Source organism: Pyrgilauda ruficollis, unplaced genomic scaffold (genome assembly GCF_017590135.1).
Source record: "Pyrgilauda ruficollis isolate IOZ18807 unplaced genomic scaffold, ASM1759013v1 scaffold2, whole genome shotgun sequence".
Taxonomy (NCBI): domain Eukaryota; kingdom Metazoa; phylum Chordata; class Aves; order Passeriformes; family Passeridae; genus Pyrgilauda; species Pyrgilauda ruficollis.
In genome coordinates this window covers 25127456-25271634 of record NW_024519206.1, presented here as the reverse complement: position 1 = coordinate 25271634, position 144179 = coordinate 25127456, and the positions used below count along the sequence as shown (strand labels likewise).

General features: G+C 40.2%; 2 protein-coding genes and 1 long non-coding RNA gene across 7 annotated transcripts; 2 read left to right on the top strand and 1 right to left on the bottom strand.

Moving 5' to 3' along the window:
• The first annotated feature begins 22848 nt into the window (after positions 1-22848).
• On the top strand, positions 22849-69165 carry TBX20 (T-box transcription factor 20). Of its 5 annotated transcripts, XM_041466735.1 has the most exons (10): positions 22849-23047; positions 25159-25393; positions 26695-26859; positions 32043-32151; positions 37517-37675; positions 41063-41139; positions 52241-52350; positions 56609-56827; positions 62852-62972; positions 69069-69165. In XM_041466735.1, exons 1-10 carry the CDS (start codon positions 22921-22923, stop codon positions 69070-69072), a joined length of 1326 nt encoding a protein of 441 aa, XP_041322669.1. In that variant the 5' UTR covers positions 22849-22920; the 3' UTR covers positions 69073-69165. The 5 variants fall into 5 exon arrangements, with proteins under 5 accessions (XP_041322669.1, XP_041322673.1, XP_041322671.1 ...); XM_041466739.1 differs by lacking the exon at positions 56609-56827; XM_041466737.1 differs by lacking the exon at positions 62852-62972.
• Positions 48903-52627, bottom strand: LOC121353150. The gene is made up of 4 exons (XR_005955044.1): positions 52501-52627; positions 52180-52297; positions 50366-50430; positions 48903-49052 (listed from the first exon to the last, which is right to left on the bottom strand). It is a non-coding gene; the product is annotated as an uncharacterized LOC121353150 (long non-coding RNA).
• Positions 69166-82220: 13055 nt separating the features above from the next.
• Positions 82221-127421, top strand: DPY19L1 (dpy-19 like C-mannosyltransferase 1). Its single transcript, XM_041466611.1, has 23 exons — positions 82221-82703; positions 83597-83665; positions 88722-88746; positions 89269-89356; positions 89986-90123; positions 95062-95182; positions 96729-96822; positions 99025-99082; positions 102582-102673; positions 104123-104222; positions 105564-105641; positions 107185-107271; positions 108731-108790; positions 111232-111312; positions 112083-112184; positions 112874-112945; positions 114392-114441; positions 115074-115098; positions 116735-116854; positions 122148-122322; positions 123114-123213; positions 124655-124780; positions 125836-127421. Exons 1-23 carry the CDS (start codon positions 82409-82411, stop codon positions 125990-125992), a joined length of 2313 nt encoding a protein of 770 aa, XP_041322545.1. The 5' UTR covers positions 82221-82408; the 3' UTR covers positions 125993-127421.
• Positions 127422-144179: the final 16758 nt, after the last annotated feature.

Sequence of the window (144179 nt, the reverse complement as noted above, 5' to 3'; positions counted from 1 at the left end):
CAGGAGAACAGCATCTCTGTCTTTTTGCATTTCTGTTTCTGATGATTTGATGCAACAGGGGATTTTAGAACTGTGGCTCTGTCCAAGTTATCTGTATTACTCAGTCCATGTTGGAACATTATCCAAACATGCAGGAATGGGATGCAAGTAACCAGTTCTTTCAGACATGGGAAGGAGATTACTGCTGACTCCTCTGACTGCATCAGAAGCCTAAGAGAAATGGTTAATTTTTATTTGAAAGGAAAAGTTGAAGGGTCAAAACACAACACCTGATCCAAGGTTTTATAATGGCTACCTATGACAGGATTTGGAATAAAGACTTTGATCTGAATGCAAACTTAATGTAGGACTGTGCCTTCTAGCATTCCTCAGGTCCCCTCTTTTCTTAGAAAGCAGTTAATGGGGACATGTAGGGACAGATGTCATGGCTGAACAGGGGAGCCCATTGCTTAGGTTTTCAAAGCTTTGTGCTCAGAGGGAATAGGTACACCAGGTATGACACTTTGTGACTTCTCTTTTGCATGTTTTCTTTTTTAAAACAATTTTCTGACATGTATTGCTAATACATCTACTGATAAAGTTCTGCAGGAAAATTTCCTGCAAGTCTGTGCTGATGTGAACGTGTTGAGAGTTCAACACGTGTTGAGCATCCATATTTTAAATGAAAATAGGGCCTACTGCAGAGGCACTCAGTGACAGGGACGCTGTTTTGCAGCTGAAGTGCTAAAATAGAGAACCTGTGCTTTCAAAGTATGAAACCAAGGATGTTTTGTTACTTCACGTGTCATAAATGAAAGATGCTGGAGGTGAGTTTTCACCTTCTCTATCCCTTTAATTCCAGAGAAGACAAACATCCACAGTGGAGCTAGAGAAAGTAACAGGAGAAAGATTGTGTAGTCTGTTATATGGCAGCTTTTAATATATATGCTTATAGCAAGTTTGAAAAGCCTGCTTTCACCTTGAACCCCTAGACATTGAAAGATTGAAGTGACATTTTTCTCTAGAGGTATTACAAGAAAGCAGCACAGGAGTGGTCTTATTCAGACTGGCAGGCTATTAAAACAGCAGTGCAAAATTCTTTTCAACTGATCTAAAGAAGTATTAAGAAAGGTGGAATGGCGGGGGGGGGGGGGGGGTGTATTCATTGATTTTTGGGATTTTTTAAAATATACATTAGCTCCTACCTATGTCAGAGATTTAAGATTGGGTTGGATCTATGACAGTGCTTTGCTTCTCTGGACTCTCCTGGCTTCTCCCACCTGCTTGTGGAGTGCTGTCTCTCTCTTGCTTGGACAGTCTCACTGAAAAGGGAATCATATCCTAAGCAGAATTTTTTTTTAAATGTCAGATCTTGAAAATAAATTTGAAAATCACATTACAAGTGCTGTGTAAATCCCTTGTAATTTAGTAGTGACTTTTAAGAGAAAGCTGATGTTTTGCATTCTGTACTGATTAATACATGTTCTTAGCATATCTCAAAGACATTTCAAAGGATGGAATTTCATAGATCTTCAATAACTGCATAGTTCTTGTCCAGCCAGTTGAACTTCTGAAGAATTAATTTATTTGGAGGTTGAAATTTCTATCTGTATCCCTCCCATTAGCTTATGCTTCCATGCACAAAGGTGGACAGGAACATATAGGCACTGTGTCTAAAAATAGGCTTTCTGGTTGTCCAAATTTTACTGAGCAGAAGATTAAGAACTGGAAGATATATAGGCATGTGCATATGTACCTGTGTAGAACACATTTAGTTTAAGGATATTGGATGAAAGGAGCAGAGCAGTTGATGATCACTACTTTATCCAACAGAGTTCAAGCAGAGATTGCTGGGAGAGGTCATTGCTTGAGGTTTCTTTTCTTCTTGCTGTTAATGTCACAGAATTAGGTCCTGTTCACTCTTTGCTTGCAAGAGGTGTTGAAATCTTCCTGAGACCATCATGCCTGAAATCAGACCAAGAGAGTCCGCACTTGTTTGAAAATTTCTGTTTCCCTTGGATTTCTATGCTCAGTGAGGTAGAAAGTCTGTTAAAGCTGCACAATGCCCACTTTTTCAGTCAGACTCTGAGGAGGCTCATAGACTTACAGTGATTTCCAAGCAGTCTTCCCTCAAAATCAGAAAGCTGTGCCTTTCCACTCCTGAGCCATTTTACTAAAATTAAAAGCATCAAAAAGAACAGGGAAAAAAAACCCAACCAACAAAATTGAAATCTTTCTTCCCTCTTTTGCGGGGTTGTCATGCCTTGATTATAAATTAGAATTTTAGTACTTTAATGGGGAATGGAGCATTTGGCTGCCTCATTTCATCCTAAATCAGAAATAGCATAATAGAGTGGTTATTTTGCAAAGAAAAGAGCAGGAGCTACTGCCCAGAAAACTGCCAGGTTCCTCCCGTCTTTGCAGCCAAGCCCTTGGGCCCCTTTCATCTCAGCCCCTGCTATAATTGTAACACCTGCTCTGGGGTTACAGGGAGAGCTGAGCTGATAAAGGTGGTGGTTTGCAGACCTGAGCGCACTGGAGCGCCTGAGCTTTTTGGAAGGCCCTGCTTTCCCTGGCCCAAATCCAATACACCACTTAGACATCTGCTTAACTTTAAGCATGTGAGTATCCCCTTTGAAGTCCTATGTATATTGTTTTGCTGGACTGAGGTCAATGAGCTCAGTACCTTGCAGGATTGAGCTCCTGAATGTCAGATTTGATTAAATGCTCCCCTTTTCTTCCCCCCTCCGCCTCTCCTACCATGAAAGCCTGACCAGAGCTAAAACAGCCTCAGCAAAAATAAAAAAAAATAAAAGAAAATATAAAAGAAAAGGCAGCCAGCTGTTGGGAAGTGAGCCTGCCTCAGCTGTGGTAGCTTGGGTTTAAACTGTTGCAGATCTAACCAGAATAAAAGCAAAGCAAAAAAATCGATTGGAGGTCTGGTTAAAAATTAAACCATCTACACTTTCCTAAGGGAGCTGGAGAATCTCAGCTAGAAGTGACAGTGATCATGATCGTGCTGCATTTTTCTCCTTAAACTCTTGGTGCTCTTGCTTCACAGGTACGACTGTCTGTTTTATCTAAGTGCCCTCTGTTAATTGTCATCCTGTTTCTGTTTTTTTTCCGTGTGGCTCCAAAACGCGCTCTCCACAAGTGGAAAGGACCGTGCTCTCTCTCCCCCAGTCTGTTCCTTGTCAATTCGCATCAGTTTAAGGCCAGGAAAGCTAACGGGGAACAAGGCACTGCAACATTTGAACTCAACCTTGCCTTCCCAAGGAACAAACTGACAATTAGTACAGGGATCAGCATCAAAAAAGAGCAACCCAGCGTGAAGCCTGTCTAATTAGTCATATGAACGGAGGGCTTCCCCTCCACTTCCTCAGGAACACATGCCTGTCAGATCTGATACAAAGAGACTTCTCTCCCTAACATAATACTGAAATTAGGTTGAGAACAGGTAGCCCTGCTTGTTTAAGCAACAGGAGGTTTAGCCGTGGGATCGATTTGCACACCCGTATCGCCAGTTTCAGCATACTTACGACCATGTGCTTTGCAAGTGATTGCAGGATGTTTCCTTCCTTGCAAAACACAGGGGAAAAAAGAAAGAGTTGATCATGTTGCTAATCTTCTCGATTTAATAACACTTCTTGTTTAGATGGAAAAATGAGCAAGGGGAAAAACTAGAGATGAAAGCTGAATGACAGTCTCCTAATCTCAGAGAATTGTGCTGGTTGAGAGACTCCATGTGTCTGACTTGTTTTTTTCTTTATGAACCAAGCATGCCTTGATCCCCTACAATATGAAAGACAAAATAAGTATAACTTAAAACTTTGATTACTGCTCATTTTGCTGTAGGATTTGGATAGTGGATAAAAGCTTGAAATTAAGATCCTGTTGCATTCAGTCTCTGATCAAGGTAGTAACCAAAGTTCATGCAGACTAACAACTTGTCTAGACAGAGACACAAAGAAAAGGAACAAGGAAAATTAACTAAAAGTGTATTTTCTATGATTAGTTGTTTAAATTCCCAAGTCAAACGCCTAACTCAGAGTCGAAAAGTCCTTCATCTTGTTCTGTGATTCTGTTGAATTTACTTTGTAAATGAAGCAAATTAGATTAAATAAAACTGCTTTTACCATGTCCTGAAACTTTTCTGATGTGGGCTGCAGAATGTATGTGGCATGCTAGCTATTCTGAATTTTCATTTTGTTCTTGAACATAAGGTATATTTTATAGTGCTTTGGCTTATTTCTGAAAAGAAAAAGGAATAAGCTACTTGGACATATAGAACTTTTGCATCAAGGTAAAGAAACATCTGCATAGGTGCTACATGCACAGAATAAGGAAAGAAGACACACACCTCCATCACTGCCAGTTTATTCAGTGCATCTGCTGTGTTTTTATGATGGTGACGTGTTGCAACAAGTTCCTCAGCAGTGGTTTCCATACAGACCATAGCCTAGACTGAGCATGCTTCTCTCTCTCTCTTTCCTTTCTCCAAAGTGCTTTATGCCTCAGTTTCACTGATACATCTATCCTTTCAGACAAACTCTCTGCTCCTTCTGTAGGGGCTGCCAAACAGCCATCAGAGAAGCTTTGCTCCAATAAGTTATATAAGGCTGCCTGTTTCTGAGGGGAGGCTGACAGCTGCACGTCCAGGTTTGGATTCCTGGCATGGCAGGAGAACACCAGTACCAGTCCAGGCATCTGTATTCAGGTTGCTCCTTTGTTTATATACCAAAAAAGGAACACAGATGTTTTTTATTTCATATAATGCTGGGCTGAGTCTTGGGAGACATGCATACGCTTCCTACCATGCCATTTACCTTCTGGTGCTTCAGGGGACAAAGCTGGAACAGTTTATGTTGTTCTTCCTGTCCTATCTATCATGATCATACACTTATTTGTGAAGAACTTCAGCTGCCCCACTGAAAAGTGTGAAAGAAGGTCTTTTCATCATTAGTTATTGTTATTAATGCAGAAACATGAGCAACCCTAGCTTGAGCTAAGTGTGGGCTCATGAGGAGCACCACTGTGCCCCAGCAGAAATGCCCAGGACCTGTCTCTGTAACTCAGTTCTTTGTTTCCCCATGTACCAGGGTGTGCATGCGTGCGTGTCGATTCCTCAGATATACTGATTCAAAAGCAATGCCACATGCCTGCCAGGGAAGCTGCATCTCCCCAGTATTGAAAAAGTGCTCTCTGCTTTGTTCATGCAGATGTTTCATGTATTAATTAACTGAAATCAGATATTGTTGCTTTTAGAAGCTTGTATTTGAATAGACACTTGGTGGCACACTTTCTCTGAACAGTGCTGTGGGAATACTCAGCTCTTTTGCTAGAGACCCTTTTTGTTGTCTTTCCTTGTCCTTGGCATGGTGTGTTCATACAGGCTGACAGCCTTGTCCTCTGACTTTTGCAGCTTACCCGGAGAGGATAAGCAGGTGCTTTTAAAAAACAAACAAACAAACCATTTCCCCATAGATCCCTTTCCAGTTCCCCAGAAAGAGAAGAATATTGACGGACAGAGTTTTCTGCAAGTCTTGATGACTTACCAGTGTGGTTCCAGCTCAGCTGAGTTTCACTGTCGTCTGTGAGTGGTGGAAACACAAAGTCCTGCTCTCATGGATTTCCTGGGCATTCCTTCTTGCTCCTGCATTGCTGATTTCTAGAGGGTACAGTATTTATCAGTATGTGTATATACTCAACAAAACACCAGCTTTTGCTTTAGCTAGTCTTAGTGACACGTATTTCTATTACACTCACACATAAGGAAGAATCTCACTGTATTAAAAAAAGTATTTGTACAAGTAGTAAGAAGATAAGTGCTTTTTTATCTTTCCTTGTAAATATATTAATGGCTCATAAATAGTATTTACCCCACTGCCCATCTCATATGAATACTTGCCTAACACTACTGCTCAGTCATAAAGCTGACTTTTGCCTCCAGCAGAGTTCAGTGGTATGAGCTAGGTAATACAGGTGTCATCTCTCTGTGAATATGCATTACTGGATCACTAAAAGAAGAATTGTGTGTACATTGCCCTGAAATTTTACAGTTTTACATCGTGCACTGTTGCCTTCCTGTGCTTGGTGAAACATTGGTTGAAATGTGGAAAAAGTATAGGCAGTACTCAATGTATCTTGAGCTTACAGCTCTGATCATTTTTTCTTCGGGCTGCTTCTAGCAGCTGATACTTCAGGGATGCAATGGACTGCGCAGTGCTGAGCGTGGGGGCCACTAATGAACCAGTAGTAAAGGACTCTGGCAAAATCCACTGCCATTAGAGCACAAATGTAGAGAAATGGCCATATTGTAAAGTGTTTCATATATTTACTCATGGACAAGAACTGAAGGGGAAGGGAAAAAACAGAGGGACAATAGCATGTTACATATCAATGTCTGTCATATGATGAACGGGTAACTAGCTCCCTGGTGTTTTATCTGCAGTTCCCCCAGCCCTGTAAGTAGTATTTTAATTAACAGGATAGGTGTCCAAAGCAGTCTTTCTTATCTGCTCACTCTCTTACTCAGCATATTACAGCATTCACTGCTCTGCAAAGCTCTGAGGACTTCTGTGAGGAGGAAAAGAAACAGCAGATTTGGTTCCCAAATGCTCTAAAGCTCCATTTAAAACCAGAGAGTGAGTAAAGGCTTCCCATCGCTCACATGGGAAGGTTTCAGATGATATAATAGTGTCTTTTTCATCCTGTACAGCTCTGGTTCAGGTCTGTTAGCCATTTCAGCAGTGTACCTCTGAGGGAGCATTAGCGATTCTGCTGCTGCTGACTCACAAAAGGCTCCACTTCCTTGACACATCACAGTGACTGCAAAGAAAGCCCTTCTCCATGTGAGCCATGCAGCAGCCCAGCCTGGTTCTTGTTATGTTCCTCTCCATACCACTATACTTCTGCATAGATGCAATACCCACCCAACCGGGGTCACGTCTGCTGCTAACAATCTGCCGACATATTAGATAATTTATATGGGTTTCTTCACTGCTGCCAAGGGCAAAATATTCCCACATATACCGGGTTTTGTTATCGGTTTTGTTTTTTTTTTTTTTTTAACCAGATGCGGGTCAAGCTGCAAAAGCAGGGAAAGTTTCTGAAGTACTGTGTGTTTAACACTGCCTGGTCTGCTCCCCAGAAGTGTAGGATATGAAACAATGGGGAAAAAACACAGGATTTTCCCCCTTGGCATGCCTGATGGGTCTTTCACGTCTTTGTTTCTTCCTGTACTCACCTGATGTGGATGCTGTACAATTTACTGTCGCTCTCTTTTAATTGAGGGAGGTCTAATCTAACTCCCTGCAGGATCTAATTCACCTGCAGGATCTTCACCTTCAAGATTGAACACACAGACAGTTTGCAAGACTTCTTAATGTCTCTCACAGAGTTTTTGACCCCAAAGCACTGTCTTTGTTTATGTAACACAAAACAGATATGGGTCATTGTTGTGATATTACCATGAGGGAGCTATGTTTGTTTCCTATTTCTCAAAACTTTTCTCCTTAAGGAAACAAGACTGAAACAATTCTGCCTATCCCACCCCTTCTCCAACAAAACTTCTGAACTACCTGGGTTATTTCAATTCAATATGGAAACAAGGACAGGATGTCAACAAATTTCAATGTGTACTTGTTTTGTAACTATAGACAGACCAATATATGAGGCCAGAATTCTCTTCATACTTCCATTCATGGAAGAATTATGGCACAGCTTGATTCTCTTATTAGAAAATTATTGACATAGCAAACTTTATCACAAGACATAAATTCATGGGTGACCAGCCTTCACGGGTTCTACTGCTTTCTGCCACTAATCAAAATATTTCTTTATGTCCCCTCCAGTACATGCAATGGAGAAACTGTTCCTAAATCTGCTGCTCCAGTACATCACAGAGGAATAGCCTGGTTCCCAGCAAATGGAGTATGGGGTAGATGTACCAGAAATCTTGCTCCTTGAGCCTCAGAAATTGGTCTGGTTTCCCAACACATGAAGTTTTGTGAGCCCTGACATGTTCTTCCTTGCTTTGATTACACAGGTTTCATTTGTTATAAGCTCCTATTAATAAAAGCAAGCAACAAAAAAACCTCAAACCAACCAAGCAAAAAAAAACCTGGTAAATTTGAATGACACCAGAGAAGGCAAAATTAAGTTTAGTTTTAGCTTTAGTTGTTTAGCTTTAGTTTAGTTTAGCTTTAGTTGTTTTGTGTGTGCTACTGTCGCATATCTAACAGTTTATACCTTTTCCAGCCCCTATCATGTGGATGACTAAATGAGCTTGTTAGGAGCTTCACTGTAAGCTATCAAAAAGGACCTCACCTAGACATGTCTTAAGCTATTTGGTATCAGTGGGGCACATGAATATCAAATCTGCTGAACAGATAGTAAATCTGTTTTCTGTCTTTCGTCTTAAGAAGGGAACCCAGCTTTTGTAAAATCTGGGTTCCATATGCAGAGCCAGCTATGAAGTCTTTCCTTTCACAGGAAAAGCCTGCACCAGTGTCCTCAAAGTCTCATCAGCTCTGTTATGCCTCTCATGTCCCTTCCTTCCCCCGCAAGAGATTCAAAGTACCAGTGCTTTGGTCAGGCATGCCTTTTCTTTACTAGAGACAGATGGTGTCAAGTAGGTTTCACATCCCCACTACCTGTTAATAAAGAATCACACTGAAGGGCCAAGGTGAAGAGCCTAGCAAGGAACTGCAGCTTCTGGTGTCAGTTGTATGAGTTAACAAAGCTGAAGTGAACAGGTAATAAACAGCCTATTAATATAATTTACTCGTGGTTTGGCTGCAAAAGTTTGTTACAATCCTTCCCCCCTGATTTATGGCTTTGAGGGGAGGTTATTTTAAGATATCAAGAACTAATATGGTTAACTGATGAAGTTACCTCGTCTTTGCTAGACGGTGCATGGCATGTTTCCAGTGGATAGCTGGGCCAATTTAACCAGCAACTGTGTGTTAGCAAAAATCCATCTAAATAGTGGCCTAAGAATGTATAACAGTGACACACCACAGGAGGAACACTGCAGAAGGATCTGTGCTTATTAACTCCTCTGGGTCTGGGGCTCAATGTGATGATGTTTCCGCTTTATGTCAACATTTATGTGCTCTGAAAAAGAGCTGGCATTTCACAGCAGAAACTGCTTTTCTTTAAATAATAATAATAAAAAAATCTAAGCAAAATGAGAACTAAAGTGAGTTACAGATGTCAGGGACTGTAGGCTGCCAGTGATGACATGAGATAGCATTCAGATGACTTAAGCAGAGCGTGAATAAACTGAAAATTCTTTTGTTGAAAAAAAGACAGGAAAAAGAAAAGATGGTTTTCACTTCCTCTCTTTCTCTAATGCACAATCTTCCTTCTCTACCTCTGCAGCTCATGCATCCCTCCCTTAAGTGTTTCAGATGCACTCAAAAGTTGGTTCTTTTGGGTTCTCAATTTTCTGTGGAAGCCCTCTCATTTCCATGACAGCTGGTTCTCTGGATTTCAACATAGTGCATCTTGAAGAATGCACATTTGTGTTAACAGAACAAAACCAGGATAACTGACATGAGGTCTCTGACATTTGAGATCTCACTCTGTGCTAAGTGGCTTCATCTTCAGTCCCACCATCGCTACCCTCTACACCACCATTGGTGGGACAAGTGCATGCTCCTCCTTCCACCATCACCACCATGGAAAGCACAACAGACAAAAAATTTTAAAGCAAAAGATCAAGGTCCAGAAATAGATAATAAATAACAAGGTTAAAATGTTATTCAAAACTGTATATACTCAATTTTCAGTGGAGAAGACCAGCAAAGTGATGGTGACCATTGTGTTGTGCTTGTGACTGGTCTGCACCCATTCAGTTCTCCAGTGCTCAGGTCACACATTAGAGAAGGATCAGTCACTGTAGATTAGCAGATGTCATCCATTTTAGTGACAGCAGAACTAAGTAATACTCCTTTTTCTGCAGCAGTCGGTTGTTTCTCTAAAGACATTTCCAAATTCAATTGCTGATGGGTTAATTCCTCTTCTCTTATATCATTCTGCAGACTGGACAGCTGCCTCAGCTGGTGTCTGAATCCTCAACAAAGAAGAGGTCAGCAAAACTATTTTTCAACATTTAGCAGAAATCTACTGAAACTGTCAATTTTAGAAAGCTGATGGCAAGTTGTTTGACAGATGCCAAGTGGTAAGAGCCCAAATATACTATTGGGAATGTTTATTTGTGGGCATAATCTCCCCTGTCAAACTGAAGAAAAGGAAACCTTGCAGGTTTCAGATATTAAGTGACAGATTTCGTGCAGTCTTTCTTTTGCTGGAAACATGAGTGCATGTTAAACATAGAAGTGCTCTTCCCAATCCCTAGGAACACATCAGTGCAAAAGGCACACAACCCTTTGAAACTGAACTGAGAAAGTAAAGGGTTCAAGTATTGGTTGTTTTGCTAACAAAAATATTTTAAAACCTCTCTGAAAACTGACCTAATTGAATATGATTGTGTCATTAGCTGTTGGTGGGTAGAAAGGTCAGGTTTAAAAACAGACTTTATTTTCTTTGTGAAAGCTCAGAGTCTACATATCAAGGTTCCTCCCCAAGTGCCCTGTTTTATAGGCAGTGCTGACACCATCTCTCTAGGTGGTGCTTTTAATCAGCAGACTCTGATGCCTGTTCTGCAGCAGGTTGGTACCACTCCACTTGGGTTTGGGCAAGGCAAAGCAGGAACACAGAGAGTTGCAGCTCTGGGCTAGAGTCTAAGACTAGTTAATTCTGACCTTGTGTTCTAATTACCACATGGTACTGATCAAGATCAATTGTGGCACTGCCAAGGAAGGGTGGAGGCATCACCTGAGGTACAAAGCTGTCATTACAGCTGTCAAAGTTTAGCTGTGCTTAAGCCACTCTTTCTTCTTAGCATTTCCATCCCTGGAACTTAGCACCACATTTTTCCTCTCTCACTCTTAAACCTTTGGTCTTAGGTTTTTTCCAGTACCAAATATCCGATATGTCTATTCATCTGTTTATTTTGCCAGAATTAACCATGGATTTCCCTTTTTGACATAAAACACCTGTTATAAAGCACTCACTAAATTATGTCCCAACTTTCCCCCTCTTATCCCTCCTATAGCCTTACTGTACACCATTATCTTTCTTTTATGGTGCCAGCCTTGGTTTTACTATCTGCTTAGTAAATCCACATAATTTATTCTAGTAGGATAAAGGGAATTTTCTCTTCAATTCTCATTTATTCTAGGCCTTGTTAGGGATCCATGCTAATCACAGTTAATAGTTTTAGTATTTTGTACACTCTATAAAGGCAAATATCACTTTCCACATGATCACTTACATCCAAGTGTTTCAAACCTGAGAGACAAGGTTTGTCTTGGCACTGACACCCAAAGCATTCCTGGTGTTAGAAAGAAAAAAACATTAAAATTCTTGTACTGTACTTTGGTTGCTGTCTTTGAAGTTGAAAGATGCAGGGTTCTGTATTCCATACTTGCTCAAGAGTTTCTGTAACAGAAAAAGGGATATGAACTCAGATATATGAAAAGGGGTGATGCCACAGACTTTTAAAGAGAATCCACTCATTTCAGCTTGTGCAAGACCTAAGCTCTTGATCAAATCCTTAATTTGCCGAAAAGTGATGATGTAAAATATGTTCTTTAACTTGAAATATATTATTAACCTGTTTAAAATAATAATTTCCATTATTGGAAAAATGTTTCAGTTAATGAAATGTATTTTTTTATTTGAAAAAAAAATCCCTTTGAAATCCACGTACAGACGGAATTAAAGCCTGTGACTTCATTTCATGGCTGCTTTTCATCATAAAAATGTCTCTTACAGAGAAAAAGACAAAATGTTTAACCTTAAATTTAAGAGACTACCATGGAGGCAAAATAGGTTGCCTCCAGTCCTCAACAGTGGTTATGGGGAAGCACAAGGAGGCTAATCAACCTCTAGTGTAACACAGGACTACCTTGGCTACTAATCACCAACTATGTTGTGGCAGGATTTGGGTATACTGGGTAATTATGGATAGAGATGAAAGGCCAAATCCTGGTCCAAAGTCCTTGCAGTATCCTAGCAGGCAGAATCAGGGCTGTGGTGAATGAAGGAGGAGTCAGCTGTCTTTTTCCACTGATGGTCACCTTGCACAAAAGGAATCTCTCCTGCCCAGAAGTCACTGGTGAGGTTCCCTATGGCCCAGTATGGGGGCCAGTCATGTTTAATATCTCTGTTGATGATCTGGACAAGGGGTAGAGTGCACCCTCAGTAAGCTCAGAGTTGGGCAGGAGAACTGATCTGCTGGAGCGCTGGAAGGTTCTGCAAAGAGATCTAAACAGACTGGATCAGTAGGCTGAGGCTCAGTAATGCAGAGTGCTGGGTCCTGTGCTTGGATCACAGCAAACAGCCATGCAGCACTACAAACCTGGGGAGGACTGGCTGGAAAGCTGCCCAGCAGAAAAGGAACTGTGGCTGCTGGTCAACAGCCACTGAACATGAGCCAGCAGAGTGCCCAGTTATCCTGGCTTGTTTAAAAAAGGTGTGACCATCAGGACCAGAGAAGTGATTTTCCCTCAGTACTCACCACTGGTGAGGCCACACCTTGAGTATTGTGTCCAGTTCTGGGCCCCTCACTACAAGAAAAACATTGGGGTGCTGGAGCATATCCAGAGAAGGGCAGCAAAGCTAGTGCAGATTCTACAGAGAGTAAATCATATGAGACAAGTGGAGGCTCAGGAGTGACTTTATTACACTCTCCAACTGCCTGCCAGGAGGTTGCAGCAAGGTGCCTCTTCTCCCAGGCAGCCAGCGACAGGACAAGAGGACATAGCGTCATAGTGTGAACAGAAGAGGTTCAGTTTGAGCATCAGGAGGAATTTTTTTCATGGAAGAGGCTGTCAAGCATTAAAATGGAATGCAAGATAGTGGAGTCACTATCCCTGAAAGTGTTTAAGAAATGACTGGAAATGGGACACAGTGCTATGGTTTGGGTGACAAGGTGGTGATCAGTCAAAGGCAGGACTTGATTTTGGAGGTCTTTTCCAACCTAAATGATTCTATATATATATTTTTTTTAAAGCTCTCCATTTATGTCCCTAATGCTGGGACAAAAGAGGACACTGGATTGCAAATGTAGTTCAGTCCTGGTGTAACCAAAGATCAACTAACTAAAAGCCCAGGAAACCTGATTTTTCTGCTACAGAAAGAAAAAAAAAAAAAAAAAGCATCATAGATAATAAATGTGGTCTGTCTTTTGTTGGAAAGGAGTTGTTCTCATACTTTTAAAATTCCTCTTGTTTTTATCTCTGAGATATCCAATGTACATGACATACCTATTTATGAACTATATCTATGATTGCATTTCTTCAGCACAAGCAGCAAAGTATTATCCGATTAGTTAAGTTTCATTTGTGTTTCATAGTAGCAGCAGTAACAATTCTGTCAAAATTTGTTAAACTTTCCTGTATCTCGAAAAACCCAGCCCAACCTGGTACCCTGCAAGAATGCTTGAAGTTAACATATGACTTACTCTTGTCTAGCTGTATTTTAAACTGCGAGATTTGAGCACTACAAGACCATAATGGTTCTTCATTAGTGAAAACTACACACTCACTTATACTTAATATAAACTGTTATAATCTCATGTCTGTCATAAGGCAATGTTAGTTTCTATGTCCCCCAGAAACCTAATTGATTTGTATTTTCATTACTGCACTCATCATTGGTGAAGATTTTAAGATCAACCGTGAATACTGCACTATGGTCAACAATAAGTCCAGCTCTAAAACCAGCCAAAAATTCCTGGTAAGGTTGAACTGAAATATTGATTCAAGCTCTTCTCTGATCCATGCTAAATGAACTGTTAACTTTAAAGGGGCCATAATTTCACCTCTGATAACCTGAAAGCTGATGGCAACCTACTTGGCTTGTAGCCACTTTTCATGGTGCAAATTCTAAGCTGATTGGTTTCCTCGCTTTGATATAACTAATAGAAGCAAGCTGGCTTCTCCTGCAAACCCGTGCAGGCAGGGCAGGAAGTGCTTACCTCGTAGGGCTGTCTTCATGCTGTTGAAATGAAAACCCACTCAGTGTCAGCCTTCCAGCAAAGTGTATGCTGGGAGTTACACAAACTTGTGAACTGTTTTCCCCCAGTGTTATTTACGACTACATTATTTCAAATAAGCTTAGTTTTGCTCTGCGAGCTTAGCTGTTGCCAGATAAATCAGTGGTATGTTATGGGTACTGAAATATGTTATTCAAGCCCTAATCCTGAATGCTTTCGAAACTGCAGGCTTAAAAAAAAAAATCCTTTTTATGCCAGAACACCCCCAGACCTGTTCTCTATACTGTTAAAATAAGCAAAAGCAATGCCTTTCACCATGCCACAGTGTGGGAATGCTTCTCCCTCCATCCTTACCATGTGGATATAAGCCAGAAATATCTGGCGTTTGCGGTGCCTGGTGGGTCCAGCAGCAGGATCCTCTCTTCACCCGCTGGGTTTCTGTGATCATGGCTGTGAGACTTCAGGCAGCAGAAGGCTGCTGGAGCAGCTCTTCAGTGACAGCAGTGCTGCTCCCAGACCGTATCACACGCTCTGTTACAAGCTCTGCATCAGCTGGGAGAGTTGTAAACCACAGCGCTTCTTCTCACTTTCCAAGCTCACTAGGCCAGAAATGCAAGCTCCTTTTTCTATGTTCACCTTACTCGTCCTTGTTTTCTATCTTTTAATTTGCTTTTTCTTTTCCTTTATTCTTTTGTAACTACCATTTTTCTTTACACCTACCAGAAGAGGTGGACAAAAATTACATTCACATCACTGAGCAAAAACAGAAAAAGCACCGCTACTGAAGTTTTTGGGAAGTGGCTGATAGCCTTCTTTTAATGCTTTCTACCACTGGCCTTCAAAGCAAAACTCGTTTTCTTTACTCATTGTCTTAGGGCGTATTCTACTGCTGTATGTTCACAGAGGGAAAATATGCAGAGATCAGCAGTTTCAAAGGCAGTCTCTAATTTTAGGTCCTTAGCTTTGGATATTTTGGGACAGAACTTTGAACACAACAAAAAAATTGCAAGGAACTATAAATGTAGATGAAGTAAGTAACACCCAAGACATCTCAAACTGGAGACCCCAAACCAGACTCTTCTATTTAAAAAAAAAAGAAAAGAAAAGAAAAATTTTAACATTTACCAGAAAGGTTTTTTCTTAGTTGTTGAGGTTTCTATTCTTCCCAGCACTTCCCACTATTCCTATTTTCATATTTCCATTACAGACAACTCTGAAACTCTCCTACCACTCCAAGGGTTGCAAAAGTCAAGAGAAAAATTTACCCTTTCTCATAAATGTGCAAGTGGTCATCTTTGGGGCTGTGTAAAATCTGACGATTTTTTTATCCAAAAAATGCTCCTTGAGACTTTTTTGACTTAGCTGAAATTGTTCTAAACAGTTCTAAACTGCCAATTTATTGTTTATTAGTATTCCTTAAATGGGCAGTTTCCAAAACACAGCAAATAAATTAGCCATTTAAATCTTGCTTGCTTAATAAAGCTCAAAAGTTATGATTTATTACTTTTTAATAAAAATTAAATATGAAATGAGGAAAAAGACAAAAAGGCCTGAAAGAAAATAAAAAAATAATAAAAAAAAGAGGTTTACTTAAAATATCTTTCACAGATCCAAGAAACAAAGCAGAAATAAATATTGTTTCAGGAGCTTGAGGAACTTTTTCCAAGCTGTTCAACTGCACAATCAAGACACACACTAGCCAGAGATTTACTTTAGCCAACAAACAATGTGGGTGACAGCTTTCCTGAAGACTGCAAGCCCAAAATTTTGGGTAGACCACTGTACCTGATCAAAGCAGAGTGAGCCATCACATCCTTGCAGCCTGCCAGGACCTGCATCTTGACTTCCATCATCAAGGTGAAAGTCAAGAAGAAGCTCCGTCCTATCTCAAGGACAGACAAATAGACAGACATATATACGCCTGTCAGGATATCTCAACTCCAGTGAGACTTCAAAACTCAGGAACTAAAAGAGATTTTTCCAATGCTCCAGCAAACTGCTTCCATATCATTGGCATGAATTTTTGCCTTTAAAATGAGCATTGAAATAAAGAAGTCTTGTTTTCAACTACAATTTTAGTCCATAACAGTGGTTTCAGCTTACAGTAAATCTTGTGCTGTGGCAGACCATGGGTTTCTTGTATTGTTTCATGCAAGGCAACTAAGAAAAGCATCACTGGGCAAGTTTAAGTGTATGGTACTGCAGATGTATGTATGTGTATAGAAAAGTGTACATACAAGCACATTTTGTTCATCTTGAATAACATTCCCATCTGCTAAGTAAACAAGTCACATTTTATTATTTATAAAATTTTGAAGTGTTCTGAAATGCTTTGTGGGTAAAGAAATTAATAATAGTTTTTGTGTAAAGAAACCAGACAAACAGATTCTGTTCCAAGCCATTGAAATGTAGTTCTCTCCAATGAAGAAGTTAGAGAGACAATTCTGTGTTCTCCGTTGTCTTTAAGACCTGTGAATGAGCTTTTCTAAACTTATCTTTCCTCTCACATGCCAGCCTTTCTGCTTAATTCTACCTGTTAATCATATTTCCTCTAAGTCTGCAAAACAGGTGGAAAGGCTTTGATTTGGAATTGAGCATAAAATGGTTGTATAAAAATAAAGCATTAAAGATGTAGCTTTTGATCTCACTTCTGACTATTGATTTAAGCCCCAAAATCCAAAGCTGGTGCTCGGTCCCTTCAAGCCTGGTGTGCATTGCACAGGTCCTGGCAGTTCTGCCTGTTTGGGGGGATGACTCGTTTTGACTTAGTTTTCAATTAAGTGATGTTGGGAAAGATGAGCAAGACAAACTTGTGTGATAATTATTTATATGTGTATACCTTTAAAAAATCAAAGGCTCATGATTTTTTGGTACTTGTGACATGAAAGAAGGGAGAGGTTGATGAATAGATGAATAGAGTCAGGAAGGCCCTGCTGCCTCTGCCTCTGCCTAGCCCATCCCGCCAGGGAGAGCCCAACCTTGCCCTCCACTGCCCTCGCGTCCAGGACAGACTCTCCTGGGGCAGGATGAGGTGCTGACCGGCCGCCGTGAAGCATCGTCTTCCCGAGGGTGCAAGAGCCTGTCTCCGCCGCGGGGAGGGAGGCTCACAGTCCCCACGCCCCCTGGGGCAGGCACGGCACCGGCGGCTGCGAACTCACTCACCCCATGACAAAGATTTTGCAATATTGGAATTAAATCACATACCAAGTCGTGTATTGCTTGGTGGTGCTTCAAACTATAGCTGCAGAGCGTTAGGAGTTCAAGCCCTTAGTGAAAATTTCGTCAGTTTTCAGTAACAATTTTAAACCGAAAAAAGTAATCTGTAGAGTACCCAAACTCGGAAACTTTTTTAGCAAAAATGTCGTAGCTGTCATTAAATATAAACTTTAGGTTTATACGGAAAATAGTGTATTTTCTGCACATGAAGGGACATTAAAATCTAAACGTGTCCAGCTGATGCGGCGATATGTGAGAACTAGATGATCCTCCAAGCTATGCTATACACAAACCACGCTATACACGCACAGCATGGCACGCTGGAATAGGTGCCTCTGGATGCGCTTATCCTGGCTCCTTTGCAGCGGCTGTGCGTGCGCTCGTCAGCTTGTACCACAAACAGATTTGCCACTCCGCTGTGGGTCGGGAAGGATGTGTTTAACGATCCTCCTGGCTGCAAAACCTCCCTGCGTGTGCATCTGTCCGTGCGTCCGTGTGTCTGCGTTGAGTTGCAGCCGGCTGTTCGCGCTCTCCGCGGACAAAGACGTCTCCCATCCAGGAGAGCGGCAGCCCGCAAAGTGTGAATAATTTTCAGCGAGGAGTTACACTAAGTGGGAAAGCTTTTAGCACATTATCCACTGGCAATTGGACTATAATCTAATTGTCAGCCCTCGGCTCTTAATAGAGCCTTTCTCTTTCTACCATTGGATTTGCATCTGGGAGATGCCTAATAGGTTTAAAATGCCTCGCATTTTGCTCCAATAAGCCACCTTCTCGCTGTAGGTGACATTGAGATGTTTTTGTTGTGAAATTGGATCTCAGGTACCTGGACTTCTGTCTTGCTGGCGCGGCTCTTTCCGTGGAGAGTGTAGGGGAGGGATGTCCCCGCCGCAGCAAGAGCTCTGGGAGTCGGGGCTGCTCCGAAACCGAGGAGCGCAAAGAGAGGGGGAATCCGGCGGACAGAGCAATAGAATTACGTGCAGCGGAGGACAAAAAAGGTCTTGAAAGCAGGGTTGATAATCTCGTTGCAGGGGAGCGGAGCCAGAGCCAGAGCCGTGTAGCGCTGTAGGCATGTCTCTGTAAAGTAGCGGCGCTCTCTCGCAAGGCACGAACGGGCGAGCCGAAGACCCTGCCCGAGCGCATAAACACCATTCTTTATGCTGGAGAAACTGTTTTTATCTACAAGGGTGAAAAATAAGAAAGAGCAAAAGATTTTAACTCTTCCCTCCCGAGGCAGGAGTAAGCTCAATCCCAAAGCAGCGCTGTAGGTTACCTTGGAGAGGGGCTGCGGGCTGGAGGGTCAGACACACGCCCCGGGCAGCACCGGGCCAGCAGCGGTCAGCGTGGGAGGCGGCAGGGAGGGTCTCGGCAGCGGCACCCCGCACCCATAGGCTCCTAATTAAAGGGAAACCTGGTCCTTGCCCTCCGCACAGGCTACGGATCCGGAGGGGAGACGGGGAAGTAACGGAGGAGGAAGAATGGAGGCAAATGCCAGGTTATCCCAAGGGACAGCCATGAGAAGAGCGGGTGCCAGCTCGGCTCGGTGCCGGGCCCGTTTTCGGGGCGCAGCCCCGCGGGTGCCGCAGCACAGGTTTGTCTCTGCGGCGTGAAGTGTGCGGCGTGGGGGCCTTTGCGGGAACAAAAAAAAAAAAAAAAAAAACCACAAAAACTAAAAGGGCAACGGCCCCTCATCACTACGCGAAAGAGTTGCTTAAAACCTGAGCGTGGCTGTCCGCCCGGTGTGCACCCCTCTCCGCACACCCCACCCGCCCGCGGGCCTGCGCGGCCGCGCTGAGACGCGCAGAGTCGGAGCTCTTGTCACACAGGCGAAGGAGCACCTGAAACCATCCCTCTGGACCAAAGGTTGCTCGGCGGGTTTCTGTGGGTTTTCTGTCCCTCGTTTGTCGTTCCCGTCGTGATTTTGTGTAGGTGAGGAAAGGGCCGGGAAGAAGCAGGGCTCATGGTTTTCACGGGATCGAGCTTTCTCCTTGGGGGATCAGAGGGGATTCAGGGATCAGAGAGGGGTTTTGGAAGCGGGCTGCAATCTCCCTGTTTGAAACCTGACGGCGAAACTGAGACCTGATCCTGGTTTAAAGCTGGGAACCGAACCAGCGAGTTGAGGTGCGCAGCGATTACCGCACGCTGTTTTTTGCTGGTGCACATGAGAGTAAGGAGCTTTTTAGGCAAAGGAAAATGGGGAAAAAAGTATTTTGAAAGAATAATGAAGCCTCATGAAATGTCTCTGCCACAGCAGGCTGACACCAGCGACAAACACATGGATTTGCTAGATTAAAAACAAACTGCAGTGTAGATTGCGTGTTCTTCATATACGGGTAAACAATAACGAAGGATTTAATTGAAACGGGTTCAAACGAGGCAACCGCCCTGTTGGGGAGCAGCAGGGTTGGTAACTCTGCTCTCGGGAGGGGGTCGGTACAGTGGTGACAGCCGCTCTGTGCCTGGGCGCGGCGGGGACTGGCAGCTCCGGTTCGCATCCCCTGGGAAGAGTGTGCGGACGTTTCTAAATACATCCACTTGGCTGGGAAAGCAGAGACGCATCAAGAGCTTTGGGGTAGTAGTGTGTTCCCCGGCCACCCCCTGGTCTCTGGAAGCCGGCCCGTCGCCGGAGAGGGCCGTGGGCAGGGACGGCAAAGTAGCCCAGGGAAGCCGGGCTCTCACCCTCTTCTCACTTGGGTTGCCTGATCCCTGTGTCTCCCCAGCTCGGCCCCGGCGGGGGAGGGAGCCGTAGCGAGGATTAGGCGGCCGGAGCTGAGACCCATTCCCTGCCCACGGGGAAGGAGGGGGTGCTCTAGGCGTCTAGACAAGGCTTATTTCCTTATCGGAGGCGGAGCGAGGGAAAAAAACCTTTAAAAAATTACAGATTCTCGTCGGATAGAGCGAAAAATTGCATGGCTTAACCAAGCATAAGAAAAAGCCATCCCGTGTGGACGGACCCATTTAAAACAAAATAAAACGAAGCTCCTGGTTTCTTTCCATCCCGTTTGTTTTTTGTTTTTTTTTTTTTTTTTTTTTTTTTGTTTTGTTTTGTTTTTTTTTTTTGTTTTTGTTTTTGATTTTTTGGTAGGATCTGCGCTGCTATTTTTTTTTTGTATCGCTCCGTACGAGCAGAGATCTGCAAGCCCCAAAAGCCAGTTCCTTTCCCCCGGGGGATACCTCCTGCCCAGAGGTGACCGGCAGCCCCGTCCCAGCTCCGCGGCCTCGGTTGCCCCTCGCCCGCCGCTCCGCTGCCCTCCGCGCCCGGGTGCGCCGTGCCCCGCTCACCGCGCAGCGCTTCCCCCCGCCGCGGCCCAGTCCTCCTCCCTCGGGCCAAGGCAAGGACCGCTCGCTCCACGGGACTGGAAATCCCGCGGCGAGGGAGAGCAGAAATCGGTCCGGAGCTGCCTCAGCTGCCGGGGCTGAGCCGGTGTTTCTCAGACGGACGCTCAGAAACATCCAGTCACCCACCGCCCCTCTCCCCTCAGCCCGATGGACGGGGGGCAGCCCCTGCTAGGGACAGGTATGTTACGACCTCACTGCTGGGGGACGGAAATAAGCAAAGGGAAAAGAGAGGTTGTTTTGGGGGTTTTGGTTGTTTGGGGTTTTTTTCGGTTTTGTTTTGGTGTGATTTTTTTGTTTGGTTTTGTTTTTTGGTTTTTGGGGTTTTTTTTTGGTAGGATCTGCGCTGCTACTTCGACAGGTTTTATTATCCTTACTTGCGCGTCGCGTAGAGTAGGTAGGAAACCAAAGGAGACTTAGGCATCCCTGTTACCACAGAGGAAATGTGAAGAGGATAACTTCCCCGGCTGTTTGTACCCTCCTTTGTCTTTCATTCAGGCAGGCCGGACCCTGCTTTTCAAGTAGGGTCAAAGGAGCGCAGGGCCGGGAGCTCGAGATCCCCGTCCCGCCGCCCCTCGCACGCCCGGAGGGGTCCCAGGAGCGGGGCTGTCCCGCAGGGAAACCGGACCCGTATTTGCCGGGGTGTCGCTCAGGATAAAGTAGTAAAGTGTTGAGGGGACTTTTTGTTTGTTTTTTTAAAGATTGGTGTCGGCAGAACCTCTTGTCTCTGTTTCCCTGCGTCAAGCAAGAGGCGATGCTTCGTGAGCTGACCCTCCGGGCTCGCCGGCCGCGGGGCTGGCTGGGCTCTCCCCTTTCGCCCTCTCCTCCCGCTAATGCCTGAGGCGAGACCGGGCCCCCAGACCGCTGTGGGCCACGCCGAAATCCTCTGCCAGATGCTTTAGGCGCTTCTCAATATGCCCGTCCCGTTTGCGATAGATATTCTATCTATTAGCAAATTCAGGTAACAAAAGGGCAAACTGCAGGTGGTTCTCGCTGATCTCAAAGCGATAAAGCACTAGTTTGTCTTCCCCACTCTACTGGCCGGGCAGGGGGACCCAAATAATTCTTTCTCCATAATAATCAAGTGTAGTAGGAACAGGATTGACACCGGGTATGCATGGCTCTTGGCACGACCCTGCATAACAAGAGTCCTTGGATTGTGTTCTAGGTTTGAAAGGTGGAACTTCATTGATAAAGTTGCACGTTCTCTTGTGAGTCGTTCCAGCGAGTAAATATCTTCAGTGATATTTTTATTTAAATGAATTTAATTAAACGCACCGCTTTTCTTTATTTCATTTATTCATGAGAGTGTGTTTACATTGTATGTGTGAAAGAGCACTGGTGAAAAACTTACTTAAATCACCGCCTTGGAATAAGCTACTCGTTGGTATCATCAGCCCGTCCCGACTTTCTCTGTCTTATGTGCCTGATCAATACCATCTATTTCGGCACAGCCGATGAAACGGCTTTGAAGAAAACTGTGCGATCAGCGGCCCACGCACTGGTTTGGCTGAGAAGGGAATGCTGCAAGGGTCTCACCTGGAGTCGGTGGGGGCGAGTACATCTCACCGGGATGACAATATTTGGGATCCGGTGCAGCAAAACCAAGAATACGATCAGCCTTAAGGAACATTCTGTCCCAGCAGAAAGCACACAACGACGAAAACGGCTGCTTTGAAAGCTGCCGTCTTTTAATATTTGAATGTAAAAGAGAAAATTGACACTCACACGCACGCACCAGAAAAATTCACATTTCATCCTTTCAAGCGCCTCTCCGCCGTTTCTTGCCTCGGCAAAGCGAATAGCCTAGGGACCTTCTCGGGAGCATCCCCGGCCGCCCGGCCTGCCCCCTCCTTCCCGCCCCCGGGGCTCGGAGGAGCGGATGGCGCTCCCCGAACCGCAGCCGGGGCCCCGGCGGGGAGCGGGGCTGGGGTGCCCGAAAGGGGAGCAGCTGCGGGGAGCTGTCCCGAGGGCCGGCCGCCCCCTCCCCACCCTGCGGGCGGGCAGAGCCCTCCCCTCCTTTCCCTCCCCTCCCCTCCCTCCGTCCCTCCTCCTCCTCCTGCTGCTGCCGCTGCTCCTGCTGCTGCCCGCCTCCGCCCCCTCCCCCGCGGCCGGGCCGGGCCGGGCCGGGGCCCTTGACGTGTCCCGGCGCCGATTGGCCGCCGGCCGATAGGATCTCCGCGGCCCCGCGTTAAGGCGGGGGAGCGCGCGGCGCCGGGAGCAGAGCTCTCCCGGTATCCCGGCTCCGCCACCCCCGGCCGGTGCTTCCCCCCGCCCCGTCCGGGCAGCGCCGCACCGAGCCGCGTCCCCGCACAGTGGCCATGGAGTACACGCCGCCCCCCAAGCCGCAGCTCTCCTCCCGGGCCAACGCCTTCTCCATCGCCGCCCTCATGTCGAGCGGCAGCTCCAAGGACAAGGAGTCCCCCGAGAGCACCATCAAGCCTCTGGGTGAGTGGGGACGGGGGTGACCGCCGGTGTCCGTGGGGTCTGTCCGTCTGTCCTGTCCGCCCGGGCTCACCCTTCTCAGCGCTCCGGCAGCCGGGCCGGGCAGCGGCGCGTCTCCCCTGCCCGAAGGTTTCCCCTGCAGAGGGGAAAGCTGCACCACCTAAGCTTGAAGGCTGAGTGCCTTATTACCCACGGTCGTTTTTAGGCGAGGCTGTTTATAGCATGAAGACTTTCCTAAATTCCTCTAGTTTCAGTTATGCGTCTCATTCATCCAGCTTCGCCATTTGCAGAATAATCCCACACTCTTACGGTAGTTCAATTTCTCTTCGCTGACATGAAATGAATCCCTTAAGTAGATACTGCAAATCTACCCTGGTTCTAAAGTCAAATTAGAGATTCTCCGCTGTCGTGCCTAGGCTTACAAGCGGTAGTAAAACTTGTGCGTAGAACTGAAAATCCCTTCACTGCACAGCTCCTCGATGTAGGATCATAAAAGTTGTTTTGCTCTACACAAACCGGGAGGAGTTTTTTGTAAGCATTTGCGATTTTCGGGTTAGGGTTTTCGCTGTATTCGGTTGCCTCGATCCAGAATCCTGAAAGCTTTTAAAAAACTTGAACATCTTCCCCTCCTCCCCCCCTCCAAGTTTCTGCGGTTTGTCATCCTTGTATGTATCTGGAGTGCGTGTATCTAGGAGTTCGCAGAAAACTACAAAATATGTGTTAAGCTTTCAGGGCGCCAATGAACAGGATTACACTCAGTCTTAAAAGAATTTAGAAAAGGCAGCTCCTCAGTGTCTGCTGCACCTAATCAACTGTCTCAAAAGATTTCACATAGTCTAGGGATTCACTCGGAAATTCAGTTTTAAGTCTGGACGCTAATGTAGGCCGAGAACGTTGTAGTATTCCCGGTCGGCGTATTTACATGGGGTTGTGTTAAAACTTAGTGTTAGGGGGATTGGTTTGGATTTTTGGTTTTGTTTTGTTTGTTTGTTTTCCTGAAAATGCTTATTTAATTTAACTTTTCAAAATTTTTTAACCCCTTCCCTCATGTCGTTCAACTAAAAATCGAAGGGAAACGACTGCCTGTGACTCGGTTTTTATTCACTGGAGCTTTAGGCAAAACTTTTCCCTGGAGGGGCAGGACGCGTTCGTGCCCCTCCCGTTCTTTGGCGCCGGGCGGCGGATCTGTCGCCGCATCCCGGTGCCGCATCGCGGGGCCAGGAAGAGCCCTCGCAGCCCTGCTCCCTCCCGACCTCGCCTCCGGCGGAAACTCCCAACGGAGCTGCTGAAGCGCCCGAAGCCTCCCGGGGCTTGCGGGGGTGGGCGGCAGAGCCGGCGGGAGCCAGGCGTGGCGGGCGGCAGCAGCTACTGCACCCGCGTAGGTTGCGCGGCCGCACGCAGCTCCCCCGGAGCCTGTTTCTCCAAAGGAGCGAGTTCAGTGTCAGCAAACCGGCTGGGAGAAGGGCAGACCCAGCTTTCCGGGAGGGTGAGCCCGTGCCCGCTGTTTAATTAGTATTTGGGGTTCGCTTCCCCGTGAAGGAAGCGCGGAGCCTGCGCGGCCGCGCTCGGGCTCCTTCTGCGTTGCGCTCTCTGTCAAAGGCGCAAATCCGGGTGCTCCCCCAGCGTGACCCTGGCCCTCGGCAGCCCCTCGGCGCCCAACGCTCCCGTTTTAATGAGAATTAGTGACCTTTCCGTGGAACCCCTCGGTTAGCGGCGGGGGCAGCGCGCAGGGCTGGCTCTGGCCCGCCGTGCCCCGCGGAGCGGATCACAGCCGGTCACAGCGGCGGCGAGGCCGGACCGAGCTGCTCCCGCCGCACGCCGGGCGGCTCTCCCGGTGCGCCTCTGGGGAGCGGCGCCGCTGCGGGCTCCTCCCGGAGCTCATCTCCGAAAATCAACACCGCTGCCCTCAGATGATGAGCGGACGCCTAAAGAATCGGCGGGGTGTGCGGGGCCAGTTGAACGATAAATGCCTTTTATATATATATATATATATATATATATGGATGGATGGATTTAAATAGCTTGTCTCGGTGGTCGCATTGTCCTGGCTGAATCCTCTCTCTCTCTCTTTTTCTTTTTCTGTGTCTCTCTCTGTTTTTCCTCAAACCCTGCAGAACAATTCGTTGAGAAATCCTCCTGCGCCCAGCCTTTGAGTGATTTATCCAGCCTGGACCCTCACGGGGATTTTAGCAGCAGCCCTTCTTCCCTGTGTACCGAGCCCCTCATCCCCACCACCCCCATCATCCCCAGCGAGGAGATGGCCAAAATCTCCTGCAGCCTGGAGACCAAAGAGCTCTGGGACAAGTTTCATGAACTGGGTACCGAGATGATCATCACCAAATCCGGGAGGTAAGGCTGGGCAGCCCCTGGGTTTCCCTCTGGACATCTTTCGAAAAGCGGCTATGGACAAGTCAAAAAAGGGCAAAATTACCGAAACCCCGCAGGTTTTTTTTTTTTTTTTTTTTTGTATCGGGAGAACAGCACGGCTGGGTTAAGGGGAGGGGGGTGAAGCCCCGTATTTCCCGCAGCCCCTCGGCGGGCCCAGCCGGGGCGCAGGGAGAAGCGGCCGGGGCCGGCAGCGAGGTGCGGGCGCTGCGGCGGAGCCGGCTGAAATCCACCCGGGCCGTCCTGGCGGCAGGGAGGAGTTCTTTCCCGAATAATCAGGTTTGTGACTGAAATCTTGCGGTGATTTTGAGGCGCTGGGTTGGTACAGACCGAGGGAAAATCGGCGTCGTGGGGAAGTGATTCTGTCAGAGCTTGGTTTGGTTTGTTCTTTTCTCTCCGTTGCAAAAATGCGCAAAAGAATTTCAGGCTTTCTTTTTACCTCAAACTATGCCTTTTCTTCAGTAAAGCCTGTGGGGTTTGGGTCAGTCAAACGCAGTCCGGAGGAGCCAAATGTCTTTTTGGGTTTCTTAATCCCCAAAGTTACTTTTTATTAACGTAGTTACCTGAAGATTTTTTTTTTTTCCCCTAACTGGTGAGCTCTATCGGTATATGGTTTAAATAAATTTAAAAAAAAAAAAGGTATAAAACATGCAATACAAAACATGCAATTTAAAGTTCAATATTTTAAACTGTCAAAAATTATTTGACTTTATTTTATTGACAGGATAACCTTACATTTTGAAATTGTGTTTTGTAAAAACAGGACAGAAAAAAAATGTTTTAGTTTGGAAAATTCAGTTCAAAAATATTGTGAGCAGGCTTAAGAAAACACTCACTTAAAATATGTGAGAATAACAACGGAAATAATTTTGGAATATTTCCCTTACAGTAGTATGGATCCTGCAAAATATAAATTAAAGAAAATCCAAGTTCCTAAGTATCTATGTACCTTAGCTACAACTATTTTCAGAAATCGTTGTGTACTTTTACTAAGAGGCAAATAGTATATTCCTCCTTTCCTTATCCAGTTTTTACCATTTTTTTTGCTTCCCAAATATAATTTCGATTTCAAGCTGCTTTTTGTCTCCTTATTAGAGAGACACAAGATTTAACTGCCGTCATGCAGAAGAAAAATCAATACATGCTTTAAGTTTTTGCAGGGGATTTAAATATAATTTCTTACTTTTAGCAGCTTTTCAGATGCTTTCTTATTTCTGTTCTCTGCCCAAATATTTATTTTCTGATTTGCCTTTTTTTTTTTTTAGGAGAATGTTTCCAACGATCAGGGTTTCCTTCTCAGGAGTGGATCCTGAGGCCAAGTATATTGTGTTAATGGATATAGTTCCTGTGGACAATAAAAGATATAGATATGCCTACCACAGGTCTTCCTGGTTAGTGGCTGGAAAAGCTGACCCTCCTCTCCCTGCAAGGTTTGTAGATTTTATTGCTGGTCTTTTATTTCTCTTTACTATTTTTTTTCCTCTTCACGAATTATCTTGTATTAATCTTTCCATTTGGTTTTCAGACAGTGCTCTGAGATTTTGAGTTCATGTTCAACAAAGCTCGTTACAAAACTCTGATTACAATTTTTGTGTTGCAAAATCTGGCCTCAAATCTCTGCTTGAGATTTGATTTATACTGAGTATTCCAAGATATGCAGAATTTGGTTAAGAGTTCTTTTACACATACTGGGGTTTATTTTTTTTTTTAATTTAAGTTTGTCGTGATTCAGATAAGAAAACTGAAAAAAAATTTTTTGTCTCTTGGATTTGCCCCCCCCAATATTTGACCTTATAATTTAAAGCCATTCAGGCGCCAGCAGCCAAGCCAAAGTAGAAATAAATTGCAGCTCATTGCTGTTTATGCTTGAAATTATATTATTTCTGTAACATACCCAGCATTTGCTAACCAACGATTTTATTCTTGATTTTAATCATCTCTTAGGCAGCAGGCAAAGTACAGAACAGTTCCTCAGCAGTTACTTTTCGTTAAAAGATCATGACATATTCTGAGACATCAGGGAAAAAGCCCTCTGTAAAATAAACTCTCTAAAATAAATTTGCTTTTCTCTACAGAAACAAATGCTTTAGAAATTAAATTTCTGAAGTCATTCCATTAATGTAATTAATGACTGATTCCTTTAAGCACTGGACAACTGAGGCTGCAGCGCTGGGCTGTACAGTGGGAGGGCACTTCAGAGGAGACCCACACTTCATCGTATTCAGCCCAGCACTTCTGTACCTACTTCAGTCCTCAAGCCCGGTGAGGCTGCAGCACATGTCGAAAGGCTTTGCTGAGTCAGAGCCGGAGATATGGAAATAACGCGGATGCCTCTCTGGCTTCAAAGAAACTTTTTGCAGAGGGCTCCGTGCAGGAGCACAGATCTGCTCCAGGTGGCTTAGCGTGGGGTTAAGAACTTGCTTATTACAGAGGCAGAAATTATAAGTGAAACACAAGAAATGGAAACAATTTTTTTTTTTTTTTCTTTTTTGGTGTGTGAGTATAGGCACCAAATTCTGCGCAATTTCCTTATATAAATAGTTGAACTGAAATCTTGGTGACTGGTGATCTCTGGAAGGCTGTTCAGGGAAGTAAACAAACAAAAAGCGCAAGCAGAGAAGCTGTGATTAAAGACAGCAACCTAGGAGTTATGTCTGCTTTGTTTTCATGGCCAAAAACTCCTTCTTGCAGTGTGGTTAACGTCTGAGGGCTTCATTTGACGTATTGTAATGGGCACTGATCAAAACCCAAAGAAAAAACACAGATCCTGCTCCAAAGGAGTCAGCATCAAAAGAAGAAATAACAGAAGAACAGAAATAATTTTAAGGCAGTGTTTCCCCCATTCTTATTTTGCTGTTCACGCCCCTTTTGGGATACCTTTAAATAGATTGCTAATTCACACTCTCTCTGGCATAGACTTGGTCAACAAGGAAATACTAGAACATAAGACTAGAGACTGGAATAATTAGCAATTGCCCTACTGAGTATTGGATAAAACCTTCTTGAAGTTTAAAAGTTATTTTTATGGTACCGCAATAACTTTTGTGAGTCCTCAGCAGATCAGTACCCCTATGTGCAAATCTGTGCTGTTCCATTTTCAGGATGCTTTGTCCCCGTGTGTGAATGTACACCTTTCCTGCTTCATTTTCAGGATGTTAAACAGACTATTGATCAGAGCACAGCCAGAGACAGCTTTTTCTTTGTGTAGACGGTACTTACATATACATTTATGCACTTTCTCCTCTTTATACTTCTCTTTGGTGAGAAAAAGGATGTCAAGAGGTTCAGCATGCCGGTGTTTGCATTACCAGTGCTTCTTCTAGAGTGTTAATGCATCTTTTCAGGTGGGAGGCCTCAGTCTTGCTTGAAAAGATTAAAAGTAGTTCTCCTCCCATCTTGAAACGAGTTTGGTCCTGCTTCAGTAACAAAACCCTTAACGAAGTTAGGATTTCTTGTCCTCCAAACACAGGGTTTTAGCTCTCCCTGCTTGAGGAGTGTCAGTGAGAGGTGTGTGTGTGTTTAGTGTCTGGGAATTGGCAACAAGGTACTTACTCCCCACACACATCACTGCCTGCATCTGCCCAGGCACAGTGACATCAGGGGAATAATTCAGGAGTTGCATTGTGCCTGGGTGTAAGACTTTGCTGGATTGAACCAGTTTGATGGTTTTACTCTTTCCATTATAAAAATAACTTTCAACACTGACAGTTTTGTAGGGTTTTTTTTTTTTTCCAAATTAATAAGTATTCTGCGATTCTGTTTGAAAGATTAGCCCTTCAGGGAACTTTCTATTAAAACCAGTTTTATCCTTGTCTTCCTGCTGTCAATGTTGAAGACAAGTTTATGTTGCAATGAACAAGTTTATGTTGCAACGAGCACTTAAATAAAAATACTTTTTAGAAAGTCTTTTGTAAATCTTCTAAAGTGGTATCTGGGGATAGAGTTCCTATGTGATATTTTGTGTTTGTCTTCCACATTGTTAAGACTGCATGAAACATCAGTTCACTAAGTTTCTGCATGTACCTTTATTTGATATTCTTCCTTCTTTGCCTCATTTCTTTCACTCAAAAGTTTGTTACTATATTTTTTTAAAAACTGTATTTGTCTACAATAATTTGTTTAATGAACTTAGTGTTTACAGACTTACAGAGAACTCTAGGCAGGAAAACTTTAAAAGGTATTATATTTTGAGAATTATTTGAGACGTTATGGTAAATAAAAGTAGCATGCACGGGGACCAGACCATCTGTTAAAGTAAATAGAGGGAGTGCAGTGTTGCATTCCAAAATACACAAGAAAGAAGCAGTACCCAAACCTTGCATATATCATGAATCATTATATACTGCAGAGCAAATTCACCCCCAAATATGGCTCCTAAATCCTTTGTGAATCGAAGCGAGGAGCCCCTCACATCTGGCTGGCCTTAGGCAGCAGATCCCAGGCAAACTTCTGGGAGAGCCTTGTGTGCCGCGCTGGAATGTGCACATTTATCTCGCTGACCTGTTTGCTCGTGCACACTCGTGGTCTTGCCAACAACTTCAGCCTCAGAAATTGCTATGTCAAGTGTTCAACGCTCTTCCCTGAGGTGTGCAAGCTCGGGCTGTGGGAGAATGGGAAATAGGTGTAGCTCACCAGGTGGAAACCTGTGTTGCAGTGGGATTGTTGGGGTGTAGCAAATGGGCAAAGAAAAGTAAGGTCTATTACGGTATTGTATACCAGTAATTGATATTCTGCTGCCCATCCTTCAGTGGCTTTCCTGTTAGCACTCTGTTTACAGGCCCTTGGTAGTTTTAAAGCAGTGCCAAGCATTAACCATGATGGTGTAAAACAATTGTGCTCAGCTTTTCAGCACAAGGAGGTCTTTACTCATTCCCTGTGCATATTTGAAATACTTTGGCTTCTTGGTCCCAATTAGCCAAACCTTGCTGAGTCTGACACTCTGTGATCGCAGTAAACACTATTAGCTATCCAGACACCCAAAATTAGGAAGCAGGCGCAAAAAAAAAATCACAAGGCTGGCTGAAAATTTGCAGGGCATGTTTGGGACTCTTTTTGTTTTACCTTCCCTAATTCAGGGCTCTAAATATTGAAATTTTTACATTTTTTTAGAGGAAGGCAAAGTTAGTTTTCATGAGAGCTAAGATTCTTTTGACATAACATGATTCCAGGTCTTGGGATTTCAGATACATCATCATTTTTTTATGAGCTTTGCAGTGCAATCAGCAGAGTCGATAGCAGGGAGGACGCCTGCATGCTAGGAATATTTTATTGTGACAGGAATCCTGGCTCAGCATCCCTCCCATGAACATAGCTAGAGCAGCCAAGCTGTGCTTTGGATCAATGTAAGGAAAACATCCTGCACATCTGAGGCGAGCTATGCTGGTAAAACTTCAGTTTCACTGTCTTGGGGATTCTGCTGGCAAAAAACAGAATACAGGATCAAATCTCCTTCCTCTTTGAGCAACAGGGCTGCTCTCCCCAGCGTCTTTAGTATGGGCATTCCTTGATTAGGGATCAGTGTGCTCTATTGGAGAGTTACGCCCCACCGTTTAGTGGTTTTTCTGTTCTAAAATCGTAGCTCAACAACGAGGACAAATGTTTATCTTCCTAACCTGGCAGCTCAGTCCTGCCCCACCCACCTCATGCAAGAAAGTCATTTGTGAGGCCAAAGACATCACCCAAAATGAGAGTCAGGCCCTCAGTGAGTGATAACCAATGTGGGCAGTAGCAAAACAGGGCTGGTTTGCACTAGCTGAAGGTCTAGTCCAGCTCTTAATTTGCCATCACACAAGAACAGTTGAGTTAAAAATTTTCAGCAATGCGTTTTTCCTATAAAATCATTGCTCTTAAACAGCACAGCCCTTGTAATTAGTGTAGTCATAATGTATATATCATTGTATCTGCATGTCTTCTTGCTTCCTCTTCTTCTGCTTAATTTCCCAAGTGTAGGATTGCTAATAGCAGTGCTGCAACTAATTTCTCATGTCAGACCACTGTGCTGGACTGCAGCCTTCAACCTCTTATAAACAGACGTCACTACAGCAAATGTGTGATCGAGTGCAGGTTAAAATCATTATCACGGCTTAATGTTGCATATAAAGAAAAATGCATTTTTATCTGCATTCCCCCATTATCTCTGTAATGACACCATGTTTTTTCTCTTGGAGTTGTAGTCATTGTTATTTTAAGTGCTTGTTAGTACAGCTGTGGGGAAAGACATGATCAATTTTTCATTTGGGAAAAGACACAACAGGGAATGTTAATGTCTCCATTTTAGATAGCAGGATAAAATAATAGTTATGGTTAAGGAGCAGTCTAGCACTCACACACAGGATTCTCAATTATGTTGCAGTGAATTAAATAAGTCATCTTCTTTGCTGTCCTTCATGAATAGCTTTATTTCAGGAATTCATTAATTTTGGGGAGATGGTGTCGTGTTCCAGCAGCAGATTTGTATTACCCTAAGTTCTCAGAAAGTCTATGCCCATGAAACCACTGCATACCCCAAAAGGAAAATGACATGTACATTTTGACTTCATACAGAGGTGCTGCCCACACACAAGTCCAGAGGTGAGATTTTATTTTAAGCAGGCATTTTCCCTGTGTTTTTTAGGTTGTATGTGCACCCCGACTCCCCGTTCACAGGAGAGCAACTGCTGAAGCAGATGGTGTCCTTCGAAAAAGTCAAACTCACCAACAACGAGCTGGATCAGCATGGCCATGTGAGTAGCTCTATGGGTGGGAAAGGGAAAAGAAATCACCAAGGAATTGCTTGCTTGTGCCACAGGGCTGAATGAGAGAGAGACTGCCATGGGGAAAGGCTGCCATGGCCCCCCTGTTACACCTCTTTTAGCCAGCCCTTCGTACCACAGGGCTGGAAGATGTTGTGTGAAGCTTGAACGTTTCGGTTTAACATGTTTAAGGGTCCTTTTGTGTTCTTTTGTTGTTGAGGAACAGGCAAAACATCCATCAGAGACAAGGTCAGGGTGGAGTTGAACATAGGGATAGAAGGAAGGCAGCTGAGCCTTTTGTTGTGCTTCTGCTTTCATTTTGCTGTGACTTGGCAGTAAGCTCTGCCACACGCCTTGGCCAGCAAACCCACGTGCTTTTATCTGTGTGCTTGGAAGCTCCCTACAGGTCACTTCAGGCCACCTGCTAGGGTTGGGCCTGTCAATAAGAGCTCTTTGACTTCCAGACTCATCGCAGCATGGGCTCAGAGTCAGAAGAAAACACTGACCTGACACCAAAGCAGGGTCTATAGAATTATAAAACATAAGTGTGCCTCAATTGCCCTTGAAACAACTGTAGGCTAACTGCAAGGTGCCACAGGGTGGGCTTGGGCCACTGAAAGAGACAGGTCCCAGCTCTGGCTGGTTTGTTGTCCCAAGTCCTGAGGCTGGAGGATGGTGAATAGGATTCAGAGCTGCTTGCCATGGGTTCCTGCTGTGCTCCATCAGTGGGGACAACTCCTGTAGTTATCTGAGTGCCTAGTGGTAGGTGGTAAGAATAGGTATTGTATGCCCTGTTCTCTCCATAAAAGTGCCTGTGAAGTGCAGGAACAACTAGACAGTGCTTCCAAATTGCGAAGAAAGAGCTAAAATTGTTGCCTCTGGGCTTGGTGATTCTCTCAAGGAAGGCAGAAGGAGCAAGGGGATGGATTTGAAAGAATTGTTGACTGAGAACAGGGCAGTTCAGTTTAGAAGAATGAGCATAAATGCAGTGTTAGTAAATGAGGTGTTGGGAAGAGAGAAATGATGTTGAATTCTAAAGCATGTGTAGGATAATTAATTCATTCAGCTGAACAATTGCTGAATACAATGTATCAGAAATCCCTTCCCTAGTGTGGAATTTATTGCCTGGACTGTGGGAGACAGTGGCCATTTGTCTCAGCTGTGTTCTGTGCAAATGTTTCTCATCCAAAAGTGAATTTTCACTCGTTTCAAGAACTGAGAATTGAACCACAGCCATGATCATTTAAAATACATCCTGGAAATAACAGCATCAAAAGTAGCTGAAACAAACAAATAAACAAAAGAAAGCCCAGATAGATGCCTCTGTGTTTTTCTTTTGTAGAGATCCATCTGTGAATATATTGTTCTTGAACCCAGTTCCCACTGTTGTTCCCTTCAGGACTAGTGGAGAATGGTTTTGCTTTTTTCCTCTCTTTTATTTCATAATCTGTAGAAGGGCAAAGCTGAAGATTTGTGGGCTCTATCACCGAGTGATGATAGAGCAGTATACGTGAGCACTTAAAAAGAAGCATTTTTCATCATAACAGGGGCCATGTGTGCCTCTAATAAAAGGCTTGCAGCAGTATATTGCAAGCTAGTTAGGAGAGCTGCAGTTCCCAGAAGCCCAGAGGAGTAGGAAGAAGAAGTGGGTCTGAGGAGCTGTCGGGAACAGAGACATGTGGCAGAGCAAGAAGATGTAATCGTCTCAAATACAGGCAGCAGGAGAAAATATCCGTAGTGTTTGAGACGCAGCCTTCCCATTAATTTCCGGAGAAGCAGAGGTTGATCCCATTCTTTACACAAAGGCTCTGGACAGCCAACGACAATGGAAAGTTTTGTGTGCTCAGTTAAGGATAAGCCCTGAAGGCTTGATCCCGTGTTGAGATTTGAGTGTCAGGTGTTACCCCTTCACAGAGCACTCTCTTTTTAATGGGGCTTTATGTTCCAAATGAGGATGCCAGGTTTTATGTGCTGCCTTACTGAAGTTAGGCAAATGCCATCATTGGATGATCAGTAGAATTAAGGAAGAAATCAGTTCTCTGGAGCCTTTAAGGAGGGGTCACTGTGCTATGCCTCATGGCATTTCCGAACTCCTGTGTATGAAGGTTTGAAAGAGCCAGTCTTCACTTTTTAATTATGTTTGGTAAGGCATGTTGGTTCCCGAGGAAATTTGGATGACCCAAAAGGCGCCTTTAAATACTTCAGGTATTACAGGTAGGGAAAATGGATCCAGCCTGATTCCAGTTTGTTCTAGTTGCTTGCTTTCTTCACCGTGCAGAGACAGTTTTGGGTGTTAAGGTAATTGTGGTTTATTTGTAGGGTGGTTCCCTTCCTGAAAAGGAAGAAGTAGAGAAGAGAGGCATTTGTTTGTTCTAGCATATGTTTGTTTTCTCTTATTCTGAGACTTTTGGGGCTGGCAAGCATTTCTGATTGTGTACCTTCAGCAGCATGTGTAACCCCAGAGTTATGCACATATTCTCCTCAAGCCTCAGGCAGAAGTCTAATCTCTGTGTGCATGGCATACACCTCACTGCATGGAAACACTTTCAGATATCTTTACCAGAGGAAGGAAATGGCTCCTATCTCTAGATTTTTACAGCCAAGCAAGTAATTGCCATTTTTCTGACGCTGAAATACTTATGAGTGTGACTTTTTTTCCCCCCTGTTTTTAAATGATACTTTTCACACAGAGTGCTTTCTTTAGGATTTTCACTGCCCTTCATTTGAGTGCCATCATTTCTGGTTTATGGTGAGGTGAGCCATGAGTGAATACATTATTGTAATAATATATTTGGCATTAATTTTGGCATTTACTCAAACACATGAATCTATGCAATAGCAAACTCAAAGCTGTGAACATGTTTAATAAATAACTGTGAAAACTGAAAAGGGGTTGTGGAATAGCCACACGGAGTTATGCTCAAGTTTTTTTAGTCAACCAGGCACAAGTTAGGAACCTTTGTGCTTTCAGAAAGAAAATTTTACATGGTAATGCTATTATTTGGTGAATATGGAAACGGCACTCACAGCACAGTTCCTGAATTCAAAACCACCTTGGAATTTTGCAGCTGGCATCCAGATTGCCTCCGGTGACTGGTGGGAGCCAGATGCCTACAAACCTGCCTGACCTTACAGCAATCAGGATCCTGTAAGGAGGTATCCTGGTCATCTCCCCTGACTCAGGCTGTCAGCACAAAGGTGGATGGGGTGGCTGAGGGTCTGTGGCTGCCAGCAAGTGTGTGCAGGGGGGCTGCCATGAATATATGGGCACCTGATGTACCGCTTGGGACATGCCAGCAGGATTGTCACTGAGCTGGCACAAGCGATTTTCTGATAGCTACACCTGCAGGACTGCTTGGACTTTGAGGCCACTCTTGGAGTCTACTCTCTGGGGAACACCCTGTGGATCTCACTCCTTTGGGCTGTTTTTATGTGGTCCTAATACAGATATTAAGGACTGTCTTTGTGTGTCATCAGCAGCTTGTGTGGGGGTGGAGGTGGGGAACCACACATACAGACCCTCACATGAAGGAAATGGTGACATTTTCCTTGGGCATGGGTGTTTTGTGACCTCCCAGCTCCATTCAGTACTTGTTTTGTACATGAATGACCAGACTTGCCTCTGGTGGGAATGAGAAATGTAGAGCACCATGGCAAGGGAAGTTATCCATGTACGCTCTATTTTATGGAAAACTTTCGTAAGAGATTACATGTTCTTGTTTGAGAAATGTAGTTCCTTTATCACAATTTGCATTCAGAGAGGAGTGAAAGAAAAGGGCATGTGTGGGAGCTGCTCTCAACTTTTTCCTCCTTCTTCCCCACTGCTGCTCAGGTGTAATGCCTTGGTGTGTATATCATGGCCATGAAAGGCAATGGAAAGCACCAAGATCTGTGTGCCAAGCCCTCAGTAAGCTCATCACCATCCACACACCCTGCTTTAAAATGTCTTTTCCATCTGCTTAGAGCACTCCAACTAACTAGGATGGAAAAACGAAATTTTACAAAGAGAGGGAAAAGTGCTAAGGATATGAAAGGCAAGGTCCATGGCCACTGTGTGTGTTCCTATATAAAATGAAGTGCTTTGAAAAGGGACCTGAGCTGGTTAGAGTGAACATGCAACACTTTCAGGATGATGGTTCACTGTCATTGCAATGTCTTTCTTGTTGCTCTGTGCCTCCCCACAAAGTCCCAGTGAGAGTCTTGGCAATATTTGGGCCCAAAGGAGCAGCAAAGAAAAACATTGATGGAAATTGTAGCCATGACAGAGCTGTCTCTAAGCTCTCCACTCCAATGCAATGTGCAACCTTTCTCATTGACTTAGCATGAAATACTGCACTGCTCCTGCAATGTTTCAGCTGAAGTTAACGCTTCCTGAGGAATGCACATTAGCTATTCCAGATGTACGGAGCTGACTGTAATGTCGTTATGGCCCCTGCAAAATAGAACCACCCACACCATTGCCAATTTTGTCTTGTGACTGTGATTATATCCAAAACAAGGGCTGGTGTGAGCTGAGCTCTGTATTTAATTCTTATATTGTAATACTGTGGTTAGAGACCGCCAAACAGGCCTCCAGCCAGTGGTAACTAAAGCAAGGGGGACTTGCTTTGGCTTGGTTTGACTCCAGTGAACAGTTGAAATTGGTTGGTTGGTACCTTAGGTTTAGAATTGTTTTGGGAGCTCGTAAACAATTATTAATGAGGACAGAATAGCAAAACCCAGTCATTTGGGGGTTCCGTGCTGGTTTCCCTCCTTGCTCTCATTTTTGGTAGTCTGCGGTGAAGAGCACCCCTGAAGGAGTTTGTTTTAAAGGTTTGCCACAGTGAAAGGCTACGTGGAGTTTTACTTTTGGTCAGATGGTTTGTGCTGCTGTTGGTAGGTTTTTGGATGGGTCTAATTTTTTCCGTCATTTTTTTTTTCTGAGGGATTTGTGACTGTTTTCATTCTGCACATGCACATATCTGCAAGTGGGGGCTCTTGGCTGTTAGCTTTCAGGAGTTACCTATTCACATCTGCCAACCAGGGCACACTCTGGCAGTGACTAATTCTGTATGTAAAACATCTCACCTGTAGGAACAAGTATTTATGCCTCAAGAAATGCATGATCACCAGTGGCGTAGGAGTGAGAGGAGACTAGCTCCTGGGATGCCTGCTTTTCCACCTTCATTTCCTGGAACTGCCCAAAGGAGCTGGAGAATTAGCTCTGAAAACCAGCCCCTGGCTGGGTAGATTTCAGATGCTTCCCCTATAGTGTTAATTAGATCTTTCCCTCCACCCCTCTCCCCGTGGTTTTATAGCTTTTAAGGGCCCTGTCAACCTTCCTCTCAGGACAGTGCTCTGTCATTCTTTCTTGCAGATCATTTTGAACTCCATGCACAAGTACCAGCCAAGGGTGCACATCATTAAGAAGAAGGATCACACAGCTTCCTTGCTAAATCTAAAATCAGAAGAGTTCAGAACATTCATCTTTCCAGAGACAGTTTTTACTGCTGTTACTGCCTACCAGAATCAATTGGTGAGTAGAATTGCTAATTTCCACAGATGTAACTAGATCCCACACTACTGAAAACTCCCTTCTGCCCAATCTAAACTAGGAAAATTTCTTCCATAATTTACCTTGCCATGCCAAACTTATTCACATTCACGAGTAATTCCTGAAGATACAGTAGTAGTACAGACTTCAAAGAGCAGTAAGGATTATTCATGAGAGTGAAACTGGCAAGTAAGAGGCTTTCTTTTGTCTTCTCCTCTGTCTATACAAAGCTGCTTGCATATTAACATTTAGTCATTTTCTAATTATAGCTCATTAAAGAACTGTTCTTATTTGCAGTGATCTTTCATGCCACAAGCTACGAGCTGAGAGAGATTCTGGTTTGCACATGATGATTTCATGGGCTTAGAAAGTTGACTAATTAAGCCGTAAAGCTCAAACGTAGGGAAAATCACTCAGAGATATGCTTTTCAGAGGCTGCCCAGATTACATCCAGATGTTTGAATTTCAATTTGCATGCCAGTGAATAATGTATACAAAATGGAGGAGATCATAACAATGGATTGCTAATGAGTAATTTTAGGAAGTCTATAAACAATCAGAGAACAGAGGCTCTGCTTGATGGTGGATTGGGCTTTAAGTCAGTGGAAATACGTTGTTGCCTTCAGTGCGATTCGGAGCGTGCTTTAAGGACTTACTGACTATGGTACTTCAAAAAAAAAAAAACCACCTATTTTGCTCCTTAGTTCCTTCAAGTTCAGAAAAATATAGGCACTGCCCAAATATGTGGGCAGGCAGCATTGGAGAGTTAATGTACCTGCTGGATTATTTTAAGAAGTAGGCATTTCCTAATATGAAACAAAAGCAATTTTGAAATGCTATGAATAAAGTGAAACTAATGCAGAGGGTGTCAAGGAAGCTCTGAACATAATATTAGTAACATTAAGTCAGTCCTTGTGACAGACCCCACATTCTGCTTTAAGGCTTTAATGTATTGATTTAGACTTAGATTTGTATCTGAATGCTGTAGAAAACATACTCAGCACCTGGCAATCTCAAGAAAATAATGTTTGGACAGGCAGTTAGATTTTTCCACTTTCTTTAGAAACCAGCAAAATAGTAACAGGCACAAAACCAGCTAAACCCAGAATTTATTTCTGTAGGATGGATTTTTGTCTACCGATGATATTTACACTAGAGATGTTTCTAAACTAAAAGCACATACATTGAGTCCTGGAAAATTTCTCAATGGAACATCTCCGGAACCCCTAGAGGTTGATGTTGTCATTTTATTTATGACTAATGAAAATGGAGCCTTTTTTCATTTTTGCCATTTCTTTCAGAACTGTTTTAAGGAGGGATTGATTACATTTCTGGAGGTTATTAGATAAAAGCTAAATACATTACACTTTCAACAAACTATCTCATAATTTAAGATTTAAAGGGCATGCATTTATTTAAACAGTCAAACCACTGCCACAGAGTTGAATTGTAGGTCAGATTTCATTTTAAAATGCTTTCTAGCAGATGTTCTCTGATTGTTTGTGAGACAGTCTCTCAGGAAAAATATGGCCATAAATGATTGTGAGTCTCATCTGGCTTTGGTGGATACAAAAAGTTTCTTCTGTGATGTCATACCAAAACTTTAATATCAGGAAGATGGAAGTTTGATTGGTGAAAATATGCTCAAGAGATGAATAGACATCCTTATTGTTCTGTAGTGCAGTTGGCTTGATGTGTCAGTGATCTCAGTCAATGGAACTAGTTAGAGCTTGTCTTTTTTCAAGGTGGTTTTCAAAATGCTGCTGGAAAAATATTCACTGGATGTGAGGCACTAGCTTGCCACTCTGCAACATCCCCATGAGCTGAGGGCTTATGGATGTCTTGGAAGTAGAATGGCCTATAACTAATTTTCTGAGCTGATTCAAGGTCCTTCTGACAAGGCTTCAAGGTTGTTTCCACCAGCTGTACATGAGCGATGAGACAGCCTCAAACTCTCCACCAGCACTCAGGTCCATGGTGTTTGACCACTGACAGACCCTTAATTAAAAACTCAGAATTTCTCTTTGTCAGCATGTCCCTTCCTCTCCGTGTTTTCCTCAGAAGACCTCTTTCTCAGAATTAAAAGCTGGGTCCAGTTGTCCTCTTTAGTTTTTTACATTTTGTATAAATATATATTTGTCCTTTTAATTTTTTTTTTTTATTTTTTTATTTTGGGGGAGAAGCCACCCCATTTTGAAAAATATTTGTTTGATAAGAGTGTTTCATTGTTTGAGGATTTGGAAAAGATCCCATTTCTTTTTTCCCGAGTCTTGAAGCCCAGTTATTAAAATGAGGTTGTAGCCTCTTTGATACAGGATTTTTTTGAGGGAAGTCAGGCTGACAAAACCCCTTAATATGAAATGTTGAGAGCTGTTGATTTTCATGGGCTTAAGCTAGAGCTGGTTGCATTCACTGCCCTGCAGGATGGGTTCTGTGTTTTCTCTCATCAAGCTCTAACTCCCACTTACAATTTTATTTTTAGCTCTTGGAAGAAGTATGGCTGGAAAATCCAAATATTACAATCAGGTTTTATTCACCAAATCTAAATTTGTTTGATAGATAGAAAACTTCACAAGAGCAATGGTGCATATTTTTACTGGTCCTCAAAAAAACATATTGAAAGCCACAAAGTTTCACCACAAAGGGGAGCTCAGATGTTTTGGGGCAGGAGGGATTCCTGGTCAGTGGGTTGCTCAGTCAAAATGGAAAGGTTGACTGAATGAGTGGCAGGTTTATAGCTACCTTTGAAGAAGTTTTTATTCATGATCCATGGTTTTTCAAGACTGTGACAGTTTCAGTGGGGTCACTCCTTCAATCCAAGTTCTGTCACTTTAAATCTGAGCACTCCCCACATTTTTCCTTGCCTTCCTCAGCCTCTTTTCATACAAAACCAGTTAAACTGCCCCTATGTGGTGGCTGGTAGGCCTTGCTGAGAAGATTTCCATCCCAGTAAAATAAAAAAGGTGGTGGTGAAGTGAAGCCATGGCATCAGGTCGCTGGGGCTTGTGTTGGTTGAGGTGCAGCTCCAGCAAGCAGGCTCAGCTGTGTTAGCAGGGTGATTTGTGCTGATTGTGGAAGACAGCCTGATTGATGCTGGTAAACTATTTGAAAGCTCTAATGCTGTCCGTGGCTGGGTTCATCCTGCTCCAGGCAACAGGAAGGCTGAGCCTTTGGTCTTTCCACTGGCACATGTGCAGTGCTCCCTGGTTTGGCTCCTCAGCTCTGCAGTGTCTCAGGAGCAGCACACACGCACGGGGCACGCGGATGGAATGAGCAGCGAAGTCACAGGGGATGGATTGCTCAACACTTTGTAGGCGGCAGTGCCCCGACACTGTATTCGTGTAACGTCGCTCTTTTTTGTGTTCCCAGATAACCAAGCTGAAAATTGACAGCAACCCTTTTGCTAAAGGATTCCGTGACTCTTCCAGACTCACTGATATCGAGAGGTAATGGGGACTTTCTGTTTACTTTCCATGCAGATAAGATAAAGAGAAGAGAGAGTTTGTAGGAAAAGCATCCTTTCAACTCCTGAGAACCTGTGCATTTTAATGTTATCTTGCTGCATATAGTAAGACTCCTCCACATCCTTTAAAAATACTCATAAACTTTATGAAGAAAGAGCTGTTTTGAGTTTTGACATCTGTTCCAGTTGGGGCCAATATATTCGTCTTCCTCAGGGGGCTTCTTGAAGGGGGAAGAGGGTCAGTTTTACAACTTCAGAACGAAAAGCCTTTTTCTTATCATGCCATTTAATCCTGTTGAGAGCTGTGAATTGGGTCAATGGGAAACAAGGGCAGTGGTCCTGTGAAAAACATCTTTACAGCTCCCCACTGCTCAACACAGTGGAAAAGAGAGAGGAGAGCTCCCAAAATTCACTTCAGCAGTCCCAGACACCAAATTGGCAATTACTGCAATCAGGATGACTCCCATAACTCCCACTCTGACAACAAAGATGCCATTTTTGTTTCACCAAAGTTGTATCACAAGCTGCATCAGGGGAAAGCTTTATCTGGAAACTGTTTTGTGTGTGTACAGCTCATTACAAGCAACTGCTGCCATAGGGACAGAAGTATTAACCCACAGCTGAGTTAGGAAATAAACTTCAATCTCTTGGTCGCTTTCCAGCACATCACATTTTTATGGTATCGTGTCAAATAACTTGGCAAATGAAGCAAATTAAGCTGCTTGTGTCCTTTAAGCTGGAAGAGAACTTGATGGAGATGGATATAGCACATCCAATTTTTCCTATGAGCACACAATCATGAAAGAAAGTTTGGAGAGGCCAAAACCCTCCAGGCTCCTATGTGGAGATATCCAGATGTATCTGTGAATCATTTTTCACAGGTGCATGCAGGGGACAAGCTGCTCAGTGAAGTCATAGTCACAGAGCTAGAGAAAGTCTTTACAGCAGTTCAAAAGTACATCTATCTAAGCAGGCCCATGGATGGGAAGTAGTCGTATCCTTTACACCCTACTAGTGACTGGATCATAAGTGATCTGTTGAGTAAATGGGTAAAAGAACAGAAATTTGGAGAAAGACAGATTGTAGGCTGCAGTGCACTCCTGCAAAGTAGTTGAAAATTGTTTCTTAAGTAGAACCCTTAACTGAAAATGAAAACAAACGAAAAAAAAGAGACAAATTTAATAAAATAGCATGGCCTGCTGTATTGAGGGAATACTGAAGTAAACAGCATCCAAAGCTTAGGTTAGTATGCAATAAATAGCCAAGGAAGGACCTGTCAGAAGAGGTTTCCTTGTTTTACAGACAAGAGACATCTAACAACACAGCTTTGCAAGGACGGAAAGAGTCTGAACAGATAAGCCGGGAGAAAAACTTAGTTACCTCTGTGCAGATGAACGGACTATCATGGTGCTGGATATGAAGGGAATTTTTCCAGAGGACATCTTATTATAACAGCACATGGCATGGAGTCAGAAATGCTGAGCATAAGCTGCAGTGCCCTTTTGTTTATTGATAAGTGTAAGAATAGACCCTGAGACAGGCAGCCGAGCCCAGGCACAAATGTTGCCATGAAAGATAAGGCAGACAAATGTGAAGCCTGCAATAAATATAAGAAGCAGAATGTGAAAAGTATTAAACTTGCATTGAAACTATGGATTTGAGAGCCCAGGTTTGGGTCAGGTCTGATTTTTGACTTAAATTAGAAAGCTTAACCCTGATTACTATTACAATATTATTTAAAAATTCAAAACCTGCTGCACAACACATCAAGTCATGAGATAATAAAAGTGTAACAGGCAAGTGGGCTGGTAAGAGAGTGTTTGAGAATTGCCTAAGTCATACAAATGGTGCAGAAATATCAGGGGGTTTGTTTGGTTCTGCCATTAAAATACTCAGGCACATGAAGACATCATTCTCTAAGTGCCCACCGGTTCTAAAGATTTCATCTTAGCACCAGCAAAATCACTTAAATCTGAAACAAAGCAAAGGGAATAGTGAAGTGAGATATGACAACAGGGAGAATTTCTTATTTGATGTCCATTGCAACATTAATTGCAAATAGGTGATTTTTGAATAGCACAGCATGACTCTTGCTCAGTCTAATTGGAAACTATCAGATCGCTGCTGGAGAAAAATACTTATTTTCCAAGGAAAAGATTGTGAAGGCCAAAACACACTTGCACAGCTCTTGAAAATTGCCCAGTTCTCTAGAAGCTGTGAAAATACTTTCCCAGCCCTGGTCCCTCAGCAGGCGTGCACTCAGCACGTGCGTGTGTAATCTGCAGTGTGGCGTGGTGATCCTAATGGGCTCCCGTAAAGCGTCCCATGATGCTGGGGCCAAGACAGCACTCATTTATCCTGAGTTCTAGCTTTTCCAAATGACCTAAGTAGTGTGAAAGCACACAGAGCTTTGTATTTCATTTCCAAGTATTTAAGCCTGCTTTTTCCTAAACAGCCTTTGGGGAGGGAAACAAATCAGATCAATTGATCTTTAGAGACCTAAAGAAATTAAATTAGTCTGGAGTCAGTTACTGCACTAAACCATCCAGTAATTGGATTGCTTCTTGTAACTGATTGAAAACAGCCTCTATCTGTAACAATATAGGGAGCTTTTCTTTATAGTAGATCTGAGAGAAAAACACATCTTTTTATGACATGATGACAGAAATTGCACTTTTTTAACCTAATTGAATATGATTTTATAAATATGTGACTTTAACGATTTCAGGCTTCCCATTCTAGATTTACGATCCTTATGTAAGAAATTCAAGCTGCAAATGCTGTTAGGATTAAATCTGTTGGAATTGTATGTGTTGGAGTTGAAATAATATATATAAAGGTAGTGAAATGTGCACAGCAGTAGAGGAGGTAGGCAACAGCAATGCTTTTGAAATGCTCTGTGTTTTCCTTTGTCCCTGTCTAAATACCATAGGATGGTTTCCTTGTACTTATTTCTATATGCAAGTCTTTTAACTACCAAAAAAAAAAATCTTTGGTGAGTTTGGTATATACTGAACATTTTGTAGGATGCAAGGTTCCCGTCACAATCAACCCTTTCCCTGCATTACTTGTGGCAATCTATTTATAGCAATGGGGCAGACTTTATCTGGGGCTACTGGGATTTAGATAAGTTTCTGACTCACCTTTTGATCTTTTTACGTGGTATTTACATCTCCTCTACTATAAAACGGCTCCCACTGTGGCTGTGGATGAAAAAATTGAACACTTAGCAGCAATTACCAGAATGTGGAGCTTAGCATACTGTGGTGTTGACTATGGGATGCCAAATTGGGTAGTGAGGCATTTCTGCTGAAGAAAAAGCTGCCACAGGAATACAGGATGCAGAGGCAGAGCCTAACAGATGAACTTTTTCATCTTGAGTCTGAATTTATCTTTTGAGCTGTTGTGAAAAATTAGCCTGTTAAAAATAAATAGATAAATAAAACCATCATAATTACATACCATTCAAAAATCCAGTGAAAAAGGTGATAATTTCAAGAGCAGGAGCCAAGTATGTGATAGGCAAGCTCAGGGTGAGGATTTTTAATATTTAAGGAGAGAGTTAAATGAGTATACCCATCTGAACTAGTCCAATAATGCTTCTGGGATACTTCAAGAGGAAATATGGAAAAGTATGGTTGCACACCCAAGTAATTTTTAGGTAGAGAAGGGAAGGATGGGGGATGGGGAAGTTAGAGAGCAGCATCCCAACTGGATTTGCATGGTAATAAAATTCCAGATTTTCCCCTGAGGAGCTTCATCTCTGAGATGTGGAAATACATCACACTGGCTTACAAGGCTGTAAGCAAAGTTCATGCTAATGCCTGGATAGGGGCACTTCCCTGCTGAAGGATCAGTCAAAGCTCAGTGATGGGCTGAGCACAGCCATCCTCTCTCCCAGCCCTTCCCTGCTCACCCCACTGAGCTGCCTTCTTCCCCATTCCTGTTGCCTACTGCTGGTCTAGAACTTCCCAGACTCTTGAAAGACCTCTACCAACAGCCAGAAACATATGCAGGCTCTCTGACCTACCCCCACATCCATGGTAAAGTAGGGCTTTGGCATAGTTCTCCAATAAGTCAAACTGCCAGCTGATCCTTTATTCTCAGCCAGCTGTCAGTCTGTGAATGTCAGCAATCAGCCATGAGATATCATCTCTGATGTTTAGGTTCAGAGAAGAAAAGAAGTCCTGAATTTAGGGAGAAATACCAAGGACTCTGGCATCTAAACACCTGGTATCTAGTGCCAGTATTCCAGATGTTGCTGAGGTTACTCCAGCCTTCAGCTGCTGCTCCAGATGGGTGGATGTATTGTCTGTACTTTCTGCATCATCCCTTCCAGAACACTGCAGGATGCCTTATTTTGAAAACACTACCTGCCCATGTTTAAACACCTGAATTAGTCCCTTCAAATCTGGTACATCTGACTCTGCTTGCTGTTAGCCAGGCAACTGTTCCTTTTCACCCAGCAGAAAGCCCCCCTGTGCCACTTAAATACTCTTTCGTTCCCAAGTTTTTAAGCACTCATACTCTGGCTCATTTTCCACTTAGGCTTTCTGTTATCTGTCTTCTTACTTGTGCAAAATGGTATAAAAATATTATTCTAGTTGTTTCCACTCACCTCATGCAGATGTAGTGTGGGCATAACAGAAAGAAATAGTTACTCCCCTGGATGAAGTGGAGCTCCATGGGGCTGGCTATGTGAGATAATTTTCTCATTTTTATTTGCAATTGAGAGAAGTGGTGTGAGCGTATTGATAGCTTCATGCCCCTTCTTCATAAATGTCATTCCTTTTCCCATACCATGGCTTCAGCTAGGCTTTGTCACATCCATGCATATTACAGCTAATCTACAAGTGCTAGATTTTTACTGAGAGGGTGACAGTAGGCATCATTGCAGAGGTACACCTGTTATTCTACAGTCATCAAACCCTGCATTTTCCCTAATTTAAGACTCATTTCCCTTCCTTCTTGTATAAATTCTTGCAGTAATGCATCCATCCAACACTTGCCCAGCAGTTTTGACTCTGTGTGAAAGTGTTTTGCAGCTCTAGGTTAGTTTTTGGGCCAGGTACACGAGCTACTGTAGCCTGTAGGCCTTGTTTTGTCCCTGGTTAGTTCAGTTCTAACCTAAGCAGTGGAACAGTACTACTTTGTTCTGTTTGCTCAAGGATTTGGTCCATACCATGGACCATCCACAACCTGAACTATGTTCCTGTGGTCAGCTTCTATCTAGCAGTAGGAGCAAGTGTATGTAGAAAATTAATATGTCTACATGTATGTGCATATGTAAAGTAGCAAATAAAAGCCACAGGAACATAAAGGCTGAGTGATATCTCAGCAGTAGTTCTGACAGCATAAGTTCTTCACTCGTAGATGCTGTACAGAAATCTATTTGCTCTATATCATTTTGGTTTTTTGGGAGGTGAGTGATTTTTCTTGGTTTTTTAGGGGGAGTTTTATTTATTGATTAGGTTGGTTTTTTTGTTTGTTTGTTTGTTTTGTTTTGTTTGGGTGGTTTTTTTTTTTTTTGGTTTGGTTTTTTTCTTTTTTTCTTTTTTTTTGTTTTTCTTGGTTTTTTTAGGGGGAGTTTTATTCATTGATTAGGCTGGTTTTTTTGTTTTGTTTTGTTTGGGTGTTTTGTGGTTTTTTTTTTTTTTTTTTTTTTTTTTTTTTTTTTTTAGAGACTTGTTTTTAGCACTTGTGTCTTGGACAAATTAGTCATCTTTTCCCTTAAAAAAAAGTCCTACTACAGTGCGACTTCCGACAAGTTTATTTTTGTGCCTTCTCAGCCCATTTATTCCATCTGTCTTCACCTCACCTCACTTCTGACATCTTCTGTTATCTGGGCTTTCTTCCAAACATACTAACTGGCAGCTTCAAAAAAAGGAAACCTTTGAAATGCAGAACTAAAGAAGTCATTCAGGCTGCAAACTGATAATTCATACACTTTATATCCTGTTCTGTTCTGTATTTTTCTTTTTGTTGGAATGGTCAAGCAAAACACAATTGTTAGTTTTACTATTTCATTATTTTCCTTCTTTTTTTAACATTTTTTTTTTTAATTGGCATTGCCTTTCCTTGCAAAGAACAAGAAAAAAAGTAGAAAAAAGCAAATCCCATGACACCAGGAACAAGGAGCAGATTCCGGAAATATCCTTACCTTTCTGCATATCCAGCCCTTGGATAGCAAAGGGGGGAAAAAAAAAAGAAGTTAATAATAAGAGGCTTCTTAGCTCTGCTCTAAATTTTTTACCTCTTCTAGCCATTCCTGAAACAGTAACTTGTGCAGAAGACATAAATTCAGAGCGCCTGGCTCCGCCACTTGCTCTTTCTCACCACAGTTTGACTTTAGCATGTTGTCTTCAAAGAAGCTTGATCCTGGCTTTCAGTGCAAGGGATGGCTGCCCCTCACACCAAACTTCACCCTCTTTGTAGCCATGGTATACATCTGAGATAGATACTGATGTCCTGGTTCCAGCAAGCTACTTCTGAATCAGCTTTCTTGTCACCTTCACCAGCCCTAAATATATTGTCCTAAGGATTTTTGTCCTAAAGGGAGAAGGTAGGCTTCCCATCTCCTTTCTGCCAAATTCAGAATCAGGGTTGTGGTGATCACCAGGCTGCTGTGCATGCACAGCTGAAGTAGAGAAATAGCAAAAGGAGCAGAAAAAATGACATCAGAGATGCCTGCTCCCACCTACAAAGAAGCCCTGTTCTTTCATCTTGATTAAAGATCCTGCTCAGGCTGGGACTTCATCATCTTCTGAGAGAATTTCTATAATCTGGGTTGACAGCAAAAGAAAGTGAGCACCCTCGTACAGAGCCTCAGCTACTTACCAAGCCAACTCTGTTCTCTGCCCTCTCCTAGCTCAAATCCATGGCAAATCTTGGGCTTGGTCTGTAAAATGTTAGTGAATCATTTGTCAGTAACATCAGGATTTTCACATCTTCTTTTGGTCCTTCGAGGCTACTCTGCACATACAGGGCACTGTTAGCTAAACAAGGCCAAAGACTCAGCTTGGAACTCTATGACATAAAGCATCCCTAGCCAGAAGTTTCATTTTGGAATCGCTTGCCAGCAGAGGCAAGAGTGAAATGTTTAATCAAGAGGTTAGAACCTGCAGAATAGCAAGATATTCCCTGTGCACCCTAAACCCTTTATAATTGATGAATTCTTTCAGCCTTTCACATGCTTTTATTCCAGGTTCAAATTTTGCTGGTTTATTTCTTGGACTAAGGAGACAAGTGCTTCATTCATAATAAGGTTTATTGACAGGGCTCAAAGTGTGCTTCTGTTGGAATTCAGATTATTTGGATCAGCCTGAGTTCCTTTTCCTGTTATCTCTCTTCACGTTTGTCCTTCCTCGCATCTTCTCTGTGGTGTGCTTGCCAATACGAGCTTAGTTTTTTCCTTTTCATTTGGCACATGGATCCTTTTTCTCAAGCAGCTTCAGTCCCTAACTTGCTTTTCTCCAGCCTGTCATCTCCTACTAATTATCCAGTTGTACACATTGCATAACTTCATCATAGTAATATATTGTTTGTATCTGCATGCTTTCCCCCTCCTCTGGGTATTTCCAAGACATCTGTGAGTTGAAGAACAGCATGGAAGACTGAACTTGTTGGTAGACCACACAAAAACATTTGACAGAAAGAAGACATCTTTCCTTTATTCAGTTGGCAGCTTGTGATCTCTCTCAGAACAAGGTTTAATGCTAATTTATTGCTAATAAAGAAACTGTGGAGTTCTTAGACACATTAAAAGGTAAAAGTTCTTAGGTCCCAGTATTAGATAACAAGTCTCTGATCTCAAACAAAGAAACAGAACAGAAGCTGAGTATTGAGTTACTGGAAGTCACTTTGTTCTTCAGACAACATGTTTACTGTGGAACAGTGCTGAAAAATAAGCAAAGACATCTTTAAAAAAAAAACTCCACCATATTCTTCCCTTGCCATTTTTGAAATTAAGCATAGAATCATAAAGTGGCAAATATTAATTCATTATTCAGTAATTTACAAAATTATTTCTGTAAATCATTGGAACCACATTGAAATATCTGACGTTGCATACAGAACTATAAAGCCAGAGGTAATAATGTATTTCCCTTTTAGTACTGTTAGTGTAATATTTTGAGACTTGAAAAAAAAGTATTTTATTAATCCACTCTCCAGAGCACCGTATTTGGGATAACCTAAAGGGTTGATACTTCCATAAGGAGAATTTTCAGAAAGATTTTGTTATTTAAGTCTTTTTGTACCCAGTGGAAACAAGGATATAAGAAGGAATCTGTGTTCCAGATTGACAGCTTTGCTCCTGCATTTTGAGCTAGATTGCACAGGTGCTTAAGTCTTGTTGTTAAAGTTTTGCTTCCTCCTACGTATCTGTGTTGGAGTCAAGTCCTAAGGCACCTCTATCTTTAAAGGGTGGAGTAGGTTAGTCTCCTCTTTCCAGCCCGTGTGGGAAAATCCAAATGTTTTAATAAGTTAAATTAATTGCAACTGCTGTCTTCTCTATCCAAGTGGTGTTCTCTGAGGATGGAATATTGCAGCATGGTGCAGAGGCCACCACGCCCTTTTCCTTTGAAACACAAGGGGAAAGAAAGACTTCTGCTCTTGTTTTTCTAAGTAGAAGAAACAGTGCTTGGAGGATAACTCAGAGATATGCTTTTTGAGTGGAGAAAATACACCACTTTTTTTTTTTTTTGCTTTTTTTTTTTTTTTGCTTTTTTTCTTTTTTCTGTTTCCTTTTGCACACTTAGGTGAGCTCAGCCTTTTGCATTTTGTAGGTCTGTTTGGAGGTTTATTGTTTGGAGGTTTATATGCAGTATGTGTAGTATGGAAAGGAAAGGAGCCACCTGGAGACTCTGGGGGCAGGTGTCTAAATTCTGGTGTGAATCTCAATGCTTTGCACTCACAATGAGAGTCACAGCCTCAACATTGCTAAAATGAAAATTCAGTAGGTGTTTTGTGATTATAGCATAAACAACCAACGCGGTTAGTCAAGATAAGCTCATACAGTTTTGAATATTAAATCTCAGCTGCACAAAAGGAACTGTTCTGTGAGATTAGTTGTTTTCCCTGAGCCAAGTTTCCACATTCCCTGTGCCATAAAAATCTTTGCCTCTTGTGCCGATGAACGAGATTAATCTTCCAAAACCTTTTGAATAGTATCTATAACACTACATCATAAAATAAATAAATAAACCTACCACATAGTTCCCTGGTTTCAAACTTTGCAGATTCAGGGTTCACTAAGAAGTCATCTCTCTTTTTCCTTTAAAAGAAGACAACCATATAGAATAATAGAGTTCTCTGTCTAGCATACAAACCCATCTGGAAAGAATTTAGTCTGCAATAATTGTGGGCATTTGATTTAGCTTTAAATCCCTGTAGGTAATTCAAATGTAAATTTATTGGGGTGAGTTTATCCCCAAGCCGCCATTGGATCCAATGCTTTAGAGATGAAATTGGCCCACTGTGCTAAAACTACAGCCTGCATTGTTTCTGTTGCATCAGGATATTACTACATGCTGTAATATCTGCTGTTATAAGCAGGCCCTTACTGGAAATAAAGTCAATAGAGACAACACAGACAATCACCTGTATTAAATTTATTTTTCAGACCTTGATAGACTATGGATAATTCTTGGATTATGAATATGTTTATATACCAGTATCTAAATCACTCAGACAACACCGGTCTAATTTGTTATTCTGTTATGCTGTACTCATATGAAATAGTCCTTTTGGTCAAGTAAAATTCTATGCATTTCACATTCTGCTTCAGAAGCAAGTCTAATGTTTCAAGAGGCATTCAGCACATACTGTAAACAATGCCATCTGTCTTTTTCTTTGGAAAATCTTCTTCAAGATAGCCCTGATATGCCTACTGTTTTCAATCACTTAAAAGGCAGTAATCCAATTATATCATCCTCTATGTAGGAACTGCCATTGCTTTCAGTCCACTTCCAATCCTGACACAAGTAAATCACTTTGATAAGATCCTCTTTTTATTTATTTTTTTTCTGAGGAGACTAGCATAAGTAATGATGCCAGTGATAGACCAAGGACAAAATGACCATAATGGACTTTCTGTAGGAAAGGAAAACATGTGCCACTGTGATTTATCATGTTACTTGAAAAATATTTTTCCTTGGAATTTCTGGAACAGACTGACTCTCTAAGCAGAGGGTGCTAGCAAGTATGAATGGACAAATGGTAAATTCAGACAAAACGTTCATCAAGTAGCAGATTTAAACAACTATTGCTACTTAGATTTCTTAAACAGGAACAGAACGTCAAAGCCATTTTGGAAATGTGCCTAGGTCATTTTCATCTTTGGTATAATGCCACCTACTTACATGGAAATGCACTTGGAAAGTGTAAAGTTGAATCTTCCTTACGAACTACTAAGGCTTATCGTCCAGATATGCCTTCCTTCTATTTAAAAATTGTTTGGGTGACTTCAGTGATTTGAGCTACCAGGGAGGCAGAGGCCTGGCAGACACATCTGACCTCCCAGAATAGATGTGGCACGAGATCAGTAGTATCTGCAGACTTCCTGCTACAAACTGCCCTCCACTCTGATGCTGAGAGCATAGAGAGCATAGGCAGAGCTGAGTTGTCTCTGGACACACCTATCTTTGCCCCTGCTTTCAGAAAAAGGGAAAAGCAGCAAATGAGGTGGTCATGTGCACTGCAAAAGCTTGTTTGAAAGGAGCTGGACCACAGGTGTCTCTTTGAACCCAGACTCATCACTCAGCACAAATAACTGCAGAGTTTGCATTTTCAAATTTATGAAGAGTGCTGGTCTGATATTCACTGTCCGAGACCACATCCAGGATGCACAGTAGGAAGTTCACTCTGCTGAAGAAGCTGGTAAGCGGTGATCCGCAATATTAAAAAAATGCAGGCCAAATCTGGCATTTCCAATGTCATGCTATGAGGTAAGTCTTTTGTTAAGTAACTTTGGACAGACTGTGTGAGAAAGCTGTGATCTGGGCAGGAAAAGGCCTACACTTACCTTAACAAAATAAGATGCTGTTTAGGATGGTATTGATATATTAGGTTGTTTCCTTTTACAGAGAAAGTGTGGAGAGCCTTATCCAAAAGCATTCCTATGCTCGATCCCCCATTCGGACCTATGGAGGAGAAGATGATCTTGGAGATGACAGCCAGGCAACACAAAGCAGAGGTAGGAAAACGTGCTCATGATGCAAACTGTGGTGACTGTTATTCTTGAGAAAAGCAGGACCACAGGCAGTACCATAGTACTCTAAAGCATTTCTCTGGTGTGTCTCTTTGCCATGAAGTCATATATTGAAAAGAAAAGAATATTTGTTACCTTTTGGCATTTTGGGACATCTGATATGCCCACAGTACTGGTGTGGGTGGTTCAATTCAGGAGGCAGTTCTAGAGATGATCACATAATCTTTGCCATCAGAAGAGAATTAGTTCTGCTTCTTCTTCAAGACGCCTGCAAACCAGAAAACTTCATTACTGTGGCGCTGAGAACAAGTTAACACTCCCCATCTCTTGGCAGGACTTACTAGCTGGGCTCCACACCACTTGTGTAGATGTGCCACTTGCTGCCCCTTCAGCCTTCTGTGAACAGAGGACAGTTCTAACCATCTTCAACCAGCCTGTGGTTAACCTGCTTTGCTTCCTCAGGAAGAAAATTTGGTAGCTCCCTAAGGAAGAAAATTTGGTAGCTCCCTAAAAAAAATTATGTTTAATTGTTATCTTTTTGTTTCTTAAAGGTGTTGTTCCTGCTGAAGCAATTAGCCCTAAATGCTTTATCAAACAATTTGTCTGTGTTAGTAGTAGCAAAAGTAGTAACAAGACAGACTTGATCTTCACGGCGATACTTACTGGAGAAATTGCATCTGTCACAATTAACCACTGGAAATAGATCTTAAACCCTTCCTGTAGGATTGCTGACTAGCATAAACTTGTGTTGCATTATAGTTTGCATTGTTGACTTTGTGACCTGCCTGATATGCCACAGCCACTTGAGGTAAAGCAGTTCTATCTGTCTTCCGACTGGCAGTGCCCTTGTCTTGTCCTCTAACTTCATACAGTGCTGCTAAGATAACAGCATTCTTTCTGGTCATGAGCTCTTTGGACTTGTGCAGGGAAAACACACTTATTTTTAACCATGAGTTGCTCTTCAGCAAAATATGATTAGGTGGGCTTGTTTTTACACATCTATTCTAAGAGCAGGTCATCAGATTATGGAGTTTCTGAAGCAACTTCACCTGCTATGATGCCATCCTTTCACATAGTTCTGGGGAATTACCTTGCTTCATGTCAGCTTAGATCCTAGGCCAGCTATTGTTGAAGACAGTATTAAATGTTCGATTGCTGGAAGTGCTCAGAGCAAAGCACCTTCTCTTCAAGATTAAATTTCTCCCTAGTATGATGTCCTCCCTTGGGAGTGACAAAATGAACCAGGTGAACCTCAGTATGACAGCTGGCCATTAAATCTCTTCAGAAGAGAGTCCTTAGAAAGGTGTCATGGGGGATATACTACTTTATTACAATTAATTTTATGTGTAATAAAAGGGTACAGTTCTGCATTTGCTCGCAATATGGCACATGAGTAAGTGAGGAAAATTGTGAATCATGGCAAAGAACTTTTTTTCTAATCTGGGAGCCATATGCTATATGGGATGTGAGTGTTCTGGGCAGCCAGAGACATGCACAGAAGGTAAATCATACTGCTCTTACACATGAGTAGCTGGTACTGCCTTTCCTCTCTCTTTAGGTCTAGTGTTCTTAAATAAGGAAAACTCCTCCAAGATACAAGGAGAAAAACAATGTTCTTATTCAAATTCCATAGTTATTTTCATTTCTGCCAATGAATTTTAAAATTACCTTGCATGCAAAACTGATGGATGTTCCCCCACAAAAATAAGAGTTGAGAGCCAAACACATATGCATTGCTGGGTGGTGTGTGTTATAAGCTCTTTGAGACCTTGATTGCCTCAGAAGTTCTAATTCTCTTGGTGGTGGAAAAAGTGGTATTTGGAGTACTAAGCTGCAATTAGAGACCAAATCAGTTGGAGCAGGAAAGGATGCTTGAGAAAGTTCCTTGTGAAAATCACTGGATAGTTAGTGTTGGAAGGGACTGTTAAAGGTCATGTAGTGCAAACCCCTTTCAGTGAGCAGGGAGGGACATCTTCAACTAGATCAGGATGCTTAGACCCCCATCCAACTTGACCTTGCATATTTCCTGGGATGGGACATCCGGCCCCTCTCTGGGCAACCTTTGTTTCACCAACCGGTGTTTCATCACTCTCACAGTTAAAAAATTTTCTCCTATATCTAGTCTAAATCTATCCACTTTTAGTTTAAAGCCCATACTTGTGACAGATCATGGTAAAAAATTTGTTCCCAGCATTCCCATAGGCCCGCTTTAAGCACTGACAGGCTGCAGTTTTGTGTCCCAAAAGTCTGCTCTTCTCAAGCCTCCACAAGCCCAATTCTCTAAGCCTTTCCTTATAGGAGAAGTGTTCCAGACCTACAATAATTTCACAGTCATTCATGAGAAATAATCACATACCTTATTCTGCATAAAACAAAGAAATAAATAGCAGTGATAGACTTAGTAATTACCTCAGCACCCTCCCAGAGCATTATCTGCTCAGCAAATTTCAGCCATCTAAAGATGGAAGCAGCTAACCTACACTACAAGATGTCTAATTCCAAAGGAACTAACAAAGAGAAAATATATAAATTCAATGGAAACTCTTTAATGCATAATTTCTTTGTGCCTACATCCACACACAGCCACAGGATTCATAGTAGCCACCTGGAACAGAGCCAAATGAAACCTTCTGGGCAAATCCAGATTTGCACCCTGCTTTCCCTGTAGTGCAGTAATGCTCAGATGCCCTTTGATTTGTCAAGGGTTTTGCTGTGGTCTGTGAGTAATGTATCATACTTGGAGTTTGGCTCTGGATTCTAATTTCCCAGCAGTTAGGATTTGGTTCAGCGGTAGGACCAGGATTTGATTCAAGTTTATCTCCACTGCTAAATTGGCACAATTTATTTTTCCTGTTACCGGGCTGTTTCACTTGTTTCATTAAGCAGAGGAAAAATAAATCATTGTTTGAGAATATATCCCATAAGAGATTTATGATTTTTTTTTTTAAACCACAACAATATACACTTTTTATTTCTGTTGTTTTTCGCTTATAGTTTTGGTTTGAGTGTGTGGCTATGATTGGTTACTTAATTCCAGTAAGTTTTCCTTGATGGATAGAAGTCTTCACATGTTTTCATACTACAGTTTGGATGAACCTCCCTTCTTGAATTAGATTTATGAAACTAGCACCTGTTACAAAATTTGTTGTCTCAGAATGTTTTGCAATACTGAATTGAAATTATATTTTGTCAAATACTCTTTCCAACAAATCTATTTTCTAAAGAAAGCTGGTCAAGTAAGAAAATACATAAGAGACAAGAGTTAAATTATTATTTAAAGGGGAATACAATGAATTTATTTACAGTATTTAGTTGTATTCCCCATTTCTAGAAATCAGACATACGATGATGACCAGATGCATCTAGGAGCTACAGAGATGAAGGACAACACAGTCATCACATTATTTGAAAATGACCACGTGTAATTAGTCAAACGAATTATTGCTTCCCCAAAATTTTACTGTCAACATAAGTAATTAGCTCTAATTTTAAGAAACCAATTTTCTTTTTTTTTTTTTTTAAATGATTCTTCAATCTTCAGAAAACAGAAAGTATTTTAAAGAGTTGGAAGATTTGTGGAAATTACCTTCAGAGCAAGTTTTGCACCTCTTACTATGAATTAGCACTGGTGTTGTTTATTAGAGTACTGTACACAGTTGGGAAAACAACAAATACTTTGACGTTTATGTTTTTAGGATTTTTTGCTATACATTATGGAAATAATGAGGTTGACTGGAAAGATGTAGTGTTGACAGGTTTTACTGGGATTAAAAAAAAAGGAAAACTTGTAGAGAAAATTACATTTTTCTGCATTTTTGCCACACTGAAATTTTGGGAAAAAACCCCAAAACAACAGTTCTACTAAGGATCTGATGTAAAAATCTACAAGTATGTCTTCAAAACAGGAGTGTAATACAGTGAGCTTCCATGTCAGAATAGATATTTCAGTGTTTAGTGGCATTACAAGGTGCTTCAGTGTTTAATATATAAAATGTTCAATGTGCAAAGCCAATGTTGAAGCCACTGCAACCAGCTTCTGAAAATGGAAATTTGTCTAAGATGTAGCGATAAAGGACAGCAACCAGCTTTAAATAACATTTTAAAGACTGAAGTATTTGGGAAGTATTTCCAATGACAACTGGTCATTGAAATCAGGCTTGCTGTAAAGGACTCATTTTCTCCCTTTTTGCTACTTTACCAGCTTCGTGTGCCAACGTTAGGTATTCTTTCTCTTTGCTTGCAGGGTCAGCCTTTACAACATCTGATAACCTGTCCCTCAGTTCCTGGGTTTCCTCTTCAACCAGTTTCCCAGGATTTCAGCATCCACAGTCTTTGAGTGCCCTGGGTACCAGCACTGCATCCATAGCTACACCCATTCCTCATCCAATCCAAGGATCTCTGCCTCCGTACAGCCGCCTGGGAATGCCTCTGACACCCTCTGCCATAGCCAGCTCCATGCAAGGTAGCGGCCCCACTTTCCCTTCCTTCCACATGCCAAGGTACCACCATTACTTCCAGCAGGGTCCTTATGCAGCTATCCAAGGACTGCGTCACTCTTCCGCAGTGATGACACCGTTTGTATGAGTGACGTACGACAAGAGGAACACACGATTTTAAATGTGCAAGTTTGCTATGACAAAATACAAGGGACCTTCCCGAAAGGCCTGTGGCAGGAGTGCTGAACTCATGACAAACCAGCTGAAAAAATGCATTGTGGATACAGATTCCTCTTTTGAGGGATCACAAGAAGAGAGCATGCAGCTTGGAGCTGCTCACAGATCTATGTGTAACACAGCCAAAATGGATCCCAAAGTCCCCAGGATCTTTGGTCACGTGCAGCTTGTTCCAAAGGTGCATTATACCTAGTGGAAAGAGATTATCTTTAAGCAGCAGTATACAAACTAATTGTCTATAGGTCTTTTTTCATATGCTAGATGAATTCTAAAAAAGGCAATACTCTTACTCATCTTCCATCTCTTCTTGTGACTGATGAGCATCTAAACAGAAAAATGTATTGCTATAACTTTGAGCATGTTTTAGGCTATCTCAGCATACATTTGCTGAAAATAGGACAAAGTGGAGAAGACCACTGTCCTTTTTAAGACTGGCATATATTCACCAAAACCAGTATTTCTTAGTTGCTACTATAATCACAAAGAGAACGTTATTAACAAGTCTTTCTTTCTTTGTTTGTTTCTTTCACAAAACACTTATCGGTTCCAAAAAAAGAACTGTGTTACAGGACTGTAGTAGTAATAATGTATTCTGTCCTTCAGTCTAAAAGGAAGTTTGTCCTATATCTGTCGGTTAAGATATAATGAAGAAAAATTTTGATTTGGAAAAATCTATTACTTAAACTTAGAAACAAAGATTTCCCATTTTAAAGCAGTACTTGTTTGCTGCTGTGTGTGCCACTGAAGACCTGTTTCCAGCTGCACATGTGAACCAAGTTAACCCAATTTCAGGCTAGATCAGTCTATAGACTCTCTGGATCAAACTATAATTAATGGACTGGTATAAGTGGCATTGGAGTATCTTTCCACTTGTTCTGATTTTGTTGGGTTTGGTTATGGCTGTTATTATAAAAGGCATCAGCTTGGCCAGGAAAACCAGTTTTTTCACATCCCACTATAATGGTTGAGTTTCCTTGGAAAAATATCAGTACAGAACTTCACATGAAAGTTTGTTTTTTTTTTTTTTTAATTCACGTCTGACTTTTTTTCAGTTAGTATTTGGGGCTCATTCAAAGTACTGTCCCCTTTTCTAGTATGTTGTGTCTGATACAATGGAGGAGCTATAGAGGCATAAGATGATAATGACCTTGTCTGCAGAGAGCTAGCATGAATCCTTTGCACTACTGGAAAGAGTACCAGTGTGATGTTGGTTTTCTGTGTGGCAAGAGCTGGGATTCCATTGTAAGTAATAAGTTGACACAGTTGCTGTGTTGAGTTGCATCCAAGCTATAGATGATAATACATCTGCTGACAAAAGAGAACTAGCATAAATAATCTCATATATTACAGATCTCTGTAGAGCTGGAACACAAAACAGACTTATTGTCCTCTGCTTTTCACCATTCTCTATTGGTGTCATATTGTCTGTCATTGGTAAAAAGCAGAGCGTAGTACACTGAATCACCTATTTCCATCTCTGCAAAGTATGCAGGCATGTGCATCCCACAGAAAAAGACCACCATTATGTAATTTCCAGTAGCTGAATTCAAAATCTTCTCAAGCTGGCCATTTCAATCACCTTTTCAACCAAGTTATCTGCAATATCACCCTAATTCCCCATTAATCACTGTTGGACCTGCTGATGAAAACTGACCTGGGCCAATTTGCAACCCCTGTGCTCTGTATGTAAATAAAAATGAAAATTTATTTACAATTCAGACCTGCTACAAGGAGTTCCATAAATTAATATGACAGGTCAAGCTCTGCAGTGTTTAAATGGCTCAGAATCAGACACTGAATTTGTCTTGGTGTACCCAAATATTAGATTTTGCTGTAGTCTATCAGATTCACAGGAAAAGTGCATGTTGCAAGATTGTGCCTACTTATAAGTGGTTTCAAGATAAACGCCCTATTTTTCAGGAAATTAAGTGATACTGACCCTACAAGAATGTAATTCTTCAAGTAAACATGACTCTACAGAAACAATAATTACAGAAGAGGTTTGGTAGAAAGTTTGCTCTTCAGTTGTTTGACTTCTGTTAGAGTTGTACGAAGACCCTAGGATGACATGCACTAAAGCCTGTGGGGAAATTCTGTTTATTTTATCTGGTTCCTTCTGCAGCTTCATTTACTTATATGGAGTTCAGGGAATATGGTTAGGTTCAGAACTCAAGCCAGTAGTTTTACTGCTGATACTTCCATCGGGAAAGGGTCAAGTAAGTAGGCAACTTTTACATGACTCCAGAAACAAGTTTGAAACAGGTGGGCTGATTTAGACATGGTCAACATGTGACATAAAGGCTGCTCATACATCACCTTCCTTCATGAACCAAATTCAGAGAAACAAACTGCATCATCTTTTCAGCTCTGTCCCAGCCTCTGCTCTGAGAACACCAATATTTGACATGCAGAAATGCCCCTTATACTCTTTCAGAGAAGGAGAGAAGCACCACTCCTTGTGCTTCTCTCTGATTGTTTAATTCCTTTGTAGCAGAAACCCATTGGGTTGCCCACCAATGCAGAATCACAGGCAGGTCCCAAGCAAGGGAATGAAGGCAGCTTGTGACAGATTTCCTCAGGAATGAGATCAATAGGTACGTCCATTCCTCACTTCCTCTTCTTTGCCCTCACAGTCCTACCTACAAAACCTGTTGCAGAGATTTGAGGTTAAAGGGATTAAGTTCACACAGGCCACAGGATGTCCAGTGAAGAGGTCTTGCCACCTCACTGTTTCTGCTCCATGTCCCTCTCACCTTCCTGTAGGCCTGGGGAAGCATGGGAGTGATTCCAGGAATAAAATTTCTACCCAGCTGAAGTCAAATGGAAATTTATTGACTGTAACGGGGGCAGGATTTCATTCCACATTGTCATCTAAAAATAAAGCCTGGCAGTAGGAAGAGTGACTTAAATGGCAGCAACAATATAGGAACAGTACAGGAAAGATTAAAACTCACCTACAAATCAGTTTTAGCACTGAACTCACAACTGAAAGAAAATGAATGTGAATTTGTAATTAATTGGTTAAAGAGTGAAATCACTTTTGATAAAAAAAAAAAATAAAAATTGTCTCCACCACTCCACCAGTTTGACAATAGCCCAGTAATTTATTTAGGGACTTGCTGTACTGCTGTCAAAATTGCATCACTTTCAGGACATAACATCTGTTGTTGGTAGATGGGCTAGGAATGCCAAATACAATCTAGAATTTATTTTCCAAATACAATTCACGTTTTGTGTCCCATGAGAAGTGCTCTTCACCTTTATGAGCTTTTTTCTTGGCTCAGAAAAATGGAGCTGGTTTATGTTGTTTGATTTTGTTTGGGTTTTTTTTTTGGGGGGGGGGGGGGGGGAGAGCTGTTGGCCTTTTTTTTAAGAAGAGTGGAGAGAACATGCCTGAATATGTTTTTCAAAGGGAGTGATAAGATTTTACTTGGAAGTGTTCCAAGTATTTTTGTGTTTTTCCTGTATTACCATTTTATCCATAGATTATCAACACCCTCCAGTCTTTAATTCAACAAAAGCATCCCATATATTAACAAAACTGATTTGGATATATTTGTCTGAATATTTTTTCTTCTACTTTTGGAGCCCTGAGAATCTAAACAGAAACCCTCCCATTTTTAATTTCTCTTTGGTTTGCAGCATTGCTTTGTATGGCCTGAGGCACTGTCAAAGATAGAAAATCAATGCCACTGGGTTTCAGTCGTACTCTTCTGGGTGCAAACAGAACAACAAGCATAGACCAAGTAGATAAAAGTAGAGTTCCTAATGGAAATGCTTCATGAGTCCAAGGATGGTAGGTTGTATGGTAGCTAACATGCTTGGTACCACAGCCTTCAGAACGCAATTGCAGAATTTCTCCCAGACAGTTTTACCCATGGAGGCCGGGACACTGCATCAACATGTACACATGTAAGAAGATGTTGCCATTTCCAACATCCAGCAAACACTAACTGGCACTTGAAAAGGACCCTTTTTTAACTGAAAAGCATTTGGGCTGGCAACTTCATTATGTAGTACATTCTCTTTATATGTGTGTACTATACAGAAACAGATGTATCAATGAAAATTGTTGCAAAAACTTGGGATAATTTCCAAAGTGTAAGTCAATATAAATTGTGGTAATTTACTCCAAGATAAGGGTAAAAGCAATAGTGAGATCTTGTCCTGAGGAACTTGTGGCCACAGTGCATATACTCATCATCTGCAGGGGGATGACGCTCACTGCAAAATTAATTTTGATTTTAGTGAGATTTTATTCTCACTATCCTTTACAGAGCATTTCTGCTGCAGGAGATGTGGTTTCTTCACTAACCACCTACTTACCAGCCAGAGGATTTATGTATTACTCTGTAATCAAATGTCCTTGCATATAATCTCTAGATTATCAGATGACAACTTCTTTTTCTTTATTTTATCTTTTTATGAGAAAACTAAGCAGTGAATTAAATAAGCTCTGAAGTAACTTTTTATGATAGTTTAAGGACAAAAAATACAGTTTGCTGTATTTTACCTTTAGCACATTTAAACAATCTTTTTCTTTTTAATTGTACCTTCAGAAACATGAGGAAAGATTTGGTTTAAAAACAAGGAAGGTAAAAAAACTGGATGTAGCCTCTTTAACAGAATGTACCACAGTTCTTCTGTTTGCTGTGTTGACTTTGTTGTTTATATTGCATTGCGTGAGCACATTCACCATGTACCGAAGTGTGTGTTTGTGTGTATGGGGTGGGGGTAGAGGGAAATCTTTTTATGGAAAAAAAAGTTGTGAACATAAACTATGAAGCAACATCTAATGAAAAGTTTCTTTTTAAGTGCAATATATTTATTTCTGCTAGAAATATAATATCAACATTATGTAATATTTGAAGCATTAAATGTTATTTGTAAACAGCTTAAAATTATATATATATCACAAAAACTGTACAGAAGTGCAAATGTGTGGATATTCAGTTTCTTTCATTAAAATATTGGGTGTTTTGATATATCATTCTTATTTAGCCAAATCTTTCTGCTTCTGGTTTTTTTTCCTCTAACCAAGTTGCTGAGTGCAGTGGAACCAGTCACAGATGTTTCTGATAGTATACGCAAAATTTGCTAGGGCTGCTCATCTACAAAAGGTGGTCTAAGTCTTGGATTCATATGGAGTAATAGTTGTCCTCTAGTTAAATATAACTGTAGTTTGCACGGAGTTACACAAATTATTTATTTTTCAAAATGCTTTGCAATCATATCCATAAAAACTCCTAGGTTTGCCAGCAAAACTCAAATAAATGGCTGAAATACGGGGTTCTCAGGGTCCCCAAGATAGTAAATACAGACCTAGGAAACACAGTATAAGAAGAGAGTGGAATTAGCTCTGTTAAGTCAGGAGAAGTGGAGAATGTAAAGAAGTGAGGAGTAAATTCCTCTCCATAAATGCTGCAGGGTATTTATTTAAAAGGATTTTATTTCAATTATAATGGCATATATTAAAGCAAGAGAGTGTTACCTGAGACTCTATCTAAGGTATTCAAAGAGGAAAGATAGTGACACACAGTACAGGATTACCTAGAGAGTATAAGAAGCAATACCTATCATTCAAGGTCTTTTAGAACAGGTTGAACATGCACTACTCAAGAGTGATGTGATTAAAGCTAATCTTGCCTTAGGACAATCAAATGATCTCTTGAGGTGCTTCCAAGCTTCCTGTAAGAGCCATCCCTTAAAGCAGCTCTGACAAAATCCTCATGTTGCTCCAGAAGTTTTTGTTATGCATCCATAGTTTATCTTGTTCCCAAACTGAGATCAGCTGCTGGGTGTTTTGCAACTAGGTCACAAGATCCCTGGTTTGCAAAGAAGCTCAGTGGGATGGAAGAGCTGTGAGGTTCCAAGGAACAGAAGCAGCAGCATCGTCTTGGTTTGTGAATGTAAGCAAGGAGATAAGAGCCTCAGGTAATTCAAATCTACCTTGAACTACGCTACATTGCAACCATGCATTAATGTATCTCACTCACATTTGGAATGTATGAAAATTAGGATAGGTTGCTGAGTTGGTAACTCCATATGATGCCTTTTGTCTCTGTATTATATTTTTATGGCATCTTGGTAGCAAAACACCTGCATTCTCTCATGGATATTCAATGCTGTGAAAGTCTTTTGCTTAACCTCAGGCTAAGGGGGCTTTCTTGATTACAAGTAACACCAAGCACGTGCACTGGCACTTTCCTGAAACAGAACTCTTGGCTGTACACTGGCTCAAGGCATGGCTATGCCAATGGTCCCATTGAAATCAGCAGCCTTGCTTGCATAAAGTTAAATCAGTGCTCAAGCGTTGCAGTGGCTCTGCAACAGCAAAACTCCTCGTGCTTTGCAGAATCAAGACCTTTGGGAACAAGCTGTCTGTGCAACACCTCTATAATAGGAGCCTTTATTTGCTATTTTCCAAAGAGAAATTTGGGGAGCAAATAAAATGAAGATTCTGAACTGTCTCCCGGTAAAGTTACTTTGAAGAGACTGATGAGTAGTCATGATGACTGTAGGCTGCCTTGTGTATCACATTCAGAAAACAGATTTATATCCAAATTATCTATCTTGGAGATAAGCAGTGCAGAAAACAAATTATTTGGAGAATGCTATCTTCTAAACTTCCTGTGCAGGAGCACAATGAATCAATGATTTAATGGTATACTTGAAATACAGAGCAATAAACAATATTTTGAATTGTGATCATTTCAAATACACATAAAATATTAAGATTATACACCAACAATTCAATATATAAAAACTAACAATAATCACTAATAATAACTCTAGAAAAAGAACTGGCAGTGGTCTAATTCTCAAGATCTTTATTAAGTTAGTCACTGATATCAGGGTTGGTCAATGAGGCTCTAGGAACCTTTGCAGGCAGTATAGAAGCTGGTCCTTGTTCTCCAGAGTAATAACCAGAGGAACCAAGAAAAATCTATGGGGATGCCTATCAGAAAAGTTGGACAGAGAGGTTTTTTTGAAGAGTAGGATAATACTTTCTCCCAATGCAGAGAGTATTAGATATATCACCATTGTCGCATTTTTAGCTCTGTTAATATAAAATATAATTTGACAATCAGACACATAAAAATCCAGTTTTTTAAGGCTTTTTAGGATGGAAAATAGGTCTATTGCAGGAACTGCATTGACTAACCAATTTGATAAATTAAAATTAAGCAGCCATTCTCAAGCAACAATTTTTGCCTCTTGCTTGACTTTGAATTGTTTTTATTTCCATTGTGAAGCCTACCAGGAATATATGCAGTAATTTGGAGTGGTTTAGGGTGTTGTATCCTAGAGAATCTCCTGGGTTTGAGTCATGTTTTCACAAACTCCATGAGCACCTCTTTCAAAGGTTTGTGTTCTCCAGTGTTTGGGGAAGGGTAGCTGCAGAAATGGTTGTGAACTGAATGGTTGTCCTTCAGCTAGCTCTTTGCCTGTTTAAATTAGCAACAATTGCAGAATAGCTCAAAGAGTAAGATGAATTTAAAAAGGGAAAATGCTTGCAGCTGAATCTGTAATTGATGATATTTGTAACAAATAATCCCCCAAAACGTGGAGGTGATAACAGTTCCTTGAAAAGCTGCGTCTCTTCTCTATTTAGATGCTTAATTTTGGTCAGCTGTTCTGAGAGTCAGAGAAGAAACAAAGCATATAACAAAAAACCTGCATCAGAAGTCACCAATTCCATTTAATTCCTTTCACATCAGTTAAAATACCTTAAGACAGAGACACAGGTAAAAAGCACAAAAATCATTCTAGACTTTGTCACCTCAAACTAGAATGATTTCTGTGCTTTTTACCAGTGTCTCTGTCTTAAGGCATCTTAAATGATGTGAAAGGAATTATATGGAATTGGTCAAGTTCATGCTGTCGTTACTTCTAGTCTGCACTGTCTTCCAGTCAGCTTCTAGGGACAATGCATACACAACTTTAAGTATAAATACTAAATCACTTAGGTATTTGGTGTCATCAGAAACAATCCTCTCTTTGAGTTCTCGCAGAGGTGGAGTAAATTGTGATGCTTAAACTGGCAGTCTGTGCTTCATAGGGGTCACTGAAAATGGACTGCTTTCAATCAGAGGTTTTTTTTATTGAAAATCCCACTTGATTTTCTGAAGCAAGAACTCTGTGGTGTTCACTGGTCTTCACTCTGGTGTAAAAGTCGAGTGTGGGAGAGCAGTTTCTGTTTCTCTTAAAGACATGGTTGATACATCATCACAAATCAATTATTATTTCTTCCTGTGCTCTCTCATGGATTGATCCCAAGGCAGCCAAAGGAGGAATTACTTTTTATCTTGATGCAAATTGTTGTCTGTAAGATTTGCATTGATAATATCTGAACATGTACTGAGGGCTTTGGAGTGTCAGGCTTCAATTACCTTCCCTCTGAAAGTCATAGCTTTCCAACTTGAGACACCAGTCATACAACTCATCTCCAATGATATTACAAATAAGTTAATTGTACTCAGGGGATTTATCAGCCTGACTTTATTTAATCTCTCCATTTTCAGTTAACATAGTCACGTCAAACAGTGCATTTCCAGAGGATGATTAGATTGTTTCAGATGGTTAAAGACTTTGGCCTTCCTTGCTCCTTCATTTTACAAAGCTCTAGGAATTTTTGACTGAACATACAAAAGTCTAACACTTGTGCTCCCATCATTTCCTTTACAAGGCTTCAAATACCTCTCAGTTCTTAAATGAATTAGTATGTGTTGTAGAGCCTATCTAGCACTCAAGTTAACTTGGCATGGTTTCCAGTAGTTCTGGACAGACAACTACTTGTGTTTTCAGTCACAGAAAATGTTTTCTTTCCTATATAGCTGATGAGGGCAAAGACTAACAAGGAATATTATAGGCTGAGATTTCAAAGCCATTATAAATGTAGATGCACAGTTCACACTAATTTTAGCAAGACTCCTGTTTCTGAGTCCTATACAGAAAGTCTTTGCTATAGTGTTTGTTATTTTAAAGGTTTATGGTTTTTTTCAGAGACCAGCCTAAACATTTTAACATTTGTTTCTGAATTATTTTAAAGCCTCTTTTGCTCCATGCCATAATATCATGCCTTTGTTCTTCTGTTCTTTCAACCTTGGCCAAACTGTTAGAGAACACATGGATACTTCCTTTCCATTTGCTAATTCAATAATAAGAGAACTCATGTGAACTGAAGAGGTTAATTTACTTTTTTCTTTGTGGAGTTTTGGATGTGGTTGTTTTTTGTTTTTTTTTTTTTTTGGTCCTATTCTTCAGAGCTTAGTTCTTTTTTACTTCACTTATAGAAGAGTATCTCAAAGGCAGAGTTTCCATCATGACAATATACCCAACACTGAATTTTGCTGTCCAAAATTTGAGGCACAGGCTTGAGCTGTCTTGACATAAAAGAAATCAGAATGTAAAATGACACTGAGAGGCATCAGAACAGCACACTTTTACCACTGCCAGGAACTCCCACCCTGCTCCTGAGCAGCTGCTGCCATTCTGCATGCAAAATTCACCCAAGAGCAAAAGCAAAATGTTTTCCTCCTCAGGGCTTTGGTATAGGCAGCAAAGCAGGCATCAGGTTTGGGACTGGTTTGTCCCCCCCTTGCCCACAAACACATAAACACGCAGAGTATTTGATGCTGAGGAAATGCCTCATCAGCTTGTGCCCAGAGCCACTCAAGGCTGTGGATTCCCCGAGTGATCTAAGAGCTCAGAGCCTAAGATCTGCAATGTACAAGTTTCTCTTTCACACACACAAAAACTTATGGCTTAGAATATTTTTAACACTTGTATTATTCTGGAAATATGAATCCGCAGTGCAGCTGCGAAGAGATGGACTTTTTCACCAGAATGGACACACTGGAAAATCCAGAAAGATGTAAATAGCAACTGTCCGGATGCAACAGCAGAAATAAATTGGAAGCTGATCATAAGATCCAAGTGGGTATTTAGAGTTAGTGTAAATAGAAATACCAAATTAAGCAAATAACATGTAATTTTGAGATGAATTGCCCTATGTGCCAAGCACAAAACTTTGCACTGGCTATGCACAGCATGATAACATGAGAATAGGGCAAACATTTTAAAACCTAAAATCACATGAGAAATTGCAAACCACAAAAAAGAATACTAAAAGTCACACGTGCAATGCGACCATAAACAAAACTGCAGTATGGTTAAAGACAACTCTAGCTTAGAAAGAAGTTTTCCATAACATGCAACCTGAAGGAAAACCAGATCATACATCCAAATTTCAGCTATACCAGATTCTAACTGAAAAAAATTTTAAAAAGCACCAGTGTAAGCATGCCTAAACACAGGAAATATGAATGCTTATTCTAATTTTTGTGTTAGAATATGCTGGTAATTCCCTGTTTACTGCTTTGGTTCTGGAGTATGTCCACATAAAATAAGTTGCTCAACTGTGGCTTAAACCAGTTATCCAAACACACAAAGACAACAAATGGGACGGCAATAATGGATTTCTGCTTTATCTGGGTTTCATGGCAAGTGCTGAACACGCATCCAGATGGAGAAATTATTTAGAGAAGACGAAAAAGATCCCAGAAAAGGAAACAGAGAACTGTGTATCATCTTCATTTAACTAATGAAAGCCATAAGAATTAATAAGTGCACCAATCGGTTGGAATAAAATTGAGAAAAGAAAGAGAGGTCTGCAAAATTTCCCCCACCATTGAATATGACATATATAATTTCACAATGAACAATGACTTCATTTTTGTTCCTCTCCACACTTCACTGATGTTGAATTAACCAATGCCTTAAAATAGATTTCTCCATGTGAAGTCACTTTGAAAATCAGCTTTTGAATGAAACATTTCAAGTTAGTGAGGAAATCACAAGTTAAAAAAAAAAAAAAAACCCAAGCCTTTGCAAAAATGTTACGTGATGGTCTGCACTTTTGCTAGTAAAGAGAACCGTGATTCCTAAACATGAAGTTCAGGTATAAACCTGATTCTGTAGGTATTGTGGATCTCTGTGATGGAAAGGACCACAGCAGGGAGCTTGTTTATTTAACACAAGTGTGGTTTCAGCTGTTTTAACTGGATTTCCTTATTTGTATATACAAGACATTATAAACTAGTTTTTCTTCTTGCTCCACCCAAACCCACATGTATTAGATATCCACACATAGAGCTATAAGGTATAAGAGTACTTTTAAATTTTAATATCAGATGGCTATTCCCCATAATCTAATTTTAAGACTAAAACATTTGAATTCAGCATTAGGAAACCAACCTTTTCCACTTCAAGGCATCCTCTGATTTTTCTTTGGTAATTTTACTGTGAATTTTGTGTTGTTTCACCTTGTGTTGCTATTAAAAGTATGGACATGTGAAACAGAATTTCATGAGAACCTCACCTTCCATTAAAAAGAAAAAAAGGTGGGAGGAAACTAAGGTAGAATAAATGTTTCAAAATTCAGGATACCAATAAATAAAACACCTTATAATTCTTGTTTGGACACTTTTTCTTTCTTTTTTTTTTTTTTTTTTTTTTTTTTTTTTTTTTTTTTTTTTTTTAATATTTGGGACTGGATACAGAATAATTTTTGGTGTTGTTGCTATATCAGAAAATAAATTTATTTCTAATATAATTTATTCCAGTTGCAAAACCAAAATAAACAGTAATGGCAAAGGGACTTTTCACTATCACTCTTTACACACCCTTTAGGACTCTAAAATAAAGGGCTTGTGGATGGTTTTTGGTTGGCTGATGAACTGGAAAAATAGTGGGAAATTATTTCAGAATCAAATGAAAATGCAAAAATCAAATTTGGGGGAATATGGAGGGCTAATTTAGATGAAGAACAAGAAGACCCACACATTTTGGGTAAACACACAATGTCGTATTCACGGAAAATATTTGACTGTGTCCTCAAGTTAATCACAACTCCTTGTAAACTTACTAATTTACATCAGTTTAATCTGAAATACTAAAACACTTTATCACCTGTCAAATAACTTTTTATTTTCAACTTCTGATATAGTTTCCTCTTTTTATTTGCAGCTGAAAATCATTTGGACTGAATTAGAAACTCATTTCCGCTTCCAGGAACCAGATCTTTCTTTTGACAAACGCACTTATCACTGAACTTCTTGGCCATGTGGGGTCCTAAGACACTCCTTCACGTAACCATTTAATCTACTGTATTATTCACTGCCACTCCATCATAGCTTTTATTGTTAAATTAAAAAAAAAATAAAAAAGAAAAAGAAAACAAAAAGATTAAAAATAAAGGAGGGCAGTCATCTTCATGATTTCTTGTCAGGCATCATTGAGTTTCAGTGATTTTCTCACCCGTGCCCTAACACTTAGCCTACTCTGAAGGTTCACGGACACAGGAGCTTTTCTGTTTGTTTGTTCCCAGTGGAAAGCTGATGCTCTTTGGGCTCACACCTGTGCGGCAGGGGCCGCGCGTCCCGCGGCCGCCCTGTGCCCTCTGCCGGCGGCACCTGCGGGACACGGCAGGCGGGAGAGCCAACAGCCACAGCGAAAAAGAAAAAAGGGAAAAAGAAAAAAGAGGGATTTGTTTGCGCAATGTTTTCCCACGTGCCACCTCTGGTGTTGCCTGAATTCCCGCCGCCCCTGACCTCGAGCCCCGGTGACACAGCGGTAACTCCGCTCTTCGCCCAGGGACCTCTTCTGCCCCTGCAGCACAGTTTCACTGGAATGCCTCGGACGTTCTTCAGGCAGCGACATCCCCTTTTTTTCCCCCTTACACAATGAGTAACACAGTCTGCCTCGGGTATGTTTTCCCAGATTTTCCACCAGGTCCTCAGGTGCAAAATCGACGTGGTGAGTGAAAAAGCGTGCTGGCCTGCATCGGATATCTATTTATGTTTCTTAAGTTGATTTGGTTTGTTTCTATCACAGTAGTTTTGTTTGTTTTCTACTTACTGGTTGGATGGCATCCAGGCAAGACATAAATGTCTTTTTGGATTATAAATGGTAAGATATAAATGTTTTTACTCTGCTATTTTAAGCGAATATTACTGTTGTCTGCAATAAATGAGCCTGAACAAGAGGAAAGAATTAGCTTGTATCCACATGTACTACTTCTAACTTCTTCCAGGTAGACAAAACAATTATTTTGCTCTGTATCTTAACAAAGAAGTAATCTTTAAATACTTTTGGAACATGCACTCAACACCATACCAGGCAGAAAATACACAGCCTGATTTTCATTTACACAAAAGCCAATTTACAAAGCTCAGGAAGCCTTGCAAGGATTAAAGCAGATGTCTGCACCCACTTAGAGCTTTCTTTCCATACCAGAGTTGTGTAACTGAATAGTTGCTCAGGACTTGCTGCTGCTGAACCGGGTAATCGTGCCACACCTAACACCTTACTCAGGGCAAAACTATGCAGATTGCATGTTTGCATAAAGATGCATGTATTTTCTTTTGTGGCAATCATTTTCATACATTTGCAGCCCTTCACTTCGGGTCTCAGAAAGCAAGCTGACGGTCTCAGCGTTTTGTCCCCTTTTGCTTCCACTGATTGTGTTGATCTGAACGGTCATTAATACAGAAGCCATCAAATTACAAAGCCACACCCCACCATTTTAAAGTGTAGCATTGAATTAAGTTGCAACTGGCTATATAATAAAAAATAATTTCATATAATTAGACAAATTAATATATCCAAACTTCTTTTTCAGTAGAAAACTGAGTAAAAATCATGAGCATAAGGACTTATCTTCCTCCTTAATCTTCATGATTTTGGATTTTGAATTCAAGTGGACACAATGGAAGAAATGCAATCACACATTGGAAAGGATTAATACAGTCTCTGCAAAAGGATCAGGTTGTCTCATCTGAACTCCCTAGAGAAATGGGAATAATTCTCTTTTAATGGAAATGCTGAAGTCCAAAGCATGTGTCTGCCATAGCCCTGGCATCTCTAAGGAGTAAAGACATATGACTGGCCTTGAGTTTGAACTCCTTCTTCTTCCAAGCCATAGTTGGAGAGCTTTATTAGAAACAGGAGAGCTAAACCGCAGGAAAAAAAATTCCAATTCCATTAGTGCCAAAATTACAGGGACTTTAAGACACAGATAGGGCAACTCCAAAGAGTAGAGCAGGAATAGGACAGAAACCTGACAGTGTTTATTATGGACCTTACAAGAGGAGAAGTGTAAGAAAAACTTGAAGGTGCAGGTGCAATATTTCTTTTTGCAAGGTAGATGTGAACTTCTTTGCCTTCTTTGGCTTTCCTTTTCTTCTTGCACAAGGAGTGCAGTTGTTTGTCTCTGAACTTTAACAACGGCAAGTGCCAAATTCTGCACCCGGGACAGGGCAACTCCAGTTGTGTGCACAGGGAATGAGAGGCTGGAGAGCAGTGCTGTGGAAAGGGACCTGTGAGTCCTGGCTGACAGCAAGCTGAACATGAGTCAGCAGTACCCTGGCAGCCAGGAGTGCCAACCCTGTCCTGGGGGGCATCAGGCACAGCATCTCCAGCCAAGCAAGGGACTCACCTTGAATTCTGTGTGCAGTTTTGGGCACCATAATATAAAAAAGACATGAATCTGTTAGAGAGCATCCAAAGCAGAGCAATAAGGATTGTGAAAGGCCTTGAGGGGAGCCATGTGGGAAATGGCTGAGGTCACTTGGTCTGTTCAGCCTGGAGAAGACTGAGGGGAGACCTTGCTCCAGTCTGCAACTTCCTTGTGAGGGAAAGAGGAGCGGCAGACATGGATCTCCCCACTCTCATAACCAGGGACAGGACTTGAGGAAACATCATGAAGCTGAGTCAGGTGACATTTAGATTGGATATCAGGAAAAGGCTGTTCCTCCAGAGGGTGGCTGGGCACTGGAACAAGCTCCCCAGGGAAGTGGTCACAGCACCAAGCCTTGTCTGATTTCAAGAAGTGTCTGGACAATGCTCCCAGGCACACGGGGTGATTCTCAGGGTGTCCTGTGCAGGGCCAGGAGTTGGACTCGATGATCCTGGTGGGACCCTTCCAACACAGCATTTTCTATCACTCTATGATTCTAATTCAGGTAGTAGTGACAGTGAGGAGCGAGGACCAGAAACAGGCTCTTCACAAGATCTTTGGGACTTACTTGTGGAAATCCTGAGCAGGAAGAAACCTCGAGTCAGTTCAAAAGAAGACAGCAGCAAAAATCCATCACAAAAGAGAAAGACAGACGCAGTCTTGAATGAGGGTAATAGAGTGGATATTATGCCCTGAGAAAGCAACATTAATTGTATTCTGGGGTACAGAAGGTACATACAAGGATGCCTTCTCAGTCTCTTGAATTACATGAGATATGTAACCATGGCTGACTGGCTTTTACATGTCCTTGGGAGCGTGATGTTTCAGGGTGTCTGACCTACTATAAGCAGCAGGTCAGGGGAGGCAGCTTCCAGAGCCAAGATTCATTTCAGCACTCAGATTTTTTTCTACCTGTAGCACTCCTTTAAAAACATATGAAAGACTAAAAATCACAGAATCTTTGTTGGAGTTAGGCCTCTGTTGCACTTGCACATTTAAGGTTATTTTCTAATATGGCTTTTCTTTCCTCTTTCCTTCTTTGTTCTCTGACTTTTCATTTTCTTCCTCATCCATTGCCTACTCCTCTTCATTCTCATTCCACATACACATCCCCTGTTCTCAATGCTACTAATCAATTATTGTCACAGGTCTCTTTCTTCCTTGTTATCACCTCATTTTAGACCATCCACTTTACTTGCAAAGTAGATCTGTGGCAGACCTAGCAGTGAAACCTGTGTGCCTCTTTAAGAACTGGGCTAGTTTTCAACTGCAAACTCAGTGTTACTTCTTCCTTCTTTTCTTCTGCTCTCAAAAAGACCTTTCTTCTGACCTCAAAAGAAAGGCCCAAGCAAATATTACAGGTTTGTCCCTGCTCTTCTGCTTCCAGAGTTCTTTCTCTTTTCTTGTTTGGTTTTTTTTTTTCCCTTCTTTTCCAGGTATTGGCTAAATTTGAAGGTGTTGCCAATGTAGTTTACTGTTGAAGACTGACAATCTCCAAGTTACATAGAGCCTTTGTGATAAACAGCATGGCATCTCAGGGTAAAAGTAGCATTTTTCTCTGTATACTAGGAGCTGGGTGGTCTCCAGATCAAAGCTGGGTGAGGGGATACTTGGGATGAATGTTTTTCATAAATACTCACTGAGGGATTAGCCAGTATATAATAATAATAGGTAGGGCAGGAAGGGGTCTTCAGAGATCATCTCCTTGACTCAAGCCAAGGTCAGTTTATAATTAAACCACCTCTGGAAGATGTTTATCTTTCTTGTTTTTAAGAGACCCCCAACAATGGAGACTCCACAGGTCCTTTAAAGATTCTGCTGCTTAACTATTCTTTCTTTAGAAATTGGCCCTAATATCTAACCTGACCCAGACTGAAATTTTAGCCCTTCACTCCTTATCCAGTGCTTCTGTCACTCCTTGTAGCAACCTTTTGCCTGCTTGAAAACTGATACTACATTCCCTCTGATTACTCTTCTCCGGGCTACTTTTTACACCTTCCTTGTGTAGACTTTTCTGCTGTATGTGCTTGGTGGAGGGGGAAATCTGCTTTGCAGCTACCATGGCTGATGTAAAATAAGAATGACAACAAGGGATAAAGGAGATTAGGAAAAGTCCCTGTCTTTCAGTGGGTCTACACTACTGAAGTGCAGTGTTCACTATCAGACACATTCCTTTAGCTGAGATCTCCCCAGTGCTAACTAAAGTTAATAGATAACTGCAAAGCAAGACTGTCATCATCTATTTTGTATTCTTTCTTCTGCAGTTTTTCTAACAATGCTGGCAATAAGGCTTATAATGGCAGCTGAAGTGTGGAGGTTCCATGCTGCCTGTAAAATGGAGTTCCACATACAGTCTACTAACATGAAACTGCTTTAAACCTGGTACAGGCAGTTTGTGAGTTGTTAGTGGGCATTGAAGCTCTTTCTTTTTGAAAGGCAGACAGAATTTTTCCAAGTACCACCTCAACAGATCAGAAAGTCTTCTCTAAAGAGAAAATACCTTTTAAAACTTTATATTTTTCTGACAGTTATTCTGCATTCTGCTCTTTGACATCCTTTTCTCCTTCCATTAAGTGGCAATTTTAAAAGCATCCTTCCCATGAAGTATTTCTTCAGCAAAACCCAGGATTACTAGTGGGCCATAGTTTCCTTGCAGTGCAACCCTGGGACTCATTCTGGAACCACAGCTCTACTCAATGAAATTCTCTGTGACTTGATGACATGACAGCTGCATGGGAGAAATGGCTAAAGACAGATCTGTCTTGTGAAATATGCCTTTCATGCCCAGCAGTGCAAGATTTTTAGTATTCTATAGATGCTTTTTATATATACATGCATGCAAACACATACACTTGTATGTGCACACTTGAAAGTGCACTGTTTAGTGAATTCTACTCATTTTCCTGTGGGGATAGCAGGAGAAAATGAATGCCATCCTATATTCAGGCTTCGGTCCATCATCAACATATACCTTGATATATATCATCAATGGAATCTCTCTGGAAGAGAAATCCTCTGAACTCCCACGTGTCATGCCACGGGGAGCCATGCTACGAGATCCCTTACTGAGAAACAAGTTGTAGCACATTGAGGAAGTGGAGTGGTTGCACCTGCCTTGTGAAACAGTAAGTCAGCTGCTGCTGTCGGAGAATAATGAGTTATTCTCTCAAACCAAAAAGAAATTGAGAATATGAACCAAACAGTGTATTTTAGGAATTTTCCCCCTCCACTCACATAATCTCTTCAGTGCTGACAGCTGCATGCTTCCTGAGAAATGGGTGAGGCTAGAGATTTTTATTGCCTACAGATACTTCTTTTGAATTGTTTTTGGTAACATCAGAAGTTCTAATGGTAGGGATGGAATGGGCAGAGCAGTCCATGCCTTGTGTAAATGTAGATGGGGCTTTTGGGGTGAGAGAGGGAGTGCCACCAAGGGTCTGTGGTTACTCGTGAGCAATGGGTGGTGGGCGAGCAGGAATGGTCCCAGGCATTCTCACAGGACAGTCTGTGGTGCTCCAGGCGGCACTCACAGGGAAGTGAAACTACCTGCGTTGCCACACAGCACTCATGTAGAGGATGCAGGCAAACACAATTTGAAGAGGAGCTTGTAAAGAACACCTCTGTATGAAACAGGTAATTTGTATCTGCAGAGCTGGAATGATCACCTGGAGCAATACAAATCTGTGGCAGAAGTATTTACAATTCGTACTTGAAACACAGGCCTGATTCTTCTTACTTTGCATGCATCTCCAAGTGCTTCCTCATGTAGACTTACCCAACATTTACAAGTCAGGTGTGATTCAAGATCTGCATAGATCAGTTGTTTAATTTAAATTATCAGCAACTTTCACAAAGCAGCATTAGTCAGCAAGAAATGACAATGGCCCGGACAATCTGTTTTCTTTTCAATCAATGAAAAAACCCCAGACTCGGCCTACTAGCTTAGATGAAAGAGTATTTTGAAACATAAACGAACGTGTTATTTCACCTGCTGTTGTTTTTAATTATGATGATGCAGTAGCAGAGAGAATGCATTAGACAGTAGAGGGCACTGTGACCTCAAAAATAAACTTCAAACTGGGCTGTAATTGAGCCTTTTTGTGAACACAGCTGACCAGAGACAAATGCCCTATTCCAACAGGGAAAAAAAAAAAAAAAAAAAAAAAAAAAAAAAAAAAATGAGCCTTTTTGTGAACACAGCTGACCAGACAGAGACAAATGCCCTATTCCAACAGGAAAAAAAAAAATAAAAAAAAAAAAAAAAAGCTCTGTTTGTTTCTTAGTAGTTCTAGAGACTAGAGAAATAATGCCAAAAAGCAAGGAGGGGCTGGACCTAGAGACAGTGTAAGGGTACTACAAATTTCCACAAGAACAAATTGAAAAAAAGGGATGTATTCCATCAAGATGCTTGACACTGTGGCACATCTTAATGTTTTATGAACACAGACTTTAAAGCCTGAGTTGGGTGCTATTCTTAATGACGTTTAAGAATGTATAATGAAGTATTTAGGATCATACTCTGAGACAGATTGTCAAAAATTTGAAAAGGTGAGGAAAGAGATGAGAAGATGCAACTATTATTTTTAGTCACCAACAGGGACTCCAAGTACCATTTTCAAAAATTTTCTGTATAAAATTTGTATCACATTTTTAGTCTTGGATGGGTATAGGTTAAAAGGTTTTGTAGCCTCAGTATCTCTTTTTTCCTCCTCTTCATAAGTTATCTAGCAAAAAGACCAGATTTACCAAGAAGATGCCCTGCAGCCCTCAAAGTGACTGTGTTAGTCACCTCAGTTTTTCATAAAGAATTCACCCTTTCTCAGTCATATACAGGAAGCAAGCTGCATTCCCAAGCCATGATTTTGTTTGTCATTTAAGGGGTGCTTGACGTGTAGGATTATCTTGCCTTCAGTCTTGTCTGCCATGTTACTCAGTTTGCCAAAGGTACTTTTTATCACTGTCTTAATGTGCCTCTTCTCTACCTCCAGTAACCAGGGCAGCAAAGCACATTCTGGAATCCCCACCAAAATGAAAATCAGGTTAAGCAAAGAGTGAAACAAATAAACTTGCTAACATCTGAACAGTCAAGCTTAGACCCTGCTGCTGTTTCTGATACAGCTGTTTGTATTCAACAGTGGTCCACAAGCTTCTCTTGCTAAAACAGATTTGCCAGTAAATCTCCAGCGATGCAGATATACTGACTTCAATATGGCAACATATTTCAAGAGCCCCACCATCTCTCACATCTGGCTGCTCTGCCAGTTGTTCACTGAAAAGCTAGTCCGTGAGCACTTCCAGATCATTGCTTTCCTTCTGTTTCTAAGTCCATTGCTGACCTTCCTGTATTTCCACCATAAGTGGTGGCTATATTCTCAATCTCACACAGTGAGCATCTGCCATGAAATATAGTAGTAGCTCAGCCCATGTTCATATGGTCCTGTTCTGTTGTTACCACTTAGCTTCTGCTTGTCGCTGCAAGCTGTTTCCTCCATGTTCTCTGATGCATCTTTTGGCAGCTGCTACTTAGAGACACAGCAGATAAATACCGACTCCATAAAAATAAAGTAAAACCACCGTGGCTAGTAAATCAGGTTAGGGGAAGCCGGATCCATCACTTCTGCTTGTAAATATTGAGTTCTTTGGTCCTCGAATAACTTACTCTATAATTTGCTCCTCCAAATAGAAGCACAATGAGATGCAGTTGCTGTGGCTGTGAATCATGGCATCTATGCCAAATTAGCATGACTACTCACAGTGGCCAAATGCCACGCAATGAGAATGTGGCATGTACAGCAAGAGATCTTCATTTTGAAATCTGTAAGGAGATTATGTCATGCAGAGGAGTTAAAAGTCCTCAGAACAGTGAAGAATTACAGAAACATTCCAGGCCTCAGTTGGGAGGAGATGATCACACTCCATGCCTTAGGAAGGGGCACTGCCAAATCTTCCCAGTCAGCTGCTCAATAGGGCAAATCAACACCTCTGCTGCTTTCATCGTTGTCTGCAGCAAGGAAAGAAGGGTAACTGGAAATATTTTAGAACTACTTAAAAGGTTCTCAGTGTAGCCTAAATTTCTTTCCTGAAGTCATAGTATTTAGCTGCCCTGGTTTTTTGTAACTTTTTTTTCAGAGCTGCAGGGAAGCACTTAAGGTAGCATGAATATATGGTACTGGAAACCGAAAGCAAAGAAATAAGGAAAGCTCTGGTGGAGACTAATTAGATTTTCTGAGTCACTAATGTTCTTCAGTGTTATTCTGGCAGCAGGAAGTTTGAGACTTATAACCAACATTATAAAAACAAAGGAAGTCATTTCCATGTCAAAGATATAAGGGCTTTCAGGACCTCTCATTCAAAATATGTGATTGTTTCTTTTGTTATTGCTGCCAGGGTCGGCAAGCTAGGTAAATTGTTCTTGTTTCTAACAGAAACAAGGTTTCACTTGTATGAGCAGTTAGCCATATAGACACAGATAATCCAGTTCTACATGGTGTTTTTATAAATATAAAAGTTAAAGTTAATGCAACTGCAACTTGAAAAGTGAGAGAAGATACATAAGAGCAGACATGTGCAAGCAGAGATCAGATTACTAACCTACCAGGAGCATGCTTTCCCCTCCTCAGAATGTAGGTAATGTATGTTTAAAGGGGTTAGCTCTAGGGGGAATATTTGTATCCTGCAGAAAGTGAACTGGTCCCACAAGTTCACACTTGGACAAGGTACACACTATAATAGTTTGCCACTGCATTCTGCTGTTTTTGGTTTTCCCTAGCAAATGTACAAGCTCCAATGGCAATCCCCCATCTTTACTTCTGCCTTACGAGACTCCTTTGTCTTCTGCACTTATATTCTTCACAAGAAAAGATCCCAAATATTTCTGTTTTCATAAGATTCTTTCTGTAAGTAAGAATTTGTCTGCTCTGTGACTGAAGCTCAAGTAGTGTAAATAATGAGTTAAGTCAGATATGGCCATATGGCGTGGAGTTCAAAACACTCTAACGTCCTGGTTAGTTACCTGAGGCTCTGAGCTCCACATTGCAGCAGCTCTCTTGCTCTCAGCACTAAAATGGCTCATTTAATGCTAGGCTGAGTACATCTAACCATGCAGCAGTCACACAGTGGTTTTCTGAAGAGACATACTTTCTAGAACATGCCTTCATTGCATGCTTACCTTGGATTAAATGAACCAAGGGAGCCTGAAGTTCCCTAACTTGCTACAATGCAGTCCTGCTATTATTAAGTCTGCTGCTGAACGTGTGAAAGTGTGGGGGATCAACAGAAACTTCACAGAAGCAAAGCCCTGTGGTAGGTGGAAACTGCAGCCTTGCCACAAAATCTGCAGAATACACTCTGAGGCAGCTCCACAGGAACAAAGCAGAGCAGTAGGAGAAATATCATTACAGACTGAAAAAGGAATCTCTAAGGCACCCTTGTTCAGATCACCTCGAAGGTGACTGAAGAGAGAAAGGGTTGGTATTGGTAACAAACTAGAAAGCGAAGGTCTCACTCGAGGCAAGAGAAAAAGAGAACTGGTGTGATGAAACAATACAGAAGATGAGAATGAGTGGGGGAGGAATGCAAGCTCTGGACTGTTTGGTAACGAGGTGTGCCCGTCCAGCGTCCCGAGGAACGAATGCTGTTAGAGAATGTACAGGAACTGCTAAGGCCAATGTGCTTCACTAGCAGGGGCTTATTCCTGAGGACTGTGAATTATTTCCGCTGACAGTGTGTCACAACCACTATCCAGCTGAGATTGCTGATATCTGTCAGAGCGATTTGGAAATATGAAGGGACAGTCCAGGGATCATAGAAAATGTGTGAGCAAAGAGATAGAGAAGACCTAGCAGAAACAGAAATATTGTGTTCCAGAATGTGCCTTGTCCTGGGACAGCAGAAAACTGCTGAACAAACTCTTATGGATTTTGCTTTCCCTGGACAAAAGAAGTTAGGACAATCTGATTAAGATGATGTCTCTCCTATGTACTTGTATAGGTCTGTCAGCACCCTTGAGAGTTGAGGAAAATCTAATTTATTTTCAGAGCTTTATTCATTTCCTTCCTTTCCTTTTTTGTTATAAACAGGAAGATTTATTGGAATCACTCATTTCGCTGTAGTGTGCAGGATTAGTAATGAGCTACACTGTCTGAAATGTGATGCTGGATATTAAACATAGCACTTCTCAAAAAAATATGCAATTCCTGTGAAGATATAAACCCAAGCTTTATTTCTTACTACTTGTATCTTACAGATTGAAACAAATGTAATTTCATTTTTAGAGGTGTCCGGCTCTGCTGCAGCTCTTCTGAAGTAGTGTTGGAGGTTTTCTGTAGCAATTCATGGTTGCTGAATATGGGCACCTTTACATTTAAGAAGGTGATGTTCTGTTTTTGCACACTTATAGTAACTTTTAAAACCTTTAGAATTGTTTAGTAGTTTGTGCCTTTGTAGCCAGGTTCTGTGGGTGGCACCTGTTGAAATAAATTGCCTGAAGGGTTTTATTAAGAGAAAACAGCCTGAAGGTAATTGATCTGCTGCAGGCTGGAGCAGGCCCAGTTAATCTCAACAGCTGAGCCATCCCAGAGCAATTTTATGAACCTTAATAATATCAACCCTTCGAGTTTCTAAGTGTTCCATGACTCTATTGATTTTGGCAAAAAATGAAATATAGGTTACAGGAGTTAAAAATCAGCAGAACGTATCATAGTGCTCTTTTTCTATGCTGGTTATGTACAAAACTCTATGTGGAGTCTGTACCCTTCAATCACTCAGACAGCAACAACAGACTCCTTTGGTTACTGAATTTATAACAAGGCTACTCAATTAAAATCAAATACAAAGAAGAGCAGACTGTGGGACTTTTTCTCCTGAAAAGCAGGTGGGGAAAATAGTATGTAATCCTCAAACACTTGAAAGGTGTTCCTTTTATGCCTTCATTTATATTTAGTATGTAATAAGCACAGATAAATGTTTCTTGCAATATGAAACTGCCACACATAATTCATGTTGGAAGAAGAGCCTGGGTACTCAGGAGACCGGCTGTCTTACATGAAAAATTGTATTTCTTCCTTGCTTGCTTTCTTGAGATCAGTGTAATACATGTCCTTTGCAGTTATCTCCCCAAAACAGCTAGTGGCAGAAGGGTGATTCTCCCCCAGCAAGGAAAGAAATACGGGCCAAGAGGACTTGGACACAGGATTTCTGTCAGTCCCACAGGCTGGTTTGTTTAGTATCAGGTTTATCTTCACAACCTTATTGAGGTGTAAACAGCCTTACTCCTACCACAAAGAGAGCAAAAGCCATCCTCATTGCCTCAGTAGCTGAATCTGAACCAACATTACTTTCCTATGCTAACAATGTGGCAGTTATCTATCTGTTAAATATTTTTTTTTAAAAAACTTAGTATGGTACTTGCCACATTAGACTCAAACCTTGTGTTTCACAGGATAGGATTCATAAAAATAATTAGGAAAAGGAGATTGACATAAACAGGTTCTAAACATTTTAGAGAAACCTACATATGTGAGAGGAAAAAAGTGGAGAGGCTAGGGAAGGTAAACAGAGTTGAATGGAAAACTCAAAGATAGAAAACTTGAGCAAGAACATAAAATGAAGAGTGCAGAGGGATAAAGAAAAGCCTGAAGACAGCAACGAGGAGCATCTGGAAGGCAAGGAATAGCTAGTCAGAAAGAATAAAATACGAGGTCAGGGAGGAAAGACTGAAATGGATCTGTTTGGAGAGACTGCATTTACTGATGAGGTTATACTCTGCTATATTTAATCAACACTACCAAAAAGTGGTATTTAAATTATTAATATATCCCTATCAGATGAGCCGCTGCCTGAGCGCTGTTCTGTGCTGAGTAGAGAGCACAAGGAGGAGGAGGAACAGCGGCTTTGCTGTAGCTGGGTCTTGTTCCACAGTTGTTCACCACTCTTCAGAGGAATAATTAGAGTAGGAGCTTCAGGGATTGTGACTGGGAGCTCCTGAAGGTAACTGCTCTGGAAAAGTCATGAAACACCTCATGTCCCAAGGGGACGTGTCACAGAGTTTATGTGCAACGGGGCCTTTTAACCTCTGAACCCAAAGCAAGGGTTTGGCTGGATCTGCAGGGCACTCATGAGCAAAAAGGCCGCTTTGCAAAGGCAAACCCACAATAAAACTCTAGAACAAGAAGTAGAAGGAACGGGGTGTCTTCTGTGCTGCGGCAGCCCTATAGGAGGTAGCAACAACACAGCCAAGCTACCTTCTGAGAGTTAAAAATTTGGGAATTTGGGCAGGGGGGAGGGGTGCCCCTCACTTCTGGAGCGGACTCAGTTTAAGCAGACGATGTTACAAAGCTGAACGGCGCGGGAACTGCGAAGGCAAGTGAGAGAAACACCGAGAGGTGTCGAAGGACGAGGCCGCAGCAGCGCGGGAGGCAGGCCCGCCCGCACGGGGACCGACGGGAGAACCGCGGCCGTCCCTCAGAAAGAAGAGGGAAGGAGTAAGCGGGAAGAACCCCGCTCTCGCCTCCGCTTTCTCCTTCCGCCTCCCCCTCCTCGCCGGGCTCCGGGGCGGCGCGTCCGTGAGGGCGGGGCGGAGCGGGGCCCGCGGGGGCCGCTCCCCGCCCGGCCGGCAGCGCCGCCCCCGCCCCCACGTGTCCAGCCGGGCGGAGCGGGCGGCGGCGGCGGCGGAGCGAGGACCGGCCGCCCCCTCGCCCCGTTACTACGAGCCCGCCGGCTGCGGCTCCGCCCCGTGGCCTCCGGGCCCTGCCAGGGGGTGGGGGAAGCTCCTCGCTGAGCACCGCCCCCCTCGGCTCGGCTCCCCTCCCCTCCGGCGCGGCGCCCCGGCCCCGGCGGGGACTATGCGGAGATGGTCGTCCCGAGCCGAGGCAGGAACAAAGAGTCGCCGCCGCTCAAGCCCGGGCAGCAGCAGCAGCAGCAGCAGTCGCCGGGCGCCAGCCCCAGCCGCGGCCGCTGGCCGCACTCGCCCGGCAGGCAGGGCTCCGGCGGGGCCCGCGCCATGCGGAAGGGAGGCGGCGGCCGGCGGGGAGCCAGGGGCGACCCCCGGGGACCCTTCCGGGAGGGGCCCGCGGCGGACGGGGAGCGGGACGTGCTGGGCCGCGGCCCCCTGAGTCTCCTGCGCCTCTGCGGAGACCGGCTCCGAGGTGAGGTTCCTGCCCCAAACCCTCCCCGCTCCCTCTGCCCCCGCGGGGATGGGAGCCGGCCATTCCTCCCGCTGGAAGTGCTGTGGGGCTGAGCGCCGCTTCCCGTCCCTCTTTCCGGCAAGTGGCGGTACCCTTGCCCCGTGGCACGGGGTGGCTTTTGCTGGGGAAGGGAGCGCCGGGACGTCTTTCCCCGGGAAGCAGCGATCGGGGTCCGGCGGGCGGGAAGGTCCCTCCCGCGGGCGGGAAGGAGGAAGGGAGGCGGCGGGCGGTGCCTGGCGCTGCCCGGGGCAGCGGCGGCGAGGTCGCGCTCCGCTCTGCCCGGGCCCGTGCTCCAGCCTGTCACAGCGCGGGGACGGTAAAGAGAGAGAAAAGCTGACAAAACCCACACAGGGATCGGCGAGAGGCGGGGGCGAGGGAAGGGGAAAGGGCTTTTTACCGCTTCAGCATCCTTTGGGGGGGGAGTGGGGAAGCGTGCTGTTTGTGTAAGTAACTCTTGTGGAAGCACTCTGTCTGCTGGTGATGACTATCGCAGCTTGCGGTGCTGGCATGACCAGCCTGTTTCTGGTGGAAAGCATGAAGGGTTCAGTATTCTTTAGAAGTCTTGACTTTCTGCTTGAGCAAATTTGCCAGTAACATAATTGTGGAGAAATTCCCTTTTGATAAGTTATTCTGTAAAAGTTATTTCAGAAATTAAAAACCTGGCGATTTATATAGTCACCTTAGTGATGTTTAAAGGTTTTATGTGTAGTTATGAACTTGCTGTATGAAGTTTCTTTCAGCATTTTCGAGGTCTAGTCAAGATTTTTACATAAAACTAATGTTGCAGAGCTCAGATTTCCTTTTATAGCCGCTGTGCTTAAGTGATGCTTAAGGTGCTTGTGTTCTTTCGGCAGTATTTGTTGTCGACAGAAAGGCCTTCATCACAAAAGTGGATAGCAACGTCTGGCTCACGTTCCTTCTGGGTAAGTAGAAGGAATACCTCGTGGCGGGGGGGGATTACTGATCTTTTTACCTTTCTTTCTCTGTAATTGGAAATAGTGTCAAAATGTATTTGGAAATACAACTTTGAAAAAGAAAAAAAACATAGCTGATGTTCAAAAGGGACAGGATATAACCTCCTACCTGGTAACTTTTGGAAAGCTGTTACTGTAGCAGTTGATGTGCTATCACAATATTTATAGGAAAAAAAAATCCAGATATTAATGTATTTCTCCTATCTAGTCATTAATTTGTAGGGGAAAAAAGAAAAGGCAGCAACTCTTACTAAGTAATGTAATCACAACAGCTTGATCGGTGGAAGAACATACAGTTGTAGAGGGATGTAAATTTGGATGTTATTATCTTTGGTAATATTTTTGAGAAAATAATGGAATGATTAATAACGAAAGTCTTGAAAAAAACACCTAAAGTATTTGCAAAGAAATGCATTCCTAAAGTTAACAGATGTTAGGTAATAGCATATTTGTCAGTTGCACCGTTAGATATACCCTAAAAGGTATTTTAATAAAGACTTTCAGGGTATTCCAAAGATGCTGGTACAGTTAATCGCATCACCAGTAGTCCTGGTTGCCGGAGGGAGTTTCTTCAGTTTGATGAATTACATTGCAAAGCAGTAGCAGGGGAACAGCCCTTAGCTTACAAACTAATTAATGAATAAAGTGTTCCTGAATTGCTTTACTTGCGTCTGTTTATTCAGCATTTCCTAGACTCGTAGTTACTGAAATGACGCAGAAATGCTTAAATGATGGTCAGAATTGAAAAATGCTTTCCTCTGACTGAAATTTGAGAGCAGATTAGGGAGAGAGCTTTATAATTTCTGGAATTTGAATTTGTCCATGAAACCCAGTTCATCTATTAAATATTTCAGGGAGGTTTTTTTCATTTGGAGTAAAATCTTAATAGCAAAGTATGTACTAGCATATAGTATTTGCAGTAGTAAAGAATGTACATATACTAAGTATTAAATAGTGAGTTTTGATTAAGTTTAGTGGAATTTTGAATTTTTGTTGTTGCTTTGTTTGCAAGGATGTAAGGCCCATATTTTAAAAACAGAGGCTCCTACAGCTGGAGCTAGTTTAATTATAGAGTGTGTGTATTTTTCTCCTACAAATTATCTCCAATTTATGTGCAGCAGTAAAGTTGTCAAGGATGTTCTTATACAACACTTCACCCTATTATGTTGTTTGGGTTTTTTTTCATAATCACCATTGACTTACTGCCTTATTCCTGAAGACATCCTTATTGTATTGCACAGAATCTCAGAACGTAACAACTTGACTAAGCTGCAGAAGTAGTCAGAGCTTGCAGGTTCCTCACTGTTTCCAGCTCTGCTGTATTCCTACTTGGTCACTTTGTGGATATTTGCAAAACATGAATCAGTTTATTGTACCCTTCACATCCTGTTGGATTATAGTGTCTCAGCATTTGTTGTTCTCTTAGTTAATAAAGCCAAAGAATGGCTGTATTCCTCAGTATTTAATTTCCAGAATTAGAATCCTTTTTATATGCCATTCATATTGCTTTTCTTAGAATAACACACAGGCAAAAATAGGAAATCTATCCGATTTTACATAATAGCCCTAGTCTGCAAAAATCTTATCATATGCTTTAGTTTTAGGGCTTCTTAGGCTGGGTGAGAAAATGGCATCTGCAAGTTCAAGTACATAGTAGCTGTGTAAGTGTCTATAGCATTAGGACTATAGTATTCCCTTCCTGTCCCCTCCTTCATTCCCTCTCCAGTAAGGACATTAAGGAGATCAAAGGGTGGTAATTTGACAGAGCTGACTGCATGTTTTGCATCAGAAACTGGCTTAATGCAGTCTGTTGAAAAATGCTGATTTGGACTTAGAGTGGAAGTCTATGAATTAAGCCCATTGTCTCTTGAAATATGAGTAATTAACATTAATTGCTGTGTGATTATGAAGGTCTTCACTTTGTACTTACAATAGAATGATACTGTGGAAATGTATATGAAGTTCTCCAAAATAACTGTGAATGTATTTACATTTACTGCATTGACTTTCAATAAAACATTTACTGAAGGGAAGAATCAGATTTAAGGACATTGTTTCCTCTATGAAATAAGTGGTATGTCTGGATGTGAAATGTAATTTCCATAATAATAGATAATTTATTTGCATCAATAAAATACTGCATATTTGCCTTACTTGGTACCATGTGAATTTGAGTTAATGAACAATACTGGTAACTAAGATGCATTGGACTTTACTTTATATTCTTTCCTAATATGTGATCTGTCTTAATTTTTTTTAATAGTTGGTGTGTGTGTATATGCAAATGTATTTCAGTGTCTAATCTTACTGAGAATCTTGTGAATGTTGCTGAGAAATAAAATAATGCCTTGTGCACGTGTGTAACTATTAGTCAATAAGCAATAACTAAGAAAGATATGGGCTGCTGTGTTTCTTTCCATACAATTGCTGCAGAACATGTTTTTTTTGTATGGCATATGCTTTGCTGCATTGCTGACAGAGCTAACGTGCTTACCTGGAAACCCATGTCATGTCAGTGCCTGCTCTTCTGAAAGACATTTGCAGCTTTCCATAAGAACTAATGTAAATGTCCTTAGTATAAAAATAATCCCTGTAGCTCTGAACCTTTCCTAAAACATTAAGTTCTGCTTACACCACGCAATTTTGATGATTTTTTTTTTTAGAAACTATGCAGAAAGGTGAAGTCTTAAGTGAAAGATTGAGGTCTTCATTTTCTAACAGGAACCCAGTTGTCTGGGTCCAGTCTTGTCTTTAAAGAGCCTACTTCAAGTGATAGAAGTGGTGCTGTAAAACTCTGAGGGAAGTTTCAGTGTGGTGTAGTACCACTTCACCTGCTGTGTGAAGTGTTTAACATGAGGTCAGTGTTGTTAAACTGTACCAGCAGCTAGTTCAGAAATTTTTTTAGGCAATTTTTTTTTTGTGTTTTTCTTTTTTTGTTTTGTGGTGGTAATTTTTTGTCCTATCCAGCTTCACCTTGGATCTCTTCACTTACAAAACTTAAATTTTAAAATTAGGTCATAATGCAACGCACTACAGTTAGGAACCTTGTTGTGACCATGATAACAAGTACGGGCAGCAGCAGCAGCAGAACTTCCAGGCTCTGTGTTGGAGGAATATGTGAAATAGATTTATTTATTTATTTATTTATATATATATATATAGGGTATATATACTAGGACATGAAGTGTACATTAAGTCCACTCCCATTCCACATAAATTTAATGGGTTTGCAAAGGCATTTTCTCTTATCCCTGCTGCTTTCCAGAAACAGACAACCCTAGTCTTGTAACATGCAGCCTGAACAAATTCCCTAACTCTCAGACTATATTCTGCATAAGCATGCAGGCATTGCTGTGTGTTTTACCAATGTCCAAGCACCTTGACTCATTCCACGTCTTCAGAGAGGCAGCAGCAGTGTCTGGGTGCCGGAAGGAGGGAAGGTGTGTGCTAGTCAGCACCCTGGAGAGGGACACGGTGCTCAGCACCTTTCTGGCCGCAGCTGGGTCTAAGCAGGGAGGTTGATTGTCCTCTCCATTTTCTCTCTGCTCCATACAGCCTATGTGAATAAGAGGGCTGTTCATTAACAGCAAAGATTTTTGTGGATTAAAGACAACTAGTCTGCCAGATCTATCTATGGCAGAAAGCCTAGAGGGCAACTGAGACACCTTCAGTCTAGGAGGAGCACTGTGGTCCCTCTAAATGCCTTCCCATTATCCCTCACTCAGGCAGGCTTTGCTTCCATGGTAGGCTGCATTTGTTGTCAGTGCTGCCCAAGTGAATTGGAGTGGTTCCTGCTCTCTCTGGGTCTTGTCATACTCAAGAGGTCAGAGACCTAGACTGTTAACTCACTGCTTTATTAGCATTTGTCTCTTCCCTTTGTCCCTCAGACTACGTCCCTTGTTCTGTATCTACATGGCAGATAGTCTTCAAATGGACAAATGGAACCTAATTGTGTGCAGAGTCTATAATTTTTTAGCAATTACAGTCTCAATTAGATTTGTGTTGGTTGTCATGGTCCATTTGGATTTCTCGTATTTACAGCACAGTGTGCTCTGTAAATGAAAATTTATTTTATGAGTTCATTAGGAAAGAAAACAAACAAACATGACAAACAAGATCCAGCCCACTTTGTACAGGCTAGTCTAACATAGGAATTCACTGAATCATCATTTAAGGCATTTTTTGAACTCATAAGTTCTCTAGTTCATAGCTCAAATTGAAACTTCTAACTTGTGTACCTCTCAGCAAAATAATTACCTAGATGATGGTGGGAGTGTTCATCCTTCCTTTTTCATCATGATGCTGTATCACCTGGGAAGCATGAAAACCTCAGGAGTCCAGCTGCTGCTGGATCTGCTTCAGAAACTTTTTTGCTAAGCTTGTTTTCACCTTAAAGCTTGAAAGTTTGGTCTGTAGTGTCTCTATGAGTTAGCAGATTCTGAAGAAGCTGCCAGACAATCAATACACCAGGAGGTGCAGGAGATGGCTGCAGGAGACAGCAGGCTGCAGGTGATAATGGTTGCAGAGTGACCTTAAGCCCTTTCAGGCCACCAGGTTCTGGCTGTTGGTTGCCCTTGCTTTGACCTAGCAGCGCTGCTCGTAGTGTGCTTCAGGCCTTAGCATGAGTTAGTGAAAATCTGAGCAGGAGTTGAGTGAACAGTCACAGTAGGCATCATAAACATTCTAAAAAATATTTATGCTTATTAAAAATTGCTTTTAATTCAGTTTTATTGTTAATAACTGAAATGTGTGCATTAGATGCTGGTGGGTCAGCTTGAGTGATGCAAGCTGTAGGTGGAAACATTGCCTAGTGCTGTATACCAAGAAATTTTTCAAAGACCTGTCTGTGGAGGTGTAATTCAGATGTTCCTATTCTTCTGTTTTCTGGGGTCTTGATACCTTCTGTGCATCTCTGAAGCAGTAATGCAATTACTGCAGTGAACACAATTTCATGTTCAGTTATTTAAATATTTGAGTAACTTTGCACCTTATGTTTCCTTTACAGCTGTTTTCGCAGGAGTCCTACATTGGTAAGGTTAAATTTACTGCTTCAGAGTAATACAGTATTTTAAAATAATAAAAATATAATTTTTAGTTATTTTTAGAGAGGATGTTGAGATAATTTATATTTAGAACATTCCTCTCAAGACTAAATTATGTTTGAACTGAATAATTCTGTTCTTGTGAAGATGATGTGAAAGGTTTCTTAAGCCTGTTCAGAGAAGAGTGAAGCCTGCTTTTCAGGTGAAAAATTGCTGCTTAATCCTTAAGTGTGTGCACTTAAATTAAAACACATTACAGTTTTATATATAGTATATAGCGTTATAGTATTGTTACTAATGCCATAATAGAATTTAATAAATACTCTTTGTTCATACTTTTTCAGTTTCAAATTATCTGAATAGATGAGGATATTGGTATAATATATGAATAAATTACCATAGCAGTTTGTAAGTAAATTTTGAGTATTCATTGATGTTCTTTGCTGTCTATGACTTAGTACATATTCTAAACCACTTCATTCCATTTTAATTGTTATTATTTTTTGGCAGGTGTCACATAACAACTCTTTTTGAAAATGACCGTCATTTTTCTCACCTGTCAACACTGGAAAGAGAAATGGCTTTTCGCACGGAAATGGTTAGATTATGTTTTAGTGTTTGGAAAACTTCTGTCTGTAATCTGATCATGAGCTTTCCAAAACTTAATACATTCTGCACAAGTATACATATTGATCTCTTACAACTACTGTACATTACACTTTCATGTGCAAAGTATTTGTGTGACTAGCAGCTGATCCCTATGAATGTATCCCTTCACAGTTCACTTAAAATATGATCTAAAAGTATGGTTCTAGAGGACCCAAAATAGAAAACTGCAAGTGCCTTATACCTTGCTTTCAGTTATAGTCTTCTTGTGCAGCCTTTTTTGTCTAAATATTTTTTCAATTAATCTATATTGGCATATATATACACAGACACACCTTTTGTCTGCTTTTATTTTGAGAATTGTGAAACGCTATGTAATGCATAATTACCAGCCCAAATGAGAGATTGCCAGGTATGCTATGAAACAAAGTGGAAGGAAACCCCCATCACTTGTTTTGGTGGCAGTAATAGAAGGCATTTGAAAAACTGGATAGTCGTCTTCAATAACCCTGTCCTGTTTGTTACGGTACAAAATTTGTTTAAAAATGAAGCTTGTATGTAGTGGTTCCTGAGGCAGAAGCGGCATCTTTAATTGTAAATAATTAATCTGTTCTTCTATAGGGTCTCTATTATTCCTACTTCAAGATCATTATTGAGGCACCATCATTTTGGAGTGGAGTATGTGCCATTATGAATGACAAACTGACTGAATATCCTTTAGTGATTAACACCTTACAAAGGTTCAATCTTTACCCAGAGGTGAGTTATGTTTTAATTATAGTACCTTCTGCAAATCTGGTTGTTTTGGCTTTGACTACAAATTTGTAAAAGTTACTTTGGAAAATGTGTTTGCAAAGATACAGTGACTAATGTAGTGTTGCTTAAATATTGTATTTCAGTTCCAGATTTCAAATGAGAAAGTTAGTTCATACATGATGATTAATTTCTAAATTTCAAGTATTTTCAATCAACTATGAAAGCTTTCTAGATCTTAGTATTTTGTGCCCAAAAGTTGCAGACCAGTTCTATACTTTAGCCTTTTTGTGTTCTTTTCCCTGAAAGCAAGTAGGTTGCTGACATTATTTACTTCAGGAAGTAAGATGTATGAATTATCAGAAGTATGTGACAATAATGACTGAAGTGATGACGATTGCAAGAGATTATTTTGTTTTCCATTTTTTGTAGGACACACAAAACTGACAGAACCAAGCACATCACAGTTCACAGTGGCTGTGAAATCCATGGGTGGTAACAGTTTACTTAGATGTTGCAGAGGAAATTTGTCTGTGGAGGACTGACTGCTGTTGATTTGTGCATACTTACTGTTCGACTTGTTACCTGGTTAGATCACATTCCTACTCTGCTTTTTTTATCAGTAAAAAGAACATGTGTTTAAAGTACAGAAATGTTGAGGTTTCTGTCTCTTAAGGTTTTGCCAGTGTGTCTCAAACATTTTGTAAAGGGAAGATTCCTTTGGTTAATGTACATTTCTGAATATTATGTGTCAGCAGCAGTTTATTTTTATGAGAACCAACTAATAATGGCTGTGATTGTTGGGTACTAGCGTTTATACTCATTCTTCTGCTGTGTTGGAGCAGAGCTGCTGTCAGGAACTGTATGTGTAAGAGTTCTTGGTGTGCATGTATTTGTACAAGTTGCACGTAGTGGTTTCATTTGCTTCTTAAGTCCTTGCTCGGGAAGAACTAAATGCTATGTAGATGAGCCCTTTTTGTTGCCCTCTCGCTTGTTTAGGGTTTGCTTGGAATTTTTTCCTAATTCCAGATGGATTGCAATTCAGTTATAGAAATGCCCTACTGTGGACATCATTTGAATACTAAAGAGTTATTTCCTTTAGCTGAAAAAAAATTATTGACTTCAGCTATAGTCTCACTTTCAAAAATCAAAGGATTATTGGTCAAATGAACTTGTTCTTAAAGACTCATCAGTATCATCCTGAAAGATGACTAAATAAATTAGATGATGAAATCAGATGTAGTGGCTGACATTCTATAAGAACACTTGCTTGATTACAGTGCAAAATGTGTATGTTTGTCTGTTCATTCAGATTTCTAGGATTATACTGGCTTTATACTCTATACTATACTGGTAGGAATTGGTGATGAGGTATGAATTCATTCATCTTTTCTGTGCCTGTGTGGGCATGCAAAGCAGACAAATAGTCTTCTCTATTCCTTTCAGTCATTTACTGCTTAATGTCTAGACTTCCTGTAAATACTGCTTTGGGGGTTTTTTTAAGTGTGTTTCTTGAGTACTCCTGTTTTCACGTAGCTGTATTTATAAAACTGTCAGTAGGTGCAACTTGACATTTGAAATACGTTGTCCGAATTTACAGAATTTTCTTATGATTACAATGGGTCTGGGTGGTGAGAAGATGCTTGTGGATTTATTTGTTGGCAGTAAAATTTTTCCTTCAGATGCACAGTATCCAGTCATGCTCCCTGAAAGTGTTTCTTTTCCTGTTTGATATTTTGGGATCTTTCCAGCTCTTTCAGTCCATTAGTAGCAATAAGGCTGAATTCTAAAAATGTTTGTTTGTTTAATGGATATTAAAATTAAATTTATCAAAACCAATTTGTAAATCCCATTGCTAAATAGGATGTTAAATTAATTAAGAAAAGTAAAGCAATTCACTTACATGTACAGCCAGTACTAGCCTTAAAAACTTCCAAAAAAAGGAAAAAAAGTAAAATGAGTGTGTAGCAATCAATAATAATTTATGTAAATTATACATATAAGCAGTAAAAATACTATCAAAAGCTACAAGGTTGTTCTTTTAGCTGTACAAGATTAAAATCCAAATAAAGTTGATCTTTCAAGTATTTGCTCCATGGTCAGGTTGTTCTAGTAATTGTAGTGTTTTCATTTCAGATGAAAAATGGTGGAGAGATAATGTGTTAGTTTCTGTGGTGGAGAGATAATGTGCTAAGTTTGCTCTCTGGATGTTCATTGTTATGGAACAGTTGATATTTCTGTGTGTGGTCGTGATAATGAAGATGTGAGTTGAAATGAAGAGTGTGTTACAAAGATCCATGTAGTTGGCTTTAAAGCGCACACTCAAAGGCAATTAGTGAAAGGGCTTGACTTTTCTACATGTGCTTTTGCAGCAAAGGGCTGGCCTTGTCCACAGAGCGCTCCTGGGTCTGAAAGCTAGGCTTTTGTTTTCCAGGTTGTGCATTTACTGCCTTATCTGATACAGAACAGTAGAAATTCCAGAAACATCACTGTGCTCCAACTGACCTAGCAATTTTGTGCTGCTTACTGATTTGTTTCCATTTTTATGCCCATGTTAACTGTTTCATGTAAAGTAGCTTTTGGCAAAAAATAGTTTTTTTTCCTTGAAGTACCTAGCCTGATACCTTTTTAGGTATACTTTTTAGGGAGTATTCATGTGTTAAACCTGCAGCAGACAGAGGCACTTATGGCATAAACAGGTTAAATTTTTAAGTTGATAAATTAGTCACTGGATTTTTTTTTTGGTGCAACATTAATTTGGCAAGAAGGCTTTATATGCTTTGCTAATGTCAGCTTCAGGGCTGGTGATGCAAATATGCCATTCAGATGTCCTTAACAAAGCACATTCAGGAGATAAGAAGAAAGACACTGATTTGGTTCTCCAGGCCTATTGATGACTGTCTGGAGATGGGGCAGTGTCTGGTTCATGTATGCATATGTGCACTACCAGGAGCACCAGGGCACAGATATTCAGAAAGCTTCCAGGAATTCAGGATACTGTACTTTGTAAGGCACAATGTTGAGGCACGGAGTCTTGGTCTAGGAAGATGTAGTTATATTTCAAATATACAGGATTTACATTGTGAGGGTATGAAGGCCACAGATGAGGTGAGCCATGATGATTGGAGCCTTGGTATTAAAAATTAATGAATTTTACAATCCCAGAACAGTTGAGGTTGGCAGGGCTGTCTGAAGGTCTTCTAGTCTCAACACTGCTCAAACCAGGGTGAAGTAGAGCGGGTTGCTCAGGGTCATCTTCAGTTTCAATTTGAATATACTCCACCTCTCTGCAGATTGTTCTAGTGTTTGATCACTCCCAAATTAAAAAAGTTTTTTTTCCCCTATGTATAAGTGGAATTTCCTGTATTTGAATTTGTGCTCATTGTCTCATCTCTTGTCAACCAAAAAGAGTCTGTCTCAGTCATCTTTATTCTATGTCCTTCTTGTCTTGGGCAGCCCACAACTGAGCTCAGCACCGCAAATAGAGTATTAGCAATGCTGAGTAGAGGGGAAGAGTTGCCTTTCTTGTCCTGGTGACATACAGCTGATGATATATTTGTCTTTTTTGCATCAAGGGCTTGTTGCTGGCTCAAGTATAAACTGTCCGCCAAGACTCACAGGCCTTTTTCTGCAAAACTGCTTTTGTGGTGGTCAGCTTCCTACTCTACTGGTGCATGGTGGTGTTCATTCCCAGTGCAGGACTTTGTATTTCCCTCTTGGGAAGATTCCTGTTGGCCCATTTCTCCTGCCTTTTGATGTCCCTCTGAATGGCAGCACAAGGATCAGTCACTCCTTCCAGTGTTTATCCTGCAGATTTGCTGAGGATGTTCCCTTGTGCCATCATCTAGTCTTAAGATGTAGAACAGATTGGCACCAGATTAAAAAAATACCCACGGTTGTGTCCTTATCTATCAAGACAGTCATCTCAGAAGGTTATAAAGCTGGACAGGAGTGATTTCACCTTTGTAAATCTGTGCTGATTGCTTCAAATCACTTTTTTGTCCTTTGTATATTTGGAAGTGGTTTCCAGGAGGATTTACTCCATCACATTCTCACACACATTGTCTGTTTTTCATTCTTGCCCTTCTTGAAGATGGAAGTGACATAAAGAGTTTTATTAATTGTATGGGGAACGAGAAGAGAGAATCATCTTTCTTATATATGTTCTCTGTGACACAGGGCAGAGGCAGCTAATACTGCAGTGGTGAAACATATTGTCAGTCTGGGAACCCCTGGGTTATAACTTTCAAAGCAGCTCAACTGGAATGGCCACATTACTCATTTATGAACTCTATAAAGTCAGTTATATCCTGACAGAATAGCTTGGTAATGTTATTAACTAATGATTTTGCTGTGAGATGAGTTCTCAGTTTTGCTGTGTGTAAAGTACTGATGTTTTCTATGTCAGGTGTTGAGATTCAGGTGAGTTGTTGTTATAAGAACATTACAGCATTTTCATGGAAAAGGGAAATGCTCTCTTACATTGCATCTGCAAGCCCTTTGTAGTGCATGCTTAAAATTAACCTATCAAAATTCAACAGACTAAAAATTCTAAAGATTTGGTCCACTAATATTCTTGTGAGGTGGAAAAAATTAATTGGCTTGAATGGGTTCAGTTTGGTCAACTGTCTTGTCAACAACTTTTGTGATTTTAATATCTGATAAACAAAAATACTCAAATCAGGAGCCTTCCAGACAATGCAATACATAGAGATTTTTTTTTCTGAATATTGCAGCTTGATACATGAAATTATTTCTTTTATAAGGCATCTGAGTATCAATAGGCATAATTTTGGTCTGTTAATGAAGTCTGTTAGATGCCTCTAGGAAATTGTGGTCAAAAGTGCTGAGATAAATCCTGAGCTTGAAAATGAGCCTGGAAGAGGGCCAGTTGTCATGAGAGGTTACTGTGGGCAGAAACTTCTAATCCTGTTTTCCCTCTAGGTGGTCCTTGCCAGCTGGTACCGCATATATACCACCATTATGGATTTCCTTGGTGTGCCAACAAAGACATGTTGGACTGTAAACAGAGGAAAAGGGCTTAGTCCTGTTGAAAGCTGTGAAGGTAAATTCTGGTTTATCATGGCTTCTCCTTGGAAGCATGCACTTGTGGCTTTACGTATTTCAGAAATATTAAATATCCCTGTGTTACCAAGGGTGAAAAATACGGGTTTTGCTTATTAGATAACTCCTCCTGCCTAGATTGAATTCCTGTCCTGGACTTCAAAACTTCACAGTTATGGTCTGAGACTTCATAATGTTGGATTGTTACAAAGAATAAGATGTCCTAAATGTAATTGGAGGCCTACTGTACATGTATTAATTTTTGTAATTTCTGAAGGATCCCAAATACATTCCAACTTCTTGCATTTCAAAATTTCCTCCCTCAGTTTTGGAGATTTTTTTAGAGAAATCTTACCTAGTGATGCTGCTGAGAAGAATCCTCTTCCTCTCATGAGTTGGTATTCAGCATGAGAATTTCAATCTTAAACCTTGATTTGACACCAAAGCAAGAATACTGCCACTTTTTTTTTTCCCCCGTGTTTGAAATATTGGCTTGTCAAGTACGTATTAAACAATAAAAGTAGCTTACCAAGAAGTGCTTTCGAGGTGTTCTACAGTCAGTTCAAGCTGAATAATAGATGGTAGTTTGTGAAGTTGTTTCATTTTATCATTTAGAATGCCTTTGTGTGATGACAGGGTAGTATTTTTCCTTTGCACAAAGGCAGTAAGAACTTCAGAGCTTGAATGGTTCACTTTCTCTAATTTTGTAAGAAGCAATAAACAGTGTACAACCTTTCATTCCTGTTTTTCATGAAAACAAAACCAACAGAAGCACCAGCTATTGAGACTGCTGTGTTTCGTGAGCATATCATCATCTTACTTTAGAAAACTGTCTTGCTGTGTTTTCAGCAGTGGGGAATAATCAGTTCTGCATATGAAACTGAAGTTTTGCTGCCATTCACTTTAATGAATAAGGCTTTTTATGCTGTATTGCTGAAATGATTAGAGCCAGGAGGGTTTAAAGAAATAGTGGGAAAGAGAGTAGCGGCAGAAGAGTGAGCGCAGAAGTGTCTGTTAATGAATAAATTGAAAGACTTGCATTACTGGAAAATATCTTGGCTTACAATGAAACAAAGAAAGCAAAGAGCATTGTGTGTGATATGTTTAAAGATGGATTTACTCCTGCAAGAGATGGGAAGTGTGAATCTAGGATTAACAAACCTGTTCTAAAAAGCTCTATGAAATAAAAATGTAGTCGAGAGAATATTCTTAGCAGTTTTTCTACCTTCTAAACCTCACAGGTTTTTCTCTGCAGTTAATGCATCACTCTTGGCTTATTCTGTCACTGACTGCCCCAAGGTTATATCTACCCCTACTCTCCTGTTTTTTTTTTAAAGCTGTGGTCTCCTGATTGAATCTTCACAATAGTCTTAATGACATCTACTATTTTTTTTAATTGTCTCTTTCTGTAGATACACTGAGATACTATACTGATAGTTTATATATTATATAGATATATTAATATAGTATACTGATTGTATGGTGCTTTATAACCAATATCGCCTTTCTTCTGTATTTGACAACATATATTAACTGTTTTTTGTTAGGGTTGGGAGACCCTGCTTCCTTTTATGTTGCTGTGATTTTTCTGTTGAATGGATTCATGATGTCACTGTTCTTCATATATGGTACATACCTCAGGTAAGGCAGTTGAAACTGGGCTATTCAGTTGGTATTCGCTGTCAGTTTTTAGATAAAATTTGAAAAAGTGAGTGTAAAAATATTTTTATGAGATAATGATTATTTGTTTGTACAGCAGTAGTGTTTTTTTACATACACATTGTCACTAAAAATACTGAAATAGAGAAGCTTTTTGCTTAAAATAATGATGATGCTGCTGGAAAAAAAAATTGTCAAAAATTTTATTGAGGCTGTATCTCATTGATACCACCAGGTTGAGGATAAAACTAGATGTTTGTGTGTATTTTAAACAGCTTTTGACATATTTCTGCTCTTAAAATTATCACTGTAACTCATTTTAAACACAAGTTGAGTGATGGTGTACTTTTAACCATGACTGGGGTTTTCCCAGTGCTTTGTTTCAAGTCATATTTGCATGTATTTCCATTTTAGCAAACTGAGAAGGCAAAATATTTTTTGACCTAATAAATTCTTTTGGACAAATTGTATGCACTTCCCCTTTTCTATAAATTTGTGTTTTCAGTATCCTTACATTTCAGGAACTGTAATACACTTTCATACAAAAATGGATTCCACATTCAGTAGAAAAGCAGAAGTGGAAATACATTTTCTGTTTACATCTGTTTCCATGTGTTGGTTTTGCCAAAAAGTGAAAGGCAGCTGTATTTTCCTCTGAGAGATGTGATTGGTTTCCTCCCTCATTCATTTTCTGGCTTCACTGTCATGGGTTTTCCTCTTTCTCTCTTTCAAGCATGTGTTGATGGTTAAAATAAGAAATAGTCCAGGGCAGACTGTCAGTAAAAACAGGAAGTTGCCTAGTGCATGTTTTGAGGAAGTAGGTAAACTTTGACTATTGTGTCATTAACTTGTAATACTGCTCTTAAGGGAGTTATACAGAAATTCACATTTTATGTGTGAATTAAAAAATTCATTGAAAATACGCTCATTGAAAAATCAGTGAGCTCTTTATTTCTCACTACTTTCTTTAGAAAGCATAGACCTTGAGTTTTGTTTCTGTTTTGGGGTGTTTTTTGGCAAATTTTTGGTTTTTTTCTAGGGCTAACATTTTTAATGTTAAGCATGTTCTTATTGTCATTTTGCATTTTTAGTGTTGAAGGTTTTCAAATTTGTGGGATGTAAAGTTGAGTTTTATGTGCAAGAATGCACAATTCCTGGAGATTGTTTTAGCACTTGGTATCTTTAATCCTCTGTTTTGTACCCAGAACCTACTGATTCTGTTTGACTTGTATATTAGTGATGGGTGAAGGATCTTAGAGGATTTGAAGTGGGGTTTTTTTGTTGGCTTTTTTTTTTTTGTGTGGTTGATTTTTTTTGTTGTTGTTTGGTTTGGGGTTGTTTTTTTGAGAATCTTAACAGCTGGCTGCTGCTTTTGTTTAGTAGCAAAAGTGGGTATCATCTGTCATTCAGAGTAGTAGTGAACTTCTGTGCACAAAAATGTTCTTTATATCGCATAACTTGAGCAATTACAAATCTGTTCTACCAAATAGGAACCTTTTCTATTGCTCTTTTGAAATGGGAAAAATCTAAGTAATATCTTTGGGTTTACTTTTTCTGTTTATTCAATAGATGAATTTGATTGGTATGGAAATGTAAAAAATACTTAAGTCAAAGATTTAAAAAGCTTCCTCATGTTAACATTGCAGTATTTCACATAAAAATTAAATTGTATCTTGCATTGACCATATAACGAATTAATTTTTAAGTATGTTTTTTGAATGTGATTGATTTGATTACCCTAAATGAATCTTTCGATCCAGACCAGAATTTCCTGTAGGGTGAATGCAGAGCATTGATTGAGCATGCAGATTCTGAAATTTACTGTTCAAGACATTAGGGAAGAAGTACTGCATTTATATTGCCTGGTTTTTAAAAGCACCAGATGTAATGATCTAAACCAAAATTTGTGAGCAGTGGAATAACTGTTTTCCAAGTTAATAACATTAAAATTGGTGTTCTGTAAAAAAGAGTTGATGCATGAAGGACTGGTTTGCTCTGAAATGAGCACTGTCTGACTAACTAGTATTTTAATATTGTGTGTACTCCATTGCCTTCCCTTGATGTTTGAAAGCTTTTCTCCCTTCCCCTCAATAAACTTAGCTGTACACAAGTTCAGCTTCATATTTTTTAAGCAACGTTGACCATGATAAAATTCTGCTGTACCTATATTTCTTCTTTTCACAGTGGGAGTCGTCTAGGAGGCCTTGTTACTGTGTTGTGCTTCTTTTTCAATCATGGAGAGGTAGGTTTCCCTCTCTCACCACTCCTTTTGTTTTTAGTTATTATTGAAGTTTAAGCTAATTCTCATTTCACTAAATGCAGTGATGTTGCTTATTTATTTGAGATTGAATTTAAATAACTTAAATTCAATTAAAAATTAATAAGACAATGGAAAGAAAAATACACTATGACTGAAAAATACATAGCACAGTCAAATGTCCCTTTAGTGCTTAAAATAAAAAATCAGAAAGGAAATATATTGTAAATTGGTCCTGAGATTGAAACTTAGTAGCACAATGACTTCAAGTTTCACAACCTCAGAATACTCTATTTTCATGCCCATACCATGCATAACTGGGCTACATTTACCATATGAGTAAGCTTCAGAAGCTTCTTTAAATTGCTATATATTTTACTGGAAATTCATCAATACAAAGAAAATTGCCAAGAAACCTCTGAATTTCTTATATGCTATACCCAGGATACACATAATTTAGAAATAGTTTATGTATTTAAAAGATTCCAGTGCTAAACTTAAATAAGCTGCATCACAGGAAAGAAGAAATAAAGGAACTGTCACTTACAACATCTCCTGGTTTTCCCAGTTAATGCTGTTCATGTCATTGTTTCATGTTTTGGAAGAAAAATCATAGCTTTCATTCTTATTCCCTTGGGCTGTTTGTTTTTGGTTTTTTTTTTCCCTTACTGCTCATTTTATGAAAGGAAACTTGTAAAGAACTTCTAAATGGAAACTAACTATCTTATAAATTAGTTTAGGGTTGAATTTATGTTTTGTTTTCTTACTTTACTGAGCTGAACTTGGTAGAGAACGCTGAGTTGTAAGAACGTGTATTGTACATAACAGAATTAGAAATGCTTCCATTCACAGTAAGCTTTGACAGTTTTCTTATAAAACAAAAATATGTGTGATAAAATAGCTATTTTATTTTCAAGTTTCATTTGAAAACTATTTTCTTTAAATATCCCCCATATATGCATGGGGAATATTTAAAGAATTTAGGCATTTAAGTTAAGTTATTTAATGTTAAAGCAACTACACCCATGGGTGTTGAAGTGCCTGGTTGAGAACCGGTTAACATTAGAGTTGCTAAACTTACTTTGTGCTCTGCGAGTGTAAATATGGCATTTTCTGTGGATTTCTGTTCTTAATGGCATCCTGAAGTGAAATGATGTTTCATCCTTTGCTTGTGAATACCAATAAGATAGGCACTGTTTTGCTAAGTCTGTGAAGGTGGTAAGTGTAACTTCAGAAACAAATGTGTTGAAAACTTACAGGTAGTGGCAGCAAAAAAACCATGTATTTCACTGTGGTACAGTGCAGTTCTTTCCACAGGTGATTGTAGTAGAGCTTCTCTCTCTGTGAATGACTTGACTTGGGGAAAAAAGCACAGATAATGTATTTTGGAGAATGGTGTGAAAGCAGATCTGCATAGTTCTGCACAGATGTAGTCTGGGCTTAGGTAGGGCTTAAGGGAGGCGACCCTGATTCAAGCTCAACTGTATGGATTTCTGGAGAAATACTTGCAGAGGTGCAGCGTTGGATCTCAGCTGGCACTTGACTTTTTGGACTGTAGCTGAATGGAATACCTCAGACTTACTTGATATTGTTGTGTATATGGCTGTGGTGGTACCCGCACAGGGGCTCTCTCCTCACGGGGTGCTCTGTTGAATGCCGTGCTGTGGATGTGCCTCTGTGTGTGTAAGAAGGGCCCAGCTCTTTGACAGGCTTGTGATTATGTGCAAATCATCTTGTGTGGGTCGAGCTAGACCAGCTGCCAAAAATTTCCTTTCCTGTTTGGGAAGGATAGGACTGAGCTACACAAGTAAGCCTGATCTGTAAGCCTTGGTATCTCAGCTCTAATGCTGTGTATAAGTGGTATGTAAAAATGCTCTCTGGCCATGAGCTAGTGACCCTAAGGCTGTATGTTTTTGTTTGTGCTGTGCTTGTGCTACTGTGTTTTAATGATTTCAAACTTAGACAAATCTGATATATTTCTACCTGCAGCAGAGTGAGTTTACAGCCTTGATAAATCATCCACAGATGATTGAGTTTAGCATTACATTCCAGATATAGAAAAGTAGCATAGCCCATGTTAGTCAATCCACTTCTAAGATAATGCTTCCTTTTAATGGTTGTGTCTGCTCATCATTTTTTCCTGTCTTATCTTCTCCAGTATCATAAGATTTGGTAAACCAAATGTTGTTGTAGTCTTGAAAAATATGCAAAATGACTACACTGATTTAGAATAATCATGATTATATTTATTGCTTATTAAAAAAAAATTAACTCATCACATCTGTGCAGTCAGCTGAGGACAGCATATTAATACATATATTTATGAAAAGTTTATTTTAATGATAATTGGTGCAGCTTTTACAAAGAGTGCTTCTAGATGTCAGGGACTGTGATTAATGTGATGGGTTTCTGTTCTTTGCTTTTATTTTACACTATTAATTTAACATACTTGGGAAATGGCAAGACAATAAGCAAGGAGCTATATAATGTTGATTTTAGTGACTTGTTTGGTAAAACAATATTTTTTAAAATGGTTTAAAGATTCTAGGAAGCAAAGGAGAAGGAACATCCTGGCAATAGTATCCTACAGTATTTTCATAGATTCATTATAGTCTATGTTTTGATAAATTACATTTTTCTCTTGTAGTTCTAAAGAACTTACTTCTGTTTTTTAATACAAATCTCTTGATAGCCAGTTTGAATTTGTTCTTTTTTTTAAGGTCAGTGCAAGCACTTTATAAAGATCTGAATATAGACATTGGAGACAACAGCTGTAGCTGAGCCATTTGCCATGAGGCCCATTATTTATTTGTCATGAACCCAATTAATTAAGAAATTAATGAAAAAAAACTATTTAGTGGACTTCAGTGTATTATGCTTTGCTTTATTAGGGTTAAAAAGTGGAATACATAAGTTATGTATAAGTAGTATAGGGTCAGTATGAACTTCATTTCATGAGTTTAGGATACTGGCCTGTTTTGCAGGGCAGCTTCAGATTTTATACTTAATGTGCTGTTACTGATAGAAATGTGAAATGTTTGTAACCTAAAGAACTCCAGCATAATGAGGAATATATTGCTTTATCCTTCAGATTATTTCCCAACACACTGTCTCTGTCTATGTGTGGCAAGTCACTGCATGAATTTGAAAATTATTTATCTAGAAGAGTTGATTATTTCAGCAAAACCAGGGACAAGTAGCTGCTGCCCTGCTTTTTTCTTGGATATTCTCTAGCTGCCACATTCCATTTTGGAAAAGCAGTGCTCTATTTTAATTACAGTGTATATTAGGCCCCAAGAGTGGAAGCCTTTTCCTTTTCCTTCCTCTTTTCTGCTTCCTGGCTTGTTTTTTGTAACATTCTAACTAAAACCTCATGTAGCTTGGTTTTTGCTTTATTGCAGTATCTGTAGTAATTCATTTTGAAATGTGAATGCATGGTTTTATGGAAATATATGTTACCATCTAACCCAGTTCTTATTTTCAGTGCACTCGTGTCATGTGGACTCCACCTCTTCGCGAAAGTTTCTCGTACCCATTCCTTGTGATGCAGATGTTGCTTTTGACCTATATTCTCAGGTACCTCTCAGTTTATGCTGGGTCTTTACAATGCTTTAAAAAAACGGAATGTCACAGGACATTTATTTAATTGCCTTTATTTAAATATTTATTTAAATGCCTCCATGTGCTGTAACAATGGTATCATTAACAGAGAAACTTTCCTGTGGCTGTTACATTACAGACGCTGCACCAGTAGAACTGCAGTCATATTACTCACTAATTAAAAGGAAAAACTTTGCAACTTGAAGACATGATTAATATAAAAATCAGAATTACTGTGTTGGCAAATACGTGTCTAAAGTAAAAATCAGAATTTTTGGTTGATGTCCCTTCCTTCCCATGAGAAACAAGCTGATACTTCATCAATTGGTTTTGTCCCTCTTGGAGAGTGGTATGTTGGCTGCACGTAGAGTAAGCCTATGCTTTGCAACAAAGGATGCTATAGGCACCCATAAGTTAGTATGTTCTTGCAGTTTTCTATGACTAATTAACTAGTCTCATTAACTAGTTCAATGATTTAGAGCAGTCTAATTACATTAATGCAGGGATGCTCTTGAGTTCATTAGCCCCGCTTTTCCGTGATTATTTCTGGCTTGCAACATGATTATGTTACTGTCTTGCCTCTGTTTTAGAAAATAAGCATGACCATTCATACTTAAGGGCTTCTCCACCAACTCCATTGCATCAGATTTACAATGTATTTATGATTTAGTTGAACTTAGTACTTAAAACCACCAATTTTCCTTTATTAGGTCATACTGATTTGTAGTTATTGATGTTTAAAGCAAAAGTATTTAATGCTTGTCACTAATTCGTGTTTTTTATATGAGGAAAAGATATGTGCTCTCTAGAATTTTTTGAGATTTGAAACATGACATGTTTCAGAATTGAACTTGAATCAACACAGGATTAAATATTTTAAATAGCATTTATTTCCAGATATGGAGAATGGACTGGGGTTTCAATTACAGATGAGTTTCATGTACTTGTCATTGTCTCCTTCCCTGAAACATCTCTCAGGATTGCTAGCAGAAAGTAAATTTGGAAGAAATGTGAGAGAGGGGAGTTAAATCACTTTCAAATGCAGGCCATTCTGAAACAGTTGTGGTTTCAGCTGAAGTGGAAATGGTTGGGACCTGACTGTAGAGTTGTCACAAGAAGGTGAAGCACTTGCAAATTACATGCTTTGGCCTGCTCTACTGCATACTGCCAGGAGAAGACTTGTTTGGTAATCAGTGACTCATCAAACAGTTAAGGAACATTAAACATCAGAGCTGTTGTCATGGAAACTCAAGGGAAAAAAGATATTAAATTTACTTGAGCAGTGTTATTTGTAGTTGATCAATATTGCTAGTTGTCTTCCAAGGTAACTGTGTTTTTATTGCATTTTCTATTGTACTTTTCAATTATATGCAAACACCTGTGTAATTGTACTTACTGATGCCTATTCTGTCTCTTTTTCCCAAGGATTCCGAGTATTAATACAGGAAGCTTGATTGCACTGTGTGTTTCTAATATCTTTTTCATGCTTCCCTGGCAGTTTGCTCAGTTTGTTCTTCTAACTCAGGTAAGCCCATATTTACCTCTAAATAGCCTCTTTGTCTAACCTGGACAAATTGACTGCTTGTATAGACAGCCATTGAATTCACAACTATACCAGCACTTTCCTTTTAGCCAGATTTCATTCTTGCTGTCAGGAAAGATTCTCACCATTTACCACATCAGTCTTGCTAGTGTTGAGTTTAAAAGTTGACTGTTTACGCCACTTATCATTCTGTCTCCAGGACTAAAAATATTTACTTTTCCCACATAAACAGCCTCTAGCCTGAGATCAGTACATTAGAACAAGAAAAAAAAAAAATTGTCTTTTGAAGCACAAAAAATTTAGAAAAGGCATTGATCAGGCTGTTAAAATTTTTAAATGTACCAGTGTTTGCATGGCATGTAATATCTGGCATGATTTTGCATGATTTTCTATATAATTTTGATGAGTCTGTGAGTAGTGCTGTAGTCTGAGATTTTGGATAGTTGAGGTAACTGTAGTTAGCACTGAAATCTAGGGAATGCTGATTGGAGCTGTAGGATACTGTCACACAGCAACTTTCTTCGTGTTTGAGTTGGTTGAAATGCAGCCTGTTGACTGAAATTCATCTGTGTCTCCAGACCTTTTCACTTGTCTGCCTTACTGGAAGCAGATTGAGTTGGTAGCTTTAAACAATCAAGCTGTGGTATGCAAGGTTTCTAAATGCATAAGAGGAAATAATAAATTCTGTACAATATTGACAAAAACTCATCAGTATAACCTGTTCAAGAAGCTGAGCCTGAAATTTGCAAATTCAAGGTCACTTCATAATTTCATTAATTTCCCATATGACTTTTAAGAGGCTGTCTAATCCATAAGTCAACAAGCCTTATTTTCCTCAGCAGCAAATTGTGGATGTTTCCATACTTTGCTGAAAACTTAAAATTAATGAGTAATTCTTTTGTGGTTTTGACTGATATATTTTGGGTTTTTTGGTTTTGGTTCATTTGTTTGTTGGGTTTTCTATTTTTGTTTGGTTTGGTTTATTTGGTTTGGGTTTTTGTTGTTTGGTTTGGGTTCTTTTGTGTTTGGGTTTTTTTTTTTAATTTTGTTTTAAATTTAAAGGTGAAAGGTAATGTGTTAGTGCTGTGTTTTGGTAACTTGGATTTTTATGAAATTGAATACTTATTTCTTAAGTATTCAGCTGTATTTGATAATGCTTATTTAGACCACAACAGGATTTTTGAAAGAGATAATTATGAAACACCTGAGTACTTAGCAAAAAGTAGCAATAAAAGTTAATGATTGTTTGAATAATCTTTTCTTTTGCATGAAGGAGTTCACCAGTGCAAATTGTTTTAACTTCCCTTTCACTTTTGATTTTAGATAGCTTCATTATTTGCGGTGTGTATTATGGGTTATATTGACTCCAGCAAATTACAGAAGATACTATCTGCTCATATGGTAATGCTTTTTTAAATAAACCTTAAGTCTCCTCAAACGGGTGAAAGCATGAAAAGAGACCATTTGTCTGAAGTGCTTTCCTTAGTTGCACAAAGGTTGAAAACATGCAGTGATAAGGGAGGGAGGGGTCTGGATTGGAACTAAAATTGGGTTTTGAAAACTGCTGTAGTCTTGACCATGCAAAGATCTTGTGGTTTAACTCTTTGGGGAGATACTTAGAAAGGAGGATAAGAAAATAAACTGTTAAGTTGAAAATCGATTTTTTTACAAAACGGTGTGAAAAAGTCAAGAAAGAAGGGAAAGATAAGTAAAAGGTGTGTAAGTTGCTGCATAATACCTGATTTTAATTTTTAAAGTTGAGATAATGATCAAATTTTGCTTTTTGAAGTGGGATTACAGTTTTAAATACAGAGGAAGATGTAGACAAGTTTTTTTAAGAGATGTGATGGTGTTTAAAATTATTTTTTCTTGCTAAAATTGTGCCATGCTAACTCAGTGGGTGAAAAGAGAGTATTTCCCCAGAAAAGAAACTAAATTATATTTCACATGTTTTAAAACATTTTTTGAAATACTGTAAATGATAAACTAAAGGCAATGTTAAGTTCTACGTGATTCATTTCTCATGTAAAGCAGATTTGTTTGGTAGCTTTTTGACAGAAGCAGGATGACATGCTTAAGCTTTCTGGCTTATGTCAATAGCTATATCATAATTTAGGTGCTGAAATGCCATAAATAGCCTATTTTCAGATAGATAAACAGTCATGTTATGTTACAGAGACGGCTGATTGAGTCTGGGTAAACTGCCAGTCTGTTTCCTGGTGTTTTCAATTTTTGCCTCCCTCCTACCCTCCTCCTTCTGTGGAAAATAAAAGTCTTAACTATGTGAAGAGGGGAGTAGAAAAGTCTGCAAATTACTGTGTTATTTTTCGTTATTCCTGTGCATAAAAGAAGACAGAGCTTGCTTATAGATTTTTGCCCTCTAAGTTGGAAAATGTAATTCAGATTGCTTTCTGTTAAAAAAAAGAGCACAGTAGATCAGGATGGTGGATAAAAGTTGTATTTCAGCCTTGAATTAGGTGCATATGATCAAACAGAGTTCTCCTTCCTTGACTATGATGATGATGGTGTTTTAAATTAATGTTTGTCAGTTAAGAAGAAAGAAGGCCTCAAATATTCTATTCATTTTTATGTTTTTCCAGAATTCTAAAAGGTAACAAACAGCATGTAGAGAACTCATACAGTAATTTAGAAAAAAATAAATATTTTAGAAATAGCTTCAGAAATTTATCTGTTGTATTGCATAAATTTATCCTATGACCGGGATTTGTTCTTTTACATACTTTTAGTAAATAAATTAAAACAATTATCTGCACTTGGCTACCTGCTGCCATCAGGTCCTTACAATCAATGTTTTCAGAACAAATCTGCAAGTGTACCAGGATTGCACTTTGCTGTAAAGTAGGTGTTTTTAAATTTAAAGACACAGTAGGTAATCCTTACCTTTTCTATTTTAAATTGAAAAATTTTTATTTTCTTCTTTCAGGTGTCTCTTCTAGTGTGTTTTATTCTGATGTTTGGTAATTCAATGTTACTGACATCATATTATGCTGCATCTTTAGTAGTTATCTCGGTAAGTTGCTTAAGAAGAATCATGTGCTGTGCTGAGACTGCAGTGCTGTACTGTTATATATGTATTGATGTAAAATGTGCAGCTGCTGCACTACCAGACAGATGAGGAAACTTTCACATGAGAGACAGGATTAGACCCATAAAGATACCTGGTGAAAAGGTAAATACTAATTCAAGAAATCATGAATTTATACCAAAACCTCTTTGTAAGAGAAACTCAGTTAAGACTCAGTTATTCTACTTTTATACTTCTCTTCTTTTTATAAAAATATAAAATTTACCATGTGTGTAATTTTGACCAGAGTGACTGTAAAACAAGAAGCATGAGCAAGGAGGAGATTAATTTAAATGCTTCTTAGTGATAGCAAATCCTCTAGAGCAGAATAAATGACTAAGCCATATATAACAGTGGTTTAAGACTGTTTGAAACTGCTGCATCATACCACTATGATGTTAGAGAAATTACTCACTGAAGATTCATCATCTCACTATTCATTATCTTAATTTTTCTTTAAATAGGAAAAAAACCCGCAATCTCTTTCAGTTTTGTATAGTTTCTCATAAAGGATTTTATGTACATAAGAAATAGGAAAGTGTTGTGAGCAGATCCTATTTAGCTTGCTGCAAATCATCTTAATTTCTGATTCTTTTTGTCTGTTTATATTTTGTCAATCAGCAAGAGTGTGGCAATTTCTCACTTATGCTAGTAGTATGCCTTGGCTGCACATTTGCTGTAGTATAGTTTGCTTGTTATGAATCTATTCTAGTTTCTTGTAGCAGCTTTTGTAATGATATATTAAGTACAGTTGAGTTGAGTTCTCAGCCTGTTGAGTTCCTTACGCGTTTTCTGCTTTGGTAGAAGTATTTGTTGGTTGTGTGTTATTTGGATGCTTATATTGGCCTCAGTCTCACATATGGACTGGATTTCTGGAAGCTTTTAATTACATTGTTCATCAAATTAGCCTAAAATGGGTCTTCCTTGTGTCATAAAATGAACATATTGTGAAAAGGAACGGAGTGACTCCTACCACCCTCCATGTTCTGTTGACGTACTTGAAAATTATTTGTATTGTGCTGCCAGTAATTTATTTCTTGCTTCAGGGTCTTGTCATTCACAGAGAATGAGACAGAGCTCAGTTTCCCATTGGTTTTGACTTAAAGAAGCTTAGAACGGAATAATACAGAATCTCCTTGCTTGTTCAGGAGAAAAGTAGCCTTCCATAATTGTACTCGAACTGCAGTAAGAGTTTTTATGTTGGCAAGTTTTGCCAGTGCATGGTGAAATCATACTGTATATATTTGTATCTCAGGTTGTATATAATTATGGAAGATTTTTTAATACTTGAATATATGATGTGATAGGCTTACCAAAAGGAAAAACCTCTCATTCAGGTTACTAGAATAGCTTGTTGTCACTATGTCACCTGAGAATGTGCATTAATTTTATTTTTTTTTATTAGGGAATTCTTGAATGGAGTCCAAAAGTCTTGAAAAGGCGCAAAAGAGAAGTCTATGTATGGGTAAGGAATTTCATATATCTTAAATTTCAGAGAAAAACTATTACTTTTTTTTGTTTGTTTTTGTCAAATACAGAAACAACTTCTGGTTTCGTTTCTAATAATTGAAAATCAAGGAATATAGCTGCACTACTTTCTTTAATAAATTGTCAATGTTCCCAGCAATTAGTGTTAAATTCCTGAAGAAATAAGGAGAGCATAAACACACATTTATATCAGAAAGCTGAAATAGCCTTTAAATGGCAACACATTTAATTTCACATTGACAACTTTACATGTTTACAAAACCTAAGATCTGTGTGGAAATCCTTTTGAGTAAAGGTCAATTTAGAAAAGGCAAGTAAAAGGCTAACAGTGCTTGCAGAAATGGAGATTAAGGTACTGCATTAGATATTCACTAAAATGTGGATATCTATGTAATTTTTTAAGAATAGTTTTATGACAACAGCAAACATCTTAAAATTACATAGGGAAGCAAGTTAGAGTAAAACACTGTAGAGTGTGTGGGTGAGGTTTTGGAGGGTAGTAGAAGTTGTGTCCAAACAGGGAGAACACTCCCAAAACTATTATGAATAAAATGTAACACTGTAGAAAACATGAGAATTGACTTGCTGCTTAAGACATAATGTTAACATGTAAAAATACCTGAAATGAGAGCCTACCAAGACTATGCCTGACTTAAGACAGGCATTCTTATTAAATGAAGGGTAAGCTGTTAGCAAAAGTGGATGACATTCATGCAGTTATTATAAAGGAATTAGAATTGGAAGGAATTAAAATATTTACAGGAAACTGCAGTACATGTCTACATGCCTGGCTGTAGTACCAGGGAAAATCAGAGTGTAGACAAATTTCATATCAGTTTTCTGAAAAGGAGATCCAAGGCACTTGGGGAACAGCAAACTAATAAATCTGGGTTTTGTAAAAGAATAAAAACTTGTATAATGAGGAAGGTGTTAAGCTGTATGTACGTGCAGCATAATGAGAGACATCCAATGCAGCCTTTGACAGAGGAAGTCATGCCTTGCAAAAGTGTTTGACTCCTCTGAAGGATGTAGATAAGTATGTGTGGGTGAATGTAACATACATAAATTTCAGGAACTTTTTGGAGAAGCTGTCTAACTGAAACTATAAAAGTAACTAAACTCCATGAGATACGGTATGAATGTTAGAAGGTCAGAAACAAAGGGTGGGATTAAATGGTAAATCTTCAAAAGACTACCACCACCCTAAAAACATATTAAAATAATTGATCCTAAATGAGGTGCCACCATTCAGCAGAGAAATCTCAGTATTCGTACACAAAGTTCTCTGAACACACCAGTTCATTACTGAGCAGGCACCAAAAAGGAGAATACTTGATGGAAATCACAGAGAAGGACCTGTAGAGAAAGCAGAATTTCTTTTTTTTTACTTTTTTTTTAAATTCATGTGTAACATTGTAAATATTGCATGTAGTCTCAGTCAATGTGTCTTACCTAAAAAAAAAAAAAAAATTAAAAACTATAATGCCTTCCCCCAAAATCTGTTGACATTGAGTATGAAAATAATTATGAATGGAAATTTACCAAATAGCTGAGATTTTAAAATACGTTAGAATTCTACATCTTCTAAAATAAAGATAAATACAACAAAGCCAGTGAAGAAAAGTGGAATATAATTATAGTTTTTTTAATGCCCCTTACGGTAGCAGCAATAAGCTTATTAAGGGATAAGAAAGTTACTGTGGAAGAGAAAAACCCAGAGGCATTCAGTAAAGGATTAGGTACCTCCTAGGTATTTGGGTTTCTTAGCAGCCATTAAATGAGATGATTGAATGCAGCCCATCGTCACAGAAAAACCCTGGTTACATTAGGGCAAAGATCAGGTTTTTGTTGAACTCTCTCTGAAAGCCTCTGCTGTGAGTCCCAAATACAAGATACTGAGACAGGTTGTCCTATTCAGTTGATCCAGTTTTATAAAGAACTAGCTAAATTAAGCTACACTGCCAAGAATTTAACCTTCTTGGTACAGGAATAAACTTTATACGTAACTAAAAGTAGTAGCTGGACATAACAAACAATTATTTCCATCAACTTCTAACCTCAGATCATCTTGACATGGTGCTATAAATCAGCAAATTCTTCCAAAGATTTGAATTACCAGGCTAGCACAGCCTGATAATATGGAGCAACTCTTGCCCAAAACCAATCCCTACACACTGATATGTGCAGAACAGGTGGAACAGGCAGTGAGGCTGCCCCTGTTTCAAGATAACTTTTCTACCCCCTCTGCTGCACTGTTGTATGCAGTGGCACAGGTGTAGTGTAAATCAGTTGTGCAAAATTATTTCAGCTGTAACATAGGAGAGTTTATAAGTAGTAGCTAAATTTAAGAAGCATTTTAAAAAGAAAAAAATTATAGAAGTTAAAGGCATCCATTTCATTCTAAATATATTTTTCAAGGTCATTGAAGGATGTGCCTGGTTATTTGGGACAGTCACCTTGAAATACCTGACTTCTCTTGTGTTTGGAATAGCTGATGATGTAAGTTCTTTTATCAGAGTATCTGGTTGGTATCTTTCAAAAATTCTGTCATTCCTAATATTTGATTTTGACATCTTGCTGATACACTTTACTGAATTTCCAGAATTTGTTTTACAGAAGTGGGAGAGAGATTTGTATATTTGTATATTTGCTTTTTCTTTTATTATGTATTATCACTTTGAGATGTTATTATAAAAAATTTGCAGAAACACAAATATCTTTACTTTTGTCTTAGTGAATACTCTGTGTGTTTGTTTTAAATGTGGATTTATGGAGCTTTGTTTGTCTTGGGTATCTTCTACCTACACCTTTATTTACTCAGTTTGTTAATTCACTCCTCTCTGAAACTAATTTTCAGAATATTTTTGAAATGCTTGTTCTAACAGGTACAGCCTTTGTTCTATTTCAGCCCCTTTATTCTATTGCTAAAAACCTGTCTCCATATGTGTATCAAGGGGTAAAAGATAGGAACATGGAGTCTTGAAATATGGCTATGCAAAACTTTTGTTGAGTGCAATCTTTTTTTCTTTTTTTCTGTTTTCTGCTTTTTATTTAACACCATACAATCTGTGTTAGACTCAAAGATTTTATTTAATACGCTGAAAGTAGATTTTTGGTGCTCTTGTAACGATGCTGTAAGTGATATAAACTTCTGTTCTAATTAAAAATATTTCTCAATACAGTATAATTTCTCATATTTATGTTACTTTGTTGTGGAAAACAGGACCGTTTACTACAGTTTGGTATTTCTTTCCTGTATATCCTGCCAGGCTCATATAGGAAACATATTGAAATCTAAATTTATTGGCTACAAGGATTTTGATACATTAATGTATACCTGCGCTGCTGAATTTGACTTCATGGAAAAAGAGGTAATTTGGTCAAATTATGTGATTTTGGAAGAAGGAACTTCTTGCTTTATCTTTATTTATAACTTAAAACATTTGAGAACCACACCTCCTACAGTCATCATAAGTTCAAGTACATACTTAAAAAGAGAAATTAATGAACTAAAGCTAAATTTAATTGGATTTATTGCATTTTAAGTGAACTTAAACTGAAGCAGTGTTTTGATTTTAGATCTAAGAAATATGCTTGCTTGAATGAAAGAAGTGCTTCCTCAGGAATAAATGAAAGGTTACAGTTCTGCAAACAAGATTTTATGGGGCTCTTGGTACCTGGTTTTGAGCATATGGAAATGTAGTGAGAGCTGCAAGGGCCTTATGTAGTAGGTTTAGACTACAGAACAGCATGTGGCATTAATAGACTTCTTTTAATTTATCAGTGCCTACAAAGGCATTTAGAATGTTTATAGATTATTCAACCTATAGTACTCAAATTCAGATGAGATACAATCTGTTTGTCATCTTTGGATGGCTTGCCAAAGAACTGGAAACAATTTACTGATGACCATAGTATTATGTGTTTAGTATGATTTCTGGGTGGAGTTTACATTTACATTTTACTCCAGAAAGATCTCCTTATATTAATTTCTTTAAAATGGTGATTGAAATAATTACAGATGAAGGAAAGCAATTAATGAACTTGATTTCCATTTTAGACTCCAGTGAGGTACACAAAGACTCTGCTATTACCAGTTGTTCTGGTGGTTTTTGGGGTAATCATCAAAAGGGTAAGTGATTGATTTAGTGAGTCACCTTTACCTTGAACTTACATTTCAGGTTTTTTGGAAGGGATTGCTATTTATTTATTTATTTATTTATTTGATATGGGAAGAAATTGATATGGAAGAAATTGGTGTGGTGGGTTAACCTTTCCTGACTGCCAGGTGCCTGCCAAGCCATGCTGCCATTCCTTACCCTCACTATGATGGGGAAAGAAGAGTAGACAAATCTCATGGGTCAGGGATAAGTGCAGGGGCCTCACTCTCATTCACTGTCATGAGAAAAACTTGAAACAAGGAAGATCAAATTAAATTTTTTTTGTGAATTAAAAATAAAATGCAAGAAGCAAACCAAAAACTAGAACCATCTTCTCATCCCCAGGCTCAATAGGTCCCTTCCATAGGCTGCAGTTGTTTTAAGAATGGGGTCAGCATAAGTCCTTTCCATGGGGTACGGTTCTTCAGAATCACACTGCTCCAGCATGAGTCCCCCACAGGTTGCAGCTCCTGCCAGAAAACCTGCTCCTTTGTGGGCTCTTGTCCACAAGCTGCAGTTCTTGTCAGGAGCTGTTTCCTTTGTGGGCTCTCTGTGGGTTGCAGCATCCTTCAAGGCATTCGCACCTGCTCTGGCATGGGGTCCTGCACAGGTCTCGGGTGAATTTCTGTCCGCTCCACCATAATCCTTCATTGCCCTCCAGGGAAAAAAAAAAACCCAAACTTGCATCACTGTGGTGTTCTCCAAAAGCTGCCATATCATGGTTTTCATGGAGCACCTCCTCCCGCTCCTTCACTGACCTTGGTGACTTGAGTCTTGTTTCACTCCCAGTTTTCTTGATGCTCTCTCTTAAACATGCTGCAGAGTTACCTTTTTGTAAACTTGTTATCAATAGGGGCCAATCAATGGTGAGTTCAGCTTTGGCTAGTGGTAGATCTGGTTTTAAGCTGTCTGGAACTGCTCTCTCTGCCATGGGGGCAGCCCCCGGTCTCTTCCCACAGAAGCCACCCCTGCAATGTTCCTGCTACTGAAACCTTGACATGTAAACCCAGTACAGTCAGAAAAACACAGGTTTTCAAGAACATGTATTTAAAATTCTGTATTCTCATTACAAAGATTTTTGCAAAGGTCCAGTCCTGAGTAATTTAGAAGAAATTTTTGTTATTTAGGTGATGAATGCTATAACTGGAGTTTATAACTGTTTTTGTAAATTTGATTATGTATAATTTGTGTAAAAACAACTTACAGTTTGCACAGGAACAGATGGGATAACTGCTAACTGCCTGGCTAATTAAATATCCTCTAAAAGAAGTTCTGGCTAAAACATTGCATGTCTTTTATCTTATCATTATCTCAAAAAGAGATTACTCAGGTGTAGTTTAGTTTAGCAAATGTTGAAAATGCTTCAAAATGCTTATGAAAGTGTGTTCATACTTTTTGTTGTCTCTTGTTTCCTTCAGGCAATTAAATATATTCTGTGTTCCTTATCTCACACAGGCCGATATGAAAAGTAAGTATTGCCTTCTTTTTTAATGTAAAACTGAATTTTGTGCTGGAAGTTCATTTGATTTGCTATATGCTACAAAATTCAGAATTCTACGTTATGTAAGTCCTTTTTGAAAGGTTAGTAGTGTGCAGTTCAGTAACTGAATGGATGTATTGCAAATGGTATTTTTATATTATAACTAAAATGAAGGTTATCTGCTAAACATGTTTTACACATCTTAACCCATGTATGCCTAGACTTTATATTTAATTATTTACTTTTCTGCTCTGTTCCTAAAGCAGTATTTATGTCCTTTTTTTGCTTTTTTACTATAAATAGTGAATGTAAATTCTTTTTTCCCCATTAATTTCTTTTAGGTTATAAAGATACCAGAGTTTCATCTCATGGAATAATTTAAAAAAAAACTGCTAAAATCAATACTTGAGATTTCCAAATAGATACAGGGATTGAGGAAGATAGTTAAGATTTTCAATTTATTTCAAAACTTGCATGGAGGGGGGAAAAAATTCTGACATTTGATTCATGCCTACTGGATTAGTTGCATTGTCTAATGCCATTAGAGATTATTTTCATATAAAACCATTTCTTCTGTAGTACATAAATAATGATGGGTTTCGGGTTGTTATTTTTTTCAGAGAAGAACGTTTTAACCATGGTGAGGTAAGATTCTTTTTCTGCACAATTTTATTCCAATGGTTAATGCAAATACTCAGTATTGAAATGCAGGTTGCAAGGGACTGATGCTGATACAGATGGTTTATTTGCATCTAAGTATTTGCATCATTATTTCTCTCGCCTTAAGTTGGATCTGGTATGTCACCAGAATAACTCTGAAATGTTGAACAGAGGAATATACTGGCTGGTGGGGGTGATTCTGCAAGAGAGGAATCTTGGGCTTTAATGTAGCTGTTCCAAAAGACACTGAAGCTAGGCTGGAACTTTTGTTTTCCACATGGAGACTGGGAAGGAGATTGGTTCCTTTACTGGGGTTTCACATGACGTGTAATGTTCAAATTCTATTTTGAGATATGCCATAATGATTGTTGTAGCACACATGGTTCTTTCTAGTAAAACTGCAAAGCAATGTAGTGTGTCCCCCTCTGGAGCCCTCTGCACAGGAAGAACGTGGGCCCGTTAGAGTAGGTCCAGTAGAGGTCTAAAAAAACAGAGGGATAGAACACCTCTCCTATGAAGACAGGCTGAGAGAGTTGGGTTCATTCAGCCTGGAGAAGAGAAAGCTGCAGGGAGACTTTAATGGGGCCTTTCATTGCTTAAAGGGGGCTTATAAGAAAGACAAGGACAGCTTTTTAGCAGGGCCTGTTTCATTAGGACAAGGAATAATGACTTAGAACTGGAATCGGGTAGATTTAGGCAAGCTATAGGGAAGAAATCTTACTACAATGAGAGTGGTGAAACACTGGGATCACGTGGCCCAGAGAGTTGGTAGATGTCTGTCATGGTGTAACCTCAAGTTGCCTTAGAGGAAGGTTAGATTGGGTATTAGGAAAAACACCTGAATGAGTTACCAAGCAGTGGGATAGGCTGCCCAGGGGAGGAGTTAAATCACCATCCCTGAAGGCATTTGAAGACATGTACATGTGGCACCAAGGTCATGGTTTAGCAGTGGACTTGGCAGTGTTAGATTAATGAGTGGACTTGACCTTAGAGGCCTTTTCAAACCTAAATGATTCTATGATAATCAATCAGATAAAAGCACTGATTGCAAAAATGCCTCTGGTTTAGCACAGCACTTTGACAAGTGACATAGATTAATGTTAGGAGCAATGAGTGACATATCTGATGCTTTTTAGAATACTAAAGCAAGCTGCCTCTCATTGTGTCATTATCAAGAATGATCTTATTTTCTTCTCTTACTCCATACTTGTGTATTTTGGGCACTAAAAAGCAGGGTCTCAACTTCTAAGACGTCTCTTAACCTCTTGTATAATGAGGTTATGCAAGAAGTTTTACATATTCTGTTGTTGTCTAGGTTAAGCCTGTTAATGGCTGAGAATTTTTTAAATAGCTAGCTGTTTCTCTAGGTCTTTTTTCTTTTATTGATAATGTTTCTCCTTCCTGTTATTCCATTTATTAGCATACTATATGCGCTTTAGATAAAAGATAACAGAAAGTCATTATCACCATCTGAAATATGGGTATCTTTACTTTGACTTGGACTCTTTTCAGACAAGCTCATCATTTAAGCTATACTGAAAATGAAATTGTGTGTTTAAGGCAGAAATGAAAAGTATGCAAATTTGCTTCTGCGTCTTGTGGTTTCTTTTTTTCTTTTCAGCTGGTATTCCATGCATTGCAGCTGTTAGCATACAGTGTCCTAGCGATTTTAATCATGAGACTAAAGCTGTTTTTAACACCACATCTGTGTATTATGGCTTCCTTGGTGTGTTCAAAACAGGTAAGGTCTCTTTTATCCTGTAGCTGCCTCAGTACTTAGATATCTGTCCTAAAGCATATTTCTTTGTGTGTAATTGCTGAATCTGAGGGTACCAGATAAAAATAAATAGATTATATTGCCTGTCAAAAATGGTTCCATTCTCCCCACTTCCCAAATAAAGCAAAAGGCTTGCTTTATGCAACTTGTCCAACTGCATTATTATACGAGTTAACATGCTGTGTATCAAGCTTGAGCACAGGGGGACATATCTTAGATTTTACTGTGTTTGCACACCTCTGTGCCACTGCTAGTTTTTATTGACTATTAATTTTATCCAGTGTTTGTCTTCGTTTACACTGTGTTTTCACAGCTCTTCAGAGCTTATTGCCTTGCATATTTCTTGCCTATTAATTCTTTCTAGAAGTCTCGTTTGAAGTCTTGCATGTTGAAAACATTTCAGTCATAAAAATCAAAACTCATATGCCTAACTCAGACTTAATCGTCCTACTTTGAATAATCTGTAACATCAAATGTTACTAGATTTCCTCCAGATAGAAAAGGTCTTAGAATAGACTTTCCGTGTTTCATTATCTGTGTTTCTGAGAAGTGAATGTGATTAAATCTCTATTTAAATAGCTATTTTGGAAGCTTTGAACATGCAAAAGTAGGGTAAGTGGTCCTTTGTCTGGGAAGCAGGCAGGAAAGGTGGATTGAAAAATGTCTGAACAGCTGGGCCCAGAGATCAGTGGTGCCAAGTCTGGTTGAAGGCCAGTAACTTGAGGGGCCAGTGCTGGGTCCAAGACTGCTCAATGTCTTTGTTAATGGACTGATGGTGGGGCAGAGTGTACCCTCAGCACGTTTGCTGATGGTGCAGAGCTGGGAGGAACCGCACAGTCTGTCACCTGGTGCCCAGTGACAGGACCAGAGGCGATGAGCACATGCTGAAACGCAGGCAGTTCCCTCTGAAAATGGGGAAACTTTTCCACTGGGAGGGTGAAAAGCATTGGCACAGATTGCCCAGGGACGTGGTGGAGTGTCCATCCTTGGAAGTACTCAGAAGCTGTCTGGACATGGACCAGGGGTACTTTGCTCTGGGTGACCATGCACAAAGCAGCAGGGCTGGATCTTCAGAGGTTCCTGTCATCCTGCACTGCACTGTGGTTTTGTAGAAAGTGTCTAAAGGAGAATTAGGGTGCTGTGGTGAAAGCAGTTCCTGCCTGTGGAACAGCTGATACCCCTGTCATACAACTGGAAGATGAGTGAATGAGACAGATTTATGCAAAGAGAAGAATGCTATCTCATGTTAGGCCAGCTGAACAAATAATTGTTTCCCAGAAAACTGAACTGCTTCCTAAATGATCTTTAGAGAAGGGTAGTTCTTCATAACACTGGACAGATTGCACAGTATCAGTCTGCTTAAATGTGCTCATCCCTTTCTTGATGCCTGGTGTACTTGGCGTAGGTGAAAGTGCCAAGTGTTTGCCAACATCAAATGAATCTCTACAGTTAAAATATAAAATGCTAAGAAATTGTCAAAACCTCTTTCTTTAGCCACCTTGTAATTGAGTATTGGGACTTAGGAATTTCCTCTACATACTTGCTATTCTGGAAGATTCACAGGTGTTCAGTTTTGCAGCTCTTAGTTTTTCTTGAAATTCTGGCATCCTCCTAGGTGGTCTGGTTGTTCAAGCAATAGGAGTTGCACTGGTTGTTTTTCTAAGTGAACTTTCATAAGGTGTTCCTGAGTAATTTGAAACGAAGCTGCTTTTCAGAAGTCAGAAAAAATGAAAAAATGTTCTTTTAACATGCAATTTCTAGATAACAATTATGATTTAAATTAATGCTGTCCAAAGTTGATTTGTTCTTAGTTCTTTTTTTAACTGTGTATTTCTTGATGGGTTTTTCTGCCCTATTGGTTGTGGTGGTGGTGGTAGTAGTAGAGTTTTTGTAGTGAAGTTCAAAACTAAAGATATTTATATATTTTGTGCCCCAGTAAAATCTGTGCTGATTTTTTTTAGCTGCATGGTGACTTTTTTTTTTAAAGCACCTGATTAATAGCATTTCAGTAATTTTTCCTGGATTGTTGTGTGTGTTTAGTACTGCAGCTTGAGGTCATCAGGCCAGTTAGTGAATGCTGTTCATAATTGTTGCCTGTTGGATCTTAGAGGGTGCCACACGTCATAAGTGTGTAAATATTGGAAGGGAAGACAGTATTTTGTCAATATTTTTTATCTGCTGCTTCCAACTGCATTTTGACCCTTTGATTGTTCTGCTGTTCGCTGTTGTAGAGTGACAGTGATCTTTTCAAGGAGCTGCAGTTGCAGATGATAACCTGTTCTGGGAGCTGCCCTGTTGGATCAGGCGACTCTGGTCCAGTGACTTTTCCTTCCTTCATTGCAGCATCATGGAGGCATAGTTGGTTTGAAAGAAACAGGTCATGAGTGCTAGGGAAGGGCTTCAGATTGCTGCAGGTCAGACATTTATTTTGTGCAGAAAGGGGTAAATGACCAGCAGCACTACATGATACAGCCTGGGAATATCCTGGCCCTGGCTTGGGCCTGAGAAGTGTTCAAATGAATCCAACTTTAGGTGAACAGCATAAAGGAAAGTAAAATCCATTTCCTTGTCCTATTATTAGTGAAGGTTCTTTTGCCTGTCCAGCTGTTCCCCAGGTTGGTGGTGATTCACAGCTGTAGAAGACAAGCTGGATTTTTTTTCTGGTCTGACAGATGTGTGCTTGCTTTAGTAGAGGGAGGCTGATAATCTTCCAAGCAATACAGGGCTGGCTTCAGCAAGGTAGAGAAACACTGCCCCATAAGGCTGTTGAGCCACCATTGGGCAGATCACTTCTAAGCCTTAAGCAAACAATAAGAAAACTTTTTTTGTTGTTGTTCTTGTTTTGGTTGGTTTGCTTGTTTTTGTAGGGCTAGGAAAATATCAAGTGTTTTTTAATGAGCTTTTCCTATCCTACTGGCAGCTAAGGAGAAGTAGTTTTTTGAGGCTGAAAAATCTGATTGTATGTGCAATACTGATCCAGATAGAATTTCTTGGATGAAGATGGAACTTGTGACAAAATGATTGATAAACACTCAGTACCCTTCATCACTGGATAAAGTTTTAGATGTTTGAATGAACATAAGTTAATAAGTGACAATTTGGTTTTACAGATGCAAGAAAAAATTAAGCAAATTTAAGATGGGCAGTTTTGCAATTGAGGTCAATACTATCCTTTCATCTAGCAGACCATGAAAGCTTAGCTGCAGTGGTATGTTAGTATATCTAATTTGTTTTGAGGCCAAAAATTACTGTTTGCACATGGAAAAGAAATTTTGTATGTTGTGTTGTTTCAGCCCATTGCATGAATTCTTGCACTTTCCATTTTTCCATTACCAGCAGCTTGTGGCAGCTGATGGGCAATAAAAATGATAATGTCCTTTTTCTAATAAAGAGTATTTTCATTGTCTGGAATGCTTTCTGGTTAAAAGAAGTGACCTAATGTTGATTTTTATTGAAAGTAATTCACTTCGTAACATATTTTCAAGAAAGGATTTTTAATGAAATAAAAGTATAAAGTAGCTTCATCTTTGTAAAGCAAGTAACTCCCTTCTTCTGTACAGCTGCATTTTAAGTATGAGAAACCTGTGATTAGAACCTTTACTTCTCTCAGATTGAACAAAGAGGAGTAATTAAATTAGGGATTGGTTCAGTTTTGTCATGTAACTTACTGTTTGTGCTTCAAGTTAGGCCCAGATCTGCTGTTGTTACTGTTCAGACTTTTGACCATTTACATCCACACATTTCCTCTTTCAGTTAAGGGAAATGATGCTATCCTGAGTGGAAATTTTGAAAACAAAATAAAATAACTGGAGAAATACTTAAAGTATTCATTTGGGGAAAATAACCAAAAAACTAAAAACAAACCAAAACCTTGAATTGATAAACGAATTGATAAAAAAAACCAAAAACCTAAGGATCAACATCCAATGAAAGTAATGCTTCCTTTGCATTGCATATATATTCAATCATTCTAGGCTCCTTGTGTAAACAAAATAATGCTAAATTCAGAGACTTTGAACATCAATGAGGCTTTATAAAAGCGTGACAGTAATGTAATTTTCTTTGATTTTAAACGTTGTGGAACTGTCAAAGTTCTAACATGTCAATGAAGTGACATTTTTGCAGCTGTTGGTGAAAAGGAGGTTTGCTCATGTAGAGCAGCCTACAAATGAATTCATTTTCCTTCATCCTTCCAGATCCACGCAGTGGTCAGGCCTGTTTGGGATATTTACTTTCCCTGGATAGTATTGCTATTCTTCTCAGAGTGTTTAATGAGTCTTTAGGGATGAGAGTAGAGTATACTGTAGTTTTGGAAAGGTGGCTGGAGAATTTTAATAATCTGAGGTAGTTTGTGGTTGGTTTATAAGAAATATAACAAGCACTACTTAATTGGTGTAGTCAGCCTTGTGGAAGCTTCTACTGAGAGACTTTCTTTTATTGTTTCATGCTTTAATTAAAAAAAACCCAGGTAACAGTACTATGAATGAATATTTAGTGTGGGTTTGATATTTTTCATGTGTGGAGCCTTCTAATTGGGAGAAAAAAAAGGTGTTGTTTATACTTTCTTATTTAATGGTTCAGATATGGATGTGGTAAAGTGTTACTGCTCAAATCAAGCTTCAACACAGCAAATTTAGTACTACTTTTTTAACTAGCCATTTTCACGTATTTATGAATATTTGCTTAGAGCCTCCAGCAAATTGTCTTTAGGAAGCAATGCAAGCCCCACTTCAAGAAAGGAAGGAAGGAAGGAAGGAGTGGGGTACTGCCAAGCATTAAGCCTACTATCCTCCAAGTCTGTCTTTCTTAAATGTTTCAAAAGTTTGCAGTACCATCTCTAATCTGTATACTACAGATAAAAACTCTAGTTGGAAACAGAAGATAAAATACTGTAAAAGTCCAGTTAGTTTATTGAATCATCTTTACTTGCAGATTTTGATATGAGACTTGACATACAGCTTTAAAAGTTTGCATTAATGTGATTTTTTAAATTCTTTTTTTATTGCTTTAGAATTGCAAATGTAATGTGCAATATTTGTTAAACATGAGTAATTCTTAGGAATTGCATTCTGAAATACAGTATATATTGTATATAGTATTATGTTCTGAACTATCTGAAGTTTAGTGGAGAAGAAATAGCAGAGATGTTTCACAGTGCAATGTATGTTAGATTCCTCATAGAGAAATAAAAATTAATTGTTCTGCATACAACAGTACAGAATTGTTGTCTAGGAATTAATTGATTCTTGCATTTCAGTTGTTTGGATGGCTCTTCTATAAAGTCCAGCCCAAAACATTGGTCTTTGCTATTTTAGCATTGATGACAATAGAGGGATCTGCAAACCTTCGAACTCAGTGGAACATCATGGGAGAATTTAGCAATTTGCCACAGGAAGAACTTCTAGAGTGGATACAAGTCAATACCAGACAAGGTGAACTATTTAATAATGTAGGATGTCCCTATTTATTGTGATGTCGAACCATGGAACCTGTCACAAATGACTGCAGAGGTGTTGCTACTATCTGTAGCTCTGGCATGTCTACTTGTCCACATAAAAGCTATGTCTAGTGAAAAAAGCTCCAAAAGCTGTCTTTGTTAAGACTCCTGGCTACTGGTCTGGAGGTTCTAACCACTGGTGGAGTGTTTTCAACAAAAGCACCTTTGCCAAGTCCAATTAAAATAGGTTTTTATGTGAATGATGCTCGTCCTCTATATGGGCACATGATCAGCATTTTGCTAGAAGAGAATTAAAAATGTCTGTGTGTTGTGGTTGCACCCCTCCTTTTCCTAAAATCTGTCAGAAAACGGTTGGAAACAAGGTAGTTGCCTTTCTAAAGGGAATATATGTAAAAACCATAGTGGACTGAGATTTTACTGCCCTTTTAACACTGATGAAAGAGTTGTTATAATAAGTATGTTTTTCTACCCATTCAAGAAAAATAAGATGTATTAAGTAAATCTCCATTCTTAGATGCTTAGTTATCTAATTGCTTATATTGAGTTCAAGGTTACAAAAAACCCGAACTAAAACACTGATTTTGTGCATTTCCTGTTGATGTTACATATGGCCTTTTAAAAAGGAGTACCCTACCCTTTTCATGGTTTTTCTACAGGATTACTGTTCAGATATTTGAATTGCTTCTCTAATTGTTTGATTTCTCATTTCAAAATGAGGAATGATTGTTTCCTCATTTCAAAAATGCCTTTGATTGTGTATTTCAGATGCAGTTTTTGCAGGAGCAATGCCTACAATGGCAAGTGTTAAATTGTCTACACTTCGTCCTATTGTAAATCATCCTCACTACGAAGATGCAGGATTGAGGTAAATGTTGCAGTTGAGGTTTTATTTGTTACTGCTATTGATTCTCTTAATGTCTGTAATACACAGTAGGAATGGTATTGTGTTATATTGTAAAATGTGTTAAAATCTCATAGAACTGGATTTGTTATTTCAGTCAGCTTGAAAATGCATGCTTTATTTCTTGAGGATTTGTGTTCATCAGAAAGAATACACTCTAGGGACAGATACGGCTTCGAACTTACTTACAAGAAAATCAGAATTAAGGAATTTGATTTCATCAGTACAATTATATCCTTTCTTTATTCTAGTTACTCCTGACATTGTAGACAGATATATATATATTTTTTTTTTCCAAGATAGCCAGTGCATTTATTTCTGTTAGCTTTCTGTGATGGGCTGTTATTTTTTGTTATAATTGGTTAATTATTGAAGCTGAAATTTTGTGGTGGAGTTACTAAGATTTGTACTCTTGTTATTTTCAAAATCAGGATATTTGCCTGAATTGAAATTGATTTATCTGAAAAGGTCATGAATTTCTTTTACTAAATTTAATAGTGTAGCATCATTTTTTTGTTAATTTGGTGAGACTGCTTGGAAGAAATCCAACAAACAAGAAGGCAGCAAGATAGAGGGGGATAAAAGAGAAAGGGCAGGGATTTCTTTTGCATGCCTTATGCCCTTAGTTCTCTGTCTGGCATTAACTGGCTTTAACTTCTGGTCAGCCCCGAACTGGTCAGACAGTGGGACTTAGATGATCACTGTAGGTCCCTGTCAACTGAAATATTTTGTCCTAGTTACAAAATCATGGGACAGGGCATGTTTGGTAAAAATAAGGTACGGCAATACCTGTATTAAGTGTCAGAAGATGGATGGGCTTTAAGAACATCGTGCTTTGCACATTCAGAGGAGGATATTACTGGATATGATATGCACTGGCCTGGTTTGGAGGGACCTTAAAGGTCATCTACTTCCAAAGCAGTATCATGGTGTCAGAGGGCTGATTTTGCATGATGGCTGTAGGTGGACTCCAGGTCTTGTGCTCTGCATTTCAAAGTGTCCCAGCAAGGGTGGTGTGACCATAGTGACACACAGTGATGGGGATCTTTTGTGGAGACTTGGCACAGGATTGATTCCTCCTGATCACCCCAATCCAAGCAAGGTCGTTTCTAGCCTTGAGTATTACACGGTGAATGCATTGCTTTGACATCTTTACACTTCCAGATCACAGTACCCATGGATCTTGTTACACAGTTGTCTCCTGCTACAGAAAAAAACAAAGGGCTGTATAACTTGTTCTTGGAATCATTACATTTCTGAAGACGTGATCAAATGGCATTACTAATGTAAACTTTGCTTTAGTATGTTACCTTGTGAAATAAAAAAGCCTTTCTCTCCAGTCTAAGGTTAAAACTTACATTTTCATGCACTATTGCAGCTAACCCTTAGATTTTTATTTTTGAAGGGCCAGAACTAAAGTAGTGTATTCCATGTACAGTCGAAAACCTGCAAGTCAAGTAAAAAGAGATTTGATGAAACTAGGAGTGAATTACTACATCCTTGAAGAGTCATTGTGTGTAAGCAGAAAAAAGTAAGTAATCTCCCTCTTTCTCACAAGAGTTATACACCCCTGAAATATGTAGTCTAAGATTCATACCAAGTTTCGGAGTGTTGATTTGTGGTTTATTTATTAAAAGTGTCCAAAATACATTTTTGTCCAGCATGTGTAGATAGTAACTGATATATTTGACTTTACCATCATTAGCAGCCCTGTGTTCTTTGTGTAATCCTGGAAAGCTTTGTGCTATGGGTTTTTAAACTTCACTGTAAAACACTGAAGGAAAGAAGTCATTACAGAGGAAAGAAACACTTATTCTCTGATGGCAAGAACAGATGTGTGTGTATAATGAAAGCCTAGTGTGAATAAAAGGTGTGGAGTAAAAGATAGTTGGAGCACCAAAATGTTATGACCACTAGTAGTCACTAAAAATTTTGTTGCATTTAAGATATTCTTCAGAAAGAGGTATGCTTTTACTTCCCCCCTCACCCCCCCACCTTGGTTTCCCTTTCTGGCCACCAGAGCACAATTAATTTGGATTTTTTATTTTATTTTTTCATTTAGAATAAAATTAAATTTATCTGCTCAACTTCCTTTCTATTATCTTTGATAAAATTAGAATATTGAAAGTTATTATAACTTTGAAAGGCAGTTGTACAAGGAATTGATGTTGGCTATGATCTTTTATAAAAAGGAAGGAATTACTACTTTTTTAAAGTGTTTTATTTCCTGAATTTTCTCTAGAAATGTTAGCAATATGCATATCACCCTCCATTTTATAGGAAGATTTAAGGGTCTCTGGTGATGTATAATGTGTTGCATAATTTGCATTATGTGCTTCCTCCTCCAAATTAATTCTTTATTAATTACATAACCACAAAAGCCAGATGCATTTTACATATTCTCAATACTATTTTTAAATTACTACTATATTTATTGATTTTGTAAACTGATAATTTTTCTAGTATAAAGACAAACTTAAAAAAACACAGATGGCACAATCAGGTATTCATGGAGTACTATGAAGGAAGCTTCATGAGTTTTTTATGGCATTTCTTCATTTCTCTTTTCGTATTCCTATTTTTTAGGCCTGGCTGCAGTATGCCTGAAATTTGGGATGTCGAAGATCCTGCTAATAGAGGAAAAATTCCTTTATGTACCCTTATGAGCAAGGATTCTAGGCCATATTTCATCACAGTATTTGAAAACAGCAACTACAGAGTCTTGAAGATTCCAAAGGAATAACATTTCAATGCAATGAAGCATCGGTCTTTCAAATCTTTAAACTAGTAACTGTAAGAATTCTAAATCAGAAATACCTTTTTTACTAGACTTAAAATGGAAAAATGTGTATTTTATTTTTTACCATTTTAAGTGAATTCTGATTATAGAAATATCTTAAACCTAACAGTTTGGATTTCTATTTCAGGGTCATTCCCTTGAGATTTGCTATGCAAATGATTATATGTTTGCACATTTTATTTAACACTGATCCAAAAAGAGCTAAAAGTAGCTGTGGAAAAGTTCGTAGGTGGACTTGAAACTTCATTTTTTTGGTGCATGTTATTGGAATCCTATTGATAATAAAAAAGAAGACTAATAAGGGTATTATTTGCAGTAAGCAATAGTTTAGCTTCTCAGTGTCCAAGAGTTTTTAGCATTCTTATGCATTCAGAATAAGCTGGCATAATATACATGAAATTTTTAAGGGAAAATGCTTTATTCAGGAAAAATCTGTCATAGCCTTAGAAAGATACTAAAATAAATCCTTCACTGCCTTAACTAGACCTTCAGCGCCTAACTTGATAAGAAATTACTTTCAAAATTTAATGCCCTTTTTCCTTTCCCCATATATTAGATCCTGCCTGGACTTTTTCATCAGCATTAAAGAAAAATGAAATTTATCCCAGTTGTGCTATGGGTATAGTCAGTTGTGTGGGTATAATTGCTCCAGCATTATTAGACTGGCTCTGCTGTTTTTCTGTCATCTTGATGTCACACCAGTATTAAAATTAGATACTAGAGAGCTCACTTTCCGAGATACCCAGTGTGAGGACACCCTTTAGTCGTTTAACTGACGGTAGAGTTTTTGTATGTTTATTGCCATTGGGAGCTGTCACAGTAACTGTGATTCTACTGCATCATAAGAGTGCTAAGGTCTGATGTTTCGCCGTGTGTTGTTCATGGTTTGGATTTGTTTCAACTCGTTTTTTTTGTTCGCATCAGTCTATTGGTATGACTGGTCTTTTCAGCCCTAATAGCATCTGGTGATCCTGGGTGTTGTAGGGACACCATCCATCACGCCTGTAACAGTGTCAATTAAATGGGAACCTGTGATAGAGTAGTAGTATAACAACTGATCAGTATTCTAAAACATCTTATTTTTTTATAATCTGTTTTATTGAGAGGGTGAGGGAGAATGGCTGAAAATGCATTAGCTTTTTAACTTTTACAGAATAGATTTTGGAAAAATTTCTATAAGGAAACTCACAAAAAAAGGGCTTTTGGGAAGTCACTTTTTAAAATGTTAATTGAATTCAAGGAAGCAGGAAAAAGTCTTTATATAAACATTGTGACTAGTGTTTCGGCACAAAAAGGTACTGTATTTTTATGAAGTTTATGCCAACTGTTGACATGTACTTATGTGGTTAAATAAAAAAGAGAAAGACGGAAATTGTGCTCGTGTTTCTGGTAGGTGTTACGCTTCTCTTATGTCTGTTAAACTGAAGTTTAACACAGTTACCACAGCAGATACAATTGAAGCCGAACTTTCAACTAAAAAAATGCACAGAAGGGCTGCAGATGATTAAACCAAAATCACACACCTCTTTCTGGCTTCCTTTTTATTCAAAATATCAGTACAGGAATATTTGAAAAGACTGGTGGAATGAAACATTTGAAAGTTAAGGTTCAAAGATGTGCTTTAGTAAAAATGTTCATCATTTGTTGAGGAGGTGACTGTTACTCAGCACATGGCCAGACACTGCAAATTTTCATCTCCAGGGATATTATGCTGTTCCTCTCTTTAAACTGCTCTGAAACCCAAATAATTATTTTCATCTGTTTGATATTAATGTCATAAAATTTAGTAATGAAAAAATATGGAGTAAAAAATGCAACATATGATTGTGAGGAAGAAATTTATGAATTCTTGAATCAGGTGTCCTATGTTATGAATTTCCTGTCATCTCAGTAATTTGCTCTCAGTTTCAAAGGAAAGAATTTTTATTTAAATGACAACATTTAACACATAGGAGCACCATGTTAACATTATGCTTATCACTGCAACCTCAGCCAGAAAACACAAGTTGGAGGCTTCTTAGCTCTCACTGAAGTTGCTTCTCTCTTTGGAATATCTGAATCGATAAATGTGTAACACAAGTAAGTTTGGCTTTAAATACATGAAGGCCTTGAAGTAATTTAGGCACAAAGCTGGAATACTTCCATACTTGAAGACAGTTTCCATTACATTTTAGTAATATTGGCTCATTGTGCTGGTTTTGACTGCCAGCTGTATTTTGGCAGAGCCAAGATGTACTGCCAGACTGGGTGGGAAGTTGGGGATGCGTGGGAGGTGGGGAGGAGACACAGCCAGGACAGGCGACCCAGACTGACCAAAGGGACGTTGCAGACCATGGCATCATGTTCAGTGTATAACATAGTGGGGAAAGGGAGGAAGAAGGGAGGGATGTTTGGAGGGATGGTGTTTGTATTCCCAAGTCACTGCTGTGGGTGGTGGGGCCCTGCTCTCCCTGAGATGGATGAGCACTTGCCTGCCCATGGGAAGCACTAAATTAATTCTTTGGTTTTTGCTTGTGTGTGCAGTTTTTGCTTTCTCTCTTAAACTGTGTGTCTCAGCCCACAACTTTTCTGGATTTTGCTGTCCTGATTCTCTCCCTGATCCTGCTGGTGAAGGAGTGAGCGAGTGCCTGTGTGGGGCTTGGCTGCTTGCTTAGGTTGAACTATGACAATCTGCCTGAAATGTTTGTTGGAATCTGAAATACTGCTTGCTTTGCATTCAATTTCTTCAGTACAATGAACAGAATTTAGTATCAGACTTCTGATAATTGTGCAAGCTTAATATTCAGTATGGAATCCAAATGAAGCACCTTTGTGAAATGAAGGTGCTAAGTCCTATTCAGTACTGCCCTGCACTTCATTCTATTCATATACCATTTTAAAAAATGCTCTTTTGACTTTTTTTGTAGTTCAGTTGAAATAGTGAACTTGAATCAAACTCTTGAATTTTTATGATTAAGACATGGAGTTCCAAAGCGCAGGACTCGCTCCAAGTGAAGAAAACTCCTTTAGCAAAAACAGATGTATAAGGAAGAGTATAAACACAGGGTTGTCAGAAATCAGCATTGTTTTTCTGCATGGCGTGCAGAAGTTCTAAATATGAGAGCTGGTCAGCTGTGCAGAATTTGCTTGGGTAGTGAAACCTGTCAGTGCTACAATAAGTTCTCAGCTGTAGCTGTACAATATAAGCACTTCTGTTTCAGTACAAAATCAAAGTCAAGTGTTGTGATGAACTGTTTGTAGTGGAGCTTTAAGCTGACCTTTTAGGTTGGAACAGAGTAATTGGAGGATTTACAGGGGTAGGCAGAATCTCCTCAGCAAACTGGCTTGTTCCTGATCTCATGCTGTAATTTTCCATTATTGATGTAATTCATATAATGTCTGAAAGCATCAGTTGTTTGAGTGGGTTCATCATGTAATAGTTCAACAACTTTATTACTTCCTCTTACAGCCTGTATAGAACACTTACTGCCAAAAGATCAAGAGATATGGATAGAAAACACAGAGTGAATGAATAATATTGATTTCATATCTGGCTGAGGACTCAGGGAGGATCCTTGTGACCAGTCTTCCACCCTGTCAAGGTTATTAATGTTTAAAGTGAGTCTTGAGTGCAAGCAGCATTTGTTTTGCCTGCTTGGTAGGAAGGATGAGGTCCAGTTTTTAGCCTGAAGAATATGAAAACCCTGACTAGATTGCATTTAAAGGTGATACTGAGCCTGCGACCGGAAAACCTCTCTCCTTTAAATGTCTACGTGAAAGGAGACAAATCACTTTGGTTCATTCTTTAGGCTTGACCAAGCTTGTTTTTCAAAGCCAGTGCACCAAATTCTTGCTTCCATTACTAATCCTGTGTTCGAGCACCTGAGCAGTATCATCTTCATGTTACTGAGCAACCGGTTGCTCAGCTTCTCTGGCTACAAGTCCCTGGAGTGTCTTGAGATGCTGTTAGCAAACATTATTTGCAGGCAGTTAGTGTTTTGGTGTAGGTATCTCTGTCTGAGCTCTGCAAAATAAATCCTAGCCTCTTCTGAAGTACTGGCTTTTGTAGTTTACTATTTCTGAAAAACCTGCTTTTTTCTTGGCTTCAGCAACGTTGCAAAGCCTGAAAATAGCCAAGAGTAGGATGCCGCCTATTTTTTTTCCTAAATTAGCTTTGTGATGGTGTATGAATTGCTGTCTTGCTTTTATTTGGAATGTTAAAATGTAATGCATCTATAGTTGGAGAACTTTATCTTCCACTGCTTATTAAAATTTTTATGAAAAAGCTAAAGTTAGAATCAACATTAGTAAGTGTAGAAACTAAGTAGAAACTTTTACATTCCTGAAGTATTTCAAAGGCCATTTGACTCAAAACACAAATTGTATAAAAGCACAAGGTGTAGATGTTTTCCTTAACCTTAATTTTCTTTGTTCTAGATCCTTGCTGGATTTAGCTGCAGTTATCATGCTACTGGCTGCTGCATAAAGAATCTTTGATTCGATACACTGGCTATTTTTGTGTTACTACATAATTTGATCATAAAATGGTTTGTGTTGGAATGGTCCTTAAAGGTCATCCAGTTCCAACCCCCTGCCATGAGCAGGGATACCTCCCACTAGTCCAGGTTGCTCAAAGCCTCATCCAGCCTGACCTTGAAAAATAAAAGGACAATTACTTTGAGAAAGAATAGATGGTAACAAGATGATCAAAAGAAATTTTATTCCACAACTTCTTTAATCAAAACTTTAATTTTAGAATATTATACCTTCAATGCTTAAAACCAATGAAACTTTACTTAGGAAGTGGTGCTTACAGAATCTGTGTCTAGTTTTAAGCTAATGACATCTTGCCTATTTACTTGAAGAACTACAGGTTTGTTTCATCTGTGAGGTTTTGCCTGAAATAAAAAGACATTGTAAAAAAGCTTTTTAATTAGGAGCTTGTGACATGTATTGTCTTATTGTCTTTCTTTGAACTCTCAATGTGCAACTGAATTAATATCTGAATTTAGAAGGAAACCTGTCATCACTGATGGCTTGTTTTGTAAAGTTGCCCTTGCACATAAGGAAGTAGTGAAGCAATAAAGTTCCAATTGAAATTAATTGAAAAGCATAAATATTTGCAATGTCAGGGGGCAGCTGGACTGTCTAAAGGAAACATTGTTTCAGTAAAGTCAGACTTTATTTGGAATGTCTCTGTTTTTTTTTTTTTTTTTCTTTTTCCTGTGTTCTATTTTGCTTTATTCTGTTTCTCTTCGGTGCTGGGAAATGGGATGAAACTGAACAGAATAGACTTAAGAAAAATTGTATAGCTGAAACTGAGAAGACGTTTGCGTCTTCCAAAAGTGACCCGGTCTTAGTAAATCTTGTCAAAATGCCTGGCTTATGCCAGTGATCAGAGCGTGTGGTGTTCTGTGTGGTCTTGAACTGGTGAGTTAATAGGAGCTGGATTTGTTCTTAGGGAGGACTACATTGCTACTACCTAAGCATCCAGACATAGGCTTTACTGAGGAATTTCTTCAGGCTGCTGGAAATCTGCATGACATCTTTTTTTAGGTCATAGCAGACACCAAGTTTCTCAAGGACTTTGATTTCATCTTAAGAGCACTTTGGACAAGTGTTACATACTGTGTCATGGTGCAGTCCTTTGAAAGGAATAAAACTTGGTCTGACTAATGAATGTGGCAGAGTTGATGTACAGAGGAAGCACTCTGGCCAAAATGAGGGATTGCTGGGATTCTTAATCATTGGGAACATAATGAAGAATGCTTACAAAAGAGGTGAAGGCATGCCTTTTCCAAAGTCATGAATTATTTTGTGTGCCTTCATTCTAGGGTGTGCAGTCCTGGCCCAACTTCCAGAAAAAAGTATTGGTCAAGTCAGTCACTCAGAACTGGCTACTTAAACTGAAACTTTCACCCAGGTGGAAAGGGAGAGAAGCTGATATCCTACAAGCAGCTTACTCTGGGCTATGTGTGTAACAGTTGTTATAAAGAGTAATAGTATAATAGCAGTAAATCTTGAAAACTTGTCAAGAGAGAAATAAGTTTTTTATTTTAAAAAGATTGCCTGATCCTCAGCGATCACTGCTTCAAGCTGCCCTTTTGCTTTGGACATAGGACTAGTTTGTTCATTGTTTTTTGCTGCCACATGAAGAGTTGCGCAGTCCTTCCACTCTGAAGCTCCTTTTTTTGTTCTCTTTCCAAGACTGATGTTAAAGCACATTAAGACAAGTCACTGAAGAAGCAACAGGAGGATGTTGCTCTGCTGTGCTAAGCAGTTTAGTTGGAAAGCTTTTGTGAAGACCTGTGCTTAGTGAACATGTGACCTGTACAATGCCCACTCCTGCTGTCAGAGTTTTTGGAGCAGAAGAGCATATGTCCAGTGTGTTTAAAACCACAAAATTTGAATGGCCTGTGGTTGGTGATGTCACTTCATAGCACTATTGTTTACCAGCTTAACTGCTTGGCTTGTCTTTGTTCAGGTGGGTTTTCTGAATGTTTCAAATCATCTAGACTCTCTTAGGCAGCACATGGTTGCTGTTACCTTTGCTGTCAGTGAGGTTAGGTGCAGGACCACTGTTCCCTATTGTTTCACTGTGCTTTGCCCTTCTTTCCCCACCTTTTTACCACTTTTTTACCCTTATTACCACTGTGCTTCACCTAATGCCTTTGTGTTAAAAGTAATACTCCACTCTGTGACTAAAGGGATTTAAATGCTGTCTGTGCAGAGCAGGCAACTACAATGGAGAGTTACCTGTTCTGTGCTCTCCTGTTTAAATTCCACAAGTAAGTAACAACAGTGATGAACCTTTTGATGTTGCTACCACTCTGTAAATGCTTACAGTTCCTTATGGAACTTCCTTCTGCAAATTTTTGACAGGAAATTACAGTGAATACACATGAAAATTTTACTGTTCCTTTTATAAATCAGGGCAATTTCCTCTGATAAAGTGGCCAAAATGTCAGAAGATACTCTCTGACAGTGTTTCAGATCACACTGATCTGTATTGGTGGGTCAGATTACATTTGTTAAGAACCAAGGATGAAGGAAGCACACAATTTTGAAACAGAATTGAGGGCAAACAGCACAGACACATTTAATCAGTTTCTGGTCTCCTGATAACCCTTTGTACTTTCTCATGAAAGGTGACTGCGTGACTGTGAGCACCCTTCTCTGTTGCAATCTGAGCTGATAGCAGAGGGTATGTGAGCAGAGAGACAATTTCAAGGTAAAAAGCAAAGGAGCCAAAACCTCTTGCTGGCTCAGCTTATTGAGTTCTCTGTATCTGTTGTTTCTGCATAGTCAGTGGCAGAGGTCCATTGCGGAGAATCTTTCTGGACATTACTTGAACCCTTGGACACAGACCCCATAAATGAGTTTCGCTGATTCCTTTGTGAGTGCCTAAATCACAGCTGTGACAGCAAGATGGGTGGCAGTGAGTGACCAGCAAGGTCCGTGTCAGAGAGGCACTCAGAGCTGGGAAGGTCACACTGTGCCGTGGGCTGTCACCACGGAGCGTGCTGACCTGCACAGCTGGCACGCCGGACTTCAGGCGGGTTTCATCTGCAGCAGCTATCTCTGCCAGCTGAGATGCCATTCAAGTGCTACTCCAGCGACTTTAGGGAGGTTGCCTTGGTTTTAGTCTACATTTCCAGTATCCAGGGACCCATTTACTCAGGCTTTGCTTCATGAGTGGTTGGGTTCAGTCTCATCACTGGATGAAACTTCCCTCTCCATTTACTAGCATGTGTGTTTGATTTTGGAAGGATTTAGAGAAGGATAAACTAAACTTTCCCTGAGGCAGAGATTTTCTACTTCCTCAGGATTACTGAAGTTTAAACACACAATTTGTACAAGCTGTAATACCACCTCCCAGAATATTCTGTGACTGAGAAAGATTGAAGGGCTGAGGGGAGACACAGCAATCACATTCAGTTAGAGAAAAACATCAATAAATTATTCTTTTTCATTGAATTAAAAATAAAATGAAGGATGAACATTTGAAGAAATGAAAAGCTGATTTGACGTTGAGAGAATGGCTAATGACAAATACAGTTGTGGGAATGTTAAATACAATCTTTTTCTAAACCTTCCTAAGGTAAGTGATATTAAAATGGTGGAAAGATTTAGTCTGGCTAAAGCTGTATTTCCACATATGTGACAGCATAAACACAAGTGTCACTGATGAATTCATTGTTCCCCAGCCAGCTTGCATGCCAGCATGAAATTTCATGTAGTCAGGGCCATAAACCAGATGAGGAATTGGTCCAGATGAAACTCATCTGGGAAAATAAATTTTTTTTTTTACATCAGCTGAATTTGTAGTCTCATTCATCACACAGCTACAGGAACCTTCAAACGACCAAGGAGAAAAAGCATCATGGAGAAGAAATACATGGACAGTCAACCAGCTTTTTTCAGTGCCTGAGTCAAACAAGACCGATAGAAGCCTGAGATGCTGGACCTTCAGAACAGCCCTGCTCTGTCAGGCCCTACCAAAAAACTTCTGAACTCTTACCTAAGTTCAATGAAATTTGATGGGGAGGTAGAGCTCATATAGGATATTTCGTACAGGTTTTGGTGAAACTGGTGCACAGAAAGAAGGCAAGAGAGGTCAGAGTTTCCTTCTGCCCTGCAGAAGCAGCAGAACCCAGCTGCCTGAGTACCTCTGCCCCAAAACACTGCTGTCTCTGTGCAGGTGTAGTGAGGACATGGGAAAAGGGGGTTATCATGGTAAAGGAGGGAAAGCTAAGGAGAGCAGGCTTTACTGTTCATAGGGCTATTAATTAGGGGTTTTTTCACCTTGGAAAGTGCTTACATTTCAGAGCTTTTTCCCACAGCTCTGCACATAAGAGTGAGAGAGACCTTTCACTGGAAGGATCGAGATGCCTACAAGGTATCTATAAGGCATATTGGTTGCATCAGCCTGATTTTAAGATATTATTTCCATCCTCATACTCCAGACAGAAATGTCCCTCTCTTGCCTCATTTTCGCAGGCTGTGCTCAAGGAGTTTATGCACATCCATGCCCTTTTCATGGCAGCCCCATAGCTCAAGGGCTTGGAAGCAGTGGCTCCAGCTGCCGTGCTCACTGGAGCACTCCCAGCCCTTCCTGAGTCAGCACAGGTGGGACCAGCACCTGCTGCAGCGAGGACCAGGAAAAGGAGGCTGGCTGAATGTTGTCTGAAGCGCTGTGGATGCTCCAGCAATTCACCCTCTGGCCTACAGGGACTACATACTTGTTTCCAAGGGCACAACAAAAAGCCAGAGGGGGCTGCAGGTAGGTCCAAGCCAGGGTTTTGTAGGCTTGCAGGCATAAACATCAGCACAGGCTTGGAAGGCAAGCTGTGGAGCTGAGACATTTCTGTGGGTCTCGTGAGGTGCAGAGGGTCAAGGGGACTGGCCTGGGGGTAGCAAGGATGTGGGGTGTGTTTGTCTGCGTTTGACCTGCAGATTAACACAGCTCGGGAGGAGACAGTGATGTGTGCTTCTCTAATATAGTGGGTTATTTCCTAAGGCATGGCTGAGTCATATTTATCCTCTTCGTCATCTGCTGATAGTTTAACTAAGTCAAGCAAACTTAAGGGTGAAAAACGCTTCCTAGTTTGGGCCCCCTCACCAATGCAAGTGGAATCTGCTGCAAAGGGCTGAGCACTTGCAGCTGTCCATGAAGCCACTAGGAAATTTGACTGGGAAATATCAACTTAGACCAGGTGATACAAAACTCCTCTTTTGTGTCCATACAGAGGGAAGGATGGATTTCCTCACAGGTGTGCTGGGGACATAATTTCATTGATGTGTCTAATGCAAACTTGTGGTGTGATAATGGCAGTGAAATAGAAATCTAAGGCAGCATATCTGAAAAGTGTGGAGTAAAGAAGGTGTGTGGCCATGCACAAAACATTTGGGATAAGGTAAACGAATGAAATAGAATTAATCAGAGTAGCCTATTTAATGTGCTGTATAAATCAAATATACTTTGTGGTAGCAATTCTGTTCTATAATGTATGTCCACATGTAGAAAGAATGAATAAATTAACTATATCACACCCAACCTTAATTTTGGATTGTGCTGGTTTTGGAGGCTTCACACATTTGTGGGTTTTCCAGGGTCTAGGCATGCACACATGTGCTGTGTGGTCCAAGGGCATGAGAATAGCGGATTTCTGTTAGGCACAATGCTGGATCAGAGTTTTCATCCATGGTACCCTCGCAGTGCTTTGTCCTCAGAGTACATTTTACCAGACAATTGTTTTGGAAAGCTTTGACAGCTCAAAAGGCTGCCTGCTTTCTGAGTACAAAGCCAATGTCAGCAGCTCCACAAACTGCTGTTGCTGCCAGAAAGCATGGTCTGCTGGCTCTCCGCCTCCACCCTCTCCTTTGGTTAGCTGAGGTATTCCTGCAGCTTTATGGAGAACACTATTCAGGAAATAGGTCAAGGTAATATTTGGTGTCACTGAAATTAAAGCTAATTTAAAGTGCTTGTGCAAACTGTGTGTAGATGTGTAGCCAACAGCTGAGAGATGAAGGTGAAGGAAACATGCAGCTGGAAAACTTTAAGCAAGCCCACTCTGACACTTGCTGTATGTTACAAAGTTACACCCTAAAGTTTGAAATTGTGAAAAGTGGGGACTGGTCTTGATGTCAAAGTTGAGTATCTGTGAAGATATGCATTATGAGCTTGTGAATGTGTCCTGGGTAGAGAACTGACCACAGCTGAATACCTCACCAGCTCTGCTTGAGAGCTCTCCTGTTGCAGGGGAACTCCATAGTAACAGCATGCAGTTTTTCCCCAAATTTATAAAATTTTGGATGTTTCATGACAATTGTTCAAGCTTATATTAAGATTGTTTTGATTAAGAGGAGACAAAGAAATAAGGTACATAGCAGTCATCACCTAAGCTGTCAGCAGCCTGAGTGTGCATGCACAGATGGAGCCATGAGCTTCAATTGTAGGGTGGAACTGTATCCGAGATAGCCTGTATAAGGTAAAGGTTTTGTTATTTTTATTTAGCATCCCCCCTACTCTTCCTCAGGTATAAAGAAAAGAAAACAACTATGTGATATGTAAAGGAAAGCCTCAGGCTGCAGAATTGGCTAAAAAGGGGGAGAACATCACTATGCTCTCTCATGCATTGTCAACAGCTAACACTGACATAGGTATGAAAATCCAGAACAAAATGTAAAGTGATTGAACTGCACCAAATAGCCAGAGATTTAGGGAGAGGTCAGGAGATAATTGCTAGGAAGTGTGGGAATAAGTCTTTTGGCTATGGTATATGGTTGTGTTGAGCAAAGCAAGCAGGCTTTGTAGTGCTGTAGGTAGGTGCCACCTGTGTCACCCAGAAGGACAGGTGCTGGACACAGACTGCCCCCCTGGCACTGGTCAGCTGTGCCTATCCTGGGGCAAAAGTGGTTTAGAATCATAGAATCATTTTTAGTTTGAAAATAACTGTAATATCATTGAGTCCAACCACTAATCTAGCGCTGCCAAATCCACCTCTCAAGCAGGTCCTTAAGCACCACATCTATGCCTTTTTTAAATATCTCTGGGGATAGTGACTCAACCACTCCCTTGGGCCGCCTCTTCCAGCACTTGACAACCCTTTCGGTGGAGAAATTTTCATAGTATCCAAGCTAAACCTCCCTAGTAGAGAGCTGTAAGATTTTAGTGGTTGTTGTCCCAGACACTGAAGTGCTGAAAAAAATAATGACTGATGTGTTGAACATGACTCAGTACCCAGCAGCAGCCCATATGGAGTGGGACAGATCCAGTGTGCTCCTATTACACAAAGGCCTGAAGGAGTTTCTGCAATCTTGCAGATCCAGGATACCTGGCACCTAGAAGACCTGAATTACAGTTGTCTGGTTGAAAGACTATTTATTTGCTAACTGAGATCAGTTTGTTACCTGGCAGCACAGTGCAGCATCTGCTAATTGACTGGGAATGAAGCTCAGCGGCAACAAGGAATTTGGGAACACTGAACTGAACTGAAGGAATGCACATCATCAACTTCAATCCAAGGGTACTTAGTCATTGTCCAAAGTGGCTGGCATTTGCTTTCAGTTCAATGTTTCATATGCTGTTATCTGTATAAATCCAGTATGTCAGAGCTCTAAAAAATTGCTTTTCTTGCCTTTTCACATTCTCATATGTTTTTGCTCAGGTAACTGCAGAAACATAGCTCATTTCAGTGTAAAATTTCTTATGTCAATATTTTACCCTTTGTAAGCTGTATAACTAGATGAGATGCTAATACATAACCCAGAAAAGGATTCTCAGTTTAAATGGAAATGCAAAAATAATGGAATTCTGCCACTCTGGAAATAGTTGTTTTCCTTTGGATTTAGGTTGATTTTTGCAAGTGCTGGCTTACAGCTAGGAACAAGGAGTGAGCCTGAAACCTGCAGCACTGATGTTTCTTGACATGGTGCTGCTGCCTGTGTACAAATAAGGACGGGACGGGTGAAGGGCTGGGAGCATATCGACTCTGCAGGCAGGGATTTAAAGATTGTAGCTGGCATAAAAGCAGGGGTGTAAAGCTTTCATCTCAGTAGCTCAAGTGACAAAGGCAAAGTAGCTGCAGCAGCACTGGCCCCGAGTGTTTATGCAGATATGCCTCCGAGTTGCAGCAGTCTTGGTATCCTGCCTGGTCAGATGAAAAACCACCTCGTATGCATCTGTACAGAGGTGTTTGCATCCCTAACACTGCTCTGCCAATGTGAGGGAGAGCAGAGATCCCAATTATTGCTCTGCCAGTATGAAGGAGAGCAGAGAGATGCCCAGGCTTTGCTAAGGGACCCTCACCTCCGCAGCCCAAAGAACAGCCGGCAACATTGCAGGGGCATGGGGCTCTTGTCTGAACTGTGAAGGGGCTGGGAAGCACAGCACTGGTTCCTATCTCCAGACAAGTATATTTCAAAGAACATAAAGAAGCAGCCTCAGAGCCTTGCAGCAAACTCAGTGTGGTGTAAATTCTTGAGGCAATGCAAGTAAAGAGGAATTCAAAGTGTAGTTAAAGGTCATGAACTTCGCTTTCAGTACTACAGCAAAATAGAATTAAAAAGAGACATATAAATAACAAATATGTGTGTCTTGATGAATATAACGGCATTTTGAAAAGGACAAAGGATTCCCCTGAATAATATTTAAACTTTCATGTTGCAAATTGCTTGAATGAATACAAATGACATTTTTAGAAGGTCAAAAATCACTTCAGAAAGGTATCTAATCTTTAAAGTTCAGTAAAGAAATCTGCTTCTTTCAACTATGCTTCTGCTCATGTTGCTCTGAACTCACTTCCAGCTGAGGAATCTGAGCTATGGTGGAACTGACCCTCTTTGTCTGTGGATCAAGGTGTATCAGTCTGGACAGTGGCCCTTTCTGGATGCTTTCCCTTAACACTGGTGACTGTGCAAGCTCAATAAGCCTCTAGGTGAAGTCCATCCCTGTCCCAAAGAAAGTTGAGGGGGAAATTCTGAGCATTCTGTGCAAATCACAGACTACATGGCAAAGCAAAAATAGCTGCTGTAGCTGGCAGAGGGGGCTGATATGATTTTCTGTAGATGTGTGGTTGGCACCATTTTCCTTCAGCTCTGCATGGAGACTCTTAGCGAGCTGCCTGAAGTGTCCCTGCTCTTGTTTTTGCGCTTCTGCTCTCAGATTAGCAAGATTAGGGGCTTCCTTACTTTCTGGGAGATGTTTAGCCATGGGCATAGAGTGTGCTGTGGATGGGGGGCTGGAAGGGTGAGGGAGAAGTAGGAGCTACCCCAGTACAGGCAACTCAGTGTCCAGTACCTGGAACCAGTGGACTGAACCTGCATTTTGGTGCTCAGCCTGCCTCCATTCAAATACACGCCTAAGTGTGGTTTTGGCATCAGTTACAGACAACACAGGTAATTTCATGTCACCATATCAAAGGATTGTCCCTACTTTAAACCTTACCCTCCTTTGGCAAATGTCCCAGGGAATGCAGGAGAATGAGGTTGGAGAGATGGTAGCATGACCTTTTGTAGAAAGGGTAATCAGTGGAATAAAGTAGCATATTTAAGTATCCATCTGAATTAGAGCTCTGCTGTTGCTACATTGATCCAATGTTTGGAAGTGCGGTGTTGGCTCACTTTGAAAAATGCAGCCAGCAAGGAGCAATGTTGTTGTCCTCTTGGAAATGTGCTCATGATCCTTCCTCCTTTTCCTCCTTGCTTGGCAGATGAGGAGAGCAGTTGAGCAGGGATAAACTACATTGCCATCATTTGTACTGGATTAAACAAAGGTTGTGGGAATTTTGAGCCACCAAACTCATCCCCGTCTGGGAGAGGAATGTGTCACAGATCCAAATCTTCCAGGGTTTGACGTCCTCATGGCAAATTCTCTTTCTTGGCCTGTCTTGTTAGTCTTTTACATAGTAACTGACTGTACCTCACCTGGAAACGGCATGTGTTGCTGTGTGCCTTTATTTGTTGTTTTGTTACTATCAATTTTGTGCAATTCCAAGGCACAGTTACAGTGTGGGCTGAGTAATTATGTTGCTGCTTTACATGCCTCTTATGTAATTATAGTTACAGAGACAATATCAGCCTCCTTCTCTCTGAAGTTGCACCATGGTAAGGCTCTTTTATCACTATTGTATTTTGGCTAATTCATTTGGTGTGCTTAGATTAGCACTGACTTGTAAAAAGGATTTTTCTGTGCTATCACCAAAGGGTAACCAGACATTGTATGCAGACTTGTTCTTGCAGAGTCCCAGGGGTACAGGGGTGGATGGCATGAGCTACAGCAATATGTGTGGTTAGCATTAGATCAAGGAACAAAACGAATAGGAAGGCTTGGCCTGATCTCATCAGCAAATTAGATTAAATAGACTTGGCAGGCTGATTGAAGCTCTAGTTGTCAGAGTGTCAGTGAACCCTTGTTCGTGAGCTGATTGGAAAATTGCCGTTTTCCTTTAGTAACTTTGAATGCCTACCTTCCCTTCATCCTGTTATTGTTTCACTCTGGTATTCCAGAGCTTGCTCATTGTGGTTGATATTTCCAAATAAAACAAAGTCACACTCAGTAGCAAAAGAAATATTGTTTGGGATTTTGCTGTAGGAACAGTTATGAGGATTGAGTTTTTCTGATAAATGTGTAAAAACTGAAACTTGGAGTTTGACCATCTGCCTGCGTCAGTTTCAGGCCAGCTTACTTGAGTATACCTTTGGATGGATGCTGACACATTGGGAAGGCAACTTCATTTCATCTTTCCTGCCACTCTGTACTGACTGACAAAGAAGTCAGCTCAAGGTCACTGTGTACCCTGGGTAGGTCTGAATCTTTTCTTGCAATGCTGCTGTTTGACTACTGAAGATGTACTATGGCAAGCGTAAATGGCTGAATTGTGAGGATCAGCAGTTTTACAAGTCTTTGGACCAACCCTCAGTGTGGGTTTGTCAGCAATGAATTCTTCTTCAGGAGTTGTGATGGGAAGTTCTGGTTAGGTGAGAGCAATACACCCACCAGCTGGTGTCTGTCTTGTGCACCGGTCTGCAGCCTGTGCAAAGTGAGAGGCTCACTTTGGGGAAGTCTGAAGTGGCACTGGGGCCTTACTCTGCCTTAGTCTTGCAGTGTTAGAGAAATTTTGTCACCAGGCTCTCATCTCCACTAGAGACTTTTTTGACACAGACCAATCACGGTCTCTGGGAGCTCAAACCAGGTGCCTCTAATGAGGGACCCCAAACAGAGAAATCCCTGGGCAATTACACCCTTGCAATTTGAACTCCTCATCCTACATGTGACAGTATGGACAATCAGACAAATTACAGTCTGGGGTGTTATCACTCTTTGTTGGTTCCCTGTTTTGTTAGCAAATGTTGCAATGTTGTTGTCTTCATACTCCCTTAGGTCAGATTTGGTGAGAGTTTCAGCTGATTCTGCAGTCAATGTTGTAATGTGTCTGTTATAGTTCATATACCATGACCTAGGGGCTCTCCACTCTAGCTATTAATTTTTAAGCAATATTTAAGCTGCTAGCTTTGTCTATTCTAACCATTATTAATGTTCAGACTGTTAGCTCCAGATTTCACTTTAATCCATCTTTGACTTACACAACATAACCATAGAGTTCAGGTAAAGTTCAACTTGTAGCCTAACAAATCTAGATATTTATATCTACTTTCAAATAATATAAAAATATCAATGTGCAGGCTAGCCAGAGACAGGTCTTACCTGGAGCACCCAGATCTTTTTTCATTTGGTGTGTCTACAGGGTTAAGACCTTTGCAGGACCACCCTGTGTGGGAGGGAGGCAGGAATTTGTGTAGAGTGAAGATCGTGCCTCCAGTTTTCTGTCAGTTAAAGGTGTCTCATCAGGCTTGACAGTGTGCAGGCAATTTTTGCTCATGGATATGTGCACCCTTTCAGTGATCTTGGTGCAGATTTGATCTGTCAGGGCTGCTGCAGTTTCACCTCCAACTGTCCTCCACAAGCATGTCCCCACCAGCTCCCAGCATGCTAGCGGTTCTCAGAAATGATCTGGCTAAAAACAACCCTAACAAAAATAAAGTTTTTTTTTTTTCAGACAGCCTGACGGACATGGCATCTTATATTCAGACTGGCTTCAACAGCTGTGAGAAAATCCATTGTCTTCAAACCCCACTGAGATTTGCTGCCCAAAGGTCTGACAAGCTGTCAGCCTAGATGGGCATCCTGTAACACCTAAATGGTGTTACAGGATGCCCATCCCTTCTTTCTCAACACCCTTGTCTGTAGGTCCATGGAGATATAGGTGGAACTCTCTGCCCTGTTATCATCTTCTGTGGAAATCATGAAGAAGAAACCAAAGGAAAACAAGGAAGTGGGATTTATTCCATCACAACCAAGGGTTCTGCTCATGCTTCTAGATGTCTGCAGTTTGCAGAGACTGTGGCCCAAAGAATTTTTAAGTGAATAAGTTGCTAAGAGTTTGCTGTGGTGAAGGGTGGAAAAGAAATTAGATCAATTTTGTCAGTCAGAGTTTAGGTGACATTTGAGATATGCTAAATTAACCTTCAAAATGTCTCCAGATGTCTTGTTTAGGAAAAGAAAAAAAAAAAAAAAGGACATTCAGTCTGGGTAAAACAGACAATGAATGAGTGCATGTAAACAAATTCCCTAAAGCATTCATAAATACATTTCCTCAGCCTCCAGTATTACATCAGGTAATGAATTATTTTCACATCTGTCTTATTGAACAAAAAATACCACCATCTGAGCTTCAAGGGGAAGAGGGAGCAATATATTTAAACTAAACCTGGATGCAGTTGAACGCAGAGAGATTATTTAAAAAAAACCCTGAACATTCACAATATTGCTTCCCTGTTCCAATTACAAAAACTGAAAACAGGCCTAATTCTGTATTTTGCTGCTACTACAACTTTGCCATTAGTTTGTGTGATTCCAATTTCAGACCTTAAAAAAACTGAGATAGAAATTGAATGAAATATTACTATAGACTATTTTCACATTTTCCTGTGAAAATCTTTACCAGGCTTGCCTGGTGCTTGTAGGTCCTGTGCTTGTACTCCCACACGTGAGATGCTGACAAATATACATGTCCTTCCAAAGAGAGCCTGTCTTCTGAGGATAGCTCAAGCACGCTGGAGCCCCAGTATTGTTTCTGGAGGGAATAGAGTTTTCCCTGCTCGTCTAGGTGCCAGGATTCTCTCAAGGGGAAGCCTGGCCCATTACTGCTTGGCTACAGGCATCCTGGCACTTAGACAAGGCCAGTTGTCAAGTTTTTCTGAGGCAGTACATCTCAATAGTCACAGTGGACCATGCTCCCCATGGGGATCAGCTGAATACACTGCCTTCAGGAAGGATTAATGCCCACTAATCCTCCATTCCAGAGAAAAAAACTCAGGTGTTTGCCAAGCACCAATGAGCCAGTTTAGTCCTTCCTCCCTCCTTGCAGTTCTTTTTTTTTTTTTTAATAAATCCTTCTCAAAATTACAAAAGCAGATCCAAGCATTCACAGTGACTCAGCTGTAGAGTCATAAGCAGTCCACACTGCAGATTAAATTTGAAATTGGTAATATCATTGTGCAGCACTGTGAAAGTGTAAAATCACTCTTTTCCTACTTGCTACATGCAAAGATTTACATCAAGCCAGAACAGTTGCTAGAAGAGGAAAAG

What these genes read in the sequence shown, in the direction of transcription:
- TBX20 (XM_041466735.1), top strand. Translation starts at nt 22,921, where the DNA reads ATGGAGTACACGCCGCCCCCCAAGCCGCAGCTCTCCTCCCGGGCCAAC. An exon ending in GAGCACCATCAAGCCTCTGG is followed by an intron (nt 23,048 to 25,158) that starts GTGAGTGGGGAC and finishes CAAACCCTGCAG; the next exon opens with AACAATTCGTTGAGAAATCC. An exon ending in CCAGGCAACACAAAGCAGAG is followed by an intron (nt 52,351 to 56,608) that starts GTAGGAAAACGT and finishes CTTTGCTTGCAG; the next exon opens with GGTCAGCCTTTACAACATCT.
- DPY19L1 (XM_041466611.1), top strand. Translation starts at nt 82,409, where the DNA reads ATGGTCGTCCCGAGCCGAGGCAGGAACAAAGAGTCGCCGCCGCTCAAG. An exon ending in TGGCTTTTCGCACGGAAATG is followed by an intron (nt 89,357 to 89,985) that starts GTTAGATTATGT and finishes GTTCTTCTATAG; the next exon opens with GGTCTCTATTATTCCTACTT. An exon ending in CCTTGGTGTGTTCAAAACAG is followed by an intron (nt 116,855 to 122,147) that starts GTAAGGTCTCTT and finishes CTTGCATTTCAG; the next exon opens with TTGTTTGGATGGCTCTTCTA.